The sequence below is a fragment of the Pseudorasbora parva genome, chromosome 22 (genome assembly GCF_024679245.1).
Source record: "Pseudorasbora parva isolate DD20220531a chromosome 22, ASM2467924v1, whole genome shotgun sequence".
Classification (NCBI taxonomy): domain Eukaryota; kingdom Metazoa; phylum Chordata; class Actinopteri; order Cypriniformes; family Gobionidae; genus Pseudorasbora; species Pseudorasbora parva.
This window is the reverse complement of record NC_090193.1, coordinates 27,312,487-27,434,382: the sequence shown is the minus strand read 5'-3', so window position 1 is coordinate 27,434,382 and position 121,896 is coordinate 27,312,487. Positions and strand designations below refer to the sequence as shown.

Sequence of the window (121,896 nt, the reverse complement as noted above, 5' to 3'; positions counted from 1 at the left end):
GAGACACTGCACACACAGCTGGTGTGTGTCCGAGCCCGTGATGAAGCGCGGGCACGGATGAACACACCTTCTAAATTGCTCGCTTGCCATGCTTACTCGAAAAAGGGACTGATATTCAGACAGACAACAGTAAATAGACAAACAATATTCACACAGAGCGCCTCGCTGAAGAGCAAAGACTGTCTGTTGTTTGGGGCGGCGCCTTCTTATAGCTTCCGTGTACGCCGTCGCCGGTTACGTCACGACGTTGCACCAATCGGATTGGTGGCTGATTTCATTCATACTTCAGAGCCGTCACGCTGGGGGCGTTCCCAGAGTGTCGTCACTTGACGACGCAGTGTTGAGTTCCCTCGATATAGGGAACTGAGTTTGGGTCAAATGCCGAGCCCGGACAGCACGGCAAATATGCATAATCTTTACTCTATTTAATTTGATGTAAGTGTGAACTCGTGAAATGCTATAATTCAGTAATTCAAATACTCGTAAATGTGCTTGTTACACACTATTTTATGTCTGTCTGGTTCAAAATGGGAAGAATGCAAGATCTAACTTGCTTATTGGTGTTTTCAGATCATCCGCGCCAGAAAGAGCTTCCTCTCTCTCGCGCACGGATGATTTAAAAAATACCAGTAAACAAGTTTGCTGCATTTTAGCCATCTCCATTTGAGATGTTCTGCTTAAAGTGTTATTCAGTCTACATTTTATACTGGTCTTTTTTTACATTAATGATATTGCATGTAACGTTATTCACAATGTAGGCTACGCAGTGACTGTGATGTACTCTGAAATACAAGCATGCAAAAACATCATAGGCCTACTTCAATTCTCAAAAATATAAATATATAGGCCTAACTTATATTTTTACAAAATAAATAGCCTTGTCAAATGACTATTATTTTAACTTTTATGGTGGAAAAGGTGACGTTTGCTAGAAGGATCGAGTGGACAATCTAAGCAAAATATCTACGGTTGTATTTTGTAATACAAAATAATATTAACCTTTGTCGTTAGACACACTATTAGTTTTATATGGTACTTGGTGTTTCCTGTTGTTAGCATCTTGCGTCATCTAGACAATGGTATCTCTCTAAGAACTTTCAATTTAATCAGAAATTGTTTAAACAGCTAGTCAATATGTGGATAAATCAGTACTTACTGCTTGCAAGGATATAGTTGCCCCTTTCTTCATTTTAAGATGCTGAGCAAAGCTTGCATGAAATGGGCCGAACAAACGAACGATTTTGAAATAAATTGTTGTGGTATCCGTCCGATAATAAACTTCAACCATGTTGACATATGAAAAGTCCTCACGTCTCCTGCACAGCCTGAACATGACGTGTGTAATGAGAGCTGCCGTTTTTGCTATCCTCGAGTGTCTTATTTACCTGCAGTCCTGATGATTCGGCTCTTTCAGTTCCACCTGACAATGAATATGTTTGGACAGATGCAAATGTTGGGGCGTGCATATATATGATCCCCAATGCTTGCGTCACGGTTGGCCTTATGTGGAGAAGCACTTATTTTTCCGTGGTGATGCACGAGATTTACATATGAAGGAGGAGGCAATGGTGTTTGAGACTGTGATGTCCATATACTGAACTCTTATTATTTCACTATGGCAAGGTTAATTCAATTTTTTCATTCTAGGGCACCTTTAAATGTGTACTGATGTCTGCTCCTTAGCTTTTTTATTTTATCTTTGGGATGTTCTACATGTAGTGTCTTGAGCGAGTGTCTTTTTTTTAATTTAATATGGCACGCTGCAAATGTTTTTGATAACAGATAAACTGTTTTCATTGTGTAACAGGCTTTTCTAGTCAGAATACCATCTAGTCTCTCTAAACAGAAAAAAAATGAAAATAGGCTTGTGTAAATTAGGGGGATTTTTTTCCTCCACTATGGCCCTCTCCAAGAATAATATTTCATTACCTCAATCTGTGTAATTATACCTATTACAAAGAGATAAAAATCAAATGGGAGCCCTGACTTACTGTTTGTATCTGACACAACATTAATTTACTTTAGCTGTATTTCAGATGAATTATTATGGATTATTGCAAGGTGCTTAAAATAAATGTTGAGTAACAAATGAAAGCATTGTGAGGAAGATGAAACAGATTATCTCTGTTTAATTAAAAACATAACAAACAAATGGTTTATTCTCACGCATATGGTTTACTGGTGTTGCTATACTAAACATAGACTTGGAGCTTAAAAATCATATAAGAGGACATGAAAGTCTAAAGTCTAAGAAGACATCTTTGACTCTATCACATACAATTTTTGATCCTAGAAGACAGACACCCTGCAGTGGGTCAAATGTTTGAACTCTGTGCTCTCTGATGTTATTTTATTACAGGCACTGTGTTTTTGCTCATGCTGGAATGGAAAATGTGAGCATATATTCGATGGGCTGACGCTAAAACAGGTTACGCAAGTGTGTTGTGCAAGTGAAAATTCCTTCACCAGCCACAGGATAGTAATTAACTGAACATACAGCCCTTTAAAGCAAATCCCTCTCACTTTACGATCTGAGCATTATTATAATTATCATATATAAAGTCCCAGAGACAAATTAACATTCATAAGTCTAAGACATCTAGCCATATTTAAACTTTTCTTCAAAATAAATAAAATATATGTTTTAATTATGGCTGTATGGATATGTGTGTTTTGGATTTTCGTTTTGTTATTAAATATAATATTAATTTTATAATATATAAAATGAATGTTGCCACAAAGTGCAATATTAAACAGGGAAAGGACAATTAGTGGTGGGATGTTTATGCATCATAGCTGTCACGGGGTGTTTTGGGTTATGGTTCATTTTTCATGTTTGAGAATGACCACTTCTGAAGTCGTGATTACGAGCTTATTGCATTCAAATTTTGAAATGGGAGGGCGTTCATGTGCAATTTTTACCAAGGAAACTCGTATTTACAATAATTCCGATAGCACGTGAAGGCAGCATATAGGCTTCACGTGCTATCGGAAATGTGTTAATTTCCACTTCTGCCGTGATTACATCCCATTCATTGAAATGGGAGGGCGTTCATGTGCAAATTTTTTTTCATATGCAGGTTCATACTTTTGTGCGTCTTGGGAAAATGTTATTTTAAAACTAACCGTTTCAGTAATTTCCCGGTCCCAGAAAATTATAGAATCACTGGCACTTACGACAGGAAAATTTATTTACCAATATATTACTTGAAATATATTTTAATATATTGTAAATATATGGAATAATATATTGATGGTATTATAAAATATATTATATAGGCTATTCATGTAATATATTGCAAAATATACAAATGATTGCCGCTTTCAATATTGCAATATATTGAAAAATATAAATATGAATTCCCATATATGTGAATATAGGCTATTTCCAATATACTGCAATATATTTTTGTTTCGTAAGGGCAAACATAGCAGCACAACACAAAAGCTTTTATCACACTAGTCAGCTAATGACGGTCTAGGCCTACATGTGATTTTCGATGTGTTTTGAAATACACAATATGCTTCAAATGATTATTAATGTATGTAAATATGTACTACGTTAACGACAAGACAAGACAAGACAAGACAAGACAAGACAAGACAAGACAAGAAAATTGTTGCGAAAAAAAACTAATACCTGCCACAGCAGAAATTCGTCTCGCATCCGCCATTTTTAACGGTTATGCCAAGCCCATCTCGGGAACTTGGTTATCAAAATTATTTCCGAACTCCCCAGTGGTAAACACGACATCAGAGGGCGTTCATGTGCAATTTTTACCTCAGATGTTCAGGTATTTACGATAATTCCGATAGCACGTGAAGGCATGTGTATTTTTCTGATATTGAAGTTGTAACCACTGTTGGTGAGTGTGTCAAGAGAAGCCTGTTAAAGTCTGTGAAGGTCAAGTTTGTTAAGTCAAGTTTTTTTTTTATTGTTTTGGATTTAAGTTTGGAGAAATAAAGACTGCACATGGGTTCATCAACCTCACCTCTTTGTGGATCAGTGTTACAATAGCCATATAGGTGGCCACAAATTACTATATTCTTATGAATCAGTGAATAAAAACAACCTAGTTCTTAATCAGTATATTGGGTACATGAATTCAGACACTTGTAAGGATGTTAATGGATGCGGGCTTACTATACATTTGAACACTGATGACTCTATTTCCAGCTACATGACAGTGTCCTAGTTGTACAACATTATTTTTGTATTTATGAACAACAGCAGAACTTATATCTTTCTGACATATAATGCTATTTAAAGTACATTATAATAATGGCTTGTTACATATGCGTGCAAATTTTAGCCATAAATAAATTATAAATGTTAGCTAGATTGTGTTCATTCCCTGTCTAACGATGTATGTTTATCCTGAAATATAGTAAAATAATGGTTTCTATTTTTAAAAACATATTGCTTGTCATTATCGGTTGTTATGTGTAGTCACCTGAAGACTTCAGAACTAGTGAGGGAACATAGTGAGCATCGATTCACCCTGGGTTTTGCAGGGGCATTGTGGGTCGTTTAGGTGTGCTAGAAGGATTCAGCCCTTCGAATGGCAAACTCCCTGATCAGTGCCCTGACTACTGACCTAGGGAGCTGATTAGGATGCACCCTATGAATTACCCATTAAATCGTTAAAACGATTTGTCCAAAAACGTGGATTCTCTCAGGTATTAAATACTCATTCTTTCCATTTCTGTCTTATAAAGAAATGGCAGTATGATATTCAGTCACAGATACATTTATGTTTACATTTATACATTTATATAAGTGATGTAGGTCTTTATAAATGAGTCATTGATTCATTCACTCAACCATTCATTCACTTATTCACTCATTTACTTCACAAGTCACTGACTGTGTTCGAAATTGCATATCCTCTCATACAGTAAGCTCTTATTTTGAATAAGAAATTACTTAACCGCTAAAAAAGTATGTTCTAGTATTAGTAGTATAAATGTAATGGACGTAATACTACACTCATGTTGTCATTATTACATCGCTTCACTGTAATTCATAAGGCTTTTTCCCTATATACTATTTTATGAGAACTGTGGATTTAGACTTCTTTTGTCACATACTGTTTTTTACGCTTACTATATCGTATAGGGAAGTATATGCAAGTTCAGATGCAGCCATCATCCGTATGATTAAGGGGGGGTGAAACACTCAGTTTCAGTCAGTGTCATGTCAATCTTGAGTACCTATAGAGTAGCATTGCATCCTGCGTATCTCCGAAAAGTCTTTATTTTTTTATAATTATATAAGAAAGATGCGCTGTTCCGAGTCTTTCCGAAAAAAGCTGAGCGGGTGGGGGCGTATCATGTGGGCGGAGCTAAATAATGACGTGTGCGCGCCGCTGTTATTGTGTTGAGTGCGTCGTAAAGCTGTGTCATCCCTAACAGCGGGAAAAAACTTTATTCAAAATAAAAATATGGCTTTTAATCAGATACAGCCATACATCTATGATCTGGAATCAGACCCAGAGGCTGCAGTTGAACAGGAGCAGCAGCAAAAACGACTAGAGCAGGACGTCTCTATGTGGTACAAGTTATACACTAACTATATAATATGCTTAGCGGCTTGTGTTATTTACATATTTATACTTGAATTATATCGTTGTATTTTTGTCTTTGAAGGTGTACATGTGGGAAGTGCAGTTGTGCACGTGTGTGTGTGTGTTTACGCGTGGTTTGTGTAGACAATTGTAGTAAGCGGACTGGTTTTGCACGGCAGGCTAGTGTTTACATAGAAAGACATGGAATAGTAGCGCATTTGAATGAAGAAGCGCGCTTATTTAGTTCAACATATTTCCCCACTCTTTGTGTATTGTTGTTTGGAGTGCTTTTACAATACACAAACATAAAGTTACACATATAGTGGCCAGCTAAACAAATGTACACGCACTACACATCGCATGCTCCATTGATCAATTAACTATACGTGATCATGTTTGGGCTACTTGATGGGCATAGGCAAAAACACAGACATTTGAAGCAGTCTTACTCACCGCCTGCGGTTCTAACGTTGGGACCTTTATCTTTGGGACTGCTCCATCCTTCAGCATTAGGTGATCGGAAAATCCGGCGTCGAGCTGGGCCTTGTTTATGAAACAGTCGGCACCGAAATGCAGTGAACAGACATAAACCTTTGCGCAACTCAGTTGCTGATCCGGAAAAGCAAATTCCATCCACTGTTGCATTAACGCGGGTTTTTTTGGCAATCTGTACAGGACTGTCTTGGTCTGGCAACCAAAAACGCACTTTTTTGGTGACATTGTTAATTTCTTGAAGTCACATCACCTGTGCAGCGCAGCCTACGAGCCAGCGCTCTGATGGGCGTAGCCTGTTGCTTTCGCACTCTCTCTCTCACACTCTTCTGGTAGAATTGTCCGTACGGCCCATACAAGGAAATTCCGAAATTTTAACGTCAAGTGGACCCATGATCTCAAAAAACTTGCCGAAACTTATGACTAACCGGAAGTAGTATTTTTGACAAAGAAATACTCCCATCAAACGTCCACCTTAACTTTTGAAACTTTGTCTATGTTTAGTATGGGATTCCAAGTCTTTAACAGTGTAAAAAGATCAGTATGCATGAAACAGCATTTCACCCCCCCCCCCCCCCTTGATTCATTTAAAAACACGGATTCATTTAGAAACAAAACGAGAAACATCTATCTAAACATTTCACAAAATGTTCCAAAAAAGTTGATCAGTAGTCTAAATATGCAAATCCAATATCTATATTTTGTTTTTGGATTCCAACATAGTTTGCATGTCATGCCATCCAGACTGATTGATGAAAGCGGACATAGATAGAAGATAGACCCTTTTGTTCTGATGTTAGTCAGTCAGACAGCCTGTCAATGTCAATGCCAATAGCCAGAGCAATTAAACACCATGCTTTAATGCTGACCCGAGGACCATGGGAAGGTCATCTGAGGGGAACTGGTGTCGAACTCCAAGGCTTTTGAAGTACAACACTTATCAATCTGGAGTGACCAAGGCATTGATGAAAGCCTTCGATTTGACCCAACCTGCCACGCACAGGTAATGATCCCGTCTTTTATCTCCAGATACCCGTTTTGGATTAAAGGGTGGCTCGGTGAGAGTACTCGCTTCCTACACGCTCTCACACAGAAACCGCCTCTGTGCAAGCGCAATTCAATTTCATTTAATTACTACCTCTTTAAGTTCTTATTGACTGAGCTCAGATGGTTTACTAGTTTCAATCGATTGAAGGAAAAGATGGAGAACAGTAAGCTTCAAGGGTGAAAAGAACTAAATTGTGAAGCTGAAAGCACACAGAATAAAGATGTACATTTCAGAAGATTGGCATCAAAGAATCAAAACAGATGCTGCTGAAGGGCATTTGAATAGCACAGAAAATGGGCCACTTCAGTAATTAACTTGCATTTTTGGCACTTTGCAGATCTCAGTTATGCATTTACATAACAGTTTTACGTTTATTTTCAGTGGCTATCAGAATTAATTATACAAAATTATGAAGCTGACAGTTGTATGATTTCAGAGGAGCAAAGCATTCAAGTAAAGGTTTCACTTTTGTGATGAGCAGCACTGGGACTTTTTACTGTATAATTCGACTTGTGTGCATCTATGTATTTTTTACAGTCTTCTTTTAATGAATTTATTTAAATGATGAATGTGTGTAATATAATAAAAGAAAGAACAGACAGTTTTCATTAGTGGTGGGGATGTGTGACTGTTTTTGCATTGTTACAGCATTGCTGCATTGTTAAGTGGCGACAAATTACTTTATGAGTCTTTATAAATCAATAAATCATCTGATTTATTTAAAAAGATGACTCAGTTAGAAATAGCACACTATAATAAATGTAATGGCAGTATGATATTTCAAATTCATCCCCTTTTTTAGGGAATTTTTAGGGAATTTTTAGGGAACTTTCACTCAACAGATTCGTTCAAATATGCTGATTCATACAAAATAAGAAACACCTATCAAGCTATTATGGCTTGTAGAACTCTTTCTAATCAAAACATTGTGTGGGTTTTTTAAATATAAAAATAGTACTTTGTTCAAACTTAAGACAAACTGTGATGAATCTTTACACTTGAGGAGAAAAAAGTGCATAATTATTTTAAACCAACATCGCTTGGAAAGTGATGTTAGTTTTGTGAAAAGCTCAATGCTTTTTTAAAAATTTAATTTGGTTTACAATAATTATTATTGTAAAATAAACCTATATAAAAATGTTGATACTAAAATACTGTTGATACTGAAATAAAGCTGAAACAAAATATATTGAAAATGTAAAAAATGTATTAGAAATGTTGCATTGACAACAAACTGAAATACAAAGAACAGAAGCACTAAAATTACTAATTGGAAGTAAATAAAACAATAGAATATAACCTAATATTTCATAACAAAAATCTAATAATAAGGACAAAAACACATAAACTAAAATTTAAATGAAAACCATATATATATAAGCTAATTCTAAATATTAAAAAACAATAGAAGTACTTAAAAACTGTAAAAAAGTATATGATCAAACAGTTATAACAACATGTGTTTTTCCATTGCTTTAACACAACATGTTAAGTAATTCATTTTTATGTTTTTTTATGTTATACAAGATTCAATTGACTTTTTATAAAAGTTTAATGTAATTGAACCCTCTAAAGACATTTGGGCTTTTTTTTAGTTGCTTATAAACATATTAATGGCTAACGGATCATTACACTGTATTCAGCACAAACTGGGCTACCATGTGAACAACTTTGTAAGAAACTTTCTTTACAAAGGCCATATGTGAATGGGTGTGAATGATCATGAATGATGCTGTGATTTACACCTGAGGAGACATGATGAGCCGCATAATGAATGAGCTTTGAGTCAGGTGTGTGACTGATGGAGCTAAGGAACAAGACAAAATAAATATATTTTGTTGTAGTTTATTTAGAATAATAGTTATCAAAGGCACATTACAAAGGCGGATTATATTTAACATTTTTAAAAGATTTGACTACTATTTTTAATATTTTTGAAAGAGGTCTCATGCTAAAAAAAAACAGTGATATTGTGACATAATTCAGTATTCAGTAAATGCAAATAACTGAATAATCAGTAATGATGAATGTTATAGATAAAATATATAATAATGCAATGCATTTATGATTTAAAATAGTATAGGGTGAATTCAGGTTGATTGGGAGGCCGTTTCAATGGCAGATATTTTCTGAATCATTGATTTGTTAAACTATCCCATACACACAGTACTCATATATCTTTTCGAGTTTAGGTTCATTTATGAGATGTGCTGTGCAATGTCATGATTATAGGCTTTTGTCTGCTATATTTGCTTCTTATTTATTAAATCCAGGCAATTGGCTGATTAAACCTTGATTAAAATGAAGATACAATACAAAATTCACTTTAAAGAAAGGCTTTCTACAAAACATAACTTAAAGGGGTGGTAAAACACATTCTTTCGAAGGACTGATTGTGTTTGCGGGGTGCACTGTAACATGTGTTCATGCTTCGTCTTAATTGCATTTTTTTTCAAAGGGTTAACAAACTGGTTTGCAGAGGCAAACAGCGTTGTCATTTGTTTACTTCCTTGCTAAAAACGTACAATTAACAATACAAACTATTACAGGAAAACACATCAACAGAAAATAAATCATACTTACAAGTTATGGCCGGTAAACAGCTTCTGTTTTTAAAGTTGGAACTGCTCCATCTTTCAGGACAAGTAGTTGTGCGAATCCTGCCTGAACTCGTGACGATTGTGAGCTTTAATTCCTCCGTAAAATGTGCAGCACAGAGAGCGAGATTTAAATTTTAACCATTGATCCCTAACTCGCCCGTCCCTAGGAAGGCTGAACAAAGTGGACCTACGGCATTGCAAAATGGCCTCGCCCCCCTTATTTACTATTCTCGGAGGAGGGGTTTATGTAAATATTGAACCCGCTGATGTCAGTGAGTCTGGAGGAAAAGGCTGTAGTTCCCAACCGGCCGTTTGCTGTAGTCCTTATAAATTGATTTCTTTAAAAGCAAATATCTCCCTTTGCTTTAAACTTTGAACGTTGTAACTTTGCAGATGTCGTTTATGGTCAAACAGCAACATTACGTCTAGCTAAAGTTAGAAAAGTGAAATCGTGTTTTACCACCCCTTTAATGAAGTGGTCAAAATCATTTCTGAAATGACTTAAACATCGAAGTTGATTGTACTTAAAATGTAATGCAGTAACTTTTATTTACAACGAATAATACTAAAATAACACTGATTTGCAGTGACATTCATACTTATTTTTTGTTTAAAAGTCTGAATACTTTTTATTGCCCAAAATAAAATCAGTGAATAGGTGACTCATCAAGACTTTTTGTGAATATTATCACAAGGTTCATAACTTCCTGTGAGCATCTTTATCATAGGAATAGCCAATGTGTCTCTCAGTGGCTTCCCCACCTTGGGCTGAACACTTGCTTTCCAAAAACACAATAATGTATATTTAGCCTCACTGATAAGCATGAATAGGGAAGACGATAATCTGTAAGAAGCAGCACACTCCTAAGTGTGTAGGACGGCATCTCAATGGGCGGAAGTGTTTGAGCCAAAAACTGTCGACAGGGAGGACAGGGGCCACCAGTGCAACACCATCAAATGGAGCTTGTTGCAACTGCTCCATAAGTGTCAGAGTGATATATGAATCTTATTGTAATACATCAATAATAGCCCAGCTAACAAGGAAAGTTCTCAGAACTTTGGCTAATGTTCTGACAATGTTCTCTCAAAGTTATGAACAAACTTTTTCCAGTGACATTAAAAGAACATTGTTCAAAGTTATCTGTACTCTCATGTTCGAAAAAATGTTAACGTTCATGGAGTTTTTTTGAATTGTTTTAGTTGGATGTTCGTCTTACCTTATTTGAATATTTACTACTAACTTCTTGTTTCAGAATGTTCAGTGTACATTCAAAAAAATGTTTTCCCACAATGTTTGCAAAATTATAAAATTAAATGTATCCTTCATTTTTTAAGGATTGACATGATTGCGGGTGACAGTTCACCTAAAAATGAAAATTTACATTCGCCATATCCCCCCCCCCCCCCCCCCCCCCCTCAAGTTGTTTCAAATCTGTTTGAATTTCTTTCTTCTACTGAACACAAAAAGAAGATATTTTGAAGAATACGCACAAGCAAACAGTTGAAAGTTGAAACAACTTGAGGGTGAGTAAATAGCAACAGAATTTTTATTTTAGAGACATGTCAGTAAAGTATAAATATGCTCTCGAAAGAATGCATACTTCCTGACTAACTTCTACAATCATAGTGTTTTTTTTGTTTTTTTTTTAAACCAACCTAGAGTGCTGTGCTTTTGAGCGGACGAATCGTATCATTCATCCCACTTGCAGCCAGAGGTTATCTGTAGGGATGTATTACATACAGGACCGTGCTGCCTACTTTGAACAACGCACGCCCTTTTCCGATACCTACACAATGAAAGGCAGGGTCGAGAGGCCTCCAGGGTGCGACAGAAAATGATAGCGCTGGGGTCTGATGAGAATTGTGATGGAAAGCACAATGAGAGGAGTAAAGAGCAAAGCACCTCGACTTGCCAGGCTGTTCCATAAGCCAAAAACAGCCCACCTTTTCAATATAAATGCCAACATAATACAGAGTTGTTTTTGGTCTTTAGGCCATTTCCTGAATGGTTAATGTTGTTTGCAACTCATTTTACCTCTGTCATGTGATGTATTTCTGAGTAAAACAGGATATTTCATCAGATAATATATATGGGACATGACTTAATTTAATTGGGAATTGATTGGATTGTGCAAAGTGGCTTTTATCAAATCAAGCCAAATTAGAATTTGCTAAAAGAAGTTTGGCTCTTGATTTCCATTCTCAAAAGCCCATGAAAAAAGGTCCTTTTAGAGAAAGAGCAAGTGATTAGTCTGTGATTAAAGATTACAAGCTGTTTTTCTTATTAACGTGAATTAAAAACGTAAATAGAGTCCGATTTGATTTCATGTTGACTTTAAATGCAATTGATAGTACAATAAAATGCTTCATTAGTAGTGCAATCATTTCATCATAAAATCTGATGATGGTTTATAGCTCTTGCTACATGCTGAAAGCTAAGTGAGCCTCAGGCCACAAGCTATAGTTCCTTTTTTTACCACTAGGAGGCAATCTCTAACTTTTCATGAAATAAACAGAAGTGGCAAACATCTCAAATAATCACTAAAATACTAATAAAAGGATTGGTGTTGCTTTATTGAAAAACTGAATCCACTAAGGCAGATAATATGTACTGCATTAATATACGGATGCATTTGGTTGTTTCAATGAATTCGGTAGTGAGTAGAATTGTGTTATAATTTCAGATATGCTGTGCATGAAAGTTTATCATGATGATTTGCTTTTACCCTGAGATGAATTTTCAAGACAGTAATACATCAAAATAGGTCCAGTATTACAAAGTTAAGACATACAAAATGATGTATAACAATGAAACATTCTCAGTGCTGCTTTGGAGCTCACACACTCTTCATGTATGCGTGTCAAAAATTTCCAAAACGACAAATTAGCACCAAGAGCTATGAAAGCAGGGCATTTGAAACAAACATTTAAAATAATACTAACAATCATATTTTAACTGCAAGTGTTTAACACAATGATTACAGACATGATCACACAATGTTATCTTTCGCAGGCTGGTGGGCTGTGAACTGAGGTACTCATGTGAATTATTATGGATACGTTTTCAAAAACAGTTATCAGTTTTTGGACGTTTAATTGGCACAGAACTTCAATTGCCTACGGTGGAATTGTGACAGCCATTACAAATGTGTAACTCTACCTCAGCTCTATTCTGCCAACCCCCAAGGAGAAACATTGTGTTGTTAGAAAAGTAATGATGTTCTATAAAAAGCAGTTTCAGGCAATCAAGATAAATTGGTACAGTATAAATAGCATCCGGTGTAGAGTACTTTCAATACTTTGAAGAGGAAAAACTAGGACTTTTAAAAGCCAAATGTTTTTGTCAGACTCTGTACTCCGTCCTGTTTGTTCTCACTCTACTCAAAACAAGCAGTTGGATCCCAGTGGGAGAGTCCCATCAAAGTCTCTGTAAGCAAAATCCGTTAGGCAAACAGAAGCCTAAAGATCTGCCAGATGACAAACAATTTCAAGGCAGAAGCTTGAAGCTCTAGTTTAGCACCGTGCGAAATCAAAGGCATCAGTAGACGAACGCTACCATCACATGGAGTTTGCTGTGATGAACACGTAGATGCGGGCCAGGAAAGTTGTGAAAGTTCCTTGACGTAGCAGTTTCATTTCCACATCGATGAGAAAGTCCCGTGGCTCCCGCACCTGCCGGTGCAGGTACACGGCGCCTGTGAAGCTGTTGAGCTTCCGCGTGCTGAAGTAGCCTTCCTCATTTCCGCGAGGGATGCTGATGATGATGTTGTCGCCCGAGTAGGCGGGTGAGGGTCCGATACGGAAGATCTGAGCTGGGATGACAATGTTGGTCTGGAAGCTCAGCTGGTAGTACGTGATCCGTAATGGCATAGTCTGGCATTGCTGGAAGTTGGGGCAACTCATTCGCTCGCAGCGTCTAAAAACACAGGAGAAGGAAAAACATCTAAAATGGCTCTTCTGACATTAACATACTCTTCTAAAAGTATAGTTTAACCAATAATGAAAATTCTCATGCTGTTCCAAACCTGTGATGACTTTTACCTTCTTCTGTGGAACATAAAATATATTTTGATAAAATGTGTCTATCAATATGTAACCTGTCCTACTCGACCCGCTCCTAACAGGATTCCAAACAGGGTATCCAGCATGGGAAGAGGGTGCGCTAACAAGTCAGTCACTATAGCGCACCTCTTGAGGCTAGGGGAGTGAGGTTTACACACACACAGCTCTTACTGGCCTATGCTCGTTACACTGACCCCCTAAACCTCACTCACATCCGGGTTACGGCACCAAATGTAAGCGGTCTAACTCGACCTGCTCCCAGAGGTATTTGAACAGGGGTCTTAGGCCGGAGACACACTGCAAGCGTGGCGTTTCTGCTGCGTGTCAGCTGCGGGGCGGCTGCCTGGCGTTTTCTCTGTCTTTGCACACCAGAAGCGTGTCTGACGCGGCGCTGCTGCTGGTATTGATGTACAGGGAAGCCCTATACGTCATGTGAAATATAAATATATTGCCTATTGATACAGCAAAGACAACGTCGGCAGTAGCCTATTGGCCATACATATCTATGGTATTGACGGCAAAATAGGCTACACAATATTTCGTTCTGTATTGACAGGTTTAATATTTCAAAATCGATAATTATGTTGTTTTTTATTATTACAATTAGGCCTATCTCTGCATTTATGTTAACCTACAGACTTTCAAACATGAAAATGTAATTTATTAATATGCATTCGTGTCAAAATGGCATATAAACATCTTTTCCTATGCTATTTTGCCTAGAAACGCTTCCAACACGCTCGCGTGTCGCGTGAAAAAAAGGCGTCTCTTCTATTTGAAGCATGCACGCGTTTTCCGCGCGGCTCGGACCGCGCGTGAGCCGCGCGTGTGACGCAGGCAGTATGCAAGCTCTAACATGGGAGCCGAAATAAAAACGGACACGCCACGCAGCAGAGACGCTCGCGGCACGCTTGCAGTGTGTCCCCGGCCTTAGGCATATCAGGCATAAGACAGCATCTGCTATCGTCATTCACTAGCGCACCTTTTGAGACCAAGGGAGTGAAATTTACACAAATAGCTCATACTGGCTTACTTTCAGTACACATACAATGAAATGTTGTTCATGTTGTTCTGTTTTGTTTTGTAGTGACATGGATCTAATTTTGTAAACCTTATAGACTTTTATTGTATGAACAAAACAGTGAAACATTCTTCAAAATATTTTCTTTTGTGCTCCACAGAAGAAAGTAAGTCTTTGGAATGACACAGCGCTGAGAATAATAATAATAATAAAAAATGTAGGTCACTGTTACAGAACCAAATGAAACAAAGCTTAACGAAAATAAAACAAAACAATTAATTTAGCACAATATAAAACAACAAAGTAAAAACACTGCAAAATAATACAAACATAACAGAACAAAGAATATCACTAGACATAATGTGACAATCTTCATTTTTTAGGTTAATTATCCATTTAAGCTGTGATAGATAAAGCTTAAATGCTCAATAATACCTCAAATTGTATGGATGATTCTGAAGAGGTGTGCAGTTACTTATCTAAATAATCAGATTTGTGATTTTCAGCTGGCCAGTGATAAAACAAGCCATATTGACACTTAGTGACAGGCTTTTTTTTTTATAGATCAATAAGAACCATTAAGCAACTGATAAACAACCCAAAAACACCCAATAACATGATTGTCTTGTTCCACAGATTAACTAAATATGTTGTACAGCACGACATACCAAAGTAGCGCATTGATACTATCTCTTAAAATGACCTTGCTCAACTCATATGTACAGTTTTTTTTGCCCCTGCTGACTCCTCTGGAGCTGCAAATCTCAGGAGGGCTGATGGTGAGCAGTGGGAGTTCCCACCAATCAGAGTCCTTGCTGACACTGGCCAGACGTGCGTGTTTGAACTACTGCCTAATCAAAGCAATCTGGCTCCATTCCATTTGCTTAGCAGAAACCATGCTCTGTAAGGTGCCAGCATCAATACAGATGGCACAAGGGTGCTACAATGAATGTATTTATGCTCTAAGCATTGCAAATGTACTGATCCAGTATGTGCATGTGCATCTGTATGATTTCTAGTTCCACCATTATGCAGTTTATATATTGACAGATCCTTTATATTTTTCTTGTATTAAGCAGTGCGAAACTTGTGATTACTATGGTAAGTTGGATAGGTCTAGCCATGCTAGCAGGTTCACTGATCGAGCACACGTGATCTGCATGATAAATGTGATTGCAAAGAAAATCAGCGGGTCATACTTACGTGTCCGACACTCTCTTGTAGTTGTCTGGACATGCAAATGACAGGCAACGGAAGCCTCCTTGAATGTTGAAACAGGTCTGGGAAGCAGAGCAATTGTGCGATCCAATGGCACATTCATCAATATCTAAGAAAGAACGAAAGGGAAGACAACAGCTAAATAGATGTCTGATCGAAAACTGAGGCCTCTGAGACTCCTTAAAACTTTCATTCTATTTTTTCTTTCCCGACTGTCCTTTTAAATTCTTACATAAAGAAAGAGCAAATGGAAATTCAATAGCAAATAAAAAGTAAACTATTAGACTTTGTAAGATTTTTATTACATAAATAAATATCTAAATGGCAGCACGCATAAAATTTTACCCTGTCCCAATCAATGCTAGCAGGGTTGTCTAGGGGCGACTGATGTCTGCGGTGACTAACTGCCAGGTTTTATTCTGCTAGGAGTCAATTTTGGCCCCTCCAGAAGTAATTAATTATGCATCTCATTTTACAAAAGCAAAGTCCTCGTTACAGCTCGCTGGCTCCAATCCGCAGACTAATTCGTTTGGTGCAGGCTAGCTATAACCTCCGGGAGCATGTACAGGCTCTTCTTCACCTCTCATCGACTTTCCTATCTTGAGAGCCTGAGGGAGTTTCGTCAATTTTCGTGATCTTTCGGAGAGTGATGGAGGACACCGAGCAGTTCTGTGTTGAACCTGAGGTTAGCTCCTCGCAACTCAATGTACCAATTAGAGACATTAATGCTTGGAATAGAGTTTGCGCCATTTGGCTTTGGAAAGGTGTTGGGTAGAATATGTATCAGAGTTTAAAAGGGATTGTTCACCCATATTGTTCACTGGTAATATTATCAGGCATTACTTTTACAAAGTAACTTTCCCCAACAATGAACGTAACAAAATATAAAACAACATAACATAAAACTATAAGATTAGATAACACAACATAAAAACCTGATTCCAAAAAAGTTGGGACAATGTACAAATTGTGAATAAAAAAAAGGATAATTTACAAATCTCATAAACTTTTATTTTATTCACAATAGAATATAGATAACATATAAAATGTTAAAAGTGAGACATTTTGAAATGTCAAGCCAAATATTGGCTCATTTTGGATTTCATGAGAGCTACACATTGCAGTCCAGATCTTTTACCCATAGAAAACATTTGGTGCATCATAAAGAGGAAGATGCGACAAAGAACAGTTGAGCACCTAGAAGCCTCTATTAGACAAGAATGGGACAACATTCCTATTCCTAAACTTGAACAACTTGTCTCCTCAGTCACCAGACATTTGCAGACTGTTATAAAAAGAAGAGGGGATGCCACACAGTGGTAAACATGGCCTTGTCCCAACTTTTTTAAAATGGTTTGATGCCATGAAATTTAAAATCAACTTATTTTTTCCTTAAAATGATGTCATCTATTTTGTAATCATAAATCCTCACATAGACCCATTATAATAATACATTTAATTTGTGCCTGTGCTCTTCCAACTTGTATAACAACTTAACAAGTAGGAAATATACATTCTTATCAGTTTGTTGTCATTCTTATGTTATGAATTTTCTCTGATACCATTGTGTTTTTGATTAAAATAAATGGCAGACAGCATTAGTGGCTGCTGTCACTTTAAGACACTCTGCTGCTGCATATTACGCGGATCTCACACGTGTTTATGAATGAATGAATGAATGAATGAGGCATTTATATAGTGCTTTCATATGTACTACTGTACACCTAAAGCGCTTTACACTCATGTCAAGGGTCTCTCCTCAACCTCCATTAGTGTGCAGCATCCACTTGAATGATGCAATGGCAGCCACAGTGCAACAGTGCCAGTGTGCTCACCACACACCAGCAATAGGTGGAGAGGGTGATACAGCCAATTCAGTGGATGGGGGTTATTAGGAGGCCAATGGAGGGAATTTGGCTTGGACACCGGTGTTACACCCCTACTCTTCACGAGAAGTGCCAATGGATTTTTAATGACCACAGAGAGTCAGGACCTCGGTTTACCGTTTTATTCAAAGGACTGTTTTATGTTCATTTAAGACATTATTTAACTAATTTAAGAATGCTCTCAACAAAACTGACATTTTGGCATAAATGTGTGTTATGGTTCATTTAAATGCAAAAAAGGACTTGATTCTGGTGTGCTGTCTGTGGGCGTGATAATGGCGCGTGTCTTTCTATGCGTTGTGTGTGTCACATAGACAGGACGTTCACAGACAGCGCGTTATCTTTTGTCTTGAATAGTTTAAAGCATTTGCATAAATGAGAGTGTGATCCTATAATGTAACACTAGCCAAAGGATGACAGAAAAAAACGCATGCTGTGTTAAATAATGTTAATGGGTTAAACCCAAAAAATTAACTGCCTGTGTTAACACGTTAATGTTGACAGCAATAATACTACATAAAAAACAACATAACTTTTTCTCTATATATAAATCCTGTGCATTTAATTTATACAGCAGATAAATAAAATATTTAAATATAACATGATACAGTAATATATCTCACCTTGACAGGTGCGTCCATTTGGTGACATGGAGTAACCATGGGGAGGACAGGCACATTCGTAGCTACCTGGGACGTTCACACACTGGAATGCACAGAGGTTTCCAATGCTCTGTGAGCACTCGTCGATATCTAGAGAACAAATAAAAACATTTCATCTTTATCAATGAGAAAACTAGCTATTTATAAAGAACTTCACAACAAACCACTGCAAGACAGATTTGTCCATTAACCAGGGAGATTTGTGTTTAAGACAATGTGCCGAGAACACACTAATTGCTAAGCTGATGTGGAAGGGAAAAAATCCATCCTTATTAAATGATTCAAGATGCTATCAATCCAATATCCCTATTAGAGGAAAACATTACATCATCTCTTTAATCAACATACTGTATAATGTGACTGTGTCCTTGTGTTTAGACCATAATGGGTATGAAATGGATTAGACTGGTTAGAAATGGATTGGTTAGCAGTAGACTAATCACAACAGACTGGGCCATCTGACCAATCAGAGCAGAGTGGGCTCTCAGAAAAGTGGGGTTTAGAGAGACCGGATTCTCAAACCAAGAGGTGATGCTGCAATGTATATTATAAGAAAATTACAGTGATTTTGACCGTGGATGCATTTAAGCCGACTGTAAGAAAACCTTCAAAATAGCATAACATGGCACAATGAGGACATTGTAAACACCTCACCTTCACACGTGTGCCCGTCCTCTTTCAGGTAGTAGCCCATGCGGCAGTAACACTGGTAAGAGCCATAGATGTTCGCACACTCCTGACCGCATGGATTGTTGTCACATTCATTATTATCTATGAGAGAACACAGAAAAAAACGTTTTTGGAATAAAAATTATGTTTGTGTGTACAAATTTGCATAAATCATTACAGTCTTGTGCACATCGGCAGTCTGTATGCAAATATGCAGAGTCCAAGAATCCAAGACCCCACTGAAAATCTAGTAAACCTAATTAAAACCTGGAACATAATTTTTAGTCAGAAGTTAAATATAATTCTGCGCTATTTCTAGGTCACTAATCAAATTAATTAAAACTCTGTGTACAAACGGTCAGATGTTCTATCCTTCTCCAGTCATGAGCAAACGTGTTTTTATATTCAAATCAGTTTTCAGCTTTTTCAGTTTTTAAATTCAATAACATACATGATAAAAAAATTGCTTTAAACTATTTTATTAAATCACTTTAGGCCAGATTTACTAAATAGGGCAAATTTAGCGTGCAGCCGCAATCTAATAATCTAACAATCTAACACAATCACAATTGTCATCATGTTTTGCCACAGGACAGCAATTGCGAGTACATTTTCTGTCATCTTTGCAGGAATGTATTATGAAGATTCTACAAAGGAACATTTATCTTTAGTAACACTATGAAAGTAAATAACAGGCATAACATTGGCAGTATAACCATAGATATTATGGGTACAATATGTGTCAAACAGGCCCGGAGTGGCCATCGGGAGAATCAGGAAAGTTCCCAGTGGGCCACTCATAAATTGGGCCTGTAGTATCACCTCGGTATAAAGGCAGTTTCACACGAGATGAGGCACTTAGCGGCAAATCGCAGGCAATTTTTGTATCTGCGAAAACAGCGTAAGCTGTGCTCATACACACAAAATCCTGTCGCTTGCATGTGCACAGCTCATTGCAGCAGTTATAAATATTATAAATATTATTATTAGGATGAGCCACATGACTTGTCAAAACATTTTAAATTGTCCATCTGTTTTTAAAAGTACATGAGTTAATGTTTTTGAGGCAATCAATTCCCCTTCCAAAGGGGGAAAAAACCATCAAGACAATCTCAAGGTTTTGAAATGGCTGTTTAACATGACATTTTATAGATGAGCATAGTCTAAGCCATATTGCTATTCATATGATATTCATTTGAATTTATTTCACTTTTTAATTTGTATGTGCAGTATTTTTCAGCTGTGCCTATTAATATGTTTGATTCTAGAATGTTTAATCAAAAAGTTTAGTATGTTATAAAAATTTGTATGTTAAAAAAGGGGGCAGCCCTGGCATCACATGCATTATCGTTTGCGAATACATTTTCAAATGTATCCACTTAGGAGTTTTAAAAAAGCTCCAACTTTGGTGACCAAAACGCTGTCCCAGTGTGGACGGATTGGATGGCCACTGTTCAGCAGAATTTAGCTCCAACCATAATTAAAGGGATAGTTAACTTAAAAATGAAAATTAGCCCCTGATTTACTCAGATCCAAGGTGAAGAATATGACAATCTTCTTTCAGAAGAATACAAACTGATGTCTTGGCTCTTCCAAAATTTATAATGGCAGTGAATGGCTAAATCTGTTTTGAAGTCCATAAAGTGCATTTATCCATCAAAAAAGTGCTCCACACGGCTCCGGGGGCTTAATAAAGGCCTTCTGAAGCGAATCGATGCATTTGAGTAAGAAAAATATCCATATTTAAATCTCTTTAACTTCTGCTAGCTGTCGTATGTGCGTTCCAGTGTATGAAGTAGTATTTTGTCAAACTTTTTTTAATTACATTTTATATAACTTCGGTTGTATACGTCTGAAAGAACAATGTCATATACATCTAGGATGGCTTCAAGGGTGAGTAAGTCATGGACTAATTTACATTTTCTTGGTGAACTATCCCTTTAAACACCTGAAATAACCAGCTAATCAAAGTCTTCAGGATTACTATGTAGAAACGTTCAGGTAGGCGTTTTGGAGCTATCTTGTCCTCCTACAAATCCATATGCAATACAGTCAAAACCATTTCATTGCTATTTTCTCACTGCGTGTCGTCAGTAAATCCTTAAAGTAGTTTTTAACCCCAAAACAGGATTTGCGCTGGTGCAAGCTGTTAGTAAATCTGGCCCTAATTGTGCAAAATGACACATGGAGTGTAAAATTTATTTTAATGCTGTTGTCCTTTTGAAACCAAACTAAAAGTCACCTCATGAATAGTTCCTCGGGCTGTCACCCACCAAGTCCTTGAAATAAACTCTGAATAAATGAATGGATCTGGCCATGATGGGACTAGCAAAAAAAGAAGTGGCAAACACACCAGCTGACAGCTCACTCATCTATTTTTGTTTTTCACTCTCTGCCTCGTTTTAATTGGAAAGAGAGAACATTCATACTGTCAGAGCACAACACATTCTTTGTAGGTAGGCTGATCCGTGTTCGGTTCTGCTAGTGCAAATGAATGTACCTTCGCAGTTCTTGCCATCAAAGGCCAGGGAGAAGCCTGTGGTACAGGAGCACTGGTAGGATCCCGGTGTGTTATCACAGGTCTGGGCGCACAGGCGGCCCGGGTACCGCCAACACTCATTTACATCTGCCAGCAGAAATAACTGCATTATTTTACAAACATACTGTAGTCTGAGGAGCATCTCTTTCTCGATCCTTCTTTCCCCATGCCTCAATGTCCTTTTTCACTCAACTTTAGGAGCAGAAGAAATACAAGATTAGGATAATCTGCACACTCTCTAAAGCACGAGCTACTGTCAGCTTCATCTATATGAATGCTATTAGCCTGGCTAACCACAGAGAAAACCCCTCACAGATTACCTTTGGGTAATTCAGTCACAATATCCAAACGGTTTTTAAATCCTCCAAGTGCTTTATTTTGCAGCTGTGGTTTAAGATACTTGAAAAAAAGGGTCAGATGACAATGCTAAATATGTCCTACTTTTCTATACTTTATCCTGTATTTTCTTCCCTATTGTGATAATCAGTGCTGCTTGAAAGTTTAAAGTTTGTGTGAAAATGTGAATAATTGTAACTAAATGAGAAGGATCAAACAAACTGCATTTCTTATTTAGGACGGACCTGAGTAAGATATTTTACATAAAAGATGTTTAGTCAAGTCAACTTTATTTATATAGCGCTGTTACAATGACGATTGTTTCAAAGCAGCTTCACTCAGTATTTTCTGTTGCTAATAAAGTGCAGTACTAAATAATAATATAAAAAAAAATCATAAAATAAAATAAGAAAAACATTCATCCTGTTCAAAAGAGTCCCTCGTTTGTCCTCAGTGTGAAAAGATGGATCTCAAAATCATATAGTTACTGCTGGAGAAGGTTTAAATATGCAAAAATTTTCAGGGCCTGGAGGATTTTTCAGAACAACATTGGTTTGATGATGTTTTTATTACCTTTCTGGACAGTATAGTGTGCATACACTTTCACTGAAGGAACAGAAAAGCTGTCGGACTAAATCTAAAATATCTTAAACTGTGTTCCATAATGAACGGAGGTCTTACTTATTGTGGGCTATACCCGCATGTAACATGTACCTGTTATTCAGGTCAGAACTAAATAAAAAATAACCTGTATTTTATATGATTTTTGTTATTTTATATATGATTCTTGTTATTTTATTTAAATTATTCACATTTTCACAGATTGTGCAAGGGATTCACAAACTGTATGCAGGACTGGTATATCTGAGCGAAGTGTCTTCTCGAACAAGAAAAAATGTAGGACGGGACTTAAATTTGTCCCATCAGGATTTGATTGGATCGATGTGGTTTGCTATTGCTGTGATCTTATGTGAGTGACAGGTTGTCCCACCTTCACTGCAAGATGGAGGGGAAGTTATTCCATTAAAGATTATGAAGGCACATATCTTAAATAAAAAGGATGTGCAATGATAAATCATTTATAATAATGAATGCAATATTCCAGAACAATATGATTGATTTCGTGAAGTTTTGTTCAGCAAGCCTACTGTGTGGCCTTGCTAATCATAACAAATATGTGTTTTGGCTGTGTATTTGTTGTGTGTGTCAGTGTTTGTGTTGACACGCACCCACACAGAGCTGGCGAATGGTGTCGTACTGGTAGCCGGTTTGGCAGTCACAGCGGTAGCTGCCGGGCAGGTTGTGACAGATTTGGCCCTCTCCACAGCGGTGGGTGCCCGTCTGACATTCATCCACATCTGCAGATCACATTTAGTCTTACTAGTTGTTGTAGACTTTACAAGTTTATGCCATCCGAAATGGTGACAAAAAATAATATGCAACTAACATGGTTTTTCAAGGTTAAATCACAGTATTGCCTTGCTTTTGGTGTTTATATATACAGTAAAAATAATAATTATATATATATATATATATATATATATATATATATATTTTTTTTTTACTTGTACTTAAATGGTATATGAATAATGATTAAATATAATGATATTACCATCTCACAACATTACACCATAGTATTGCTACATTATGTTTGAGATTATGTTCTTTAAACAAGTGGAGCTAGCTTTCTCCATGCCAAATTTCAAAAAGAAATGTCAGAAATAAAAAATGTTGATGGGAACCAACCCCAACAGTCCCAAAAAGGAAAAGAATAAATGAATACATTTCTATACATAATACTTATCATATATATTTATATTTATTTATTAAATATCATCCTGTGAGCCAGGGAAAAAAAGTTGTGTAATAATAATTAATTTAAAAAAAAGGAAAGGAAAAATAACATTTTTGAAAAATTCTATTTTATTCATATGTTATGCTATGTCATCTGTACAGGACATCAGGACTCAATTAAAAAAAAAAAAAAAAAAAAAAAGACATGAATAGACATGAATAGGGAATAACAATGGGATAAAAAAAAAAAACACTAATCAATTTTTAGGTTTCAGGATTTCAATACCAAACTTTGTACAAAGATGATTCTCAGCTATGTTATGAAAGATATAACGTAATGATTTGATATATAATTTTGCTTTATGCAATATGCGCGTGTGTAAAAGGGCCATAAGCTGGTTTTCCTATTATATACAATGTCTATACATCTAATTTGCATATTAATGTGTTCTTGGGGCAACATGTAATGGAAAAAGAAGTGTAATTATGGGAGTAATAATTGGCAAGATTTTCATAATAACATCTAATATTTCAATAGAATATTGAAAGAGGATTTCTTTCCCTATGCACTTGTTTCTCCCAAAATGCCTGATTAAGTCCCGGTGTCCTCTACAATGGACATGTACGAAATCAATGTCCTGTTCGTAATAGAAAGTCATATTTTGATTTGAAACTGCATAATACTTTCCTAAGATTATTTATGACAAACAATTAAAAAATTAGTCAGATTTTTATGATTATTACTGAATTTTATTACTGGTAAATATATGAATCATATTTCCATAAGCGTGTTACATTTGACCAATAAATTAATGTTAGTCATTTTTATAGTCCAAGGAGAGGCAGTTGTCATTGTGAAACAAACATTTGATATCTGTGACATGTAAAATGGTGGCATGTATAATGTCGGAGAAATTCACTAACATATAATGTCCACTTCAGACAACAATAGTCTATTCCAGGAGGATATATAAGTTTGGGGTAATTTTTAAAATACAGTGAAAACAGTAATATTGCAAAAATATATTATTATGTGGTACCAGTATATTAAAATACCTGTTTATATATATATATATATATATATATATATATATATATATATATATATATATATATATATAGTGTATTTTTGTGATGTCAAAGCTGAATTTTCAGCAGCAATTACTCCAGTCTTCAATGTCACATGATCCTTCAGAAATTATTCTGATGTGCTGCTCAAGAAACATTTCTTCTGATTAATTTTTTAAACAGTTTAGCTGTTTTATATTTTAGTGATAGACTGTTATACCGTTTGTTCAGGATTTTTTGATGAACAGAAGTTTCAAGAGAACAGCACTCATTTGAAATCAAAGTCTTTTGGAACATTACTAATGCGTTTATTGTCACTTTTAATTAATTTAATGCTTGCTGAATAAAAGTATAAATGGTCTAATAAGCATGTGTATTTGTGTGTGTCCTTACCAACACATCGTGCTCCATCAGGACTGGAATGGTAACCCCGATTGCACATAATAATCTTGTGCTGACAGGTGTAAGAGCCCACAGTATTTATGCAGTTAAAGCCAGTCGTACATGGTTCTCTCACACTACTGCATTCATCAACATCTAAAATAAAGTGTGAGAAAGCATGAAAGCGATAAAACAAAGGCGGATGAAACAGTGTTAAAAAAGTGTCTTTACTTAATGGGATTGTCATCTGTATTTTTCAGATTTTCAAAAAGTGTCAGGTTGGTTTTCTTCATGCATCTGTCCACTGGGGGGCACTGAGAGACTCTAAAGGTCTCTCTGCCTTGTCTTACCGATGCAGTTGCCGTGTGAATCCTGAGTGAATCCTGTGAGGCAGCGTTGCTTCGGGTTACACGCGAACGAGCCATCGGTATTCTGACACTGGAAGCCCATCCCACAGTTATGAGTTCGCATAACACACTCATCGATGTCTAGAAGACAAAGAGTGCAGCAGATGTCAAAACAGGCCAGGGGACAGGACAGCCAGACGCCACCCAGACGGGTTCCTGTCTTTTAGGCTTAGCTTTTGAATGATGCTGTCAGAAGGTCTGAATAAATGAAGGTAACTCTCTTAAAAACCTCAAGAAAATCTGTAAATCTCACCAAATTTGGCAAGCATGGAAGCATAATGAATAGACGGACGTCATCTGATACATTCGACGGAGGAGATGGGTTTGGACAGAGATCTTCAATTACAAGTCAGAACTTCACAGTAGGTGGCACTGTGGCTCAATAACTGGCTGGAAAAGCATGTTCACAAATTTCAAGGCAGCTTATCTCACAAAGTCAAACTCCTGTTTCTCCACAGCCATCCACACTTGCATGCGATTAAAGAAGAAAACAAAACAATTTTGTATTTCACAAACTGTTAATGATACTGACACACAACTTCATCTTAATACGAGCATCACTTAAAATGATAACTTGCATTTAGCAAATGAGTGATTCAACATCTGCTCTTGATGGGTTCAGAGATTCAGTTTCAGTATCTAATATAACTAATTGAACTCAAATTCATTAAAAGGATCATACGAGTGTTTTGTTCTGGAATCTGATTACAATGGATGTTTTGACCCACAAAATAGAATCAGCTCATTGAGTCATTTGATAATGAACCGGACTGCACTGATCATGCTGTATGTTTTTGCTTCTATAAAAGAACTAGCTCATAATGAGTATATGTTAATGAATCAGATTGATTATGCAGTATGTGCATGTTTTTGATTCACTAAAAAATCTGGCTCATAATAAGTAATTTGTTCATGAATTGGACTACAATGGTCACACTGCATGTTTTTGATTCTTAAAAAAAAAAGAACCAGAACATAACAGTGATGTTCAGGTTCAGATTACCATGGTCATGCTAAATATTTGATTCACAAAAAGGAATCAGCTTATATTGAGTCATTTATTCATGAATCGCACTGCACTGGTCGTGCTGTGGTGCGTCTCAATAAGCTAGTTCAGCAGTCAGGGCACTGTTTAGGGAGTCAGCCCATTGACTGGTGCCCTGGTCAGTGCCCTGACTACCGAACTAGGGAGCTGATTGAGATGCACACTATTTGTTTTTGATTCACTAGAAGAACTGGTTCATAACGACTCACTTTTTTATGATTTGGACTGCACTGGTCATGCTGTATGTTTTTGATTTACAAGAAGAACTGGCTCATAACGAGTCATTTGTTTATGAATCGGACTGTACTGATCAAGCTGTATGTCTTTGATTCACTAAAAAGAACCAGCTCATAAGCGTCATTTGTTTGCAGTCCAAGAACGGAAAGATGTTTGTTGACATTATTTCTCTATACACTATGGTGACCAAACGTCCTGTTTTCCCAGGAAATATACAGTTTTCAAAGTCCTGTCCTGGCCCTAATATAACAATTTTCTATCCATACAGAGAGATTAGAAATAAATAAGGAATTTTTTGAGTAAACTTCAAAGTATCATTTGAGTATCTCATTGCCAGGCCAAGTGTCCTGTTTTTTTTAAATCAAAATAGGATCACCCTACTATACACCATTTTTTATTGCATTCAAATAAATACAATTTGCAATTTGATTCAGAGAACGTTTTGCTAAAGTTATGAAAACATTAGTTCTGAATGCTCTCTGAACATCTAGTTTAAAAATATACAGTCCCTGACAAAAGTCTTGTCGCTTGTGTACAAATTGACCTAAAGTGCCGCTGAAATATATTTCTAATCAAGATTTTTTTTTACAAGAAATGGCTCATTTTAATCCCACCAGCTTTTGTGATAATGTTTCAGTGAAAAACTAAACTTTCAAAAAGTATTCTAATATTCACAGCTTGGTAAAGACCATTGAGTCAATTTTTGCAAAGACATAAGTGTTGTCACCTTGTCATATGAGCTTCACCTGTGACTAATAATGGATCAATTAGGTCTCAAGTGTGTATAAAAAGAACACCAGTACGCTAGACCTTCACATCAACTGCAACTAGACCTCTGCAAACATGCCTAAGATTCACCCAGAGACTAAAGTTTTGATTATCAAGAGGCTGAAGACCAGATCCACTGATATGGCAGACACCTTCAATGTGTCTCAGCGTCAAGTACAGAGGATAAAAAAAAGATTTGAAGAGACTGGAGACGTTTTTGACAAGCCCAGGTCAGGCAGACCCCGCAAGACAACTGCTCGAAAGGACCGTTTGTTGGCTCGAAAATCCAAGGCCAGCCCATTTTCCACTGCAGCAGAGCTCCACGAGACCTGGTCACCTGAAGTCCCTGTGTCAACCAGAACAGTTTGTCAGATTCTGTCTCGAAATGGCCTCCATGGTCGAATCAGTGCCCAGAAGCCAGCACAAAGCAAAAGACAATTGAAAAACCGTGTGGCATTTGCCAAGGCCCACAGCCTGCTAAAAGGATGAATGCTGGAAAAGTGGCAGAAGGTGGATTTTTCAGATGAATCTTCTGTTGAATTACACCACAGTCGCCGCAAATATTGCAGGAGACCTACTGGAGCCAGAATGGATCCAAGATTCACCCGGAAAACAGTGAAGTTTGGTGGCGGAAAAATCATGGTCTGGGGTTACATCCAGTATGGGGGTGTGCGAGAGATCTGCAGGGTGGAAGGCAACATCAATAGTCTAAAATACCAAGAAATCTTAGCTACCTCTTATATTCCCAACCATAAAAGAGGCCAAATTCTGCAGCAGGACGGTGCTCCATCGCATACTTCCATCTCCACATCAAAGTTCCTCAAGGCGAAGAAGATCAAGATGCTCCAGGATTGGCCAGCCCAGTCACCAGACATGAACATCATTGAGCATATGTGGGGGTAGGATGAAAGAGGACGCATGGAAGACGAAACCAAAGAATATTGATGAACTCTGGGAGGCATGCAAAACTGCTTTCTTAGCCATTCCTGATGACTTCATCAATAAATTGTATGAATCCTTGCCAAACCGCATGGATGCAGTCCTTCAAGCTCATGGAAGTCATACAAGATATTACACACTCTAAAAAATGCTGGGTTAAAAACAACCCAAGTTGGGTTGAAAATGCACCGACCCAACAATTGAGTTGTTTTAACCCAATGGTTGAGTTGTTTTAACCCAGTGGTTGAGTTGTTTTAACCCAGTGGTTGGGTTAAATGTTGCTTAAGACAACCCAATTGCTGGGTAAGAACAACTCAACCATTGGGTTAAAACAACCCAATTGTTGGGTCGGTGCATTTTCAACCCAACTTGGGTTGTTTTTAACCCAGCATTTTTTAGAGTGCATTTGGATCTCACAGCACTACAACTTAATTTGCTGACATATTTTTGTATTTGCAGTAAATTTGTTCAATTTCTGCATAGGCGACAAAACTTTTGTCTTGCCAAAATTTGACCTTTCCGTCTTGATTAAATGATAAATATTTTTTCTGTGAATATTATTTATTTCAGTGCATTAAACATCATTTGGGAGGGTTTTAGCTTTTCATATGAGCTATTTCTAACACCAATTAATTAATTAAAAGTCAGGTTAATATCAGGTATTTCTAGAAAATAGATAAGCGACAAGACTTTTGTCAGGGACTGTACATATATATATTTAAAAAAACGTTTTTAATTGGTTATATGGATTAAGGCAACATTACATTTTATCATTTTTCAAACATTAGTTTTACTTTTTACTCTTACTACATTCTGAAGTAGTAACATTTAAAAATATTAGACACACATCAAACTAAAATGTGTCAGAAATAAACATTCCATGAATGAAGTATAGATAATGTTTTTGCGCTAATGCTTTGAGAATATTATTAAAGACTAGATATCCTTGAACAAACATTTTATCAATGTTGCTGGATAAACATTTGTTCGTAACTGAGAGAATCTTGCCTGAACATTAGGGATGTCCTGAGAACATTTCCTGTTACCTGGGAACCCACTTATGGATATCGGTGAGCCCTTAATTTCAAGTTTGGGGTGGTCTTTCCAAATCCTACAGTTGCACTGTATAACAGAGTATGAATTTTTAACTGCCCAAAGCCTGCAATTACTTAAAATCCATTATTGCTTTTCCATCGCTTATTATGATAATTATCCCTCCACACTTATTAGAATACACAGGGCCAAGTCCTGACAAGAATCAGAGACTCTTGCTAAGTTTTCCCTGTTCAAAGGCAATGGTTAGATGTGTCTAAGCATCTGCTTTGAGTAAAAACAGAGTGTGGGATGCTTTAGATGTTAGCAAGAAAGAGCCCGAGGCAATCAGCTGTGGCCTCTTTCGAACTGCGAAGGCCTGCAACATTTGTGTTTTACTGCACAGATTGATGCATGCATGGTTTCTGGTTCTTCTCTGCAGTGGTGATGGTGGTGTTTGGATGATGAAGACACTGGTCTTAGATCTGTGGAGTAATGTGGGCTAGAGGACTTTGACAAGGATGGAAGACAGTTTGTTATTGATTCTGTCCATATGCATCACTGGGCAGCTCTGATAGCTGAGGGAGAGTTGGAATGCTGCCATGTTTCTGCTGATTTGATCTTACATAAAAGCAAAGTTCACGTAGACATACCTTTCAATGTATTTTAATTAATAGAACAATGCATTCTGTATACTTTTAGTGAAATTAAAACTTAAGGGGCCATTCACACATAATTCTTTTCTGCAGATAAAAACTTAAGACGCAGGTCAGTTGGACATAAAAGACGTTTTTAAAAGTTATTTTAACTTGAGTGCCACATTTAATAACAATGACGTTGATGTAAGGCGCAATGGTCAAACATGTCAATTTAGCGCATGTTTACATAGAAAAAAAACGGAAGGCAGCACTGTGCATTTATTTGCACAGTATTATTTTCCATACTATGGAAGATAATGAGGTCCATAAACTGTTTGGCTACCTATATTCTTCTTCTTCTTACCCATATCTTCTTTCGTGCTCAACAGAATAAAGAAATTGATACAGGTTTGAAACAACTTGAGGTTGAGTAAATTATGACAAAATTTCGAATTTAGGGTGAACTAAGCTTTAAATAAGGAAACCAAAACTATGTTGTGTGTGCGTGTGAACATTTGTAGATACTATAACTCCAACCGACCTTCACACACTCCGTTCCTCAGCTGATAACCGCTCGGACATGAGATCTGCCTCTCGCACACAAACCCTCCAACCGTATTCACACAGCGCTCGTCTGCCTGGCAGGTGTGTGCGTTCGTCACACACTCGTTCAAATCTGCAAAGCAAAAACACAGCATTATTTTGCTAGGCTCCAAAGTATAACATCCTCACACAGAGCCAGGGACAGAAATGGAGAGTTACCTCCACAAAGACCTGGAATGGAGAAGCTGAGGGTGGTAGAGATGCAAGCAGGTGAGGCAGCAGTGTATTCACAAGTTCACACGTACAAATAAGACAGAGAGAATAAATGGTATGCATATTTGGCGTGCTGTCTGAGGAGAGGGCTCCGAGCTCTGTATTTGGTCCGAACCCAGAGTACTCCCCCCGTATTCCTGGCTGTGGTAGGAAAAAGCTGAGAGTAAGGAGTCGGGGTGGTGGAGGGATGCTGAAAACTGTCGAGGAATGTAGGTGAGTCGACTGTGTATGTTCTCTCATGCTGATGAGAGAACATACATGTGTATGTGTATGTGGTAATTGCTGATGACGAGTTGATTGTATACATAATTTGAACGTGCTCCTCCCGAACTTTGTTAATGAAACATCATAAAAACAGAGACCAGAAGATCTTGTTGTGTGTTTCCATAAACCCAGGCACACATCAGGCATTCTTTAGTGCTGGCGCTGTGGTGCACTGTCAAGATCTTCAGTTAGCCAGATTTATTAAAGGCAATAACTCTGGACTATGTTGAAAAACAAGATTGGAAAGCAAGCACAACCCAGCGAGAGGAGAAAATAATTACTTGAAGCTTAGACAATGGCTGATTTGTGGCCCAAGAAAAGGATTCAATCTGTCATGCTATTGCCAGAGTAAATAATTTCTGTGGACGGGGGGAAAATGTTTGTGCTTTCTTCTGGCCACATTAGAACAAAAGAGAAAAGAGCACATGGTACCTTATCGGCACATGGAACCACACAACACCTGGGAACACCATAGAGAGAACAATTGATTTGAATGTTTGAAAGTTTTTTGAATGCCAAAACATTGGATGATAAAACTAGTTTTAGGTTAATAGGAGTGTCAAAAGCAGGTTTTGTCAACCCAGTGACCAAGCTTTTTGAGCGGTACGCAATAATACCATAAGTACACTGTAAACATTTTTTGTTGCTTTTTGTTGGTTTAAGTTAAAAAAGTAAGTAACCTGGTTGCCTTAAAATTTTGAGTATATTGAAATTAAAAATTTGAGTTGATACAATGAAGGAAATTTGTTTAATAAATAGAACCTTAAAATATTATTGTATCTGAACCACATAAAAAAATTAAAAATCATGAACATAGCACAATTTGGCATGTTTCACTGCGTCATCAGAAATAAAACACAGACAATTACCCAATATGCTCACAAAACCTTTTAATAATATTTTAATAAAGGTTGTTGAATTTCAAATAAATTTCGTTGTATTAACTCAAAATTTTAATTTCAATGAACTCAAAATTATGACAAACCAGGTAACTTTTTTTCTAAATAATTCTTTACAGTGTAGACAGTCGCTATGCAATGCAGAGGCAGCTATAATTATTTAAATATATACAAGGAAGATGAAACCAATCAATAATTATACGGATATTATAAGTGCTTCAAGCTTATGTAATTTCAAATTACTTAAAAATGCACATTTTGTTGAGAAAGTCTAAAACAACTTGAAAGATGAAAAGCTTTAAATATGCATTTAAATGTGAGTGACTAATAAAGTCTTTTCAGCAGGTTTGAGAGAAATGGGGTGAAGGTTAAAGAAAAAGAGGAGAGGTGGTTACCAAAAAATAGCTATACCTCCACTGAAAATAATGACTTTGTGGTATGGTAAAATCTATTACAATAATTCATGTAATTTATACATTGTAAAATCAAGATTAAGTTGGAACTATATAGCTTATGTAAAATTTACACAATTAATTCATGTAATAAATTAACTAAGAAAGAGTTAATTTGATCATATATTTACAAATATTATTTAATGTTTTATTGTCACAGCACATTCACCTAAAAACATTAAGTATACATTTTAATCTGAAAAGCAAAGTGCGTTTGAATATGCACACACATTTATTTATTTATTTTAAACAAAAGATCCCGCTTGTTCAGTGGTGACAGAGACTTTTATGTGGCTGGCTTATTCTCAATAAGTTTTGACTTTTAACTGAACATGAGTTTTAATCACAATAACAGTAGCTAAAGCGCCGACATTATCCACTTCTATAAAGTTGAGACTGGTGGTTAAGTTGTTTTATATCGATTGCAAATTTCGCAGCAATTAATTTATTAAAGCTAGTCTGCACCAAACAGGAAAGTTTGGATGGCAGGTGAACTTGGATACCAAATAAACATTCATGTTTAACGTTAGTAGCAAGTGTATGTATGATGTCAGCCATTTTATTTTAGTGAGCTAACGATATGAAACTCTGGTCACATTTTTAATAAAAATAAAATTAAATGTTTATAAAAATCTAACGTTAGACCACAGCCTTTCATGGCTAAAGTGAGGTTAGCACCAGTTTTAGCCCTGTGCATCAGTCTAGAAGCTGAAGCAGGAATAGTTAACTTTTGAATGCAATCAATGGGCGGCAAGCCCCTCCACCTAAATGCAAACTAAATGCATGTGTTTTTGACATAAAACTATTGGATTGGGATATATATATATATATATATATATATATATATATATATATATATATATATATATATATATATATATATATATATATATATATATAACAAAATCCTCAGTGTTAAATGAACACTGCTGGTGTTCATATGAGTCCACTATGAGTCCACACTCAGAATGTTAAAAGGTAACACAGAATCAGTGTTGGAGTTAATGAGATAATTAATTAATGATTGAGCATTAATGATGCACACCTGCTGTTAATAAGCTGTTACCTGATGATAAAAAGCAGAATCACTACATTTACATTACAGCATTAACAAATTCACACATTACTAACAGACTGACTTCATTTCTGTTATACATCTACATACGAATGAATAGAGTTTCTATTTATTTATATATCACCATTATGGTGATCAGTGTTTTCTTTAGTTAGGCAGTTTGACAACTTTTTAATGTTAGTGTTTCTCTGGCTGCTGTATCTGGGTTTGCTATGTTAAGAAAAGCAAGAAAAAACATGATCAGATGCTGTCGGCTGCTTGATGATCACAATATGATCATTGTATAGTGACTTAATTCACCAATCTTATGACTGAGTAGAAATATACTATTAACCTTGTTTTATTCAAGAAAAGATCCAGCATGGTTTTAACCAAAAAAGTTGAATACGTTTTTATAACAGATTGTACACTAAGCACTTTAAACTCCTGTGAGCTTTACTCATATGCAGACATAAAGAATCAGCCCATGAATCTCAACAATGGTGACATGCTTCATGCCACAATGCATTCTGGGTGCATAATGCAAAACTCATCCATGGCTCCCAGAATGCATCGTGGCATGAAGCATGTCACCTTTTAAAATTAAATTTACTTGATTACTTCTAATAAATACAACCTGCTAAGGTAAATATAATTAAGTAACATTTACTTAATGTCTTCGCAAATGTCTCCTTTTTTCAAATAGGTTTGACTGACAACTCAGCAGTCATTGTAAAATTTAATTTAGAGTAAAAAATGTATTTTAAATTAGTTTAAAGTAAATTAGGGTAGCTCATATTTTTACTTAAAATATTAAGTTAATTATACATTTAAATAAAGTAAAAGTTAATTATAAATGTATAATTTACTATAAACAGTAAATTATTTAGTCATTTATACAAATTTTAATTTCTGAGTGGACTAGCCCTTGAAGGTTCACTGTTTAGTTCCCAGGGAAGTGAGATCTCTCTCTCTCTCTCTCTCTCTCTCTCTCTCTCTCTCTCTCTCTCTCTCTCTCTCTCTCTCTCTCTCTCTCTCTCTCTCTCTCTCTCTCTCTCTCTCTCTCTCTCTCTCTCTCTCTCAAAGGGTTCATGCATGTGCACATTCAAGTGCACAGTATTTAGCCCCAAAAGGCACATAGAAAGCAGCTCTGACACCCTCTTGCAGTCTTGTTGCAGATCCAGCACCGAAGTGTCAACAAGCTGCCTCATCAACATACATGAGCAGTGGCACTTATTCAAAAAAATTTGCTTTATCATAACAATATAGTGAATTGCCTTCAAAATGTGGTGCTCTGAAATGCATTAGAGGATATGCATGGGATGAATAATGCATTTCTGTAGACTGGAGGCAAAGAGGAGTGGGTGGGTTAGTTCTATTGCAAAGGGATGTGACTGCGGTGCATCAGGATTATGGTCTGTCAACATTATGTCTACATCAGTGGTGCTGCTCTGATCGATAAGGGTTAAGATGAGAGGGTGATGATGACTGTCCAAGATGGCTGCATGTTTGGTATCACCTTTTGTCTCCATTCCTCTTTGTTTTCTTGTGAGTCTTTTTTTGTTGTTGTTATTGTTAGGCTACTAAAACTATTTAAAATCGAATAACTGAAATAAAGATTACATAAAATAAAATAAATATATTGACACTATGCCAGAGAGATGTGCTGCTGTAATTGCTGCAAAAGGTGGACATACCTTTATACATACATAGGCAAAAAAGGTTGATATTTTCAGATCTGTTAGATTTTGGCCACCACTGCAAGTTAAATATATATAAAAAAAACACTACAAAAAACAAAACAAAAGCAAATAACAAAATTACTAAAATTAAAAATTCTCAATCAAAATGTAAATAAATACTACAATGGTATATAAATAATACTAAAATAACACTGTTATGAGTTGACTAATGAATTCAGTGTCCAAGTAAATCAATTAAAAATGCATTAAAATAATAATGTTAATGATAAAATATACACAATAAAATGAACAATCAATTAATGAACTTTAATTTTTGTTGCACAGTATTGTATATCATGCATGCTCCTTGTCATTTCAACTTTAATTCTGAACCTAATAGCCATAAAAAAACCTGTACCAGAACAATGAACAATAATCTTCAAAGCCTAAACCTAAACTTTTCCGTCTAGCTACTCCACAACATCACCGCTATTTGGTTTAGAGGCCACCCATTAACTACCTCAAGAATCAAACTGTTTTGTAATAGACTGAGATTTGTGTACCCTAACCACTAATGCCTTCTATGTTATGGTTATGTCTGGAGGAAGGCAAAACGAATTAAACACGGCCCCACAGCTTCTTGTGAGAAGTCTGAGCAAACTCGATACCCATTATGCAACCACATGTATGTAAGCTGGTTATGAGAGCATGCCGATGAGCTTTTGCATTTCCTTCTTGTGTGTTAGTGAGTGTTTATCTGGGCAAGCCATGGGTCAATATGCCCCAACAGTGTGCAATGGGGTGAAACGGTCCCACGGTACCAGTTGAAACCTCTTACCCACACAATCTCTATTCTGGTTGTGAATAAAGCCCTCATCGCACATCTCATTCAGCCGCACACACTGGTAGGAGCCCTCCCGGTTCACACACACCTCGTCCAGGGAGCAATTGTGTCTTCCGCTTGTGCACTCATTCACATCTACGGTACACATAACACTTTAGTTGAAGAAAAAAGGCACATGCAGAGATGCAAACACGCAAGTAACACATACACGCCACCTCCACCATCATAAAGTCGTGCTAGAATTTTATGAGGTGTGAGATCAGATCAGGTTTTGTTTCTAATAGTGAGGTTTGCTCTCAATTAATCAACCATTTTATTGTCGATCGAAGTGGGTTTTCTTTGTGGCGAAATCACATGCATGTGTGGCTTTATGAATTTAATGTTTACCACCTGAATACAGCTTATGACGAGAAACAGACGCCAGAGAAACTCCATGCACACTTGTATTTTAAGCGTGCATTTGGAAGTGTAAATGTCGATCATAAACTGAATGAAAGTGAATACTAAAACATTTCATTAAAACAATCCATCCAGTTTCCTGCAGAGTTTCCTTGGCTCTACAGCAAAGCCAGTCAAGCTTCATTTTATTTCTGCCAAAAACGAAATGAAGGTCTCTGCCCACCCGCATTCAGCATATGGGAACGCTTTGACGGAGACGAGCAGAAAGGACGAGTGAAATAAACTCTTTAAGTACAAAGATAATTCAACAGTGAAAAATGCCCTTTAAGCTGAAGCCATTGCGATTATATCTTCCCTTAAACATGTCCTCACATGCAAAAATGCACTGATTTACGGTTCCTGACCCCTGAATAAATGTGAACATGAAGTAAAATATGACATTCATGTTGTGTCTTAAGCAATTTGCATTTTAGGCAAACAAACAGCCTATTAATCTTTGTTGATTGTTATAGTAATACATTCTACATGAGTTGAAGTAAAACATGAAATGTGAAAGATTAGTTGTTACTTCTACATTTGCTGTAGAGGTTAAAAGATGGTTTAAAATTGGGCATTTTTTTGTCCTTTATACTACTGTTGCTTGTCAGATTGTAGAATATGATCCCATTGAGATCTTAAGGCCAAGGCAGACTGTGCAATATCAACAGTATTTTCAGACTATGATATACAGCTTAAACTTTGGTTACACGTTGACAGAACTGACTGGACATTTACGTCCACATCACATGTTCATATTTTCTTTGGCATTTGAAATGTTATGGTACAACTCCTTTGAGTGTGGGTCAAATCCTTTGAGTGTGTTGCATAGAAAAGTGGGAAAAGGTAGGACTCTAAGATTAATCAAAAATGTTATTCATTTGCAAAATAGTGTAAGATTGTTGATTTTGCCTTATGATAAAAAAATATTGTACAATCACAGATATTTGTTTTAAAAGGCTAAATTGTGGAAAAATGTATGCACTGCAAAATCATTTTCCTAAAATGTTTAGTATAGTATCTAAGCATCCTTTAAAGGGGGGGTGAAATGCTGTTTCATGCATACTGATCTTTTTACACTGTTAAAGACATGGAATCCCATACTAAACATGGACAAAGTTTCAAAAGTTAAGGTGGACGTTTGATGGGAGTATTTCTTTGTCAAAAATACTACTTCCGGTTAGTCATAAGTTTCGGCAAGTTTTTTGCGATCATGCGTCCCCTTTGACGTTAATGGGGGCAGAATTTCCTTGTATGGGGCTTACGGACAATTCTACCGGAAGAGCGTGAGAGAGAGAGAGGGAGAGAGCGAAAGCAACAGGCTATGCCCATCAAAGCGCTGGCTCGTAGGCTGCTGCACAGGTAATGTGCACAATTAACAATGACATCAAAAAGTGCGTTTTTGGTTGCCAGACCAAGACAGTCCTGCACAGATTCCCCAAAAACCCCGCGGTAAGGCAACAGTGGATGGAATTTGCTTTTCCGGATCAGCAACTGAGTTGCGCGAATGTTTATATCTGTTCGCTGCATTTCGGTGCCGACTGTTTCATAAACAAGGCCCAGCTTGACGCCGGATTTTCCAATCGCCTAATGCTGAAGGATGGAGCAGTCCCAACGATAAAGGTCCCAACGTTAGAACCGCGGGCGGTGAGTTAGACTGCTTCAAATGTCTTTGTTTTTGCCTATGCTCATCAAGTAGCCCAAACATGATCACGTATAGTTACTATATATATTACTATATATAGAAATTGATCAATGGAGCATGCGATGTGTAGACATTTGTACATTTGTTTAGCTGGCCACTATATGTGTAACTTTATGTTTGTGTATTGTAAAAGCACTCCAAACAACAATACACAAAGAGTGGGGAAATATGTTGAACTAAATAAGCGCGCTTCTTCATTCAAATGTGCTACTATTCCGTGTCTTTCTATGTAAACACTAACTTAGCCTGCCGTGCAAAACCAGTCCGCTTAATAACGTTACAATTGTCTACACAAACCACGCGTAAACACACACACACACGTGCACAACTGCACTTCTCACATGTACACCTTCAAAGACAAAAATACGACGATATAATTCAAGTATAAATATGTAAATAACACAAGTCGCTAAGCATATTATATAGTTAGTGTATAACTTGTACCACATAGAGACGTCCTGCTCTAGTCGTTTTTGCTGCTGCTCCTGTTCAACTGCAGCCTCTGGGTCTGATTCCGGATCATAGATGTATGGCTGTATCTGATTAAAAGCCATATTTTTATTTTGAATAAAGTTTTTTTCCCGCTGTTAGGGATGACACAGCTTTACGACGCACTCAACACAATAGCAGCGGCGTGCACACGTCATTATTTAGCTCCGCCCACATGATACGCCCCCACCCGCTCGGCTTTTTTCGGAAAGACTCGGAACAGCGCATCTTTCTTATATAATTATTAAAAAAATAAAGACTTTTCAGAGATAGGCAGGATGCAATGCTACTCTATAGGTACTCAAGATTGACATGACACTGACTGAAACTGAGTGTTTCACCCCCCCTTTAAAAAAAAGCTAAAATAAGAAACATTTATTTGAATTTATGTGAATGTTTTTAAATTGTATTTAATTATGTATTATATATATTCTATGCTTTTGTTTAGACTCTTATCAGTTCACAGTCAGGCATTACTGTAAATTACATAAAAAAAATCTGCATGTTTAGTTTATAGTAACAGCTGTGCGTGGCAATTTTATTAGCACCCTCCGTGACAAGTTTAGGATATGGAATGGAAAGACCTTGAAATATATCATCTGCAACACTATCAGTACAGTAAATAAACATGTGGTAAAAGTGTCAGATCAGACAGGAAGATGTATTGTGAGAGAGTAGAGCTGAGGTCACTGTTTATTATTGTAGTCAGGGCTCAAGGAGAGTAATTGGTCATGGATGGAAGGAAGGAGATCCTCAGGTAAGAATGTGATGTTCAAATCTTTTCCAATCCTTTTGGTATAACTCCTATACTGTACATGAGTGATTCCGACCAATAAGGAATTGGATAGTACAGTATGACTGTTTTATCAGTGTTTTGTGACAGCTGTGTTGAGAAGAGAGTGTACAGTGCATCTGGAAAGTATTCACAGCACTTAACTTTTTCCACATTATGTTGTTGCAGCCTTATTCCAAAATTGATTAAAATCATTATTTTCCTCAATTCTACAAACAATACCCTTACAAATGCTTAAACAACAACAACAACAACAACATGTAAATAAGTATTCACAACCTTTGCCATGACACTCAAAATTGAGCTCAGGTGCATCCTGTTTGCACTGATCATCCTTGAGATGTTTCTACAACTTGATCAGAGTCCACCTGTGTTAAATTCAGTTGATTGGACATGTTTTGGGTTAGGCACACACATGTCTATATAAGGTCCCACAGTTAATTGTACATGTCAGAGGACAAACAAGCCATGAAGTCCAATGAATTTTCTGTAGACCTCTGAGACAGGATTGCATCGAGGCACAGATCTGGGGAAGGGTACAGAGGCATTTCTGCAGCATTGAAGGTCCATCATTTATATATAATTTCAGAAGCATTGAGCGATCGGGAGAAGGGCCTTAGTCAGGGAGGTGACCAAGAAAAAGATGGCCACTCTGACAGAGCTCCGGCATTTCTCTGTAGAGAACTTTCCAGAAGAACAATCATCTCTGTAGCACTCAATCCCACCTGTATGGTCGAATGGCCAGACGGAAGCCACTCCTCAGTAAAAGGCACATAACAGCCCACCTGGAGTTTGACAAAAGGAACCTGAAGGATACAAAATGTTCTGGTCTGATGAAACAAAGATTGAACTCTTTGGCCATAATGGCAAGCTTCATGTCAGTTGGAAACCAGGCCCCGCTCATCACCTGGCCAATACCATCCCTAAAGTGAAGCATGGAGGTGGCAGCATCATGCTGTGGGGAGGTTTTTCAGTGGCAGGAACTGGGAGATTAGTCGGGATCAAGGGAAAGATGAATGCAGCAATGCACAGAGATAGCCAGCAGCTATATCACCCTGTAACTCAAGACTGGTTTCCCACTGAAGCTAAGCAGGGCTGACCCTGGTCAGTACTTGGATGGGAGACCAACTGGGAAAACCAGGTAGCTGCTGGTAGAGGTGTTAGCGAGGCCAGCAGGGGGCGCTCACCCTGTGGTCTGTGTGGGTCCTAACGCCCCAGTATCGTGATGGGGACTATACTGTCAAAGAGCACCGTCCTTCGGATGAGACGTTAGACCGAGGTCCTGACTCTCTGTGGTCATTAAAAATCCCATGGCACTTCTCGTAAAAGAGTAGGGCTGTAACCCCGGTGTCCTGGCCAAATTCCCATGATTGGCCCTTACCAATCATGGCCTCCTAATAATCCCCATCCACTGAATTGGCTCTATCACCCTCTCTCCTCTCCACCTTTCGCTGGTGTGTGGTGAGCTCACTGGCGCCGTTGTACTGTGGCTGCCGTCGCATCATCCAAGTGAATGCTGCACACTGGTGGTGGTTGAGGAGAGACCTCTGACATGAGTGTGAAGCGCTTTGGGTGTACAGTAGTATATATGAAAGCGCTATATAAATGCCTCATTCATTCATTCATTCATTCATTCATATCCTTGGTGAAAACCTGCTCTGGACCTCAGACTGGGGTGAAGGTTCATCTTCCAACAGGACAACGACCCTAAGAACACAGCCAAGATAACAAAGGAGTGGCTACAGGACAACTCTGGGAACGTCCTTGAGTGGCTCAGCCAGAGCCCAGACTTAAACCCATTTCTGGAGAGATCTGACAATGGCTGTGCACCGACAATCCCCATCCAACTTGATGGAAGTTGAGAGGTTCTGGAAAGAATGGGAGAAACTGCCCAAAAATAGGTGTGCCAAGCTTGTAGCATCTTGCTGAAAAATACTGTAATTGGTGCCAAATATGCTTCAACAAAGTATGGAGCAAAGAATGTGAAAAATGATATACATGTGATTTTTTTGTGGATTTTTTATTTTTTATACATTTGCAAAGATTTCACAGAAACTTCTGTCACATTTTTATTATGGGGTTTTGTTTGTAGAAGTTTGGAATTAAGCTGTAACATAACAAAATGTGGAAAAAGTGAAGCGCTAATTTCCGGATGCACTGTATATTTGTAATTTTAGACCAATTTAGACTATTTTACCTTCACAGGTGTGTCCATCAGTCATCAAAGAGAATCCCGGGAAACAGGAACATTGGGCTAGTCCTCTAATCACAGAACACTGCTGAGAGCAGGGCCCATTACCTGGAGACAGTATTAAAACTGTGTTAATACATCTATCACACTTCTTTTTATACAGTATTTTATAATTACAATGGCAAGGATCACTGTTATTATTGTTATGCATGAATGATCAAATACACATAATTAAGTCAAGATGCCCATCATGGGGAGCATTCATGTAAACACAGTCGGTTGCGTCTTACGTCCACAGTTTGGTTGAAAACAGGATGTGTGTGAATATATTAGAACACATTTGGTCTTAAAGAGACAGGAGCATAATATATCTGCTGTCATCTGTGCCATTAATGTTATTCAAACAGCAAAACAAAATCACTCACTGCTCTTGACAAAACAACGTTTGTTTACGTTTAAGGGACAGGCACAATATGTAAAATGTTTGGATTAAAATATCCAAAAACCACTAGAACAATGTTAAATATTTTATTGACTTGTGAATTAACATTATTCCAAATGTTTCCAACAATGTTTAAATCCAGAGAAATGTGCTCATGGTTGAGGCTGTGGCCTCGTGTATGGCCCTAAAAGATTTAGTTAAAAATTAAACTAGTATGATCAGCATGACTTAATGAGTCGCCCAGATACAGCCAGATCATTTCCGTACTGATTGATACTCCAGAAACACCACAGTGCCCCAGACGAGAGACAGACTTCCAGTAAATGTTTAAGTCCTTAAACATCTACCATCAATCCCAAACCAAATATACATTATACCTTGTGGCATATGTACTTATCTTGAAGCGCTATACCTTGTGGATGGCCTGCTGGATGAGGAGGAAAGGAGTAAGTTATGTTTTTTTCTCTCTTCTGTGTTCAGATTGTTTCAATTAAGATAACATATGTTATGCAGAGCATTCGAATAACCATACAGTACCTGTGAGACGGTCTGGAATTTAGTTATCTGTCATGGTGGCAGAATATGATGACTCATTGAAATATTGTGTCAATGTTATGCGCACATCAAAACAACCAATTATGACTGCTGATCAAAAATCACTTCATTTCAAATAGAGGATTCTGAATTCTTCTGAACACTAAACATTTGCATCATTTTTCATCATAAATTAAGCTAAGCTATTATAATCTGTATTAAAATGTCTAAACATTCTTAGGCCTTTCAATTCTGACCCTAACACAGGGCTCCAGACTGCCATCAAATGGTTGCTTTTTGCTAACAACATTTGAGCGTGTATCTGAATTTTGCATCCAGTTGCACATGTGTTACCAGTAAATTTGGGTGTGTTTATCCAATAGATAACCCCAATTACATGCTCTCTAGAATGCTATATTTGCTGATGTGACACACATGCAATCTATTTACCAATACTGTCACTTTTTAAATTTGTTTTAAGGTTTTTATAGAAGTACATGACTCAAACGTAATGAAGTCATTTTTATTTAAAGAAGAGCCCTGTTCAAACATACATAATGCAAACACAAAACCAGTGCTTATACTATGTACAGTAATCAGCCTGCGTTATTACACGGTTTTCCTTATAATGGTACATTTCTTTCTTTGCTGCAAATATGCCAAACTACACAAGCCGAGCTCTACCTGTTCGCTATCAGTATCGTTCAACAACTGGTTCATTATGTTAACTTCACGAATGAGATCTCTAGTTCAGACTCAAAAGTATCTAGTTCAGTAAAGGCCGTATTCGTTTACTGAATTTAAATCACTCAAATCACATGCTCCGTGACGGAATCTCATACTCGAAACGCTATAGGCTCGAGATTCTTTTTCATTCTTTGAGTATTAGTAATACAGTGGAAATTAGCATGTTGATTTACGTTAACTATTAGCATGTTGATTTACTATTGAAAATGTTAGTCTGGAGCCCTGTAACATTAAAAGGTAAAATGTTAGGAGACCAGGGACAGTTGTAACAGGGGGCGGTTGTAACGCCTTGAATTCCTCCAGATCAGAGATGACCTAGAGTGAGGACACTCACTCTGCACATGCTCAGTTAGTTTCCCTCCAATTTTTTTCAAAAAGGGAGCCACATTTGAAACTTCCTGATGGAGTTTTCCACAAAATGTTGTTTTTGAGGTAAAAAACCCCCAAACTTTTATTTCTGATGTACTTTTTGGATGATGTTATAAGTCATATAAGTCAACATTTGGATGATGTTCAAATGTCTATGAATTCAAACAAGTAATATTAGAATCACTGTGTTGTAATCTAAAAATAGAAATGGCTAACAAGTGCCAAACTAGCAGTCAAGCTGGCCCACATGAGATGAAATCTTGGTTGGTGGTTGGGTACGGTTGTAAAGCCCTGTCAAGCTATGATGAATCAAGCTAAAAAAAAAAAAAATTTGCAAATTAAAAGTGAAATGGGCACTGTACATTGCAATTGAAATGTAATAATATATATATATATATATATATATATATATATATATATATATATATATATATATATATATATATATATATATATATATATATATATATATATATATAACTTTAAACTTTGTTGACGTGTTCTACCCATTAAATTATTTTCTTGCATTATAATTTGACAGTTTCATCTCTTTTTTTGTCATGTAGTTTAAAACTTAAAAACATGCAATGAATAGTCACAGTAACATTTTTGAGTAGAATTGATTCATTATTTTAGACATGTTACAACCGTCCCTGACATGTGTTACAACCGTCCCTGTACGCTGGAACGGTTGTAACAGTGGAGAGACTGTATTAAAATCCCTTTTGCAACCTGTACATATATCATAAAAGCACTTAAAAACATTGTTTTTTGATCTAGTGCTAAAAATTGTAAAAAGTGTTACAACTGTCCCTGGTCTCCCGTACAGTATAAAACATTACGTACTTGCACAAGGGTTATAGAAGACCAGTGGTTGAGTGGTGGCTTCTTGTCTCGCTGGAGCTACAGTAAGCAGCCTGTCTTCTTCACTAACCATGTTGTCTTCCTCCTGGTTCTCTGTCAGAAAGAGAGAGAAAAGTGTGAAATCTCACAGGGATGAGTCATTCTTTTTCATTTGGCATGCTGTCAGATGGTCTTTTTGGTAGAAGAACTACAAAAAAAAAGTTCTCTCCAATATTTAATCATGACCAGATGAGAAATATGGAAAGTGCTGTTTGATTTGTGCCCTTTGCCAACATATATCTTGTCATCAGAATTCCTATCATTTCTAAAGTCAGCTGAAGAATGCTGGAGAGAAGTTATTTGTGATCACATCATAAGCTCGGCCCTCAAATGAGATCATGAGTCAAGTTTCAAACTGGAGCAGCACAACACTATCTCTATCAACACTTCCATGTCACTAGAGACACAAAAACAATATTGACAAATGATGAGAACCCGTTGTTGGGGTTTGGCTGTATAACCAAGGAAACGGGACAAATAATTACAAACTGCAGTGAATCAGGCAAAGCAAAGATAGTCTAGATAGTGTGATATCTGTCTGTCTGTCCATCCATTTTGTAATTTTGAACTAGACAGACTTTTGTAAGATTTACAAAAACTGTGCATGTTTAAAGAGAGTTGTGAAATAACATGCAGTGTTGTTTTCCTGTGCTCCTACGTGTTATGTTATTTAAAGATTGAATATTATTCATGTGGTTCTTTGGAGTTCAAAGGTTTGAAAAATAATATACCAGGACGTCTAATTCGCTGACTCATCATAAAAACCTTCACTAGATTGTTGCATAAACAGGCACGCACCTAAATGTAAAGCCACAATAAGCAAAGTGTTATTTGAGGTCATTTTGAATTCAAACCAGTTCTAAGAAACAAACACAGGATATTGAGCAGGTATTACGATTAATTCCTCTATTTAATGCGGGGCTGATAGTGTGTGTTTTGAGTGCATAAAGATTAGATTTCCATATGCTAAGTTGTATGCAGTAGACTCCTGCTCTGAAAGCCTAGGAATAACAAACCCTCGTCTGTTTTTAACATTCTTTATGCATAACCAAATAGGATATTTTATTAAACTATACCTGCTTAATCTAAAATGGTTAACACATACAAAACTGAGTATATACTATGGAATAAAACAAGCAAACAGGTTGTTCTTTTTATGCTGATCTTACCTGGTATACAGGTGCGGGCATCCTGCATGAGTGTGTATCCAGGGTGGCAGGCGCACAGGTAGGAGTCGCGGGTGTTGATGCAGGTGTGATGGCAGAGCGATGCAAATCTCTGGCACCTGTCATCATGCTCCAAATCCTCCAGTGAATTAACGGCAGGATCCACATCCCCAACCGACAGAGCTTGCTTCGAAAACTGACTGTCTGACACTAAGGAAGAGGAGAGCTAGTACGATTAAATTTATCAGACAGAGTTAGAGATGTATATCTCTTGCATGTGACTCTTTTACATTACATACATCAATGTATATACACTGTCACTAGGGATGCAACAATATTAGAAATCTGGTCAATACTGATAAGTCTATTAAAATGGCCAATAATTGATAAACGGCTAAAATTAAAGAAACAAATAAAAAATCAAACACAAACTGAAAATCAAACATTTCAATGCTGCAAGAGAATTTAGTCATCACGCCATTATAAATGTACAGTATAAAACATTTAAGTAACACTTTATTTGAATTTACATTACAATGCATTATATATATTATATTGCCAAAGTATTGAGACACCCCTCCAAATTATTGAATTCAGGTGTTCCAATTACTTCTCAGGTGTATAAAATCAAGTTTAGGTATGCAGACTGCTAAAATGGGTTTCAATGGCTGATCAGCTGCATCCAAGCCTAACATCACCGAGTGCAATGCAAAGCGCCAGATGCAGTGGTGTAAAGCACGGCGCCACTGGACTCTAGAGTGGTGGAGATGTGTTCTCTGGAATGACGAATCATGCTTCTCTGTCTGGTAATCCGATGGATAAATCTGGGTTTGGCAGTTGCCAGGAGAATAGTACTTGCCTGATCGCATTGTGCCAAGTGTAAAGTTTGGTGGAGGGGGCATTATGGTGTGGTGTGGGTTTTTCAGGGGTTAGGCGTGGCCCCTTAATTCCAGTGAAAGTAACCCTTATTGCTTCAGTGCCAAGACATTTTGGACAATTTCATGCTCCCAGCTTTGTGGGAACAGTTTGGGGATGGCCATGTCCTGTTCCAACATGACTGCGCACCAACAGAAAGACATGGATAAGCGAGTTTGGTGAGGAGGAACCTGACTGGCCTGCATTGAGTCCTGACCTCAACCCGATAGAAAACCTTTGGAATGAATTCGAGCAGATTTTATAATATATTATAATGTATTATAACTCAAAAACTTCATGCACCAGGTTTAGGACTTTGAGTAACTCAGCTTATGGATATGCATATGAACATAATAAGTTATAATCACAATATAATGTTAAAAACAAACAAATAAATAAATAAATAAATAAATAAATACCTTTAGACCAGACAGAGTAGCCCAGTAACATGCGTCATACTCGTCATACAGCTTTGGCTACAATGATCTTCCGCAAGATGCATGCAGTTTTGTTTAGAGCAGTTACAGAGTGTACCTTTAAGTTTCTCAATCTAATTATTGATATAATTTTTTTAAGTAGTCAACTTTTTCCACATTTTATCGTTCAGTCAACATTTAAAATGGAAGCTATAAGTTTCCCATGTCATAAATGAACTGTTATTTTGAGCGACTTACTGGCTTTGACTCACAGAATGCGTTAGATTTGAAGTGCTCTTTAAAGCAGTTATTTTTGAGCACTTCTGTCTGGAAAGACACTGCAACAACAGCTGCTATGATTTTTTTTTCTCTTCAAAGTGCCATGAGCAGTTATCATTTATGCCATATCTGAAATGTCCTGACAGTCATAAGGGTCTACAGGGGTCTCTTTCTTTTTTATGATATTTTTTCCTGTTTTATTGTGCAGGGTTGTGTCACATGATGGCTTTCACACTGACTTCTGAGAAAGTGATTAGGCAGTTTTTTGTTGTTGTTGAAATATCTGTAATATTTTAACAAAACTACTTTATTCCTTTTATAAGAAAGAAAAAAGAAAAAAGAAAATTAACCATAATCAACCAGTTAACCAATTTTAGCCTTTTTTCCATCAATACAATCCTGGGATCACCTTGACGTTTTTTTCGCTTAATGTCCCAAGAAATATTAAAATTGATATTCTGAAAAATATATCATATACTAGCTTTATTCAAGACATTGGGTCTTATTCGTGAAACAAAAATGATTTTTGTGTAAACATAAAAAGTTATGTACAGTTTGGTTTTACAAATCTGGAAATAAAAAAATAGATATTTCAGATATTTTTGTTTTACCAATATGCTGATTGGTCGATGTTTTATTAATAATACATTTCACTTGTATAATTCCACTAGTGTCTCTAATGAATCTTTTCATTACTTCTCAAGGATAGACCAGATGTCAACCAGAACGACACGGCAATGTCGACGACTCGTACGTAAACATAATACATATTAAAGCAACACTCCAGTCAACATCTGTCATCCCACCACTGCCAGCTGTTCCTGCCACGCCCTCTGTGTCCTCCATCTGCCAATCACATCCTATCAATCCCAAATCCACAGTACTGAAATTCTACACAGCAACTGATGGAGTTAATGAACAGGCTTTCCAACATTGCACACCAATTTGGCAAGGCGTTCGACTGACTTGGCAATTAACGTCTGGCTAAACATAATAAACAGACTCAGCTTCACCTTACACAGCGCACTGGTGTAAAGTAAATATTTCTCACAGTCATTAACTGAATGTAAATGCAATGGAGGGAGAAGGAGATTAAACATTTCCGCTATAATTAATCACGTTACGGGTGTGAGGTGGCAGGGGGCCTGAGAAAGCATCCCTCATGGTAATAATTACCTCTCAACCGTTTTTGTATCGCTTAAACCTTTGATGCAACCGAGAGGGCTTACATAGTTAGCAATAGTCTCATAAAAAGAGAAAGAGAAGGCATCTCTGTGGATACCTCTATGGAGGCAATTTAATTGGACCTATTTTAGCATTCCATCATCACTGTGCGTTCACCACGAAAAGGAAAAACCCCAGTATACTGACACGGCTACAGTTATTCTCACCTTGCCTACAGATATCAGGTAGGCTCTTCAGGGGAAGCAAGGCACTGGGCCAAAGGAATGTGCCATTTGAGACATAGCAAGAGGTAAAGTCTGGGTTTTAAGTCTCATTCAAAGGAATAGTGACCTGGGTCTATTGACTAAGGTTTTTGCTGATAACTGCGAGCGTGCTATTTGAGCAATGGACGTCTGCCATTACACTGATATGGCATTACGGCTCTCAGGGTGATAGAATAAAAGGCAGGCACACACACACACACACACACACACACACACACACACACACACACACACACACACACACACACACACACACACATACACGTCTATATTACCAAGAGGGGACTATCACTCTACACTATCCAAGAGGGGACCTGTGTTTCTAGTCATTTTGAAGAAACAAAAATCACATACAAAATTTTCTTTTAAGGTCCTTATTCATAATATAACTTCAAAAAAGCATTTTTTTTATTTTTTTAAAAATATGCCAAGAGGGGACCTGAACGATGTCTACCTATCCAACAGGGGACCTCCATAGACTCTAATGGAGCTGTGTGTGTGTGTGTGACCGATGTCTACCTATCCAACAGGGGACCTCCATTAGTCTGCAGTGGAGCTGTGTGTGAATGTGAAGTGAGCTGGCAGTCAAGTCTGTCTTCATTTTATATATATATATATGCATTTGGCATATATATATGCCATCTCCACCATTACATGTCTTTACAAATAAATAACATAAATGCAGTTAAGCTTCGTACAGACTATATAATGTGTCAAGTAATAATATGTCTTTTTATAATAACTGTGTTCTTTTGAATGTACTGAGAAGTATTTATTTGTAACCTAAAATATACTTTAATACTTTAATTTATTTTTAAATATATTTATTACACAGTCGCAATAAAGTTACAAGATGTAACATCAAGTAACACACTACACTTAGTTAGTCCACAAGTCTTCTTGTGCTTTAGTATGTTAGTCAACACATTAAAATAAGTTAACTTGTTTACACAGGCATCTGGTATCACAATAGGCACACACACACACACACAAACACAATATACCTTAGACATAATACCTAATACATTACAGAAAAGTCATTTCTTTAAGAAATTCATTCTCTGTTGTGTCTTCATAATTACAGTATTTGATCAGTCCACATCTCTCATTTAAGATTATTGTCAGGTACACCAATGTATTTACATTATTGAATATTACAGGTCATTATTGAATAGTGATTACGTTGCACACACACTGACTCAGGTCCCCTGTTAGATAGTAAATCACGACGCCTGTGTGTTTGCTGTGACATTTCTTATCATCACAAACACACTGTAAAGATTTAGAGTTTTTACAGCAATACCTGAGTTTAAAGGGTTAAATCAAGCAGAAATAGCTCTCTAATGTATTAATTGCAGGTCATTATTGAATAGTGATTACGTTACACACACACTGACTCAGGTCCCCTGTTAGATAGTAAATCACGACGCCTGTGTGTTTGCTGTGACATTTCTTATCATCACAAACACACTGTAAAGATTTAGAGTTTTTACAGCAATACCTGAGTTTAAAGGGTTAAATCAAGCAGAAATAGCTCTCTAATGTATTAATTGCAGGTCATTATTGAATAGTGACTACGTTACACACACACTGACTCAGGTCCCCTGTTAGATAGTAAATCACGACGCCTGTGTGTTTGCTGTGACATTTCTTATCATCACAAACACACTGTAAAGATTTAGAGTTTTTACAGCAATACCTGAGTTTAAAGGGTTAAATCAAGCAGAAATAGCTCTCTAATGTATTAATTGCCGGTCATTATTGAATAGTGATTACGTTACACACACACACTGACTCAGGTCCCCTGTTAGATAGTAAATCACGACGCCTGTGTGTTTGCTGTGACATTTCTTATCATCACAAACACACTGTAAAGATTTAGAGTTTTTACAGCAATACCTGAGTTTAAAGGGTTAAATCAAGCAGAAATAGCTCTCTAATGTATTAATTGCAGGTCATTATTGAATAGTGATTATGTTACACACACACACTGACTCAGGTCCCCTGTTAGATAGTAAATCACGACGCCTGTGTGTTTGCTGTGACATTTCTTATCATCACAAACACACTGCAAAGATTTAGAGTATTTACAGCAATACCTGAGTTTAAAGGGTTAAATCAAGCAGAAATAGCTCTCTAATGTATTAATTGCAGGTCATTATTGAATAGTGATTATGTTACACACACACACTGACTCAGGTCCCCTGTTAGATAGTAAATCACGACGCCTGTGTGTTTGCTGTGACATTTCTTATCATCACAAACACACTGCAAAGATTTAGAGTTTTTACTGCAATACCTGAGTTTAAAGGGTTAAATCAAGCAGAAATAGCTCTCTAATGTATTAATTGCAGGTCATTATTGAATAGTGATTATGTTACACACACACACTGACTCAGGTCCCCTGTTAGATAGTAAATCACGACGCCTGTGTGTTTGCTGTGACATTTCTTATCATCACAAACACACTGTAAAGATTTAGAGGTTTTACAGCAATACCTGAGTTTAAAGGGTTAAATCAAGCAGAAATAGCTCTCTAATGTATTAATTGCAGGTCATTATTGAATAGTGATTATGTTACACACACACACTGACTCAGGTCCCCTGTTAGATAGTAAATCACGACGCCTGTGTGTTTCTCTCCTCAACCCCCACAACCCCCCACTCACAATTTACATTTCAATAAGGGAAGACTTGAAAAACCAGTTTGTGAACCACAGGCCAATAGAGCTCAAACTACCAATGTGGCAGAACCCTTCTCAAATAAACTAGAGAAGATGCTGGGATTTGCCCTGCCAAATTAAACTAAATTACATTTTTTACAATCGCTAGGACACATTTCTCAATACTTTGGTCATTTTCAAAACACTTCACACAGTTCTCCAAACCAACTTTCTGCTTCACATCAGTTATTTCACATTCAAAATCCATAAAAACCAACAAAACACTTAATTCATGTCTCAAATCAAGTGCCAATGATCCACAGTTTAGCTTGCACAGACTGAAGTTGTGATCACTGTGTGAAGAGTTGAAAAAGTTGAAAAAGTGTGTTTATTATTGAGAAATGTTTTGTAAAAGAACATTTTATATCACAGCTTAACTGTGGATCAACATTGCTTTAGCAAAAAATGCATTCAATGGCAACATCTTTCAATTTACCTGAAATCTTTTCTCACTTTGACACAAACACAATCAAAACTTTGTTCTACAGGCCAATTCGTACATCCTTACATGCTGTTTTCAAAAGTGTTAAACTTATGGACAAAACAATAACATAATACAAAACTGAATGAGACAGCAATTTACAACATGTATACAGTAATATTGTAATGCAATTTATCCTGCTAAAAAAATCAAACACTATCAAAGCAACTTTGATGAAACTGAACACCAACAGAAGTGTTAGACCATTACCATCCATTCAAAAGAGGAAACTTAGGAATAATGTTGTACTGTACTGTAAGCATGCAGTGAATTATAAGCAGCAGAGAGTGTCATTCTAGTTTTGTAAAGACATTTTAATTGTATAATGTTCCTGATGTTAGTGTTGGATGTAAACCTGTGCTGCTAGTGCTCTGGAAGAATGAGTTGATTTGTAAAAGTAAAATTAACTGCTGTGAAGCTGAAAGTTGGTTAGCAAATTTATAAACTCCTCACTCAGTTCTCCTAAATATTGGGAAATATGTCCTAGCGATTGTAATTTCATTTCATCATGTAATTTCAATTTATTTTTGGCAGGGTATTGGTCTAGGACACAGGTAACAGTAGTGAGCTTCTTTGTATCACCTGTGAGAGTCTTCATGCATTGAAATGTAAATTACTGGTGGGGGGTTGAGCAGCAAACTCAATACACGCTATTCTCTATTCCAATTTCAAGAGCACATCTAAACCACTAGCCCAAACACATTACAAGTGAAAGCACAAATAGATACAAAAGATATGATACACATGAAATAAACAGTGCTTTTCAGGACGGTCTGTCAGTAGTTGTAATATAACACTGTATTGTCCTCACTGTAAAAAAATAAAATAATAAAAAAAAAAAAAACATATATATATATACATATTTTTTTTTATAAGTTAATAATTTTAAAGTTACTTTTTCTCAAAGTGTATGTTCACTTAACTGAACCTACTATGACATAAGCAACTATGTTTACCGGGATACTTCCTATTTTTTTAAAAATAATTTTGTATTAATTTTAGCATTTTAGTTTAGCATTCGTGGACTGTCAGAGATACAGCTTTTGGGGCGTGTGCTTCAGGTGTTCACCCATATAGCACGTGAGTAATGAAGAGCCTTCTGAAGCAAAGTGGCACGTTTGTGTAAGAACAATGTCCATATTTTAAACTTTATAGACTAAACAAACTATTTTTATTGAAAGAAATTGTGTTTTAGTGTTATTATGAAAAGAGTAACCCCTGACGCTAAGTTTTGTTTAGCTCTATCTTCTCTCTTCTGTGTTTGTCAGTGCACATACGTCAAGGATTCATGGGTGAAGAAGGGTTACTCTTTAAAGGACAACTCCGGTGAGAAATGACCCTCGGGGTAATTAACAGATGGTGGTTACCGAGTAGATCTTTCTGTGGGATGCGTTTTCATGGAAATCAAGTGTAAAGAGTTTTATCTCTAAAACAGATTTGAGTGACGAATGCTGTGCTAAGTGATGAACTGTGACTGAATCTCATATGGGCCATTGTTTCCGGAAGAAAGCACTGAACGCAGTAGAAAAAAAAAAAGAAAAAAAAGTCCATGTAATTAGATTTCACAAACTTAATTCCTATCGACCAGCTCACTTAGCACAACGTTCGTGGCTCGACTAGTCGAGACTGTTTTCCAAGATGGCTGCAGTCTGTAAACGTGTAATGTACTGTCTTTAGAAAGTATCTTCTTATTAAATCGTTTGTACTCTAACAAGTTCTCAATGCTGCGGTTTGCATGTAGGGATCCTCATTATGCTGCCTTGTTAGTGTGAGGTTATTTTGAGCCTTGTTAGTGGTATTAACTAGCGATTTAATTTCACTTATTCCATGCCCCATAGACAAATATTATAAGCTAATCTGTGTTTAGAGATAAAACTCTTTAAATTCGATTTTCATGAAACCGCATCCCAGAGAACGATCTACTCGATAACCATCTGTTAATTACCCCGAGGGTCATTTCTCACCGGAGTTGTCCTTTAAGCGCAATGTGATTCGTGTGGCACTGAAAACCGAAAGCTAGTATTTTAGTCTATGGATCAGTTACTGTGTGGATCAGTTATATGATGGTTAGATGCACTTTTATGGACCGACAAGGCACTGGCATTTTAAAGCTGGGAAGAGCCAGGACTTTTTTAATATAAATTTAAATAACTCAGATTTTATTCATTTGAAAAAAGAATGTCATATACACTTGGGATGACTTGAGGGTGAGTAAATCATGGGCTAATTTTCATTTGTAGGTGAACTAACTGCTGTAAACTGGGCCCACAAACACAGTAGATCCACACAACCCCCCACACAATTTACATTTTAATAATAATAAATAAGGGAAGACTTGAAAACCTAGGGCCCTATAATTTCCGCGATCACGGAATCGCGGACGGAATCGCGGAATTGGCATATTACCGCGGAATCTGCATATAAACGCGGAATCTGGTGTTAACGCAGATTTACCCGGAATTTTACATATTTGTAATGAAATTCTGTGTCGTGTGGGTGGAGAACGTATGTCTGAGGAAAGTGCAGACCGGGGGAAGCAAATCTTCGCGACACAACCCCTCCCATCATTTCAGCTCGCCCTTCAAAACAATGAAAGTATGGCGAAGTTGGTCTCCACGGCTCTGCTTTCGGCAGCAAAAAAGTTAAGAAACTCGACGCTAACGGCGGTTTCACACTGCACGCGCAGGCGGCGCAGAAGCTTTGTGTATGGAGAGCGTGAGCCGCGCTCGTGTATTGCACAGACAGACAAATATTGTCCATTCTGTCAGATTTTCCGGTGTTCTGCTCGACCCCTGTCATCTCGTGCTTTGATTTATAATGGGCACATTAGGCAGCAATGCATATCTGCTGCATATGCGACCGTTTTCCCCTCTGTTAGACTGTTCCAAACATGCATTTAACATGCTCTATATGGGTAGTTTACATGATAAGTAACCTTAAAGTTAAAATTAAGCATCTAGTTTTAATCATTTAAAGGGGCCTTTGAAGTTGGGGAAAAAAACTTCTGGCAGTGTTGTGTTTTCGTGTATTTTTATTTTTCACAGCTCTGGATATCATTATGGTGATTGTTAAACACACAGAACAATTCACTACATGATTTCATGGTGCAATGTTTTTTTTTATGTTAATTTTCAAATTTAAATGTTTTACTTAATAGTACTTAAGAGTACTGTAAAAGATGATTCTTATGATTTTTTTTTTTTTTAGTTCTTTTTAAAAAAAAAATTACTTGAAAGAAAAAGCTAATGGAGCACTTTCATTTTAACTTATATAAACTATTATAATTTATTTTACCGGAAAGTTTAAAGCTAATAACCATTAATATTTGAAGTATTTGAAGTGCAGTGTTATGTCAAATATCATATTTGTCCTAAAAAGTAAATGTGATGTTTGTTACCTCGATAAATTTAAGGTCATTCCTATTTTTTGTTTTATGTTGTATTATATTAACATTAAAAGCAAACTCTTTTTTCACCAAAATTACAGTAAAGGGTAAAAAAACTGAATTACCAAACATTTTAACAGAAAAAAAGGAATCTGCAAAAATTAAAACGGAAAAAACGGAATTTGGGAAAAATAAAACGGATTTTATAGGGCCCTAAAAACCCAGTTTGTGAACCAAAGGCCAACCTAGAGGAAAGGAAAATCAAACCTGAGATCTCCTTCTCAACTCACATCTTTCTCCTAGACAGAAATGAGATCAAGTGAACATCAAATTGAGACATAAGGCTAAGTCTCCTGCTTCTCACATGTTTATCCTGAGACAAAAAATGACATTCTCTCATGTTTATTTCCACTAAAGTTTCATAAGAGATCTCAACAACATCACATACTATGCTCTGATTTGTCTCCTTGGCTAGAGAGACTGGATTGCTCATATGTGTCTCCTCTAAAGTTTCAGAAGGGGTCTCAACAGTATCGCATGCTGTGCTCAGAGTTTTTTCTTCAGCTAGATACTCTGGAACTCTCACTTTTGTCACCTCTAAAAAGTTTCATAAAAGATCTCAATAACATCACACATTGTGCTCAGAATATTCTCCTTAGTCAAAGTCTCTGGCACTCTCAAATTTGTCAAACAAATGTTGGTCACTTTTTCAAAACTCTTCACAGAGTGATCACAACTTCAGTCTGTGCAAGCTAAACTGTGGATCATTGGCACTTGATTTGAGACATGAATTAAGTGTTTTGTTAGTTTTTGTGGATTTTGAATGTGAAATAACTGCTGTGAAGCAGAAAGTTGGTTTGGAGAACAAGTTTTGAAAATGACCAAAGTATTGAGAAACGTGGCCTAGAGATTGTAAAAACTGTAATTTAGTTTAATTTGGCAGGGCAAATCCCAGCATCTTCTCTAGTTTATTTGAGAAGGGTTCTGCCACATTGGTAGTTTGAGCTCTATTGGCCTGTGGTTCACAAACTGGTTTTTCAAGTCTTCCCTTATTGAAATGTAAATTGTGAGTGGGGGGTTGTGGGGGTTGAGGAGAGAAACACACAGGCGTCGTGATTTACTATCTAACAGGGGACCTGAGTCAGTGTGTGTGTAACGTAATCACTATTCAATAATGACCTGCAATTAATACATTAGAGAGCTATTTCTGCTTGATTTAACCCTTTAAACTCAGGTATTGCTGTAAAAACTCTAAATCTTTACAGTGTGTTTGTGATGATAAGAAATGTCACAGCAAACACACAGGCGTCGTGATTTACTATCTAACAGGGGACCTGAGTCAGTGTGTGTGTAACGTAATCACTATTCAATAATGACCTGCAATTAATACATTAGAGAGCTATTTCTGCTTGATTTAACCCTTTAAACTCAGTTATTGCTGTAAAAACTCTAAATCTTTGCAGTGTGTTTGTGATGATAAGAAATGTCACAGCAAACACACAGGCATCGTGATTTACTATCTAACGGGACTCGACTCAGTGTGTGTGTGTAACATATTCATTATTCAATAATGACCTGCAATTAATACATTAGAGAGCTATTTCTGCTTGATTTAACCCTTTAAACTCAGGTATTGCTGTAAAAACACTAAATCTTTACAGAGTGTTTGTGATGATAAGAAATGTCACAGCAAACACACAGGCGTCGTGATTTACTATCTAACAGGGGACCTGAGTGAGTGTGTGTGTAACATAATCACTATTCAATAATGACCTGCAATTAATACATTAGAGAGCTATTTCTGCTTGATTTAACCCTTTAAACTCAGGCATTGTTGTAAAAACTCTAAATCTTTGCAGTGTGTTTGTGATGATAAGAAATGTCACAGCAAACACACAGGCGTCGTGATTTACTATCTAACAGGGGACCTGAGTCAGTGTGTGTGTAACATAATCACTATTCAATAATGACCTGCAATTAATACATTAGAGAGCTATTTCTGCTTGATTTAACCCTTTAAACTCAGGTATTGTTGTAAAAACTCTAAATCTTTGCAGTGTGTTTGTGATGATAAGAAATGTCACAGCAAACACACAGGCGTCGTGATTTACTATCTAACAGGGGACCTGAGTCAGTGTGTGTGTAACATAATCACTATTCAATAATGACCTGCAATTAATACATTAGAGAGCTATTTCTGCTTGATTTAACCCTTTAAACTCAGGTATTGCTGTAAAAACTCTAAATCTTTGCAGTGTGTTTGTGATGATAAGAAATGTCACAGCAAACACACAGGCGTCGTGATTTACTATCTAACAGGGGACCTGAGTCAGTGTGTGTGTGTAACGTAATCACTATTCAATAATGACCTGCAATTAATGCATTAGAGAGCTATTTCTGCTTGATTTAACCCTTTAAACTCAGGTATTGCTGTAAAACCTCTAAATCTTTGCAGTGTGTTTATGACAACAAGAAATGTCACAGCAAACACACAGGCGTCGTGATTTACTATCTAACAGGGGACCTGAGTCAGTGTGTGTGTAACATAATCACTATTCAAAAATGACCTGCAATTAATACATTAGAGAGCTATTTCTGCTTGATTTAACCCTTTAAACTCAGGTATTGCTGTAAAACCTCTAAATCTTTGCAGTGTGTTTGTGATGATAAGAAATGTCACAGCAAACACACAGGCGTCGTGATTTACTATCTAACAGGGGACCTGAGTCAGTGTGTGTGTGTAACGTAATCACTATTCAATAATGACCTGCAATTAATACATTAGAGAGCTATTTCTGCTTGATTTAACCCTTTAAACTCAGGTATTGCTGTAAAACCTCTAAATCTTTGCAGTGTGTTTGTGATGATAAGAAATGTCACAGCAAACACACAGGCGTCGTGATTTACTATCTAACAGGGGACCTGAGTCAGTGTGTGAGTAACGTAATCACTATTCAATAATGACCTGCAATTAATACATTAGAGAGCTATTTCTGCTTGATTTAACCCTTTAAACTCAGGTATTGCTGTAAAAACTCTAAATCTTTACAGTGTGTTTGTGATGATAAGAAATGTCACAGCAAACACACAGGCGTCGTGATTTACTATCTAACAGGGGACCTGAGTCAGTGTGTGTGTGTAACGTAATCACTATTCAATAATGACCTGCAATTAATACATTAGAGAGCTATTTCTGCTTGATTTAACCCTTTAAACTCAGGTATTGCTGTAAAAACTCTAAATCTTTGCAGTGTGTTTATGACAACAAGAAATGTCACAGCAAACACACAGGCATCGTGATTTACTATCTAACAGGGGACCTGCATCATTTTGTTAAACATAAATAAATCAAAAGTGTTTAGTTTAAAAAGCTCCTAAATGTATAAGGTGGTAAGATGGGCCTTTTATATGGGCCAAAAGTCACACATTATTTTTACAAATACTTGGCTAAAATAAAATGTTTTTAATAATGTCTATGTTAACACTTGTTTAAAAGAACTTTAGATGCAAAGTTTGTCCCATTTACCGTACCTTTTTTTTATATATAAATAAAATAATGCATTATTTTTCAATAATTATAGGCCACTGTCATTAAAATGTTATATATATATATATATACACAGAAACAAAAAATGTTTACAAAACCATTGAATGAGATCCCTTAATAATTTAATAAAGTTTTACGGTCTCTCCACGGCCATGATGGATGGTATTTACTATATTTATTTGTAGAAACTGAGGACACACACATTTTGATGGCAGATGTATTTCTAATTACATCCTGGTTGTTTAGATTTTTTAATCGTTTTTTCTTGGATCCTGTAGTATTTAATTTTAAATTAATGCAAAGTTTGAAACTAGTCAGGGTATTTAGTAAAGAGATATAATCTATATAATGTTTGTTCCTTTAGTAAGCAGCCTGTTAAACAGCAGCTCTAGAGTCAGAGGACAGCAGGCCATTCAAACAATAGAGGAGTGTGTGTGTGTGTGAACGACGTGTGTTTAAGGGCTATTACAGTTCCTGCTCCAGCCTACAGGGGAGCTGCTGAGCATGGCCTTAAACACTCACACACTCTTAGGTCCCCTCTTGGTCAAAATTTTTAAAAATTCACCAGAGTGTTGTTTCTTGATTTTAACATGATTTAAACACACACACCTGTAGGTCCTTACTTGGTCAAACATTTAAAAAATCACCAGAGCATTTCTTTAGTTTTTTACTTCATTTTCACATGATTTAATGCATGACCAACAGGGGACTTGAAAAATGTCCCCTCTTGGCTCAGAGGTCCCCTGTTGGTGAGTGTGTAACGACGCCAAGGTCCCCTGTTAGATAGGTAGACAAGTACACACACACACACACACACACACACACACACACTGTAATAGACACCGTTAATTGCTTATTTTGCTTAGTTTAAAGGGTTAGTTCACCCAAAAATTCCTGTCATTAATTACTCACCCTCATGCATGCACCACATGCATGCTTTGTGATGCTTAGGTGAATCGTGTTGTAATGGAAGAGAAGGGTTTGCAAAATAGTCAGGTTAAACTACCTTTCTGGGTCTTAAAAGTGGTCGTTGTGTTGCTGTGTAAATGGAGTCAGAAAGCTCTCAGATTAAAAGGAAGTGTATGTACGATTGTGGCCAAAAACTGGTACTGCAATCACTATCCCCTCTCCCCCTCCCCCCTGACTCGAGGTTGCCAGATAGGCTGCAGGATCCAGCAGGAACGTTTGAAGCTGCAGCTGTGGTAACTAGAGCAGATCTGGCAACCCGGATGCCGAAACACTACTGACTCGTGATTGGTTGATAGGTGGAGGGTGGCGCTTCAGGTTGAGGGCTGCAACAACAACTTTTAAATGACAATATCCAGGCCGGACTACTGTAGTCAGTGATATAAGTATTTGAAATTAACATGACATTTTATGATTAATTGAAATGCATTTCTTACATACAGTTCCTTTAATCTAAAATATCTTAAATATTTTGCATGCGATTTCACATTTTTTAACTTCAGTTAGTGTCTAATGTTGCTGCTGGAGCATAAACAGTATCTACAAAGTTACAGTGCTGAAAGTTCAATGCAAACGGAGATATTGTTTTTTAAAAGTTATGGCAGTTTATTGCCTACAAAAACGGCCGGTTTGGACTACAATGAGCTTCTTTCCGGGTTGATTGATTATTGGCACTTCAGCCAATAAAAATACATGAAACTACATTTGGCCATCTAACCAATCTAAGACCATTGCGTTTTTCGAAGTGATGGGCTTCATAGAAACAGGAAGCAAACAAGTCGTTCAAAGGACAGTGGAGACAGCAGTGTGAAATAAAGGTAAAATATAAGAAAAATATGGCGTTTTAAATAAAAGAAGTATTAAGACATGTTATACTGCGCCCCATAAACACAAACCAAGCCTAGAAAAAAAACATGGAACCACCCGTTTAATTTGTGTTGCGAAGATGAACAAGGGTTTTACGGGTTAGGAATGACATGAGGGTGAGTAAATAATGACAGAATATACATTTTTGGGAGAGCTAACCCTTTAAGTCAGTCAATTTCAAAGCAGTTTTTAAAAATATTACAACTTAACTATTACACATTGGATTTTTACCAAACAGCTTTAAGTTATATTTTTATATTAGATGGAAAAATAAAGAACAAATGTAATGTTTTAGATATAAATATAACATGCTTTAATTTAGTAGAGTATTTAATTAAATAAACGACACAGGCAGTCAATGGGCCTGGATCTGGATTTCTGCTGTATTTTTGCCAGTGAACATTATTCATGTACTCCAAATACAAAAAAGGATTAAGTAAACACAATTTTTTTTTAAATTAAAATTGATTATATGCAATGGAATTTAGGTTAAGACAAAATAATTGTGTGACATTACCTCATTTTAATAAATTCAATTTCATTCAATCCAATTTGAAGTGTACACAGTCTATTTCTAAACTAATGTCAGGTCTTATCCCAGTGTAAACGTATAGCATAATTCCGAAACGAGAACAATGTTTCCATACAAATCCTGCCAAAATAAGTGAAATTAGTCAGCTGAAATATTTGAGACAGGAGGAAAGTTTGCTGGCACGGGCAGAAAGGCAACAGCCTGCTTTGCCATCTGCTTCTGATTCAGCCCAGCTTGCCAGCATCTTTGTGCGTTATTCTGAATGGTAACATGACACCTGACCAATCAGCTCTGGGCATCTTTCTTTCCTCTGATCCATCAATGTCAACCTCTCGGCCAGCAGTGTGACGAACTTGAACGTGAAACCATAGGCGTTGCTAGGCCCTTTTTAGGGGGGCTTCAGCCCCCCTAAACTTATGCCTCAGCCCCCCTAAAAAATATGTGATTAACCTTTAAAACATATGAAACTGGCGGCAGGATTCGGCTTCGTCCCGTTTTTTAGTCTGTCTCTCCAATCCGCAGCGGCTCTGAGCAGAGCGCAGCGCACGTCAGAAGCAGAGGTGTGTGTGTGTGTGTGTGTGTGTGTGTGTGTGTGTGTGTAAATCTGAGTGTCATTGGTCTGTCACCGCTCGTCAATGTCAAAATATTTGATAAAACCAATCAAATCAGAGTAGGCGGGCTTTATGGTCACACAGAAAGTGCTGAGGCTGAGCGCAAATTTTAGCAGAGCAACTCGACGTCAAGTAAGATAAATGCAGATAAATTAAACATTCATGTTTGACAGCTTCTGCTTTAAGTCAGAAATGTTAATCAAAAGAAAAAATTATTTAGGCAAATGAAAAAACTTGTTGTGTCTAATTTTTAGACATTTTTACCTGGAAATATGCCAATGTGATTCATAGGCCTTAACGAACAGAAAATATTAACAAAGTCATTTTCATCAGATTAGGCGTAAGTTTAAAAATGAATGTGTATATATTGTAAATTAATATAATTCTATTTGTAACATTCAGTAAATGAAAACAAACATCAGCTTTTTCAGCCTGTATTGGGCATAAGATTAGTAGCCTAATGAATGTTCATACTGTGATTTTAATAAACTTAAAACTTTGATAAACAGTAAATTAACGTGTCTAAGAAAATTATTCATGAAACATAAATATCAGTATGTTAATATGTAAATCATATGTTCACTTTATTCACTGACGAAAACGGGAAAAAACAGTCAAAGCTCAGCGTTATGAAGAGACAGGGCAAGATAAAAACAGAGAAAACGAGAGATGTGGAGATAAGAAAGACAAATAATCTACTGCCCAGTGACATGGTTTTCAAGCTATTGTTATCAATTTTTTTGGCCTTCAGAACATCATAAAATGCTCATATGTAGATCATAGAAATCAAAATTTTCTTTGGGGACCATGTTAGAACCCCCTAACATTTGGGACCTTGGTTATTATAAACCTGCCTACATTATTGGATATGATAATTGCATGTACAGTATGGCCATGCATTAAGGTATTAATATTTGCTTTATAAGTAATGATAAACAGCCAATATCTTCTGGGTTTGCATGTTTGTAAGCTATTAGTTAATAGCGCAATTTGGACCCTAATCTAAATAGTGTTACCATTTTTTCTACAGACCTACCCTCACTGGGGGCTGAGCCCCCCTAAAATAAAAATCCTAGAAACGCCCCTGCGTGAAACTGAATGCCAAGATGCAGCCAGACTTCAGACGCTTCCAAATATGATCCAGGCTTCAAAAACAAACAAGCAAAATCACAACTGAGGCTCTGATATTAATAAGAAGACATAAAATCAAAAGTCACTGGGATGGAGAGATAACTGGGACACTGTAATACAAAATGCAGCTCAGAAACGAGACATTACAAGTCCTCATGGGGTTTCACATCATATGGTGTGTCTCCATCACAACGCTTTCTTGGCATGACAACCCGTCTAGATTTGTTCGTCAAAATAAAACATGAACTCTCACTCACCCCGGACCCCAACCACTGGAAATCAGCCATACACTACAGGTTACACAGTGCAAAGCATGAGTAAATTCTGCTGTAAAAACAAAACTCAGGGCCGTGTAAAAGAAAATAATTTCACCTCTCTTAGGAAGAGCAGTCGGTTGAGGTCTCTGTTTTTTCTTGATCGTGGGCGGAGCAAGACCTTCCTCGGCCTCCTCGCAGCACGTGAGAAAGACGTGTCCACATGGGTAGCTCAGATGCTGATGCACTTCACAACCTTTACCTTCTTTTCGTAAACGCAGACCCAGTGCACAGCAGTTACAGCAGTCCTACATGAAATAGCAAACATTTTTTTTAGTCCATCAACCAGTCGTGATGTGACGGTAACAAGTAACAAGGTCATTTTATAGCAACAAGTAATTTCACACTGAAAGCAAACATTATGTATACTGTTACACAAACACAGCTAATCAGGATATATGTAGTTAACAAACTACATTTTTTTAACTTTTAACATTTATTATTATGTAATGTGCTGGAATTGTATCATGCCGCACCTGGTTTATATACTAAAAAATGTATTTGAACATTCTGTAATGCTTAAAAAGAATCATAGCAGACAAATCACATCTAACATTGTTGGGACACCATTACTTCTGCCGGAGAAGGTCAAACCCGGTGTAATCATATATATATATGATTACGCCGGATCATATATATATATATATATATATGTATATATAAGCAGATCAAATGTTTTCAACCTTGATAACAATAAGAAATGTTTCCTGAGCACCAAATCACATATTATGATTATTTTTTTAAAGGATCTTGAGACACTGCTGAAAATTCAGCTTTGCCATCACAGGAATAAATTACAAAAATATATTAAAATAGAAAACAGATATTTTAAATGTTATAATTATTTCACAATATTGCTGTATTTTTAATCAGATAAATGCATGAGCATGAGACCTATTTCAAAAACATAAAAAAATATTACCAACCCAAAACTTTTGAACAGAAGCGCAAATATGATGGCCGAGGGAATTTAACTGCGGGCGGGGCTACCCAGCTTGACGCCGCATAAATAGAAACCAAATACATTTTTACAAAAAAATGTCCAGCTGCTTGTTGTGTTTTTTGTGTGTATCATATTGGGTCTGATTAGGACACGTTGTTATCTCCAGCCTTTCACATGAGCAGACATGCAGTATTCAGTAAATCATTTTGAATTGCCAAAATAATGACTGTTTCCAAACATACAGAATACCACAGAGATCATGTATCTTTTGTATTTTTCTGTCATTATTTTATGGACCGTGGATTGTTTGAAAACAGTCATTCTTTTTAGTCTGTTTGATGCCACTGGTTAAGATCTTACCATTTGGGAGTCTTCTCCACAGAGTGGGCTATTTCCCTCACAGGCATGTCCGGCCTTTGCTGCACTCATTCCAGCCTGACACCTGCTTTCTCTCAGAGCACCTGAACAGCACTGCTTCTGGACAACACTGGACAAAGTTTTAACAATTTAATATCCATTTCTAAAACCAAGGCTGTCAACACCTTTCTCATCAGATTTACTTGTTGTTTAGAGCAGAGGTTTTCAAACTAATGCTAGGGGGCCCGTGGAAAGGTTTTCAGAAAAATTGTGGAAAAAAAGAAGAGGACAACTGTTCAAAATTAATTATTTTTCAAAAACATGACAAAATCTTATAGACCCCAAACTTTTTAACATTATATTATATTATATTATATTATATTATATTATATTATATTATATTATATTATATTATATTATATTATATTATATTATATTATCTCTTTTTTATTCTATTGGCAGCCATAATTGCATGTTTCTACTACATTTAAAGGCACAATATGTAAGATTTTTGGATTAAAATATCCAAAAACCATTAGAACAATGATATATATATTTTGTTGACCTGTCAATTATCCCAAATCTTTCCAAGAATATTTAAATCCATAGTACTAAGAAATTTCAACCAGGACATGGACTGCTGGTTTTATTTAGAAACCATGGCAACACCAAAGAAAACAAATCATTGTTATATAGCTCAACACAGGTAGACTTATTGTTTAAATCTCGTTTTCTTGATTTACAGTGAGTACCATGCTTTCCATGCCTAATGTTGATCTAGCTTTCTGCATTGTGCAACAAGTGTCTCATAGCAGCCACCAAGCAAACGCACATTCAAACTTTCAACACACTCAAATGTATCTAATATGATAAAACAGTGCTGCGTTACCCATGCATGACTGGAAGAAGCAGTCAACTGTGGCATAATAAAAGTTATATTGCCGTGTGTTGCGCTTGTCTCTCATTAGCAATCGCTTCGACTGCCTCGTTCTGCTCCAACGGCTTTCAACCCCACCCTGCTTCATACTACAGTAATATTAACAAATCTTTAATAAATAAGTCCCATTGGATTATTTTCCACCGGCTGTAGAGGTGAAGACAACAACTCCCATGATTCTGCAAAATCAAGGCTATTATAAGCAACCTCTAGCAGCGAAAATGGCATATTATGCCTTTAATTGTGGGTAGAAAACCTCTGGTTTAGAGCGACATACTGTGCTTTGGAAACTACTGGATGCAACTGACTAATCAGCAACAGCCTTTTACATTTCATTTGCATACAGAGAAAATGTATATGGACAATTCTCACTCACTCTGCTTCCTGCTTAACTGATTTACTGAAGGAATTAAAACCAAGGATCTGAAATGGTCATCAGGCTTACCCACACACAGAGCTGAGGTCTTCTGTTTTGATAGGCATTCGGTTACAGTGCTGGTTCTCCTCAGCCCATTTCTGCCCGGCCACACAACAGCTCTGCACCAATCCTGGAGGTAAAAGCGCAGAGAGGGCAACCCTCTCATAGATCAGTTTTATCTAACATAAATCAGACAAAAGAATACAGAGTTTACAGTGAGCGCTTTTCTGACAAGAAAAGGGCAGACAGGCAGACAAGAAACTCAGCATTGATAGAGCCCCAGAGGCAAAACCCAACTCGGATCCACAGAAGAAGCATATAAGATGTAATCTACAGCCTTTGTGTAGAGGGAAACAGAAAGACTGACTCAAAGAGTTAATGGGACACAGTCATGGTATGTGCATCATCATAGGCGTCATTAGCACAAACTAACTCAGCCTTCCAATATTTTACTTTAAAAAGCACCAATTTTGATAAGCCGACTATTGAAATGAATTTGAGGAGCATATCCGCCTGATCTTTTCAACAAATTGTGATACAAAGAAACAAGAGTAATGACTCATTTCAAACACTTGACATTTAAATTACTCATCCCTCAGTGCGAATGAAGGCCCGAATTAAATTCAAATTGAACAAAATCAGTTTGTGGGAATGATGGATGAAAATCACATAAATATAGTCAAAAATATGGCTTTTCTATTCAGACATGCTGTGAATCAGCTAAATGAATTTCTTCTAAGAATGTAGCGAGCATAGAAATGTAGAGAGGGCATGATAAACATAAGTATAAGTCTGACAAGGGTAATTTTCTATTGTTATAATTAGGTCTAAGTCTCAAAGCCCTTTCATACCAAACGCTAATATTCAGTGGCAACATTTGGTGTGAACATTATTTGAATTGAGAAAAAAAGGATTCCCATGGAGTTATTCATTCTGGGAGTGAACATTTGCCATTTTACAAGACGAAAATAGGCAAAAGGGGGCTAGTTGTCACACTAGGAAGTCATTAAGGTTATTTTTGCTAATTTATCAATTGCTTTGTGTGTCATAATGTTTTTATTTTGCTGAAAAGCCAGTAAGTTTATTTTTATTTTTATATATACTGCAAATGGTAATTCTCTGTAACATGTAGGCCTATAGAGGAGTATGCTATGTTGAGTCTTTTTTTCTAGGGCAAAAAACCCTTGAATATTTTGTAAGGCAACTGGTTCTGCTTCATGACCCATATTTTATATTGGACAAATGACCCAATCCAGTACTTACACTATATTACCAAATGTATTGGGACACCCCTCCAAATCCTTGAATTCAGGTGTTCCAATCACTTCCATGGCCACAGATGTATAAAATCAAGGTCCTAGGCATGCAGACTGCTTCTACAAATATTTGTGAAAAAATGAGGCGCTCCCAGGAGCTCAAGTAAATTCAAGTGTGGTACTGTGATAGTTTGCCACCTGTACAAGAAATCCATTCGTGAAATTTCCTCACTACTAAATATTCTACAGCTAACTGTTAGTGGTATAAAAACAAAGTGAAAGCAATTGGAAACAGCTGCAACTCAGCCACGAAGTAGTAGACCACATAAGATCACAGAGCGGGGTCAGCACATGCTGAGGTGAACAGTGTGCAGAATTATCCAATAGTTACAGACCTCAAAACTTTTTGTGGCCTTCAGATTAGCTCGAGAACAGTGTGTAGGGAGCGTCATGGAATGGGTTTCCATGGGTGATCAGCTGTAACCAAGCCTTACATCACTAAGTGCAATGCCAAGCGTCAGAGGCAGTGGTGTAAAGCATGCCGCCACTGGACTCTGCAGCAGCAAAGGTTGGGCCAACTCCATATTAAACTCTACAGATTAAGAATGGGATGTCATTTACATTATGCATGTAAAGGCAGGTGTTCCCAAAACGTTTGCCATAAATTGAAATTAATTAATTTATTAATTTATTATAAAAATTATAACAATAAAATCTTTATTATTTAATCTTTTCCTGTTGCATACCAACCATTTTTGAGGTCTTAACCCTGCAGATGAGCATATGAATACAGAAAGAAACTGACCTTAAACAACAAATACACCCTGAAAAATACACACTGGAGTTAACATTTTGACAACTATCCCCCATCTCCTCTATAACCCGACAAATCCATGATCTGTGAATTTACTTGGAGAAGATCCATTTGTAAAATTGCCTGAGCAGTGACATGAGGCCCGGAGCGCACTGGGATTCCTGGAATGCTTGACAGGGGTCACTAGCTGCTGTTCCAGGTGACTTTTTGAACTTTGTGATAAACTTCCATCTGTACCAAATATCTCAGAAACAATAGGACCCCTAAGATATTTATAGATAATCAGTGGACAGACATAGAAGTAAACAGAGTGGAATGTCTTATTGGCTTTCATGCAAAAACTAAAACATACTAATTTGAAATATGTTCCCGCTGAACTCAAAGAAGAAGAAAAAAGCGTGCAGAACTGGAACGCTTGTCATTCACAGATCTTCGTTTATTAAATATTTTGGCTAATTTGATTACGCCAATAACCACATAGTACTCTGAGCTGTTATTTGCCATCTTAATTTGAGATTCCCCCAAAAAAGTCACCCTACATGTGAACAGCAGAAGTTCTGGAATTGATTAAACATCTCAAACACTCATTATTTTGATTAAGTCAGACAAGGCATCATCAAGAAAAAAAGTTTAACACGTTTTCAAAGCCCAACCGCAAGAGAAAAAAAAGACATATCTTCCATTCTGATGTTTGGTTTCCATTTTTTTGCAGTGTCAAAAGTGTCCTCTTAAACATCAAACATGATTGGGAAGAGGTTGATTATGGAAGGTGAGAGATATAGGATACTATGACAAATCCCTCAAGTTCCGCAAGCAAAAGAAGAAAAAGGATGGGGAAGCACCATGTGTTCTTAGTTTTCTTTGTGTTGCGAGCAATGCATCATACAGCGTTTTCATTTTCAATGTGGACAAAAAATTGCGTGGTACCGGAATCTTGTCATGCCGCACCTGGTTTATATACTAAAAAATGTATTAAAATACATTTAAATTACATTAAAATGCTTAAAAATAGTTTAAAGGGATAGTTTACCCATAAATAAAATGTTTATGTTTATCTGCTTGTTTTTCTATGAGAAGATCAAAACCCGGTGCGATCATAGATATTATATGTATATAGACTCCTTATAATGCCTGCATATATACACTTATAGTGCCTGCACGGATCGTTCGAATGAGGCATCTATGTACACATATCTATGATCATGCTATCATTTTGACCTTCTCCGGCGGAAGTAATGGCATTGGGAATATTGGATGAGATTCGTCTGATATAAAGTAAAAAAATAACACAAATACTGTTCGGTTTCTCGCAGAAACCGATTGTTTTGTGTCTTAAGACATCAATGTGTCGTCATGAGCCGCAGGTTTTAATATGGTTAATAGGGTTTAACAATACTCTCATAGTGACTCTCATAGAAAAACACCCTATTGACATGCATTATATGACTGGCACAGTGCAACGGTTGGAGTTAAAAGTCTTAATTTGTGTTCTACTGAAGAAACAAACACACCTACATCTTGGATGCCCTAGGGGTAAGCAGATAAACATCACATTTTCATTTTTGGGTGAACTATCCCTTTAAGGTCTATAAATATAATCTTCTAAATTCAGCAGCAGAGGAAAAACTCATTAGCAAAGTATCTCGAGAGACGAAGAGTGACCGGTACTCTATTAAAGAACACAAAAACTGACCCCAAGACAAAACAACAGTCGCTTAGCAATCAGCTAAAAAAACCCTCTCTGCTTTCCTGTTTAACTTTCACAGCCATAAAACATGAGCGATGCCCCTTTTTAAGCCTTGAATTGTATTTGGGGCTTGTTTATTTGTACAAGGGCATGCATGTAGTGTTCAAGTTATTCAGTCATTTTTATGATACCATTAAAGCAGGAAAGCTCCAGCGATGATTCATAAAGGCTTTGAGCTTCTGCTCATGCTGCTCAACAACTGAAATCGGTAAAATGTACTTTTTGGTAAATGTTCAGAAAATGTAGCATGAGTCTTTTACTTATTTCGCAATGCAGGCCTTAAGTAAAACAAAGCTAATGTAGGCTTCGGCTTTATTAAAACATCCTTCTTAAGGTTTATTTTAAAATATGCTTTAAAAAGCCTATACTTAGAGACTGTTAATTGATCACATTGTTGTTGGGGTCTGTAACGCATCCCATAGATAACACATGGTGATAAATGCGCATATGAAGGGGTGGGCGCTAAAACGAGAGCTGTTGCCATTGCTCTGTTAGATCATCATTAGGTCATCTGTAAAGCAGATGGTTACAATACAAAGCGCTCTTCAAAACAGGTCCTCTCTCAGCTCGACAGATTTCGCCTTTTCTTTCACAGATGGTCACAGAACATCTGCAGGATCAAAACAAGGGAGATTTGTGAAAGCCTTGGATTGAATGAGTGAACAGTAGGTTGGCAACAACTAAACAACTAGAAAAATACATCTGCTTAATCAGTATTCTTGAAAGTAAATGATAGGTTTCGATTATTCAAACAGCATTTATGAAATAGAGCTGTTCAGTTTGTAAATCCGGAGAAATATTAAAAATGTTTGTAATGTTATATTTAAGTTGTATTTCAAATAAATATAATAAATCAATCAATCAATAACTTTTTTAATTATTTTTATAAGAAAAAAAAAGTTTGTGGTTAACATTATTTGAAGAGACTTCAATATTTTGCTCTACATTTTGTCCACATTTGTTGAACAGCGGCTGTCTGAGTAATGTCAACCACAGACCTTATGTTACTCATAAATTCAAAACTGAAAAAAAAAATCCATTAAAGTTTCCCAAGAGAACTCATGACAAATTAGCCTAGGTCGACCTACAAATTGACGTCAAGACTAAACAGCTCTGTTGGGTCACACAAATGCCATAATCAGCCACAAACTGCAGCTTCAGTCACTCTAATGATCTTAGTTTTAATCTTCTCAAAAGTGTTCATGGCCCGTTGGCGTTCAATGACATATCTGTGATGACGAACCTGAGGTCAGAAGTCCAACTTCAATTTACCATATGCCCCTTTAACTAGTCATAAACTCACATTTTGACCTCAAAGCGGCAATTGTCTGATCTTTCTGGGCAACCACGTTGAAAAGCTCTTGACTTTGCTTATTTACTCCCAAAGCAGACAATGAGAGACCCACTGTCCTTTCCCACAGAAAAACAGATGTTAAACAAGCAAACTATTTATTTTGTCTTGTTTCGAACGGCACAAATCGAATCTCTCCTTCCCAGTTTGAATCAGAAATATTAAATTTGAACATCTCTATAAGTTAGAAAGGACAAAATACAGAAGAAACATCAAAATTGCATATGCGTCATTATGATATATTCCATTCAAACAAAGACTGTACATAATCAGCAAGATGGTGTTTTACGAAAATTGACATTTTCCCTGTTGTTTGGACTTTAAACAAGACTTTGTAGATCTAAACACTTCTAACTAGAACCAGACGCAATCTGCAGATGCTTTTGAGGGAAATCGTTGGAGGTCTTGTGGAATGAGTTTAAATGGGGTAAAATAAGTCAAACATATTTGCCAGTATATTTCATAAACGACCCGAATAGGCAATAGGAAATGCATATAAAATCTGCAGGACTTCTTTAGACTTTCAAAATGATTAAAATACTCTTAGACTAATAACAAATCTCACTTCACAGGTGATATAGTTTAAAATCTGAGCACTTGCATTGTTGCAACATCGTTTAACAGTAAAAAAAAAAAAAAAAAAAACACTCCCGAACACTGACATAAGGCCACTAACTTGCAAAGTACATCTCTTCAACAGTGCTGGAGGGCATTAAACATTGGTTTTATTTCTGGCTGAATTTCAGCACAGGGCCCCAAATGTACATTTTCCCATGTACTTCTAAATGTGTACCATACTTGAAGTAGCTTTTTTGATAAACAATATCTATGAAGTCAGCGCTTTGAACAAGTGCCTGAAGCTTTTCAATTTTAAGCGAGCATACGGAGCCGCTCTCTGCTCATGAATGAAAATTGATTTCTTCTAAATTAGTAGACTTATTTTCACATTACCCCTGTTGAGTGGTCTCCAGTTTTTGTTTTTCAAAATCAACTAATGGAAAAAGCGCTGCACAAATAGGTTTAGGAAAAAAAAAAAAACAGTGACAAGGAATGGCTTGCCATGGAAATTAGACATGGACATAATGTAAAACTAATACCATGATATTTTCTGGATATCCCTTTCTTTCACATTATTATAATAATTGGCAGAATTGTGATGCCAAATAGTGCTTCATTCTTTATCGTATACCTCTGAGCCATTCACTAACTCTTAATACTATGAATTCTTTGTTATTGTCATTATTCTAGCCTATGAAAAGCAATATCCCCAATCTAAATTTCTCTCCAAAGAAAAAAAAGTGTATATATATATATATATATATATATATATATATATATATATATATATATATATATATATATATAAAAATGACACCAATCAGGCATAACATTATGACCACCTTTCTAATATTGTGCTGGCCCCCCTTTTGCTGCCAAAACATCCCTGAACCATTGAGGCATGGATTGCACTAGACCCCTGAAGGTGTATCTGGCACCAATATGTTAGCAGCAGATGCTTTAAGTCCTGTTTGTTGCGAGGTGGGGCCTCCATGGATCGGACTTGTTTGTTCAGCACATCCCACAGATGCTCAAGTGGATTGAGATCTGGGGAATTTGGAGGGCAAGTCAACACCTCAAACTCGTTGTTGTGCTCCTGAACCATTTCTGAACTATTTTTGCTTTGTGACAGGGCACATTATCCTGCTGAAAGAGGCCACAGTCATCAAGGAATAAAGCATCACACTGCTTTCGCTGGCTTGCATTCTTCCCATAGTGCATCCTGATGCCATGTGTTCCCCAGGAAAGAAACGCACACGCACCAGGCCATCCATGTGATGTAAAAGAAAACATTATTTATCAGTACAGACTTCTCCCATTGCTCAGTGGTCTAGTTCTAATGCTAACATGCCCAAGGTGGACAGGGGTCAGCATGGGGACTCTGACTGGTCTGCGGCTATGTAGCCCCAAACGCAACAAACTTTGATGCACTGTGTATTCTGACACCTTCTATCAGAACCAGCATTAACTTCTTGAGCAATTTGAGCTACAGCAGCTCGTCTGTTTGAGTGTGGCCATCAATGAGACCGCACATGACTCTGTTGTTGCCCGCAATGTTCACCACTGTTTCTTCCTTGGACCATTTCGTTAGAGGCTGACAGTGCAGTTTTGGAGATGGTCTGAGCCAGTCATCTAGCCATCACAATTTGGTTTTAATAATTTATCAGTTATTAAATCAAATACTTTTTATGTATTCGATAGCATTTGAGTAGGCCTCATTGTTTTCACTAACTTATTACATTAGCATCATCAGACAGCCCTTTGTTCATGTTAACTCCTATTATATGTATAAAATTATTTTAAACAACAATCCACATTATTGCATTCAACATCTCCTCCTCCTGTCATTCTTCTGTAACTGACAAAATACTCAAAACATCCTTTGATAACTGTATAAAAAGTGTTCAGATGCATAATGCATTTTCCAGGACAATGAACTCCCAGGCTTTGTTGTTTCAACTCTACATAAAGTCTCTTTGTTTAATGAGTCTAATCTCCTGCAGTGACCTGCATCCCCATCCGGTTTTCCGTGTACGCCATCAAGTTGTTCGCGTCTGGTAATCTATCACTCTCAGGGACACGTCAACGCACTTTTGCATACAAAGAAACATCCAGGAAAGAAGCTGAGGCGTAGCAGGCATCTGTCGGTAAATTGTGAGTTTCTGCTAATATGAAGTAGCACAAAGAGGAATTAATCTGGAGTCCTGCATTCCAACACTTGCATTCCAGGTCAAGTAATTTCCTTTTCTGCTAACCGATGTCATTCCTAACATCACACAAATGGTTTTTGCACACTGCCTAGTGATAAACTGAAAAATTTAAAGAATGAATTTCTAGTATTGTTGTCTGATAGCAGCAAAAATCCCTAAAAAGGCTCTCTTCAAAGTAAGATTTTATTTTTTTAAATATATAAAAGTATAAAAATCATTACATATATTTTCCATAAACAAGGACATTTTACATTTTATTATTGTCAGATAATAAAATAACATATACAAAATTATATAATAAAATAACAAATACATTTTATATAATAAATGTTATCTAGATATACCTTTATAATTTAATAAAACATAAACAATTGTTATGTAATTGTTATTGGTATTTAATAAAATAAATAAAATATGATATAATACATATTTAAAATATAAATAATCTTTCATTTATAATATATATATATATATATATATATATATATATATATATATATATATATATATATATATATATATATATATATATATATATATATATATATATATATATATATATATATATAAAGTCTACATAAAGAGACAAAATAAAGAGCCAGTAGCAGCCAAAATCAGTTTTTATAATAACAGCAGACAAAGTCATCACACAACACCATCGGTGTGACTCAGCAGACAGATTTACATTACTGTCATAATCAGAATCTTTAACCAATAATCTCTTCATTTCCTGGGAACGATTACTGTCTGCCACAAATGCAACATCCAATAAAATGATTGGATCTAGACAAACCAACAAAAGCCAACTAAGAAAATTCCCTCCCAAAAATCTACACTATTAGGTTATTGAAGTTTCTGCGAGACATCACAACATCAGTATCATTTTGTGGACATACAAAAAAAGACCAAAATTAGTTCTCATAGACTAAGATTTGTAATGTGAATGATACAGCTTTCAATTGGCATCAATGGTTCTATGAAGAACTTTTAACATTCACAGGACCTTATAATCACCCAAAAGATTTTTCATAGTGGAAAAATGTATTAAAATGGTCTTTTACACTAAGAACAAAATTGTTCTTTTAGGAACAGTTGACTAAAAATTGTTCTTCTATGTCATCACTCTGAAACCCCCCTTTTGGAAACCGCCTTTTTTGAGCGTAGTGTTGGCTAGTCACTATTTTTCTAGGCCAGACTAACTACTTGTAAAAAACAAGTGACACATTACAAGATGTTGTTTCTTATTGAGTCAAAAAACTGCACTTCTTGCTGAGTAAGAGGAGATAGAACAACCGAGGTCAGCCAGATGCTTAGTTTGTTTTAATGAGAGACTTGTATGAGCCACTCCTAGCATGCTTATACTCCATCATTACTTTGAGATGTTGAGGCCAAGTCAACCACTTTTGTTTAAACTGTTATATAAAAAACAAAACTGTTGTTAGTTTGTTGATTGTGGAAGATAAGTCCTTGCTAAGAGAGGCATTGTTCAACATTGTTGAGAGAGATCCCTATCTTAATTGCAATCAACTCCCTACGTTGATTTCTTATGGCATTTAAAGCAGCTAATGAGTGATTTTCCAAAACAGAGCTTTCACTCACTAATACAGTACACTCAATAGAAGTGTTTCCTTTCCGTTTTTTCGCTTACAGACGACAATGTTGTTAAAATGTTCACACAGATCTGTGAAAATAACTAAAAACGCTGCCATTATGCTGCCAGGCTAATAGTTGGCGATGACATTTTTTTAAGAAATACAACGTGCCTATAGATTGAACACATAATACGAATGTGCATGTCATCGTTTTCAAAAAATTAGCATTTTTGTAGTTTATACAGATTATAACGCTATTGTTTACACAAACTTACACTTTGAACCACGTTTTCAGGCACCCAAAACACCGCTGTTGTGTAAATGAATGGCCAAAATGCATACAAAGTTTTCTGTATTTGAAACGGTTGTGTGAATGGACCCTAAATTTCACCAAAAAATTCTTTATTTGCAACATTGAAATATAAATTTTTATATTGCCTGATACCCCTTTTTTTGTTTAGTTTTTTACAAACAATATGCAACAGGCATTAGAATGGAACAAAAAATGCAGGTCTAAAAAAAAAAGAAAAACAAACAAACAAACAAAAGGAGGAAAGCACCAAGCATTCCTGGTTGTCCAAATGCATTCTCAGATAAGCTAAAACAACTTCAATAAAGCAGAGTCGACACTGACCAACAAGTCAAACTTTGGTGTGAATGTGCGTGAAATTGGCGTCAGAAAAATGTGGCATTATTCCCTCCCCCCACCTCCCCGAAACCTCATATGGGGTTCGTATTTTAAATGCCCTGCTTCAGAGACTTTGTTGAATATTTTTCTTTCAGAAAGAGTCATGGCAGCTTTTCTACACTGTCTGTCAGCTCAGAATAGAGAATTACTGCTCCAACTCACATATTTCAGAGGGAACAAAAAAACCCCAGAGGTGCAGTGAGAATAAAGGGCAATTTCTCAAGGACAGTAAAGCAGTAAGACACATTGGCAAAAGCCCAAACACACAGGCCTACTCATATTTCCTATAGCAAATGGCTATATGAGCAGAAGAACACGACTGGTCAGATTTCTAATCCCAGTGCATGAACGTGGACTTGAAACGAGAAGGTCCTTGGTAATTGCAGTGTTTTCTGAAGCATTTTGGGCCTATGGAAATTGAGAAATCACTTCTGCTGAGACCAGCACCCAGTCGCCTGGCTCCGAGAGGCAATAACTGGACCTTTTCAACCGTTCTGTGAAATGATGTATTCTCACGGTGACTTCAAATCATCCTGTCACGCTAGGCATAAGGACAGAGTTTAATAGGGCATCTCATATTTCTCCTAGCTCAAAAGGGCCTGAACTTTCGGTTTTCTTCATTTCATATCATACTGATATAGAAAATCCATGCCAATTACAAAGACTATGCAGCTTGTAATTTTCTGGCATGATAAAATCTATGTGCTGTAATGTCATTGGCTGATTATTGCATGACAGACAGTTTTCCAATGGCTTAAAATTGAGTTTTGTGGCTTTTAGTTAATGTCTGGTAGCACTGAGGCTATATGCAATTGTGTACTTTTAGCAGATATACACAATCATTTGAAAGTAAGTTTTATTAAAACTATATTAATAATTTTAATCATCAAGGAGGCATGGAAAATGACAGTCAAGTCACTTATAATGCTATAAAAGATTTTGGTAACTTTCAACTTTTGAATGGTATTGTCTTTCTCTTCTGGCAAAATATGCCAGCAATATTGATGGCTCACCCAGCATTCTGTCATATACAAATAATTTTACAAACAAATGCTCTCTAGAATGAGAAAGTCCCTTGCACTAATATCTCTTGACAAGCAATAGAAGTAATAAATACAATCATTAAATGGGTTATATGTAAACTAACAGTTATCAGATTTAAAGACCACGATGAACCCTTTCAAACAAAGGAGAGGAAACAAACTTTGCCTCTCATGACACCTTTTAATTTATTATTTTTTTTGATGCTTTGAACAGTGTATTCTCCTAGAAGTCTAGTAAAATACACGTAAACGCACAACACTGATCAATAAGAGAGGAAGAGCAAATTCAAATCCACACATCCATTCTTTCTTATGTACTGATACACTGTCAAGAGCACATCATTTGGCAGGGGACGTGACACAGCCCTTATCAAATAGTATTTTTCAGCTCTTTCACCTGAAACAAGCATGACAATCTGGTCCCATGCAGTCCTATCCAAGTCCAACACAAACAAAAAGACCATAGCAAGAACGAAGCAAGCTCACATTCAGTTCAATCTTTCATATAAAAAAAACCCCGGAGAGAGGAACATACTTTACAGCAGACTCTGACACTCCTGTAATATTTATCACAAATGAGAAATGTGATCACACTAAACCTGTGATTGACATCCACTGACTCGCTCAGTGATTTCTTTTGTGTTATTTTGGGCCGTGCTGATGTTTCAAATGATGCTGTTGGAGACTCTGTTGGATATTTAATCTCCAAGCTCTCCTCCATCAGAGCCCTTTGGACAGAAAATGCTGCCTGTATAAAGCCTTGTGTGCTTCTTGGATGTAAGATGATTGATCACTCATGTCTGTGGACATACTGTTTACATCAGCTACAGATATGCACAATTCAGCATAGTTGCGCTGTAAGCATGATAAAAACATGAATTTATATGTTTTTTCCATGCAAACTAAGCTGCAAATATGGGTCATTTATAATGTGTTACAGTTATGATGTCACTACATTAGCATAGCATATGACCACCCATATGAACATACACATTAAATATTAAAGCCCCACTTGGCTACTTTTGCTCTCGGGGTCCCCCTACAGTTTGGAAAAAATAATGTCCTCAACTACTGTCGTAAGATCTGTAATCCTTCAACAGGGGATGCCATCGCGCGTGCATTTGTTGACATGACAACCCTGATAGCCCTGAACTAGTGATGCGTCGGTCGTCTCATAACCCGCGGACCCCGTATGTCTATTTAATGGTCGCGGGTGCGCGGCGGCTTGTAAAAATATATACAGTGGTGCGGTGCGGGCCAAATAACTTCATAAAAGTGGCGCCGCGGGTCAGTGCAGCGCTAACAGGTCGCCTGAACACTGCAAGAGGAGTTCAGAGTTCTTCTGGCGGTGCGTGTGAAATGTCTTCATCCCAGGTAACGTTACAGTCAGTGGCATATGCTTCAGCATGTCATATGAATATAATTTCATGGGTTTTATTTTTTTCAAACGCCAAATAATCACGATGCTTACGTTTACAAGCCAGCGTCATTATAGTAGTCTATTGGTTACCGTTTTACAGAATCTATATGATACTTCAGTTCAATGTTTGAGTGGTAGGTAATCACCGTAACAAGCATGACAGCATCGGTCGGGCACGCCTCCTTCAGCTCACGCCGACGAGCAAACGCTGGTCACATGCTGATCCTCGTCCTGCCTTTAATCCCATCACTTTTTTGTTTCCTCTTATTGCTTTCCTCCAACAAAACCTATTCTTTCTTATTTGTCTCTGCTGCTTCGGACATGACTATATTATCCGACGAACAAAGTTGGGCTCGCACGTCCGAATTTAAGGAAGTGTGGGTGTTGGTGGAAGTGACGTATATGCCGTAAAGCAGTCGAATTTTGTAGTTCTTTTTGTTCTCGGGTTACTACCCGAAACCCGAAGTTTAAAAGTACGATTAAAAACGATACAGACCCCATCAGGCTATGGCAGACGTGTCATTCAACCTATTGTAAGTCGATTTATCATCACAAGAGTCTTAAAAAATATATTTTGAAGGTTGAAAAGTTACCTAGTGCTGCTTTAAGGCTTATTCAGTATTCAGCAACATGGTAGGAGCATTATTACCTATACTGCAGATGTTAAAGAGGTGCATTGTTGAGTTGTTGAGCTGCATTGTTTTATTGTTTCATAATGTTTCCTGTGATGCACTTATAGGGCCCTATCTTGCACCCAGCGCAATTTTACTTTGTACACCGACGCATGTGTCATTCCTATTTTGCACCAGCGCAAAGCGCGCTTTTCCCTCCACAGAAGCACGTCGCTAAACTAGTGAATGAACTTGCGCTCCCTGGGCGGCTCAGCGCAAACAATCCCTGGTGCTATTTTGCTGTTCCATTAAACAGTTGCGCCACTGACCAGAAAAAACCTGGTCTAAAGTCAGTGGCGCGTTACGCGTTGTTCATTATGCTATTTTAAGGGCGCATGCTTGACCATAATGTATAGCGTGCACAACGTGCATACACTTTCCTCATGAAATCTACACAGATGCAACAGTTATTTTTGCAAATCATAAATTGTTACACTAAAACAAATATTTTTGTTTCGTAAGGGCTGCTCTTACAAGAACTTGCGCCTGGTAAATACGCCATAATAATAGCAACCCATAATGGAACTTGCGCACCTGCTTTTAAAGGGAATGTTGGATGCCACTCTGATTGGTTTATTCACATTACGCCCAAACCACACCTATGAATAATGAAGCTACTTCAGACCAACCCATTTTAGATTTGCGTCGGGCGCAAGAGCCATTTATCCCGCCGGGAAAATAGCAACAGCGCCGAGACCCGCCCACAAAGTTACTTGCACTCAGCGCTTTGACACTTGCGTTTCAGATCGTTAAAATAGAGCCCATAATGTTAGTATGATTTTTTCCATCGAAAATGTACATAATTATAAATAAAAAACAATTTCCTATCCTGACTTTAGCCATTCGATTTAAACACTCTGTTTGAATGGGCGTGTCTGCTGTGAGATTAAGTGTAAACACCCACTGCTGTGATTGGCTGACATCTTTGCATATGAAATAGCTAGGTATTACTAGTATAACTCTCTCAAAAACTTTCAGCATGTTTTTACTATTACAGCTCTCATGGTTAACTAATCGTGAAAAGTGCTGATTATAGCATTGTATTTAGATCTAAAGTATCTATCTATAGCGATAACCTTTGTAGTCAATCACAGACGTGTTGAGCGCATGACTGCAGCGATCTCGTCATTCCATCTCAATTCCTGCACACTTACCAATGCTCATTACTAACAATGAAAACAAAATGTAAATTAGATATTCGTTGAATATTACCTGCGTTTTGCCGAGTCCAAATTGTAAATGGAGTGCTCTTTGATTGCTTTTCATATATAATTTAATCACAGTTTAAATAACTAGTTTGATTTTCTGAAAAATAGACAAAGAACATCTATCTGACTGTACATGAATCATTACATATCAGAAATCCCTGGTCACAGATTAGGCATTAGAATTAATATTACTTATGTCATCGTATTACTGTTGTGTCCATATCACTAAATTCTGTCTGCAAAGCTTGCACCGAAATTGTGACTTATTTACCAATGAATACAAAGTGAAAGGTTCCGCATACAAATAGATCATGTTCAACTGAGAAATAACCACATTCCTGGCATTAGAATCCTTTGGAAGGTAACGTTATTTCTAATCCATTTTTATCTCCTCGTCATCTCACTAACACACCAGTGGGCGGGGCCAAAATGTGCAATGATAAGCATTGATTATCTTCTGCAGAGGCAAAACACAAAATACCGGAAATTTCTATTTTAAAGCTACACTGTGTGATATTTTCCCGCATCTAGTGGTGAAAAAGTATATGACCATCCAGTGAATAATAGTTTCTGTTCCTCTCAATTCTGATTTCGTTTTAACTCCTACGGTGGCCAATTTAGTCCAAGATTAACATGGCAATCCCCCTCTTCACATTCAACACAATGCCATTGAGTGTTAAAACCATAGACAGTAAAAGAAATGGACAGAGCTATCCCATTGACTTCAACGGTGGAAAAATTAGGTAAATCAGAGGCACTCACTTCCTGATGGCTGAGCTAACTGCGCAGGCTCAGACTGAGCTTGACGACGTAGATGTGACATAAGCAACCTGTCTGACAGCTGTAAGTCTTCTAGTAGTTGTGGAAAGTAAAATCTGAATCACGTTGTTTAAATATTTTCTCCCGTTGCTTTTGGCTCACTATCGGGTTCTCCCCATTCTTCACCCTTGACTTTATCGGACTATATGTTTCCAAGTTCCACCGACTGCCTCATAGACAGTAAAAGATTGCTTCTAAGCGTCTCCTCCTGTCTTTACGATAATTTCTCAACTGTGCGACAGAGTCGCGTTGGTTATGACGCAATCGTTAGCCTATTTTTACAAAAACAGCTTCTACGGGGCGATAGTGTAAGATACAAGGTAATGGAGCCTTTTATGCATTGTCGTGTTTCTTTATAAATAAACAATGGACAAATGGAGTCTTTAAACGTCTCAGATGTAAAGTTATTCACTGTCAAAGTGACGCAAAAATGAATGGGAGTCAATGGGATGCTAACAGCAGGTGATGGCTTGGTTAGCAATGGCCGCCACTATGGGTGGAACGCTTTCCGAGTGCTAGATTACCCCTTTGGTTAAAACGCGAAAGACGAAGCTTGAATTTACGGGTATGTCCCTCTTTGGCTAATGTACTTTCAAGATGGAGGGGCAACATGGCGACCAGCATTCTAACCCCTCACCCATATGTATTTTCAATGGCATATTATAAACTTGCCATTAGAATAATTAGAATACTTTGCAATTAGAATACTTTATTAAAAGAAGTAAATATACATTAATGAGGACATATATTTTTGAAAGAACTAAGTGTTTTTAGCTAAGAATAAACTAAAAAAGTTACACAGTGTAGCTTTAAAGACAGAAAAAACAAAAACAAACTATCTTATTATAATAGATGAGTGTAAAAGCCAATCATCTGCAGTTTTCATTGGGCAGAATACAGAATACTGGCAGGCAAGATTCAAATGAATGTGCATTTTAACACCATATCCACTATGCATGAGGATCGCTGCCATTTATCCTAGCACAAACTCATATTTTCAAGTATGTTGAGAGCAAGCATTAGCCACAGCGATCTGTTTGTTTGATTCTATATGTTTTGGACTAAACACAGAACACAGAACTCATTCATCGCAGAAATCATCACATCTATTGACGTCTCACTTCACAAAACCTTTCTGGCATCAGCTCTTGGGAAAAGCCGCCAACATGATTAAAAGGAAGTATCATTTTTTTAGATTAAACTGGCCTGATTTGTTAAAAGCCAATAACAGGAATTTGAATTCTAAAGTAATACAGTAGAATTAGTGGTGATGATGAGTTACATTGTGTTGCTACATAAGCAAAGAAATTAATCTCGACTTTATTAGACGCCTTAAAATAAATCAGTATGGATCTCAGCAAATCCTAAATCAAATTTCTTCAGGTATAATGGTAAGGTACGCATGAGACTCAACAATAGGATTTTGATGCTAGAAATATGATTTATTATTAATGAATTAAAAATATATTCCTTGTGTTTTCAAGATGTTATTCTCATTGAAATCTCATTGAAAATGATTGGTTGCTGCTAAACAAGCTGAATATGGTACCATAGTGATGTTTAAAATGCAGAACAAGAGTGATATTTTGGTGGCGCGGTATAAAAGCAACTAATGTGACATTTCCTTATGAGGGTGTGTTACAGGAACTAACAAATCTTAACACAAACTTAAATGAAGACCCGACTTCCTGCAGTAAGTGTCAGCCTTAAGGGGAAAAATAAATCTCCAGAGCCCCGTCTTTATCATTATCTCTGTATGGCTCTGAGTCTCTTTAATTCTTAAATGCGAACAGAGCCTAGATGCATTTGAATGAGGGGAAGACAGGATCACAAATCACAGCATTACTGCTGGCAGTAAACATTCGGACGTAAAAGAGGATATCAACAAAGTGCTAAAGTTCCCACCAAAGCAAGACACCGCATTGTTTATACATACATACATATTAGCACTAGCATCTTTTTATTCCAAGCAAATAGGAGACTAGTGTAGGTTGATTTTGATGCGTATTCCTAATTTCCACCATATGATGATTTTGACTGCTAATAGTAAAATGATGTAGTCATGCAATTAACAAATTATACTTGTTATGGAGCTCAATAAATTGTGAAGTGGAGCTCAAATTAAATGTGGTGTTCTTTTATAACTTGGTTCAAGGATAAACTGATCAATACAAATTCACGAAGACAGTCTGTGAGCCCTCAAATCTACATGTTTAACTCCCCCTTCCTTTAAAAACTTTTATATACCGCCATACCCTGGATTTTAGGCTTAAAGGGCTACTTCAGCAATTTAGGATTTGGAAGCTTCAGCTTAAGTTCTGCCAGGAAGACTTAATCACTTCGTCACTTAATAACCTAATTCTCTATCCAATCACGTCTTCATATTTTCTGTATAAAGGTCGTACTTACATATTTTGAGTTCGCAGATGCCGATGCAACAATAACCTCTATCCTCCCCACCACCACCAAGATGGTTCCGTCCATACCTCCAAAGGGGGGGTCGGCTACGCCCCTGCCTTCATCTTCAGGCAGGAATATGCTGATCCACTACCCTCGGATTATAAACTATGGACGGGGCCTATACCAAAACTTTATTATGCTTGCTGGGCTGTCAATAAATGTATGCTTCATTCATCATTCTATCTCCCGAGTCTTTCTGGTAGAAATGGCTTTGTATCAGTAGAAACCCGGGAGTATATTTGAATTCATGCTTTCCCCACTCAAATCCCCTTAAAATGAGAGCTTTATGTATTTTATTTCTGGAAAAAAATCCTCTGATTACTAATACATTATTGATACAGATGCTATTTCCGCATGTTATCAAACAGTTCATGGGGAGTGGGATCGCACTCACAGCGCTTGGCTCTGGCAGCTGCAGGCATTCATGTAGACGGCGCGGTGTGGAGCAAAGTGAGTGTTTCAACTTTTCAAATTAAGTTAAGCTTCCAAAGGCATAACTGAAAACACGCCAGACTGAACACGTGCTGTGAATGTATGCTGCGCCCGCATTTACCTCAGCTCTAGTGGTGAATGTAATCTGACTGCTGCATTTGTGCCGTGACACTCAATCGGCTCACTCACATTATATTGAACAGACACATTCAGTTTTTAATTGTAGTGTCTGTTCTCTAACTGAACTAAATGAACAACGCCGGGGGTGGTGTTACTGTGGGTAAGTGATCCAATAAACCAGTAGCGGTGGCTTTGGGACTGGCCTGGTAGGGCAGTGAAGCAAGTGCATTCTGGGAGTTGTTGTCTTTCATCTACATGAGCCAAAAATAAATTTCCTGGTTTTTCTCAGTCTAGAAAACACCAAATTCAAAAATAATTTCACATTTCTACTACATTAATGACCCAGTTTAAACACAAAGCTTAATGCTAAATCATTAAAGTAACCCTTTAATGGGACTAAATCAGTTCTTTCTTTTTTGCTCACAAAAAACATACCCTCATTTGGTTACAAACAACAAGTTTTCCATAGAACGATGCATATCTCCAATACAGATATTCATGATAGGTGGGTGAGATGCATCATGCAACACAAACAGTCCAGGCTGCTACCTTTGACTTTAAATTCAATGCACATGTTGGTAATGCCGGTATGTGCAAAACGATAAACCGCTTTCCTGCCAAACATATTATCAGTTCAGTATGCATCTACTTTCCTTGATTATCATACTCATGCAATGCAGAGAGGCAAACTGTTGAGCGCTCCAAGTGTTTCTATCCGGTGAGAGCTGCTTATTTTGAGCAATGGCCAACTGGCATCCTGCAAGATAACTAATTCCTCTCCTTATCTAACTAATTGTGCAATGTTGCCTTTTGGTTGAAGTACTCAGTCACAATGATCTGGGCTGACCCTTCCAGCCGAAGATTGAACTGTTTACTATTATCAGGGAATCCACTTGACTGAGAAGGTAAGCTTTACCAAAACTGTTTAAGGGCATCTTGTCTTGTCTCGGTCAAAAATAGTGAAACAAAAATAGCAGTTCACTAATCTTACAGAGACAAGTTTGTATACTGACCGTGCCTAAACAATGAAAGATAGACAAGGCAAAACAGTCAAATCTTGGCAGCCGAACTAAACAATAAGAAATGATAATGGGCTGAGTCATTCTATGCTGTTCAAAAGGTTACATCTATCAGTGTTTTGCAAACAATTAGGCAACATTTCATAAAACCTCTGGAACAAAACTGAAACCTCTATATGGGTGATGAATCTCATAAAAAACATGTCCATGTCGCATTTCACCTCAAAATCTGATTAAATAAATTATTGTATAAGGCCTATTATTAAGATAGTTTGCATTCTGATTATTTTCCATGACAATTCAGCACATTATCTCCTAAATTACCATTACTGTAATGCTTCCAGATGTTTTACAGTTGAGTTTATTTCAGTGGTGATTCTGTTCAGGTTCTTATTATTATAATAACACCAAAATGAGCATTTAAAGACAATGCTTATGCATTATGATAAAACGTACACTTTTACAATTAAATAACCATTGCCAAAAAAAGAAATCTGTAAGTAAAATGATAATGTGCTGGCAAAAAATCACCAGGACATTATCCAGTAATTTACGAACATTTTTGTTAATCCTAAAACATGTTAAAAATACAAAAAACAGGTAAAATACCTGTAAAAAAATAAATATGGAAAATTCTGTCAAATTATTACAGTACATTGTGCCTTATTTTTACAGATTTATAGACGTAATATATATATATATATATATATATATATATATATATATATATATATATATATATATATATATATATATATATATATATATATATATATATATATATATATAGTATTTAATATATAGGATATTTCTTCCTTTTAATTTCGCAGTGAAATATGACCTGGACATTCTTGACAGGTTGTCACCAATACACTGTATGAGATTTACTGTCCATAGTACAATATTGTATTATTATAACAGTCTAAAAATGTTGAATATTATAGTCTTACCTCACCATCTGAACTTATAAATAATCTGAAGTCAGTAATTTCGTCACGTGACATTTAGTAGAAACTGGGACCGTATTGAGTTACGTTGGTGCCTCATTCAAAGGCCCAATTAAATATTTCAGTCCCAGTACAAGTCAAGATGAATTATGCAGACAAACCCTATAAACACCTTTTGGTTCAAAGTCACAAGCCATTTTCCAGTCAATGGTGTGTTTATAGCTAGCAATGTTTTCCGCTAATTGAAGCTTGGAGCGTGCTAAACGACACAAGGGTGTTAGGTGGTGTGTGAGTGAATATGATGACTGAGCGAGAAGGATGTTCCCAGCGGGTGCAGTGTTTGGCTTCGCGATCCAGACGGCCCCCCTGAGTTGAATATTTATGCTCCAACTCACAATTCCTAAGACTAGTAAGAGTCCCTACCATTTACATGTCGAAATCAAACATGACAGCAAACAGTTTTCCTAAGCACTGCGTGATACCCAAAATACTTTAATTGGTAACCTGCCATGTAATCTGTGAAAACAAGTCACTATAGACAACTCAAAAGAGGCCTGTTTGTTTTGTCTTGTCGTACCGCGGGGTGCAAGGCCTGGTGTATTCCCCGGAAATATATTACCGTCATCTTTACACAGCTGTGATTGTCTATGGCAAGCTGCCAAACACTCAAAATGACAATTTATGGTACCAGGTAAATGTCAATTATAAATCACATTAGCATTAATTAAGCTCTAAAACTCTTCAGCATAACAGTTCAGCACTTGAAACACTGACTAAATGACAAGCAATCACTTGTTAACTCACCCTCTTCCATCCTAGAATGAGTTCTGAGGGTGTTGTCTGCCTCTTCATTCTCCTTTCTGGAGTTAAACTGATTGTTGGACTGTTTTGAAGGTGGGCTGGTTGGACTGAAATTAACTGGAGAGTACAACTGCCATTGATACTTCCTCTCAAGCTCTTGGTTGTGCTCTCCCAAGGTTTGCACATGTTCTGCTCTAGGGTTTTGGTGCTCAAGGGGTTTTATGAGTTCAACATGATGCTGTTTGTGGTCTACAGAAGGTTCTCTGTGGTCCACTGAAAGCCTTTCGTGTTCTTCAAGTTCTGCTTCTGATTTTCCATGTTCTGGTATGGTTTCGGTAGGGATGGTCACACTTTGCTCAACAGGACCTGGGCTGCTCAGGATAAGTTCATTCTGATTACCAACGGCTGACTGAATGCCATCAAGGCTAGTAGTTTCATTAAATACTGCTGCGTTTTCCTTACTAGACTCACTTGTGATGGTTTCATCTTTTTCAGAGACATCTGTTTCCACGGTATTGGGGAGAAGTGAATGAATTTGATCTGATACGCCATCCCAAGTAGTCTGCAATGAAGTTGTGGTTTCCCAAAGTGGAGATGTAGTTTGCTCAATAGTCACTGGAGAATCAGTAACCGTCTCGCTATATGTGGCGTCCTCCTTTGAGGTATATGTTTCCCCATCAGTAGTTTCTGCAGCAAATTCAAGCTGTTCATCAGCTGTTAAGCCCTCTTGATTGGTGTAGTCTTTGTAAAGACTAAAGCTCTGGATCTCTGTGGTATCTTTCTGAGTTGAGAACCCCACTCTGTTTGTGGTTTGCACAGGAAGGATGAATTGTTGCCGGTCTGTTTTATATTTCAGAGGGCTGAATAGCTCATTTTTTGGTTTTTCGTTATGAATGCCAACTCTCATTCTGTCCGTACTGTCCTTATAGAAAGGAAACTGCGGCCTGTCTGTTGTCGACTTATGAATACCAAACATCTCTCTCAGCTCTTGCTTGGCTCCCCTGTGCACACCGTGGCGGGGGGTAAAATTATCTGAACGAGATACAGAGATGATGGATGACTCCGTAGGAGCTGCAAAATCACGCAGAGATGGAGCTAAGGAATCAGTGGTTGGATAATCATAGTCTTCTTCATCCTCTTCAATCTCATCTACATTCCTCATATGCACCTTAAATGGACGATTGCTATCACTGTGCAAGGGAAAGTGTTTGTTAACGGAGCCTCTAGAGCCTTTATGGTTAAAAATGTGTTGTATGGGGTCTCGGTATTGTCTCTCTGGTGTGCTTTCCTCAGTTGTTGTGGTTAGCATGGGTTTTGAAGCACGGCTCGGGTCACAGTTTGGTATAGGATAGCACATTAGGTTCCCGCCTTCGTTTGGGCAGTGGCATACTTGGCAAGGGTCAATCTGGAACGTGTGTCCAGCTTCGTACTTCTGCTCCGTGTGAATGCATCCAACTCGCTCGCACTGAATGCACCCATCTGAAGGTTCGGACAATTCTATGCAGTTAGCCGGAATCTCAGGGCATGGAATAAAATGGCAACTGATCCGCCCACCTCCTTGGGGACAGGAACATTCAGTACTCCCAAAGTCCACGAAGTATGACTCGCCTTCTCGAACCTTGCCATTTCTGAAGCCAGCGCTGATGCAGTCATAATACTGGTACCCCTCACACATGCAGCCCGTTTTCACGCAGGTAGCACAACATGCTCCGGTGTCCAAGACTTCTTCAATGCAGTTTTGCAATTCAGGGCAGTCCACACCAGTGCAATCCCTTTGACAAAGGCAGCCACTTATACTCAGTAAGAACACTAAGTTCAAGAGGCCACGGGCCATTTTGACTTTGTACCTGACGTGTCAACAGCTGATAAATGTCTCCAGTCCAGTACACTGCAGCCTCTCTAGAGCCCAAGCAGTCGGCTCTCCTCTTTTGTGAACTGCAAGCTGTCAGAGAAACCTTGAACAAAGAGAGAGAGAGAGAAATTCAAGTTAGAGAGCACTCCGAAAATTTCCTGTGGAGTTCTTCCAGCCAATGTGTAAAAGCCAACATCTGGCTTCACAGTTGAGCTCACCCTTCTAAGACCATCCCACATTTTAAAATCACAGGGTTGTCCAAGCCTGATCTCATAAGCAAGTTTCCCCTTAATCATGAAGGACCAGCATTCAAGCTCATTACCATAATGGGGACGCCACACAAATGGTGTATTCAGCGGCATTAGATTTTGTAATAATCCATTTGATGGGATCTTAAAAGTTGCACCACACCATACGAAATCTCTATTATTTTTGATTGCTTTTTCTGATTTGTTTGACATTTATGGGACAACTGTGATTTGCTTCAGTTAGTGAAGGTTTATAATGAAGGAAGTCATACTGAACTCTCATTTGCAAATGGCAAAGCCAACTGAAAGGACTCAGTTGGAGACATTCAGTGCAGACACAAAGCCATTTTTGTAGCTGATGAGGTGTTTTGTGGGTTAAACATAGAGGGGATTTGAAATAATACAGCAAAGCTGTGTTTTTCTGTAGTAGCGATGACTACAGCAGACTACAGCAGTACAAGACTTGTTTCTCGCATTTTAAGCCAGTTGTATTGAATTGCTTTCTATTCAGCAGCTGAGAAACACATTCTGTTTACTTTGGAAAACCTTAGGAGTCCCGAGGCCCTCGACGTTTAGATTTAATGGCAGATGAAAAGAACTGCTTTAATTGTTTCCAAAAAAACACGATTAACCTTAATATCTAAAAGTCTGGGCAAAACATTTGTCTCTGCTACATGCCAACATGCCATTTAAAAAGTCTAGTGTACCATTTGATTTAAAACAACTGGCCTGGCTAATCATATAACCTGTTTGAAGTGTTGCAGACACAGTTTAAAATAATAGATTTTTTTTTTATCTGGTCTTTCTTAATCTTTCTTTCTTATGCAGAACCCAAAAGGTTACATTTTGAAGAATGTCAATGAATAAGACTTAAAAAAAAGATGAAAATTCACCAGAAAGCTACAATAAAAGTGGCCTGTACACTAAAATAGGCTATATTCCAAGTGTTGTGAAGGAATATGGTAACTTTATGTAAGTAAAACAGCAAATGTGTTATCTGATTTACCCGTTTATCACATTTATTAGAAAAGTAACAATGTCTGATTCAGTGATTTCAGTCTGATCTTTTTAATTCCATCCAAATCTCACGACTGATCTGGATTTGTTCACTGATCAGATTGATCCAGTTCTCAAGGTCAACTCACTTAGCCAATGCCGTGGTGAACAGCTTATTGGATATAAAGATTATCGAATACCTACTTAAATTAGGGTTAGTTTTTACCGCAAATTGCACATAAGTTGTGTGGAACATTTTAAATCTTTACAGTGTACTTTCAGTGTATCTTTTAGTCTTCAAACCCCTTCTACAGGAGAAATATTGTCCGGTTTAGAAAAAAATGAGGGTGAAAAAATGATGACATACATTTTATTTTTGGGTGAACTATCCCTTTAACTGTCAAAAGAACTAAAACCAAAACTATCCATTTAAATTATAAGTGAAATTTAAAAATTAAAGCGTCAATTTAAGCATATAAAGTGGAATGAGGCAACATTTAATTAATCAAATAAAATGTAGGCTCACAAGAAGAGTGCATGTGCTTCCTTATAAAAAAAAAACACCATGGTAACCACAGTTTCCGCCAAACCCGAATTAAAAAGTGGTAATTAGCCGCAACACTTTCATCAAAAGAAAATAAATGAATTGAATATTCTGAACGTTTTAAAAACTACTTGAATATTCAATATTAAACTATTATTATTTTATTTAGTAACAATAGCTATCTGTTAGTCTATTTTGGCGAAATCTGTGATTACCATGGCATAATGTGGTTTTACAGTCTATGGGTAAGAGCTGTCAGTAACAAATGTATTATGGAAACCACTTCAAGCGCTCGCTCAAGCACTATCAGCACGAGTTCTGTTTCAGTCCAACTTTTTCATTTGCAAAAATGTAAAAACAATATAAACAAAATCAACAGTTAAAACAATAAGCAGACAGTTGTGTAAATAATCTACCTAGCCTACTTGAACATAACACTTGTATTTGATCAATTTTGAGCATCGTTTATTATTATTTTTATAATAGCCTACACGTTAGGATCGCGCTTTTGTTGACGTTACTAAATAAACAGCGTTATAAAAACCGTTTTACCTTGCTGGAGTCATGTTCTTCCGTGCGTCCATAGGTTAGAAGTTACAGCCAACTAACCTTGCCTTTTCAAACCTACAGTGCAGTGTGCGTTGAGAATTGTAAAGGGGTGGGACAAACAGACCTCCATATGCACGGTGCCTACTTTCGGAAGCAGCCCATTCATACACCACAACCTTAACAGAAGAACAATCGCTGCGGTTTGCATCTTAAGCATCAGACTATTAATGGTTAAGCAGATGCTAGTATTTTAAAAACACCACAGTATTTAACTCGAAAATGCATTAATTTAGTAATAGTCAATTATTATATCCATTTCTTTAGAATTAAAATTTCCTCCTAGCAAAGAGATAACCTGTTCACCCGTACAGTATGTGACAGTAAACTCTACCTTGCATGATGGACTCCCATAATTCACAATATATATATATATATATATATATATATATATATATATATATATATATATATATATATATATATATATATATATATATATATATATATATATATATATATATATATATATATATATATATATATATATAATACATAAACTAAATAAATTCCTTCATATTTACATTTTTGATAAATAAATAAATAAATGATTGGAAAAGTTTAGCATTTTCAATTTTTTATATTATTAATTAATAAAATGTAATTTGATTGTATGCCCAAGTAAAGAGTAGGGACAGACCATTTAATATTACTCTTAAATACACTATACCGGCTTCAGCTCTAGTTTATCTTAAATAAAAGACACGCATTCAACTCTCGGCATGTCCGTAAAGCTCAGCTGGGTTTCCCAAACACTTGTGAAAATTCCTTACACCACAAACAAACCAAACGCACGAGAGTTCATCATTACATAAAGGAGTTGGTTTTGTTTACCTTGTTAAATTGTTGCTTTTGCACTCAGGTTTTCCCCCTTCAAAGCCAAGCCTTCTTTGTGCTTTTGGAAATCGACACCATGACGAGCTTGTCGTATGTCTACCACACTGTTTTAAAGGACCTGACATGTACCTCTAAGGAGCAGGGGTCATCCTTATTCAAACAAAGACATTGTGCCTTTAAACCAGTGTTGGGGAAAGTTACTTTTATAAAAGTAATGCATTACAATATTGCATTACACCCTGAAAAAGTAACTAATTGCATTACTTTTTTATGGAAAGTAATGATATTTTACTTTTTGTCTTAATTTTTTCTCACCCGGGCTGGGATAGTTTGATGGTTTTTATTTTATTTTTATTTTTATTTTATTGTCTTTAAAATTTTGCAAATGTAAAGGACCTTTCACACCAAAACTGAAAGGAATAAGCCATAGGCTGAAGGAAATGCAAATTAGTTCAAACAAACCTTTCCGCTGTGCTGCCATTCTGTATTGCAGAAGAATAGGATGCAGAAGAAGACAATTCAACACTATTACAAAAATAATATTTTTTCGTATTCATATGATTGAACTATCATCAAAGGTTAGCAGCAAACACTGCTTAATAAAGTGAGATTATAAAGTATATTTTTACCATTTAACATATTTAACTATTGCAGGTTTGTGTTATATTCTGATTTTGCATTTCACAGTTTTTATTCATTTTGATGAATACTGAGTCTTTTCTTGTGCAAATGAGTTGAGTAAATGCATGCTAGAAGTACAAAAAAATGTTTGCAGTGCCTCTCAACATGGGGACAGAAGAGTAACAAAGTAACTTCAGTTGCGAAAAAGTAAATTTTTTGTAAATATAAAAGTAATGCATTACTGGCAACTTGAAAAAGTAATCTGATCACAGAACTTGCATTACTTGTAATATTACCCCAACAGTGCTTAACACACACATGTATGTAACCATGCATTATTCCTTCACGATGGATGTCCACTATTTAGTGTGTTTGATCAGTATTCACTCTGACAGTAATTTGCAGTAACAAAGCCACCCGAATTCATTCATTATCAAGTTGGGATTTCCAATTATATGAGAGTTAGCAAGGCAACAGTTGAAAAGATCTTTATGCAACTGAGCAGTAATACTATGTGAAAACAACCAATGGAACTGAAGACAGTGATTTGTCATGTGATGTTAAACAGTTGAGAAGAAACCACAGCACAAACCTGGCAACCTCCTAGGATTTATTCAACTGTCTACACTCCCATTACTTGTCTCCTGATCAGGTCACTCAGCTGGCTATAGAAGTATACTATCATGAATTTGACTCGTGTGAGGCCTGTCCAAAACAATCAGATTGCATGACATCATCAAAAGAGTAATATGAAATTATTCAGTGATTAATATTCCTCAGGAGAACTTTGTGATCTAGATGTGTTTCTCTAGGGTCTCGACAAAGAAATCCACAAGTTCACATTTAATTATCTGTTTTACACTATGAAATTCAGGCAGGAAGAAGAAATTGTTCTAAAGAATCATACATTTCCAATCTCAAGTGTTTACAGGCTTGTGTTTACCTGACTAGTTCAAGACATCCAGAAACAATTTCGATCCATTTATTTAACAAAGCAAATATTATATTTCTATATTATTAAAGTCTAAAAAAAACATTGATTTCCTGCCTACATTTGATGTATTTTAACATAACAGATTTAAGTACAAATAAAAACAAAACTATAAAGGATAAAAATGTATAATAATAATTATAATATTATGCTGGTTAAGGTCATTTAAATAATTTTGAATAACAATATGTTTTTAGTTTTAATTAGTCCAGTTTGATTACATTTTTTTAAACATATAAAATCTAATGACACAGGCACACGAAGCCAGAGCTTTCCCTATCCAATCTGTTCCCCCCTTGTCTTAAGAAATATTTGCGTACACACGGAACCAATGAAACAGAATCAAAACGATGTAGTATACATGCCAGGCCAGTATGTGGCGCTGTAATTCTGCCACAGTAGTAGTGGGAAGTTCGGATCATTTTACTGACTCGGATCTTTGAATCTCGTTCAGCAAAATGAACAGCTCTTTTTTCAAGTCATTTCGTTCATTTAAGCAGAATCTAATTAAAATGTTACATTTTTCAACACATTTAGTACTTTTGGAATTAAAAAATAAACTATAAGCTAATGCAGTCATGGCCAAACTTTGATGGATGAATGATGCATTAATTGCTTAGCTTGCCCCACCTCCCGATCCAAATAATTCTTTATTTAGTCACTTCATATTTAATCACGTCTGTTCCCTAGAAATATTAGTACACCTCTCGTGACTTCTGGTTTAAGCCGTTAGTTCCGTCATCATGTCTGATCTGGGCCGTGACAGCCTCATGTGTAATATATGCGTCTGGAAACCGAAAAGATTAGTTCTATCGAGTCTTCGAGTCATTCGTTTATCAAGTCCCAGCCCCATAGGAAAAGGCTATGCAGTCACCAGAAGCAGAGGAGGTTAGTTCATCTCTCGAGTCTTCTCGTTCAAGTCGTTTTTTCAAGTCCCCATAGGCTGAATGCAGAAACAGCTAATCTCTCGAGTCTTCTTGTTCAAGTCGTTCGTTCAAGTCCCAATAGGATGAATGCAGAAACAGTTCATCTCTTGAGTCTTCGGGTCTGACTGAGTCTCGTTCTTTTGTCACATGACCGCGCCGGTTCAGTGTCTCACAACATATACAACATTACAGTCGTATTATTGACTGCGTGTTGTAATATATTTATTATTATATAAGATATGGGCAATAAACTTCCTATGAATTATTCTACTAGCTAAAAAAAAAGTAAACTAAACAAAAAACAAAACAACAACAACGCACTATGAGGAAGGTTGTGAATGAACTAATTTCTGTATCCAACACGGCTGTTACGTCCAGGTCACTTCACGTGACATAAGAACGAGACTCGGACCAAAGACTTCAAAGAGAACTGATCATTTCAGTTTCCGGTACAGACTGCTTAGCCTTGTCTGGGACTTGATGAATGAATTACTCAAACAAGGTGAACTAATCAATTCTGTTTCCTGCACAGAACATATGGGATGTTCCGCATGCGCGGTCAACACAAAAGGAACGAATCGCTCTCTGAGAAAGCCCGTCGTTCTCGAGTCATATTAAAGATCGATCGTTCTAAAGTCAAATTGAACGAATCATTCATGAACGACACATCACTATGCCACAGAGATACACTAAAAACAGAGAAGAAGAGTTGAGACTAGAAGGGGTACAGCAATGGTAGGAAGTGAGGCAAAATCTCACAATAAAATTACAATAAATAAATTAGATACCAGATTGTTTTATTAACACCTACAGCTACCCCAAATCTAATCCTATCCTTACAATAATGCAAATACAGTAGTTAAATGACACAATATTGATGTGTGCATACCCAGTGCCCAGTAGCTGTATTCCTTCTAGTCTTTACCGTGCGGGACGTGGAGTGATGACATCAGCGTTTCACAAAATATATGGATTGGCTGTAGACACGAAAACACAAGGGTGTCAGTTTCAGATTTATCCACTCTGGGACCCAGTTTAAAAAAATACTGATTTCAGGCTCATAAAACGGTACATCTATGTGGAAAAAACGCTGATATAAAACAAACATTTTTCCCCCACAATTTGTTATTGTGGAAAGGGCCTAAGAAGTTAAACGCCTAAACATGATAAAGGTCATGTTTTTTTCAGTTCCATTTTAAAGATTTTAAATCTTGCATAAATTGTTGTAATTAAGCACAAGACATTCAGGTCTGAAGGGGTACTTTTGACATTGTTGGGTCAGTTGGGGGTGGGGGTGTGTGTGTGTGGGGGGGGGGGGGGGGGGGGGGTGTGCATAAGACATAGGAAGTCTGGGAAACACTTTTTAAACAATTATTTCCACTGTTCAAAGCCAAGCAAAGCATTTTCTTCAATGTTTTACTCTAACAGCCTTTATCTGCAGGGTATCATAAATTTGTCACTTGGTAGGAATTTCAGTGGGTGAGTTTTTTGTCTTTTAATGGGTCTGAATGATGTTGCTTAGGCATTGACCTGATCAGGATTCTGACCCAAGGCTCCAATGAGGCCCCTCTAATGACCAGGCTTTAGGAGAGCAGGGCCGGCTGTCTGCTGCAAAGATAAATGAGCTTTACTCTGATCCTTGTAATTGATACTTCTCTTTCCAGGACTACACTCCTCTAGCGGGCGGATGAGACAGTGAAATTAACACGCTTTCAAATGCATTTAGATGCTCTGTTTTGATTTGCTCAACTGGAGCAAAAAAGGTCCACCGTTAAATGCGCATTAACGCAGGATTAATTCTTGAAGCAAATGTGCCAGAATCCAAAGCACTAATGAACATCTACAAAGCCAACGTGTGCCAGTTAATTTGGGGCACTCAGTGCAATGACATTTATCAAAAATTGTGCAAGTTTGTCGCATAATTCTGAATTTTTTGATAATGGTTAAACGAAGGAAAGAGATACAGTGGAACTGACTTGCTTATAGGAGTACTAGTGAGATTTGTTGGTTTGATCTCAAGAAGAAATTTATCAGACACAGATTCGACAAGTCAACAAGAATATGACCCTGGGGGTTCCAAGACAGTACATTACATATTTGTTCACCTGGAAAATGGAAAGATTCTATAAATCACATCACATGGCACTTACATTAGAAGTTGGCTCATATGAGATGAATGTGAATCATGCTGTCTCCTTGACTTTTAGGTTGATTTTAAAAATAAAATACCTTTCAGTGCGGTTTTACAACTGCTCAGAATATGGTGGGCCGTTCCCATGTGCATTATGTGTGCATAAAAGCCAATTGTTCAGCATGGAGGAGAGCATCTGGGACTGCTATTAGGGCTGCTGTAAACTTCTACCGCTGAGACTGGATTAATCCATTTATGCAATTATTCTTTGGATCATAAAACTCTGAATAGAAGAGAATGAATAAAAGTGTTCTCAAATCAATTCTGCAGGCACTGTGATAGAAATCAATGTTGTATGCTTAAGGTTACAAATAAGGTCATAGTCTCTGCCATGGCAGTTCTGATATATTGTATGGTTTTAAAAAAAAAAAAAATCATGTTTGGTATAATTCGGTTTATTGAGTTTGAATCAAGTCTATAAAGGCATGGGTTACCATAATTTCTGTACGCGTTTCAAGTTCAACAAAGACGTTCCCTCGCTGCTGTATCATCAGCCAAAATAAAAGAAGTAAAATGTTACCTCCGTCCATTTTAAATGGCATGCAATAAAAGTCAGTGCACTGCAAAATAATGCAAAGAAACATCTTTCTTTAGAGTTGTCATCGCGGGATTATGAGCCGGTTCTTTTTACTGAATCATAAACATACAGCGTGATCGGTGCCGATTCAAACAAATTGGACCGTTCTTTATAGTGAATTAAAAATGTAGTGTAATTCAATTCACAAACAAATTCCTCTTTTGAGTCGATAATTTGTATTGAATCAAAAACAATGTGACTGTGCAGTCTGAGAACAAATGACTCATACCTCATACGGCAGCAGCTATTTGCAAGTCCAAATAGCAATAGATGCTATTTAAACCATGTAAATAGCAACTAGATTCTATTTACACCCAGTGAAAATAACATTTTCTTAATGCACAAATAGCTGTAGTTTCTATTTACTAAGTGAAAATAGTGACATATTTACATCATATAAAAGTTGCAGTTCTTTGCAATATTACATGTAGTTTATACTTTATTTTGACAGATACATACTTTTCCATCTCAGTATTATTTTACATGAACAGATAATAACAGTTTATTATTATTATTATTTTTATTTAAATTATTAAATGAAAGCTGCCTTAATTGGACACTAAAAGCCCTTACACCTAAATGAAAATGTAGCACCTTTTAATACACCTAAGTGAATTTTCTTCTCTTTGACTGACTTACGCACAAGTTAAATTTGCAATTTTGGATGCAAACAGCTATTGAGGCAGGGATAAGACCTTTTGTGTGGTTGTTTTTGGTGTTTGTTTTTGCAATAAATATAATTGTGTACTGATATGTGTTGCTGTGATTTTAATTTGCTATAAGTTTAGTCTAAATCAAATGTAATTTACGAATCAATAAATTAATGCAATTAATACTGATTAAAGCAGCTTTGCAACCAACTAAAGTGAAGTTATGATGACTAGAACATTATTTAAGTTCAGCAAACTAAAGTGAAGTTATGATGACTAGAACATTTAGGTTCAGAAAACTGAAGTGAAGTTATGATGACTAGAACATTTAGGTTCAGCAAACTAAAGTGAAGTTATGATGACTAGAACATTTAAGTTTAGCAAACTAAAGTGAAGTTATGATGACTAGAACATTTAAGTTCAGCAAACTAAAGTGAAGTTATGATACTAGAACATTTAAGTTCAGCAAACTAAAGTGAAGTTATGATGACTAGAACATTTAAGTTTAGCAAACTAAAGTGAAGTTATGATGACTAGAACATTTAAGTTCAGCAAACTAAAGTGAAGTTATGATGACTAGAACATTTAGGTTCAGCAAACTAAAGTGAAGTTATGATGACTAGAACATTTAAGTACAGCAAACTAAAGTGAAGTTATGATGACTAGAACATTTATGTTTAGCAAACTAAAGTGAAGTTATGATGACTAGAACATTTAAGTTCAGCAAACTAAAGTGAAGTTATGATGACTAGAACATTATTTAAGTTCAGCAAACTAAAGTAAAGTTATGATGACTAGAACATTTAAGTTCAGCAAACTAAAGTGAAGTTATGATGACTAGAACATTTAAGTTCAGCAAACTAAAGTGAAGTTATGATGACTAGAACATTTAAGTTCAGCAAACTAAAGTGAAGTTATGATGACTAGAACATTTAAGTTCAGCAAACTAAAGTGAAGTTATGATGACTAGAACATTTAAGTTCAGCAAACTAAAGTGAAGTTATGATGACTAGAACATTTATGTTCAGCAAACTAAAGTGAAGTTATGATACTAGAACATTTAAGTTCAGCAAACTAAAGTGAAGTTTTCATGACTATAAAAGTTAAGTTCAGCAAACTAAAGTGAAGTTTTCATGACTATAAAAGTTAAGTTCAGCAAACTAAAGTGAAGTTTTCATGACTATAAAAGTTAAGTTCAGCAAACTAAAGTGAAGTTTTCATGACTATAAAAGTTAAGTTCAGAAAACTAAAGGGGAAGTTTTTATTACTAAATGGAATTAGTTCAGATAACATCCAAATAAGTAAGAAAAACTTTAAAAAAAACAATGCAAAAAGATAACAAAATATATTAAGTTAAGTCAACAAATTGTTTTTTACAGTGTGGGAATCGAACCCATGACCTTGGCATTGCAGGTGCCATGCTCTACTGTTTGAGCTACAGGAAAGCTCTGCAAAATGCAGATTCGAACCCGTGTTGATCGGGTCAAAACAACAATCTATTAGCCTTGCGCTTTTCTGATTGCATCACTGAAGACTTTAAATCACAAGCGTTTTAAAAAAAATTGTTTGGCACAACCAGGCATTGTATATTGCGTACACTGCACTTGGTTTGAATAGACACTCCATACATGGCATGTGGGTCAAAAAGATCAGTTAGCGGTTTGAACAAGTCACTGAACTGAATCCGTCAGAGCAGTTACTTAATCAACATCGGACTCACGCAAGTTATCATTGTTTTCAATAATGTCAATGTCGAAATTCAGCTAATTTTACCAGTGTCGACATTGACTTAGTTTTATGCGTAGGCCTAATAAATGAAAAAAGTGATGGATAGGCTGCAGAAAAATGCCATTTTTGAAAGTAATAGAGAACAAAGTGTATGGAAGCTGCTTACATTTTAAAAATAATAATAATAAGACTTTATATTAAATACCAGACTTTTAATAAAGACTTTTGGATCCAATTTAATCTGTATTAAGGGAGACAACCAATGGATAAAGGTGACCTTGGATAATTCTTTGTTTATAATCCCTGTCCTCAATGCAGAGACGAAATATTGTACACTTATGATAAATGTTAAGTTTCATGTCGCCTCCCTTAAAAAGGATATCTCTTTTCACCACTTTATCTAATTCTAATGAAAACCTGCAGAAAACAGAGTGTCACCCAAAGGTCCCATAATGTAGGGGACCACCCAGTGCAGTAATGTTGGTGTGGCCTAATAAGCAGGTTATCTTTGTGATGCAGTGGTGTTAAAGGGCTTGTAAATTGTGGGAAAAATTGAGAAAGCCCAGAGAGAAATAGAAAGGGGGAGAGAAAGGAAGTGGGTGTAGCAGGAGGTTCTGGAATCTTCATCAGCGCCATGCATACTTCATCTGTACTGAGCACTGTGTTTTGGAGTGCTTCTTTTAACAATGTGACAGGTAACCATGATCCTGACAAAAGCAACCTAATGTACAGCAACAACAGGGAGCATGGGTAAAAATAACATAAAACATATCCTGTGTTTGAAGCGCACACATTGACAGGAACCGCTCAGACAAGCATACACTTTTTTCCACTCTGTTAATGCTCATGGTTCGCTGATTATGACTGTGGAAGATATTCGTAGGCTCTGACATCCTGTGAAACCACACAGATTAGCGAGCGTGGAAAGTTTGGAAACTTGTCCCATTTTATGAAATGTTTAAATACAAATTAAATATACTGCAATCCAGGTGCATAATTCGTATCTCATTTACATTTAACTTGGGTAAAATACTGATATGAAGCTTCCACGATTAATGTGTATGCAATGCTAAATAAATGTAAGATCGATCATTTCAAATAATCGCTGAATTTATTTTAGGCTAAACAATAAATAAACAAAAACTAAAACATGTCACAATGATCCCATAGAAGGAAAGAATCCCAATGTATTCTGATTAAGTGTGTTGAGTGATTTAAACAATACCGCAGAATTGAATAGCTTCATACAAACATGCCTAATAAGCAGTACATTATTAACCTACTTCTGAGGTTGTTTGAAGCCAGTTTCTCGTTCCAGCTAGGCATCTGTCAACACAGTGGTGGGGGAGACCTGGGTGGGCAGCACAGCTTGACAAAACATGATGAAAGAGACAGAAAGAGACCTAAAAGAAAGAAGGGACAATTTAGAACACTCATCTGTCGTGCCTACTCTGGGATGCAGAGTTGAACGTACAGTATGTTCATGGGGTCGAGTGGATTCCAGCCAGACCTCTGATCTCCTGGCTTGCTCCTATTTACCAATTATGATGATTTGATCAAATGAGCTAATATGCCTTGGATGTCTTTCAGAAACACCGAAAGGATGGGACAGAAATCAGTAAAAAACAGTCGGTATAGCCTTGGATCTCTCTCTCTCTCTCTCTCTCTCTCTCTCTCTCTCTCTCTCTCTCTCTCTCTCTCTCTCTCTCTCTCTCTCTCTCTCTCTCTCTCTCTCTCTCTCTCTCTCTCTCTCTCTCTCTGTCTGTCTGTCATTTATTTGGTAAAGGTCAAATATACAATAATAATAAATAGATTTTAGCAGCAGGTCCTTTTAATCCTGTAAGTTGCAAGATCAATTCTAACATATCAACTTTGAGGCCAATATTCACTTTAATAGGATACAGTTTTAATATTATTATGATTTAATAGGATGTATATATTTATATATTAAAATTCATATTTTAACATATAAGGCACTTCATGGGACTGCACCTGAGTATCTTTACGTCCTTATATTAGTCCTTATACTCCATCTTATACTCCATCACGCTCTCTTTACTCTGCTAACTCTAAGCTTTGTGACATGGTGCATTATCCTGCTAGAAGTAGCCATCAGAGGATGGGTACATGGTGGTCATAAAGGGATTGACATGGTCAGAAACAATGCTCAGGTAGGTCGTGGCATTCAAACGATGCCTAATTGACACTAAGGTGCCTAAAGTGTGCCAAGAAAACATCCCCCACACCATTACACCACCACCACCAGCCTGCACAGGGGATCCATGTTCTCATTCTGCTTACGCCAAATTCTGACTCTACCATCTGAACTGTTAAGTCTTACTACTGTTAATGTTATGTATATAAAATGCCATTTTCAACAAAAGAAAAATTCTGATGGAAGAGGCTATTGGAAGTAGAAAAATAATTTTGAAAGTTTCCATTAAATATTAGTTAAAAATCTAAAATGTACATATTCGGATCAGAATACACTGCTAAATTTGGTAGTGAATGATCACAGATGCCGTTACAGTATCTACCCAAACCCTGAGCCCTTGATATCAGCCAGAAATTGTTGGAGGCAGACGAAGTCATTACATTTTGATGAAAAATTACAACGACAAGACCAGAAATGCCTATTAAGCTCTGAATCTTCATTTCATGTTGATTTCATGTCTTGATCCTCATCTGTGCATAATTATCTGGGGTAAGATTGGTTAGCTAGCACATCCAACTCACCACTGGAACTTCATTAAACTACACATTCTGCTCTCCTTGTTAATGGCATTACAAGCTGAGGGTCAGAATCTCAGGAGAAATGTTTCAAAAAGCTTCTGATGTTTCCTCCATAACAGCAGTGACTACACATGAGTGCACATAATGTGTTTCAGGGTCTTGACGTCTTCATAAGGACGTTCCCGCCTACATTGACCTCCAGTGACAGGAATGTGCTCGAAATATAAAACGCAAACACTGTTGCCTCCAGCCAGTTTGAGGCGAAATTTTTCAACAAGCAAGAGTTTCTTATTTTATCTGACAAAGAAACTATTTCACCTTTGTTTTTTTAACATTAGCGCATATGTGTTTTTCTCTCACTCACTGAAGACAAATGAGGTTGAATAATTAAGTGACAAAAACAGGTACATTGACTTACGGTATCCATACGATCAGATTCTTAAACACTTTAGCAAATTTTGATGTTCGTTGCTTTTAGTCTAGATGACAGCTCATTCATTTCCTCATGATAAAGTTACCTTATCACTGCAGATCACCTAGCTTGCGTAATGTGTGCAGCTATGAAACATGTTCTTTTGGTGTAGCAATGACAGTCAGAGGTGGTTTAAGGCTCATAATTACAAGTGCAGTTTGTAACACTATAAGCCATAGAAGGATCATCAGGCTGAAGGCCTGAAGCAAATGTCACGTCTTCCGTTGGTGTTTTGACTAATGCCTGTAGAGAGATTCCACTTGTGCGTGTGAGGAATAGTTCCTTGAGTAGGAATGTTGTGGCCCCTACTCTTAATCAACCCCTGATTTCATGAAATATTCATGTTCTACCTGTGGGCTTTCAGCACACGGATTGTTTTGTTTTGGAGTGTGTCAAAGTGTGGTGTGAGATGCAGGCGGCATGTATAAATCATATGTAAGGCTCCACAACAGAGACAAAATGATGTTGGATGACATGTTGGAATGTCTGTTGTCCATGAATCAATGCGGTGTCAGTAGTGCATTTTTCCTGATCCAACACCTCATTGTATTGAGGCACTGCTGCCCACATGCTTTGCAGCTTGTAAGACTTGTTAGGGCTACATTTAATATTTATATTTTATATTTAAAACAACCTAATTGCTCTGAAGAGATTCATGACTGAACTATGTATACAAGTTTCCTAATAGTAAAAGTTAAAGTCATCCTGTGGTAAAAATCCTGTGTTATTTATGTCTGTTTACTTAGCCAGCAGCCATATCACCCTGTAGCCCAAGAATGGTTTCCCACTGAAGCTAGCAGGGCTGAGCCTGGTCAGTACCTGGATGGGAGACCAACTGGGAGAACTAGGTTGCTGCTGGTAGGGGGGTTAGTGATTACATCATGGCCTCCTAATCATCCTCATATTCTGATTGGCTTCATCACTCTGTCTCCTCTCGAGCATAAGCTGGTGTGTGGTGGGTGTTCTGGCGCAATATGGATGCCGTGGCACCATCCAGGTGGATGCTGCACATTGGTGGTGGTTGAGGAGACTCCCCACTTCTATGTAAAGCGTAGCCTGGATGCCAGCCGAACTCAGCCCCGCCCACAACATTTGAGCTTGGGTGGTTCAGTCTGGACTTGATCGAGTGATTATGCCCAAACAGAAACTGTTCGGACCAATGAAATCATCAGGGCGGGCTTTAGACGATAAAGGACAGATGATAAACAGTAAGGTAATCATGCACGTCATCAAAGGCGATTGGATTATATTTGTTCAAATCCTAAATGGAGAGCTTGTTCGTATGTGCATTCGACTGCACGTTTTCTTTCTGAAATGATGATCATGTTGGCAAGTACTCTGTGAATGTAATGATACTAGAAGGCAGAATTCAATAGCAAGTAAAAAGTCTCTTTATTGAGAACAGCAGCACAGACGATGTCAAGAGATGCAGATCCAGAGCGATGGAAATGCTTGGTAGCACAGGGACGCTGCCGACAACCCAGACCTCTGGCGCAAGGATGATGATGGTGATGATGAAGACGAAGAACACTCAGGACACAGGCAACGGCAGGAGAGACACAGGAACAGGCGGAAGACAGGTGCTGCGTTCCAGTTTTTATCATGCCCTTCACTCGCAAACTTCCCTCCGTCTCGTTCACTCGGATGTGCGCCATGCCTACGTTGCATGAGTGCCCACTACTGGCGGAAACTTTGCAAATGGACTGAACTGGAACGCCCTAAGCCCTTGATCACTTGGAATCCACTATGGAGTTGATATATTATTTATTTTTTACCTTTACGAAATTGTTTGATGCAGCATTCTATATGTATATGGATGTGTTTGGGTTGTTTTAAAAAATAGTTATAGTTGTTTGTGGTGGGGTATATTAAACGTGATATGTGGTGACGTCACAATCGCGTTGCATTGTGGTATATTGACAATCCTACAAAAATACGAGGCGCAGCAGAAGGCTAAGGCCCCGATTAGATAGAATGTGTATATCCGACTTTTCCAACTTTTTTCCAACTGTATTTCTGAGCTTGTGTGCGAGTGAGTGGTGGCGGGGCTATTTTCTTAACATTCTTAAAATTAAAGCTATTTTTAGGCATGAAAAAAAAAATCACAAGAAAAATGTCATTTTGGTGTCAATTTAATAAAAGCCAGCAACATTCAGCTCTCCCAAATGAAAATTTCTGCTGCGTATGAGGGGTCAGAGAGGACCATGCGATTTTGTTGTCAGTTAGATGGTGACAGCTAACAATTCCATTGACTTTCTAATTCAAAACTCTGCTCCTGCTGTCTCTGTACACTGTGATTTCTTTGGAAAACATTGTCATTGTGGCTTGCCGCAAAATCACTTAACCCTACTGTTATAAAAGATCGAAAAACACAGATTCAGTGTCAGGAGAACCTGCCATCACTACCCAACGACAGGCAAACTCCAGCTGCTTGAGTTTGAACTTGCTTTTTATAATTGAATTATGAAACATGATGAACATGCTGTGATAAAGCACCTATGTGATCATCTTATCTTTTCTCACGTGTCTCTATTTGACAACAGCTGCTCGCGCTTCTTAAAGTAATGCATTGTCTGCTGTGATGCTTCATCTATAGGCATACGCTGGAGTAATTCTCTTTCCATCTGCTCCATACAATCTCATGCATGGATTCTTTCAGTCTGTGAGTGAAGAGATCCATGTGCAAACAAATTTCCCAAGAAAGTATAGCTTAGTTTGGTTCAGGTAGAACTTTAAATATCACACTTATTTATAGCTACGAAGAATTCAAAGGTTTCTCTTCTAAAGCTACGGCGTTTTGACCGTGTTTACCAAGCAAATAATCATTTGGATAAAAGAAAGTGCCAGCTAAATAAAAAAAGAACATAAAAGGAGAACTTTCCAAAGTAGTTTCAAAATGTCAAATCCATATCATAACAGACATGAAGAAAAAGTATATCCTAATGCAGTCAACAGCCCACCCTATACACACACACTATAATGTGACATTTTTACCATCACTACATTCAAAAGTCACCCCTTTTTCATCAAGTTACCTTTAAATGGGGCAACACGCTGAATCTAAAGACTAGTTTAAAATAGGTATAGGCCCAAAATCACATACAAAGCCATAAAAGACCTCAAGAAAAGCTCAGGATTAGTATTCATTTAAAACACCGAAGGGAAAAAATGCTTGCTAAGAAATGAACAAGCAAATCTCCGGCCATATGGGCAGCAGAGTGAGTGAACATAGCTTGAGGCTGTTGCTCTGCCTGCCTCTTTCATTCTCCCCCTATTTATGTTGACGCTCCACTGGAGTTTTGTGCTCGGGCAGTTTTTGCATAATTGTGGATGGCAAACCATTAAGGCTTCTTGTTTATTTCAATATATTGATCTTCTGAGAAAAGAATGGAAATGAAATCAAGGAGTTGGATGAGCTTCAGAAGGCTCCAATCGGAATAGTAGACACGAGTCTTTTCATTGTGTGCCAAAACAGTGTAAGTAATCAAAGGTTTCCCAAATCTATTGTGCTTGAATGACAACGAGTCCAGAACATTATTATGGTTTATTGTGGTGATACTCTGCAATGATGTCATCCTGCATTTTGTAGTGTCAGGAATGGACTTGCCGATTAGGGTGCTGAAATTGATTTTCACCTTTTACCTTTATGCGACTCACAGTCATCCATACGATAGCTTTCAAAAGTTAGTGGTCAGTCAGATTTTTAAAAATGTTTTTGAAAGAAGCCTTTTTTTCAAGATTCTTTGATGAATAGGATGTTCAAAAGTACAGCATCTAGTATTGAAGTATTAATTCCTTTAATAAAAATATGATTTTACTGACCAGTAACTTTTAAATGGTAGTATATGTCAAACATTTCTATTATATCAGTTAATTCAAACAGACACTATGGTTGTTTAACCCATGGCAAGAAATATATCAAACCATGGGAGAACTTTTGCTCCCATATCTGAAATATTTGGGGCATTTTTATCTCTCTCAGTGGCATTTTTGCCCTAAGCAATGGATAATTTCTGACCTTATATTATTGTAATCATTTCCTGTTATCAGGCCTGCCACTAGGAGGCTAATGTTCGACTCCATTACTGTGGCACTGATGTTTTGTCTTTGGGCCAAAGAGCCCAGAATCTCCACATTAAAATGTGCCATTTGATGTGAGCAGATAAATAGAGTTTAAATATAGAACAAATCATGTAGATGTGCCATCTTTTTTAATACATGAGGCTTTGTCCTTTAATGAAGCGGTTCACCCAAAAAGAAAAATTGTCATTGTTTAGTCTCCCTATGTCGTGCCAAACCTGTATTCTTTCTTCTGCAGAACAAAAAAGACATATAAAAAAAAAAACTTAAAACAGATATTAATAGTTCAAGTTGTTTTCTGATACAATACTTTATGAACTGTAATAAGGACAGTTTTATATTATATTTTGTGCTGTGAGAGGGCACATTTGTCCCCTAAAAAGACTACCCAGGACTATCAAATCTGTGAAAATCCTTGTACTTGATCTCATGTAAACAAGATAGTTATTACATTCAGCTCAATCACTTAACTAAATGCTCACATTAAAATAATTTTAAACAAACCATGACCTTATTCAAAGGCACCAAAGGACAATTTGATTTGATCTCATTAAACCTCCCAGAAATATCTAGCATCTGTGTGAAGTAATCAAACAGTCGTGGTGGATACACTTTCGATGGTTAACTATTAACTGAATGAATGTCTTGATGAAAAAAGATGTTAGACTCCCATCTGGACACTGAAGGTGTCTGTTTCCCTCTCTTGCCTTCATTAGATGGGAGGAATATCTGTTCACCGTGCCTGCTTTTGCCAGATATTGTGCGAGTGGGAGCTGTGCGTGTCTGGAGGGATTATCTTCCTCTGTATTTTCAGCTAATAAAAACAGCTTTACATGCTCTCACAACTGTGTGCTCACAAACAAGTTATAATTTAAAGGTTCCAGGTAAACATATTTTTCATTTTGATTACACTACAACAATGCAGTGTATTGCTAGGCTTTATGAAAAAGAAATGTAAATTTGAAGGCTGATATTTTTCTTGCTGTAATTTCCGGAATATATTTTAACAGGTTGAAAGAGGTCCTCAATCAGACTATCAGAGACAAAGAAAAACATATTTTTTGTTATATTTATATTTGCACATTTTACACAAGAAAGCATTGAGTTGTTTGTGTGCATATATAATCTAATTAGATTATACGCTTTTTAATTTAAATTAATTGCATTCATGAATGAAGATGATTCAAAGACATTACATTATTGTGGCAGATGATAAAGCACTGAATAGATAATACAAAAGTAATTGCATTATTTCATATCAATGAACATAAGCTTATCTGAGTCCACAGCAATCCATTTTACAATTCAAAATATTATAATTATCCAAATAAAATAAAATAATAAAAAATAATAATTATCAATAACTGTTAGTAAAGAGAATATATTTAATCAAATACAGAAAATGCTAATTCTGTAATGTATGCACCATACGAAACGTTCTTTTGTGGAACATAAATTAAGATATTTTTCACCGCCATGCCAAGCCAAGTCATAAAGAGTTTATTAAAATCATATCTTGTCTATTTGTGTATGTACTGTATGTGTGGAAGCTTTCTTTATTCTGTGCTGTCTGCTAAATGTGTAATTGTAAAGGTGTAATTTCAGTAGTTTATTAATTATATATATAGTATTAATTATACTATATATATATATATATTATATATATATATATATATATATATATATATATATATATATATATTCTTTTTTAAAGGGTCATATAATGGTACATGCACTTTGTACTACTGATGGTATGAAAATGTATGTTGGCAGTGCCTGTACACAACCATCCTATAATGATAAAAATCCATCAAGTGTTTTTTTTAAAAAAAAATCTCCTTATATGTTTTCCCCTGTCTCAAATCGAGCCGTTCCCGCGACGGCCCTCCCATGACTGTTGATTGACAAGCAGCGTTTCATCTCAGACCCATCAGTCGCCATAGTCCGTCACTGTATAAGTAGAGACGCTGGAGCAGAATGGCGTCTAAGCGATTGTAGTGTTCTGTTCTTGGGTGTAATAATGAACACAGCAGTCATTCTGATGTTCCTAAATCCGAACCGCTGAATACGCAGTGGCTGAGTTTTGTTTTCGTCCATGCTTTTATGTCCGCGCAAACCGTGAAGCATTTCTCACCAGACTGCTTTATAACCGAGGGTTAGTATGTAAAGCAGGTTTTGCTAAAAAGCTGCTCCTTGATAAAGATCTGTACCAGCTCTTCGTGTTCCTGCTGCATCTCCAGAAGAAGTGAGTGTAGTTTGAAACGCTTGCACGCCTAAAGATGAATGCAGCTAAAGTTTACAGGGTTAGTTAAATTTCGGCATGCTTTCTATGTATGATGTTCTCAATATAATGCACAATCCCATGTTTATAATGAACAATGCATTATGGTTATTGTGTTATTACAAACTGTGTACTCTGGTTTTAAAGTTAATTCGAACGTGGTGACACTACATTAAGCTTAATTATGTAGATGCTTTATAACGGTGTCTGTTACGGGAAAAAATATTTGTTGTAACAGTTATTACAATGCATAGATAACATTGCACATCACTGACAAACAGAAAAAAAAAGTTTTTATTGGCATCTTGTCCCGGGTCCGACTCCGGTTCAAATTGATAGAGTTGCACAGATCATTTTTACGATCTGTCTTCAGAGACTCGTGTAGCCGGCACTTCTCCTGCCGCCCCACAGAACAGACGGGCGGGGTCATTTATCATTTAAAGCCATATACACTGAAATGGTTTGGTGAAAACAGAGCTGTTTTTGACCAGGTAAAATAAGTGTTTTCTTACAATACTAATGAGAATTTTTAATAATTAAAATATATTATAAAGTTTTCATTTAGACACTAAAGAATCATATTAACTTGTATAAAAATGCCATTATATGACCCCTTTAAATATCACGCCAAATTTCTCATTTTAGATTTCATGAGAGCTTTTGGACATCTTGGCTGCATAGAAGAAGGATCCGGGTACTGAAATGGCCAGCCTGCAGTCCAGATCTTTCACCCATAGAAAACATTTGCCACATCATAAAGAGGAAGATGCAACAAAGAAGATCTAAGACAGTTGAGCAACTAGAATCCTACTAGACAAGGATGGGACAGCATTCCTGTTTCTAAACTTTTCTAATTCCTAAACTTGAGCAACTTGTCTTCTCAGTCCCCATACGCTCGCAAACTGTTATAATATAATATAATATAATATAATATAATATAATAATTATAAAACATAAAAAAGAAGGGATGCCACAGAGTGTTAAACTTAGCCTTGTCCCAACTTTTTTGAGATGCCATGAAATTTAAAATCATTCCCCTTAAAATTATAAATTTTCAGTTTAAATATTTGATATGTCATATTCTGAATAAAAAATTGAAATGTGAAACTTCCACATAATTGCATTCTGTTTTTATTCACAATTTGTACAGTGTCCCATTTTTGGGGGGAATTGGGTTAGTTCTAAATTAACTAGGCTAATTAACAACCAACTAATTAACAAAATTTTATATTACACATGTTGCAATGCACAAAAGCACCGTCCAGTCCATTTATAATTCCTGACATACCTTCAATTCAATTGAGCAGCAGGTTTCGATTTCTGTCTTGTCTTGCCAGGAATTCCTCCACAGACTAGAAGAGCTGCAGAAAGACAAGAGGACTCAGACGATCCCAAACTGAAGCCCCGATTCCTTCTAGTGCAGATGTTGCCGTGATCAACATCTGGATGCATTTGGCTTGCTTTTATATCCTGCCATATCAAAGGATAGACATTAATGTTACTTGTATAGGATATTTGTCTCTCCTTGATGAAATGCACATTACTAATAACCAAATAAATGTGTGCTACACAGTTAGGTGGGAAGTCATGTGATGTAACTTTTCTAGTCCACAAGCACAGCATTGTACAGTAAATTGCGGTATGCTAGTGAAAATGTTGCTGTCACATTAACACCTGAATTGAAAGGTCAATGCAGCAATTAGGCCTTGTGACCACTGACGTCTGTGATTATAGAAGGGCTTATTGATATTTAGACTTTGATAATACAAGACATTCAAGGGATCACAAAGTTGTCTCAACGCAGCTCCAGCTTATGTTTATACAAAAAAGAAGATTTTTTGTGTGTGTGTGTGTGTGTGTGTTGGCCATAAAAATATTGCGCTCCCTTGTTTGCAAATTGCTTGTGATTGAAATGATATGAGATGGGAATAAAAACTATATTTCAAGAGTGAAAACAACATTTCTTTGGAGAATGCAATGTCAGTAAGATTACATTTTTTCCATACTTAAATGCTAATAAATGCTGTCCTTTTGAACTTTCTATTTATCAAATATTCCCCTAAAAACATCTAGTTTACACACAAATATTAGGCAGCACAACTGTTTTCAACATTGATAATAAGATGTTTCTTCAGCACCAAATCAGCATAGAAGGTTTTCTGAAAGATCATGTGACACTGAAGACTGGAGTAAGGATGCTGGAAATTCAGCTTTGCCATCATAGGAATGTATTTAAGTTAATTTTACTCTTTACTGTACTTTTGATCAAATAAATGCAGCCTTGGTGAGCATAAGAGATGGTCCTTCCAGACTCTCGTACATTTCATTTGTACAAAGAGTCTGGCCACTCTCTATTGACACTCCCTCTGTTCGCTGACTGGACCGGTTAAACTTTGACCGGAGAAAACCAGGGAAAATGAAAATTGAGCGGAGGTACGTAGGAGGGCGGAGCCAGGCTAATAAGAGACTTCTTTCAAAAACAAATCAAAATGTTTTTGAAAGGGTGCTGGCCAATATTACTCACATTTCACCCATCACACTAGAAGGTCAAGTTTAGTGCACTGCATTGTGAGATAACGTGCTGTGTGCAGTGCAATTCTCCAGTTTTGGTTTAGGGTGGAGTGAATACAAATCAAAAGCTATACACCTACCTCATTGCACAGAGCTTACGTTGTGGCATTTTTGTCATCTATTCATGGAAGCAAACAGGTGGAGGTCTTGATGGATTGGGTAATTGACCTCCATCTCCCCTCACCTCACAGCTTAATATCCTCCATCTGGCAACAGGCACAGTCTCATTCTCTCACCTTTTCATTAACTTCTCATTAAAACAGTTGCTGTGCACAAAAGTTGCACAAAAAAGGGCTGAAATGTTGATGAAAGGTAGACAGAGTCAATATAATTACAATATCTTTCTGTCCAAAGTGGGCCTGAGAACAATGAGTAAAACAAACTTGCCATTTTCATAGAAGTTTCATGCTGTATAGCTTTAAGGCCTGAGTTCTCCGCTCTCTGTGGGAAAACAGGGGCTTTGTGTTTGTGTGTCTTGGCCGGTCAGCCTTTTGATTGATTATTATTTGGGTTTTATCCAGAGGTAAGGGCCGTTCACGGGCTCTGATGTGTCTTTAATGATGAAAGCTGTGTCTGAAGGTTTGTGAGTCTGTGAGCCTGCAGCGCCGCAGTCTCTGTTGCTTTTTCCATCGCAGTCATACCTTCATAGTATCGTATTTTTCAGCTACAAAAAGGGGCGCTGGAAGCCTTCTCCACCCAATGGGGCAGACTGCAACAAAAACAATGTACAATATTGTCAGACTTTGGTGTGTTCACAGACCGACAGGAATGGCACATTTCATTAATTTATAGTGATGGTGGAGCATGTTTATCTGGCAAAAAAGAAAGGCGTCTCTCTCGAGTTGAGCCAACCATCACAACAGGAGATCACGGAACGTTTGGATATTTCTCAGTGGAATTCTGCCGCTCTAATATCCCACAGCCAACGCCTCTTCTGCAGCTGCAAAGAAGAACATCATTTAAGCCCCAGATGCACAATGACACGCTGAAATACACAGTGATAAGTTGTGAGGCATGTACTCCTTTGTGGATGCAGTGAACGGACCCCATACAGGAAAGAAGAAACACTGAGAGGTTAGAAACAGTGGGTTATTGTGAATTTACAGGCTGATAATAGAACACTGCACTGTGATTTGACAGCTGAACAACCCTCTCTGATGCAAGCAGAAATTGGCTGCAAAGATACATGAGCAATTGCAAAGACTGCTGTCATAACTTGGATTGCAGTCCAGGACACAGAGAGCCTTAGTTGCTGTTTTCGTTGAGTGAGTTCATCATTCAAACAACAAAATAACTTTAAAAACCTAGAGAGATGACTAACAGCCTGCAGAGAGAGCATAACTGAAATGGAACCTTATAAGTAGGGATTTGGGAATAGTAAAGAACGAACAATTCCTTAAAGGTTCTATTAATGCTTATTCAAGTATCTTTAAGGTATAAATATTTGGAGAAGAAAATGATACAAAGAATGCAATTTCATTACCTACATACAACCGGTCAATAACTAGGCTGATTTAAGTCTGAATCACTCATCAGGAATTGGACTATGCTGGTTGCGCTACACCTGCCTTTACATGAACATGAATTTTAATGACATCCCACTCTTAATCCAGAGATTAATATGGAGTTGGCACACTCTTTGCAACTATAACAGCTTCAACTCTTCTGGGAAGGCTTTCCACAGGGTTTAGCATTGTGTTTATGGGAATCACCATTCTTCTGGAAGCACATTTGTGAGGTCAGGCACTGACGTAGGACAAGAAGGCCTGGCTTGCAATCTCCACTCAAATGTGTTCTATCGGGTTGAGGTCAGGACTCTGAGCAGGCCAGTCAAGTTCCTCCACACCAAACTCGCTCATCTATGTCTTTATGGACCTTGCTTGGTGCACTGGTGCGCATGTTAGAACAGGATGGGGCCATCCCCAAACTGTTTCCAAAGTTGGGGGCATGAAATTGTCCAAAATGTATTGGTATGCTGAAGCATTAAGAGTTCCTTTAACTGAAAGGGGCCAAGCCAAACCCTGAAAAACAAATTCACACCACTCGTCCATTGGATTTCCAGAGAGAGAAGTGTGATTCGTCACTTCAGAGAACATGTCTCCACTGCTAGTCCAGTGGAGACATGGATCTTGCAAGGATCTTGCAGTCATAACTGATGGTTTTGTTAGAATTAATCAATAATCAATACTGAGTGTTAACAGGATGAACTGATTGATTGATTGATTGTAATGTAAATGTAGCCACATCAAGTTAATCTCATTAACTGATTCAAATATTTATAATAATCATAATGAATAATCATAATTAGTTATGGATAATTATTAATATTTCCCCTTTGAGATAATTCATTACATCTGCTTTATATACACAGAAATTCCGCAGCTCTCTGTTACATCATTATAAAAACACACTCATGCCCATGACTCGAGTGATTTTTGGTTTCAGGAAAAGTCCCTCACCTCTGCCCTCCACCAAGTGCATTACTAGCCTGAGGACATAAACCGATCTTAAATCTGCCCATATGGAGCAACTGCTCACAGTAACATGTGCTGCGTGGGACTGTGGTCCACATACACACACGCCTCCTGCAGCCACCTGCTGGTCCGCTGTTCATATTGCAGTCCTGATGAATAATGCATGTCCATCTGGAGACAACTAACTACAATAACAAAACAGGCAAAAACAAGTAAACTGATACTGTACACTGTCATTCACAATTCAAAGTAAAAATACAGCTGCATCATCCCATTTTGAGCATAGATGGCAGGTTTAAAATCTTACAAGGTCCTGCACCAGAAGGGCAACTGCTATTGAGATAAATGGATGGGAATGCTAACTGTATTATTGACCTACTGTTTTTTTTTAAACTTATTTAAAGCTACACTATGTAACTTTTCCGTCCGCTAGAGTTCGCCTATTCAAAACAAAGGCGATGATGACGGCAAGTTTGAGCTCAGGATCTTGGGACGTGGTTTTCACCTCACAGCCATTGGAAAAGAATCGGGATAGGACTCAGGCAGAAATCATGTTCATGGATGTGGTTATTAACGTTACTGTACCATGGACCAAGTGTTGTGGAGCTGAGAGATTGAACACAGCAAACGACTAGCGAGCAGCGGGACTTTTATTATGACGGGATACAGTCATCAGAGCCATTTCTGCTTTACTGGTTATGAGTATGAGGTAACTCAGCTCTGTTTGTCATATTAGATACATTTAAGTGTGTTTAAAATAATGTTATGACGTTACTCTGTGCATTCGCTCAGCGGCTGCCGTGGCACTTCTTCATTGCTAAACTAAAGTGTTTCTGCCAAATAAAACTGGAAAAAGAGAGTAACGCAGATATGGTGCCATTGACAGCCGACTTCCTTAGACGTCCTGGTTCTTTGGCTAAAATAGCCATTTTCTCAGATTTTACAAATAATTTTGGGATACAAACATTTGGGATATTAGAAGAACTCAGCTGAACAAAATATATAACACTGGCAGTTTTGGGATATTTTACTGCAAAAATCCTACATAGTGGACTTTTAAACACATTTTTTTTTGGATATAACTAGTTAGACAAATGTCTACACACTCACACACAGGGTAAATAAATTGTGCTGCTTCTCTTGACAAAAAGTTTTTGATTTGAATTTTCAGGAGCATTTTCCAGTAGCTGCTTATGCCTCATGAATACAAAACAGTTACAGTCCTGAGCAGGCCAGGGACTTAAAGCTTAAAAAAAGTGAGTCACATGATGGTTTCATCCTGATTTTCTCCTTCGCACGTTCTATTTCCCACATTTTTGAGAGCTAAGTGGATACATAGAGAATTCAAGAGAAAGAATGAAGACAGAAACAGAGTTAGATCTCACCAGCATTGCCTTGCTAATGGAAATGGTCACTGCGGGAAAGTGCTGTGATGGTGTTGAGAAACAAGGACCAGGGTTTCCTTTCAAGAGGATTTCTCTGATCTCCTGCTTTTGCCATCCCACTTTGAATATATATAAATGGCATAGGCATAATATACAATTCTGCCAGAGCTTGCTACTTTACCCTTCTGAGTAGACTGGTTTAACCCAGCTTAGGTTGGTTTTCTGGTCTCCCAGAATGGTTCAGCTGGTCAGCTAAAAAGTGTCCAAAACCCCTTTAAAGCCATCAAGCTACACTGACCTCGCCTGACCATTAAGAACTAATCTAAAGGCCAGCTAAGCCCAGAAAACCACTCGCAATTTGATTTGCATAGAAAAGTTCAGGTTAGTATTTTAACCTTAACAGGAACCAAACATTTAAAGGGGCCATAATGTATCATTTAATTTTTTTCTCATGTAGGCCTAATGTTTATCTATTGGTACAAAAATAGCCGTGATCTAGTCATTAACAATAAAGATTAACATTTAAATCTGAATTTTTCTTCTTTCTTTCTTTTTTCCCCCATAAATGTATACAATAGAGGTGTCCAAGAGGCTGTTGTACCTTTAAGAGATCTACATATATGTACCTCTGTTATGATTGGCAATTCCCTGCATACCAGCATAATTTACACTGTCCCTTTAAAAAGCACTTTAGAATCAGATTTCTCTTGTGCTTTACAATGGGCACTTTATTAAAAGAGAGTGCATAGATTGAGGATGCTTGCATCAGAAAATTCTAAAATAATATCGCATATCCAGCATGCTTGAAATCCCCAGCACTCAGTATACTTCACTCGCCTTTCAATGAGACATTATGAGGAGAGGGGGAGACTGTTAAGTAAAAGGCATTTGATTACAGTCTAAAATGAGCAGCTGTTGAGAGCTCCTCCAGCCGAGAGACAGGAACACTTTCATTTAACTTTGCACATCTTTCTTAGATTTTTGTCCTTGGGGCATGCAATGCAAAGTGTAGATTCCTTGAGGTGGGACTTTTTATTATATGATTAAAAAGTTATTTAAAAGGCACTAATTGTGCAGCATTAAAGATTTTGTAGGGTTCATAATCAAGCACTAAATCTAAATGTTCTGTCAACCAATTGAATCACTTTAGGATCCAAGGGGGACATGATTCTGTGGAGGGACATATGTTCAAATCCTCCAGTTTGTATTAACAAGCTAAGAAGTGGAAATCACATTGGTCAAAGAAAGACGAATAAAGCATTCTTTTTTACTATGAAGGTACTGTAAACTGAATCTTTATACTCTGATCGATCAGGCACAACATTATGACTCCTAATATGAATCCTAATATTGTGTTGGTCCCCCTTTTGCTGCCCATCGAGGCACAGACTCGTGATTCATCAGACCAGTCCACCTTCTGCCATTTCTCCGTGGTCCAGTTCTGATGCTCACGTGCCCACTCTTGCTGCCTTCGACGGTGGACAGCATGGTCACCCTGACTGGTCTGCGGCTATGCAGCCCCATACGCTACAGTTTTGGAGATGCTCTGACCCAGTCGTCATCCCTTGCCCATGTTTCCTGCTTTTAACACATCAACTTTGAAGTCAAAATGTTCACTTGCTGCCTAATATACACTCACCTAAAGGATGATTAGGAATACGATACTAATACTGTGTTTGACCCCCTTTCACCTTCAGAACTGCCTTAATTCTACAAGGTGCTAAAAGCATTCTTTAGAAATGTTGGCCCATATTGATAGGATAGCATTTTGCAGTTGATGGAGATTTGTGTGATGCACATCCAGGGCACGAAACTCCCCTTCCACCACATCCCAAAGATGCTCTATTGGGTTGAAATCTGGTTATTGTGGGGGCCATTTTAGTAAAGTGAACTCATTGTCATGTTCAAGAATCCAATTTAAAATGATTCGAGCTTTGTGACATGGTGCATTATCCTGCTGGAAGTAGCCATCAGAGGATGGGTACATGGTGGTCATAAAGGGATTGACATGGTCAGAAACAATGCTCAGGTAGGCCATGGCATGTAAATGATGCCCAATTGGCACTAAGGGGCCTAAAGTGTGCCAAGAAAACATCCCCCACACCATTACACCACCACCACCAACCTGCACAGTGGTAACGAGCCATGATAGGTGCAAGCTCTCCTTCTGTTTACACCAAATTCCCAGTAACCGAGCAGATTGTGAAATACTTTGTTTCAGATTGTGCCCGTCTGGAACCAACAACCATGCCACGCTCAAAATAGCTTAAATAGCCTTTCTTTCCCATTCTGACATTCAGTTTGGAGTTCAGGAGATTGTCTTGACCAGGACCACACCCCTAAATGCATTGAAGCAACTGCCATGTGATTGGTTGATTAGATAATTGCATTAATGAGAAATAAAACAGGTGTTACTAATAATCAACAGGTGTGATGAAGAGATAATCTGTGTTATTCACTTCACCTGTTAGTGGTCATAATGTTGATCGGTGTATATTCTATTGTAACTGTACATTACAATTATATTTTGTTCATGCAACCTAGCTAGTATTATTATAAATGGGGAAAAAATCATTCCCTTTATGAAATGTACTAACGACTCCAAATTAGAAACCCATGATTTGCAGAAAATTTCAAGTTTCTCACTGAAATTACCACTTTATGGTACCATGTGTTTAACTCGTAATTACAATCTTTCCAATAATACAATCTCACAGTAAAAGAAACATCTAACAGATCAAGTAAACAAATAATTTCAACCCCAACATCATCTTTGAAATATTTAGTGATTTTTGACTGACTACTTTTTAAAGAGAGTCATTCTACTGTATTTGACCTTTTTTATCTTGTCGCTTAATAGGCTAGTTTTGAAGTAGCTTCTTCAAAATGGCTGGAAAATAGAAATAGGGTAAGAATGAGTGCAGGACTTTATAGTTGGCCCTGAAGCAACCTTTATATCAACAACAGATCAAATATCAGAATTACAACAGCATAACAACACCTCCAAAATAAATCACCACTTGGAAGCATACATCCATTAGTCATCTAAAGGCATTCGGGATCCTGGTTTACTAGATGTTGCTCTGCTTCCATTTCACGTCAAGTCAAGTCAAAATGATGTACTATCAAAGCACCAGCGTTATGTCAGCAACATTAGCAAAAAGCCATGGCACGTCCTGCAGATCTGGTGACATTCAAACAAGAGAAACTTTAGCAAAAACTCACAAGGCACACGTCATTGTTGGCCAACAGGAAAGTCCCCCTGACAGGATTTTAATAATAGCTCTCACATAATGAAACTTCTGCACTCCAGGTCTCATCCAGGTGCCACTTATCAAGGGTGATGGACTGTCTTTTGAGAGCTGATGTGTGAGAGCTGGCGTCAAGCCCGGTTAGAAGGCCCAGCTGTTCCAATCACTTTGACATCAATCTTCAACAACCAACCCAGGATCACATCCTATAAACACAGATGTCAGTTCACAGAAGAGAAGGCTAAACATAAAGTAAATAGACTTCTGTCACTGCAATATTTGATTACAATATATTTAACAACAACAAACAAGAAATAACTGCAGATAAGTAGCGAAATAAATCTGTACATTGAAACAATATATTAAAATATTATTTTTTATTATGTCAAATTGCCCCCAAAATAGACACAATTATCTTAAAATGAATGTTTATGAATTTTGATAAAGGCAACAAAATAATACATTAAAGGTGCCCTAGAATGAAAAATGTAATTAACCTTGCCATAGTGAAATAATAAGAGTTCAGTACATGGACATCACATACTGTCTCAAACACCATTGCCTCCTCCTTCATATGTAAATCTCGTGCATCAAAAACACCACATAAAAATAAGTGAGTCTCAACATAACGCCAACCGTGACGCAATCGCTGGATCATTATTATGTTCACCCCCAATATTTGCATCTGTCCGAACAGGTTCATTTTCAGGCGGAACTGACGGTGCAGAATCATTGGGACTGCAGGTAAACAAGCGACACTCAAGGATAGCAAAAACGGCAACTCTCATGGACACATATGTCATGTTCCAGGCTGTGCAGGGGACGTGAGGACTTTTCTACCCTTGCGAACCTTTATCCACTTATCCACTTATCCATTTACACGTAAGCTCTCTCGTGCACGCGGATGATCTAATAACACCAATAAACAAGTAGACTGCATTTTAGCAATCTCCATTTGAGATGTTCTGTTTAAAGTGTAATTCAGTCAGTCTGTGTTCTGTCAGGACGGTCAGGACTCAAGAGCCGCTTTGCTGAACAACTGAACTGCTGAAATAAGCCAATCAGAGCAGAACTCAAAATTAATATTCACGACTTAGGGTTTATAGGGTTGTAAATGGACCTGTAAAACTGTATCTGGACAATTTTGCCCTTAAATAAGCCACATACCCTCTATGTAGATATCAGAGAACAATTTAACATATAGTTTCAATTTATTCTAGGGCACCTTTAACTCATAATCATCATTTTCCACTATTCCAGGGCCGGGTCGTGGGGCCAACAGTCTAAGTAGAGATGCCCTTTAGAGACTTAAAATATTAGATTACTAACTCATATTTTTAAATAAGTTAAAAAATAATGTTGTTAAACTAACTGAATGTGTGTACACTCATTTGTACACACATTTATTCGCTTTGGATAAAAGCGTCTGCTAAATGCGTAAATGTACACACAGTCTCATTTGTTAAAATGTATCACCTAACATGAACTAATGATCAATTGCTTCAGGAGTTATTAATCTTTTTTAATGTTAGTTAATAGAAATACAGTCGGTTTTTGTTTGTTCATGTTATTTCACAGTGCATAATGTTTAATAATGCATTAGTTAATGTTGAAATTGACAATAACTAAGATTAACAAATGCTGTAGAAGTGTTGTTAATTCTTAGTTCATGTTAAATACAGTAGTTAATGTTAACTAATAAAACCTTATTGTAAATTGTTACTGATAATTGATTACTTTATATTTAGGTGGCTCTCCTAGTCCTACATACTAAATTTATTGAGGAGACAAAAATGATTTTAAAATGACTGACAGCACTTTAATGAACATTTCAGAATGCTATTGAAAATTTTATTCCGTCTCAAAAATATTTCCCCACAAATGTGTTTACCTCAAACAAGAGAATGAATGCACACAATAACTTATGCACCTGCTCCCCTCAGACAAATCTGCAGAATAGCCTTGAATAGTAAAATGGCACCCGCTGCCTTAGCCGAACTGGAAAAGTGCGATCTAATAACACAGTCTAATCTCATTTCCATCTATATTGAATTGCCTTTACGATATGCACAGCTCAATGGGTGTTAGCCATTATACCAATGGATGAGCTGATCCATCCTGCAGAAAGTAACACGGGAAAAAGAGTGGCCTTCCCTAACAGTGTCATCTCGTTCTGTGTGCGAAATGGATGGCGGTCAGGTGTTAAATTGGCCAAGAGCGTCGATCTCCCACCTCGGTTTGCCTGGAGAGTGGGGTGTGCAC

At 37.1% G+C, this 121,896-nt stretch overlaps 1 protein-coding gene across 3 annotated transcripts; it reads right to left on the bottom strand.

Moving 5' to 3' along the window:
- Positions 1–12,260: 12,260 nt before the first annotated feature.
- On the bottom strand, positions 12,261–91,928 carry fbln2 (fibulin 2). Of its 3 annotated transcripts, none has more exons than XM_067431329.1 (18): positions 91,813–91,928; positions 87,612–89,575; positions 66,492–66,594; positions 65,113–65,239; positions 63,868–64,057; positions 46,198–46,404; positions 44,972–45,082; positions 42,040–42,141; positions 36,415–36,555; positions 30,951–31,085; positions 25,694–25,831; positions 25,356–25,499; positions 23,330–23,458; positions 21,726–21,851; positions 19,211–19,327; positions 18,518–18,646; positions 15,994–16,117; positions 12,261–13,623 (listed from the first exon to the last, which is right to left on the bottom strand). In XM_067431329.1, the coding sequence occupies exons 2-18, from the start codon at positions 89,452–89,454 to the stop codon at positions 13,266–13,268; spliced, it is 4,224 nt and encodes a 1,407-aa protein (XP_067287430.1). In that variant the 5' UTR covers positions 89,455–89,575; positions 91,813–91,928; the 3' UTR covers positions 12,261–13,265. The 3 variants fall into 3 exon arrangements, with proteins under 3 accessions (XP_067287430.1, XP_067287431.1, XP_067287432.1); XM_067431330.1 differs by having other exon boundaries at positions 87,624–89,575; XM_067431331.1 differs by lacking the exon at positions 36,415–36,555.
- Between the last annotated feature and the right edge of the window lie 29,968 nt (positions 91,929–121,896).

Coding starts and splice junctions, on each gene's coding strand:
- fbln2 (XM_067431329.1), bottom strand. CDS start 89,454: ATGGCCCGTGGCCTCTTGAACTTAGTGTTCTTACTGAGTATAAGTGGC. Junction 36,556..42,039: donor TGATGGACACACCTGTGAAG/GTAAAATAGTCT, acceptor TGTGTACCGTAG/ATGTGAATGAGTGCACAAGC. Junction 21,852..23,329: donor CATTCGCCAGCTCTGTGTGG/GTGCGTGTCAAC, acceptor TTCTGCTGGCAG/ATGTAAATGAGTGTTGGCGG.